Source organism: Narcine bancroftii, chromosome 5 (genome assembly GCF_036971445.1).
Source record: "Narcine bancroftii isolate sNarBan1 chromosome 5, sNarBan1.hap1, whole genome shotgun sequence".
In the NCBI taxonomy this organism is placed as follows: domain Eukaryota; kingdom Metazoa; phylum Chordata; class Chondrichthyes; order Torpediniformes; family Narcinidae; genus Narcine; species Narcine bancroftii.
In genome coordinates, this window is record NC_091473.1 from 250720521 (window position 1) to 250864699 (window position 144179).

Sequence of the window (144179 nt, forward strand, 5' to 3'; positions counted from 1 at the left end):
CTTGAACATTATGGTTATTTTCTGCTCCTTCTGTTGTTGCAGAAGATGAATTGGATGCACAAGTAAGGCTCTTGAGCCTGCAGCCATTCAATAGGGCTTGTGGCTTTCTCCCCCAAGTAAGTAAAACTTCAAAAGAAGACAAGTACAAGAACTGCAGATGCTAGAATCTTGAGCTAACAAAAAGAAGCTGGACAAACTCAGCAGGTCAGCATCCATGGAGAAAATGGTTAGTGTTTCAAGTCAGGGTCCTTTATTTCGACTCAAGCTCGGTTTGAAGCAAGGCTGCAAGGTAGATTAAATTCATCATTAATTTTATTCAATTAACCATGAGAGAAATAATTTTGAATTGCCACATTGTACTTACAGAAATTGGGGAAGTTGGGGACAAAGTGGATAAAATTGATGTGCTCCAACGGGTATTAATAACCCAAACAAGATGAATTGTGAGGTGAAGCATAAAAAATTCAAAATGTTAAATAAGTTCAAAGTCGAATATGCAGAATTGAGTGTGCAAATTTGAACCATGTATGAAACAGTTAATAAAGGCCTTGGAAGCATACAAGAGACTGGAAGTGTTGAGAAATGAGCTCCCCCCAACAAAAAAAATTTGCTGAGGAACTCAATCTAGAAAGTCTGCAGAACCTGGAGTCAAATGTAATACATAAATGTACTGGAGAAATTCATCAGGTCATGCAGCATCCAGAGTTCTTGGGAGTCTCTATCTTGGAAGATCATTGCTGGACCCAACGCACTAATGGCATTGTGTTAAAAGCATGTCAGTGCCTCTACTTCCTCAGGCGTTTGCAGAGGTTCAGTATGATATCAGAAACCCTGCCAAATTTCTACAGATGTGTGGTGGAAAGTGTGCTGACCGGCTGCATCACAGCCTGGTATGGAGACACCAATACCCTTGAATGTAAAGCGCTTCAAAAGGTAGTGGACGCAGCCTAGCCTTCCCACCTTCATGAACATCTACAGGGAACGATGCTGTCAGAGAGCAGCAGCAATCATCAAAAATCTACACCACCCAGCACACGCTCGGTTCTCGCTGCAGCCATCAGGAAAGAGGTATCGGTGCCACAAGACTCGCACCACCAGGTTCAGGAACAGCTGCTCCCCCTCCACCATCAGACTCCTCAACGACAAACTCAATCAGCGACTCATTTAAGGACTCTTACTTTTGCACTTTATTGATTTAAAAAAAATTCTCTCTGTATTGCAGTTTGTTTACATTTCTTTATCTGTTTACATATGTACATTGTGTACAGTTTTTTTGTTGCATTACCAGTAAGTGGTAATTCTGCCTCATCTGGAGGCAAAGGAATCATGTCATGTGATGACATGCATGTACACTGACAATAAATCTGAAGTATTCTATCCAGTGGATGACCTAGGGGTTTCATCGGTACGTTTGTGTATTACTGGTGAGGATTTCAGCAGGAGAAAATGTGTCAACAATTCGATTCAGAACCTCTATCAATATAAAGCTTATTTACAGACGATAACCTTAAAAAAAACCCACACACAAACACTTAGCCTAAGCTCAGCTCGTACATGTGGGAAGTACATGGACATTTGGTCTGAATTCCTATGAAGTCCATGGTTGGTGTCTGAGTCATCTCCTGCAGTTGGACAGCCATCAGCTTATTGAGCCACCCCATCCTCCATGCTGTTGCCCCCATTTTCGCTGTGGTGGGCTGTCCCAACTTGGTCTGGGGGATGGTGCATAATAGTGACGATAATCTGCAGTTTAGCCGGCTCCTGGGATTTGCACCTTGTGGTGCGCTGTTAGATAGAATCAGACACACACAAGGTAAAAACTAAACAATAGCCTTTAATCCACAAAAACCTCCACAGAACCAGGTTGGCTGTGGCTGCAACAACTCAGTGTGAGGCCTTGGGAGGCCGGTGCAGGCTTATATCCCGGAGGGTGATTGACACGCGACCGGGTGGGGCTTGATCCATTCAGGCCGACTGATTGGCAGCCGGCCAGGTGTTGTTCTGTCCCCTTACACTCCTGCAGGTACAAAGGTTGCCCCCTGCAGTAGGCTGGTGGTGGACCACTACACACCTCTCCCACAATCTGCCCATTGCATGTTTAATGGAGGTATCTGATTTTGGTGGTGAATGCCCATCGGTGGTTCCCTGATCTTCATGCTCCACCCTCAACTCTCAGCCCTGAGCTGAGAAGAGGTGGTGAAAAAAGGAAAGCTGGAGAGGGTCAGGGATTATCTATTGACAGTAATGGCCAGTCAACCTTTTGGCCAGACCCTTTATCAAGCTTCTCTGTTGGTGCTGAGCATGGCTATTTATGGATATAGGCGAGGCTTTGACCTTGGCCACAGCGTGGTCTGATGTGTGGGGCTTGTTTAGAGAGCGGGGTTGGCTTGAATCCCAGTTCATTCCACTAATCACAAATGTTCTTGTTCCATGTGGCTGGGAAACTCCAAAACAGCACTGCCTGCTCTGACCTCAGCGGAATGTCCCTGCAGTGGGAGAACAATCCTGACCTTGGTACGAGCCCTGCCCGTGATAATGCCTGCTTGAAGCTCTGACACCTATCCCAAGCCAAGCATATTCTCATAAGCCACACTCACTACCCCACGTCCCACTGTTGGGTGTGAGGGGAAATTCACTTTCACTCAACTTGAACAATTTTATGGAATGAAACATGAAAAATCTGCAGTGATTGTAGTAAAAATGCAGAGATGGTGGAGGAACTCAGCTGATCTCACAGTGTCCATAGATATATTAACATTTCAGGCCTGAGCCCTTCTTCATGACGTGCTGAACAATTTTATGACATATTTATTTTCAACCTCTCACTTCACGATTCACCAAAACACCTGCTAACAACTTAAGCATCTCCCCCTATTTAATCATTTAGATTTTTTAAAAATAAACATATCCGAGAGGATATCACAGTCTAATGTGATTTCATCATTCTGCTCACTGCGGAATAATTATCAGGCTTCCCGTTGCTTTCTTCCTTACTTATATTCTATAATTATTTTGCTCTGGGCAGACCAGTGTGGACCTTGTGAATAAAACAATGGGGATTCCAATTCTTCTCCTTTATTGCCTGTCCAGTGCATAACAGTCAGAGTGGATATTCCAAGAGAAACACACACAAAAAAATAAACACTGCAGATGTTGGAACCTTGAGCATTCAATGAGAAACTGAACCATATCCACGAGTGGAAATGGTCAATGTTTCACTTTTCTCTAAAGACTGGATATTAGCCATTAATGTCAAGATACAAAGATACAAAAATATAGATATACAAAAACTTAAATAGATAAAAAATATATAGAAATACAAAATTTAAAGAAAATTTTCTCATGATCACGCTTCCTTCACATCTCGTGGAAAAAGAGCAAGCAGTTAGTCTGCAAGGATATTATGACACATTACATCACAGTCACTATGGTAACACTACAAACAATAGTTCTCTTAAAGAGACAGACACAAAATTAACTAAGAATCTAAAACAGAAGAATTTTACAGCCTGTCTTTGCACTTTTTTCTACACTCTCCACTATTTAACTTTTTGCATCACTATTCCCTAAACCATCATTTTATGATGAGTTGACTTGTCTGGCTAGCACACGAAGCACAGCATTGCTTGAGGCATCCTCCTCGAGGTGGGTCAGGACGGAGTGGAGGGGTCAAGGTTCTTGCATTGTTTGTGGGTAAGTTTGGTCAATAGGCAAACTGGAATGGGTCTATTATCACTGATAGGTGCCCTTTGATCCACTCCATTACTAGGCGCTCAAAGCACTTCATAATCATGGAGTTCAGTCCCATTGAATGGTAGTCATTTAGTCCAGCTACCTGTGCTCTCTTGAGCACCAGGATATTGGTGGCTGCCTTGATCCTGCAGGGACAAATCCTGGAGAGAGATAAATAGTGTTCACTACCCTCTGTGAAACAAAATGTGCATGAGGCTCACTTTTAAATGACAGCGCCTTAATCCTTAACTATGACCTCTCACCTGAGATTCTCCCACCAATGAAAATCTGAACTTCAATCCTGTCATGACCGCTAATGATCTGTTATGTGTTACCAGCATCAATAGGAAGACCGTAAACACCCGACACATCCAGAGACTTCATCTTCTCCTGGACAGTGGTGAACCTGTGGAGTTATAGGCTGCCAAATCAATTGAAAGTTACTGAGGAGGTAATTGGTTGCTTTTCTGAGGGGTAGAGGGATCAACAGATATTGGGTGAAAATTACAACATGTGGCTCCTGGAATGGCAGGAAGCCGCTGTGAAGGGATCAGATTTACCTGTTACGTTAAAATGCTGACACACAATTTGACCTTAATCATAATTCGTCTTGTTACTTTACTTTTACCATGGGATGTTTTTGTGAATTTTTTTCAAATGGAAATGGTATGGGTGATATTTTTGTGATGCCTGGACTCATCAATATTCTTTTTGCACTTTTGCTATTGATCAGACTGTTCAGTTCACACATGGTCAGTAGTATGCCTGTCCTGTTCTCTGCCTGGTTCACAGTGGGAGAGCCCACAGAAGGATGTTACAGAGAGGAACAGTTCCTTGCTGAGCAACTTGCCTATTTGAGCCAGTGACACTTGCCTGTGTTTGGCCCTGATCCTCGACTCCTTTCCTATCCATGTCACTGCCTGACTTTTGAATGCCAGAATTGTACCCACTTATTTTAAATGCCAGAATTGTACCCACTTGTAGCTCCTCTTCTCTCAGCTTGTTCCATATTCCTACCACCCACTGGGTGGAAACAGTTGTCCCTCAATTCCCTTTTGCATCTTCCCACTCATCTTAAACCTATCGTTGAAATGTAAATCTCCCTACTCTCCATTCTGATTTTGACACTGCCCAGTTGCAGATTCTGTGAGCCGATTGAACTCGGTTTCTGTGCACTTGGTTCACAGCAACTCTCTCTTCCCAACCAGCAAAATGTTTTCACAAAGTCTCAATGTCCCATATCTCTCTGTTTATTCAATGTACAACTGTATCCATCTCCCCATTGTGTTAATTAGCTGGTGCAGGCCAGCACTATAGCTTAGTACAGGCCCTTCAGCCCTCGATGCTGGGCTGTCGCACTCCCTATCCTATAACCCTCTCTTTTTCTTTCATCCATGCCTTTCTAAGAATCTCTTTAATGTAGTTATGAGCCCAAAGGACCCCAAAACCAAGCAGCAATAGACATTCACCAAGACAAGTAGCTACTTAAACAAAAGTTGTTTTTAATTATCTTTAAACATGAAAACAGTATCAAACTTTAAATCATCTCTATTAACTTAAGTAAACCCAACTTAACCCTTTTCTAATTCTAAGCACACGTGTATGTAATGTGTGTGTAAACGTAAGAAAAGTTCTTTGGTTCACAGTTCAATCTCACTTCTCATTCTTCCGAGTTCTCTGGTTGCAGGCAATTCTTATACTGTGCACAGAATTTCACATGTATAAAGTTCACCAGGCTTTGGTGCTCAAAAGGTAAATGCTTACCGCTCAGGAAGGTTCTCATAGGGTTTGCAGAGAGAGATTTGTTGATCCAGGATTTCCACAACTGAGGTACATCAATAGTCACCTCACTGTCTCACTGATGAAACTTGCCCCGTCAGGGTTCTCCAGACGATAACCTCTTTTCTTTTAGACTCCTACAGAGTTCATTTCTGTTCCACTTAATCCAAGAGAAGCATCAGACAAATAGCACTATATGGCCATCCACCTCTCTGGAGTTTGTTTCAGTTCCACCCAGCTTCTCCTGCTTGTTTCAGCTGTCTGTCTGTCTCTCTCTCTCCAACCGCCAGAAAGCCGATGTGACTCTCTCACTTGCAAAACCCCTGACCTTCTCCAGCAAACAATAGGAGTTAGTCTTCTTGATTAAGCTGTTGACTTTAGGTAAACAAAAACCCAGGATTGACCTTTCTGTGCACTCTGGCAAAACCTTTGCAAAGAGCTTTTAAGAGCCAGAGTGTCTCCTGCTTGTAGCTTTAATGACATCATTTCAATTAGCACCTATTGGTGAAATGTGCACAGCATTCTCCATAGTTTCTATAAATTCACTAAATATCTCTTCAGTATTTCAAATAAGATCTGTTTTAAAGTGTGTGTGTGTATGTAACCTATGCTAATTTTGCCAATTTATCTCCCAAATGTTCCATTACAGTACCTAATATTTCAACCTCCACAGCCATCCCTGATAAGTCATCCCTGGCACCCACAACTCACCATGTAAAAACCTGCCTCTGATGTCTCCCCTAAAACTTCATTCCCTTAACTTTGTACACATGTCCTTTGGTGTTTGCTATTCCTGCCCTGGGACACAGCTGCTGGCTGTCCACCCTATCTGTGCTTCTCATAATCTTGTAGGCCTCTATCAGGTCTCCTCTTACTGGAAGATTCCAGTAATCCTCTCTGCCACATTTATGGTGCTGTGGATTGACCTTGGTCCATTTTTCTGCAGCATCCTTAACACACTGTGATTCAGTCGGCCAGGATACTCTCGATAGAACTCCTATAGAAGGTTGACATAATGGTGGGCAGTAGCTCTTCTCAGGAAGACCGATATAGATTCATTGATGTGTAGTGCATGTGGTCATTCCTGGTCCTCCTGAAGCCCATGCTCATCTCTCATCTTGTCCACATTGAGACTCAGGTTGTTATTCTCACACCATTTCACAAGATTGTCCATATCTTCTCTGTACTGAGTCAGCATTATTGCTGATGAGGCAAAATACCGTTGTGTCATCTGAAAATGAGATGACATTATTTTAAACCTCACACTGTAGTTTCATTACAAAATTTCCTGCTGCTTCCTTCCTCATTTCTATTTAAATGTGAGAACAAAGAGCTGACCAAAGGACAAGTGCAGACCTGATCACAGCGACTAAAACAATGTGGATTCCAATGTTCCTCCTCTACTCCCTGCCTGGTGAGTGACACAGTCTCATCGAAATCTTTTGGGAATCAGGGTTAGTTTGTGTCTAATGATCCACTTTCACTACAGAGTTGGTTAAATATATGTATCTGGGAGAAAAATTAAAGTGACATATGGGGGAAGCATTTTTAAATAGGGTGCCTGGCATTGTGGTGGAAGCAGACACAATTTTAGCTTTTAATGGGCTCCAGATTGACCGATAATTATGTAGGATTGGAATCACAGGGAATAGGTACAAAAGAGCAATGAACAGGAAGCAACATTTCCTCCTCACTGATTACCAACACAGGGAGCAGACATCACTCCTTCGAGGACAGCTATATGAGGCTCCATCTTAAAAAAACAGCCTCTATCCTCAAAGACCCCCACCACCCAGGCCACGCCGTCCTCCCTCTGCTACTATCGGGAAAAAGGTACTGGAGCCTAAAGACGAGCACTCAGTGGAACAAGGACGGCTTCTTCCCTGCTGCCATCAGATTCCTGAATGTTCAATCCAGCATAGATATTGTCTTTCAGTTGGTGCTCTATGATTTTTTAAATATATATATTATTGTTGTAGATGGACGTTTGCCCGATCATGCTGCTGCAAATTTCATGACCACTACGTTCTGATTCTGAGAGATTTAGTTTAATTTGCACGTTGTGTGTTGATATAGTGGTTCGATGCCCCGTTACGTGTTCTCAGTGTAATGGTAGAAAATGTGATGACCAATGTTGTAACGGTAATCTGACTCATTATGAGAGAAACAGCAGGATGGAACTCTGGGTGTAAATGATTGACAGAATTGTCCAGGGTGCGAAGGGAAGACCCAAGCGACCATGTCAGAACGCGTCTGATCCACATCCCCCACAAGGGGCTCCTGTCTGAAACCTTGACTGCTTTTACTTCCTATGGATGCTGCGTGACCTGCTGTATTTCTCCAGCACAGTTCTGCATTGCACTGGCGCCCCACATCTGCAGACATTCATTTTGCCTCCAAGTCAGATCCTTGCCCAACTATTATGGTGCAGCCGTGTCACTTGCTTTAATCTGCACCCACTAACAATACCAACATTCACCAATTTGTCTGAGAGCCCACGAAGAATTCGGATTTTAAATGGATGTTTAACCTGCAAAATCTGCACAGGGTTCGAGACACATGATCATCTTCTTCTTCTGAGAAAAGTATTAATTTAATTTTCTGCTTGCTCCGCTGAAGGCATCACGGAATAAATCTCTCCAATGTCTTTTGCCATGTTTACAGATGATTTTATTCTTTAAACTCCTTAAGAAAAGTTATGATTCAGAGTGTGTGTGAGAGAGAGAGATACAGAGAGATACAGAGAGAGAGGGAAGAGAGAGGGAGACAGAGGAGAGAAAGGGATGGAAAGAGGGAGAGAGACACAGAAAGAGGGAGAGGAGGGAGTAAAAGGGTAGTGTTAGAGTGGTAGAGCAGGCATAACAGAGAAAGATAGAGAAAGAGGGAGAGAGTGAGGGGAATAAGGGTAGAGAGGTCAATAGAGAGAAGGGGAAACAGAGAAGGAGAAGAAAGACATAGAGAGAGATATGAGACAGAGAGAGAGTGAGTGGAGAAAGGGAGAGTGAGGGAGATGAAGAGTGAGTGAGAGAGAGAGAGACAGTGATAGAAGAAAGAAATGGATGGTTGGAGAGAGGTGAGGAAAGGAGAGTGAGAGGAGATATGGCAGGGAGAAGGAGGGGTAGAGTGGGCAAGACAGAAAGAGGAAAGAGGGAGAGAGAACATGGACACCACTGGAAGAATAACAGGGTCAGACCCGCATAACTGGCTGCGGTGATGCACACATCCTGGGGGTGTGAAATGGGCTGATATTAATATTATCTTCACAATGTGTCTGCTGCACTAAACAGTTCCTTTCCCTCCAATCTCAAATTGTCTCCCTCAGTTTCAGGTGCATTGTGGGCACAGAGAGATGTGCGTGGAGTTCGAGGAAGAACGATCACAATCGACTGTCACTATGAAGCAAGTTACCGTTCACACCAGAAATACTGGTGCCGAGAGTGGACTCATCTGTGTTCTGTGTTAGTGTCAACAAACGGGGACCATGAACGTAAGCGAAGACTGTCAATCACAGATAACCCCACGGCAGGAATATTCACTATTACCATGGAGAATCTTCAGACTGGAGACACGGGATGGTACCGTTGTGGAATTTCACAACCTGCCATCGATCCAAAGTTCAACGTACATCTACTAGTAACTGAAGGTAATTTTGTCAGTAATTGACTTTATGTCTCCACTGAAATGCCTGTTCCATGTTTTCTCTGGGAGGGGTGTGGTCAGCAGGTGTCCTGGGGAGGAACCACACATGTGTGTCCTGGGGAAAGGTCTGATGACTGAGGAGATGACCCTCTCTGGGTGAGGGACAGTCAGATGCTGTCCTCAGAGGGGCAACCCCCACCTCGTGGCAAAGCAGCGCCATCTCTCCCTCCACAGCATGGAGAAAAGCCCCTCCCCAGCACCCTGTGGGCCACTCACAGCCTCTGCTGCAGGTCACTGAAGCCAAACATCATCACATTCTCGTCCTATGGTCACCGAGCATCTGGGAGATATCTGACTCATTCCTGCCTTTCTCTTTTCACACGTTCACTCAGTGTCTGAATGTTTGATCCTTTCCCACAGAACCCGTGTCTGTTCCTGAGCTTCGATACCTGTCCCCACCAAACGTGTCATGTCTGGGAGGTGCAGTGTCGGTGTCCTGTGAGTCTGCCCAGGGATCCCTTCCCATTCACTACATATGGTATGAAAAGACCCCGTTTGGGGATTCGTGGGTCTCCGCCACCAATAAACTGGAACTACATTGTCAATTCTTCAAAGACCAACATCATCAATATTTCTGTGAATCCTCCAATCAACTTGGAACAAAACGCAGTGAAGTTATCAAGGTGACAGTGTTCAGTGGAGGAGGAGAGATCTGCCGTTATATGACAGAGATGAATGGCAAAGGCAAGTGTTCACTTGAAATGTGAAATGTTACATTGAATTTGCAACATATTAGAAGCCGATTGAATCCCGGCTGCCCTATGAAACCCATCTTTCTTTGGAGGTGGTGTTGTGGTTTGGTGATGTTCAAAAATGAGTCAGGAACGGCGGGGAATTCTTCAGGAAAGTTGAAACCTTTATTTGCAAATCTAAGCCTGGACCCTGAAATGTCTGTTGCTACGAGACACTTCCCTTTTTTAATATTAGAGTCCTGACTTCATCACATTTCTGCCCCCAATCATTCATAACGTCATCCCTTGGCCAGTGCTTTTCATTATTCTCCACCCATTAATCTGAACATGTTTAGAGCCACCTATTTCATCATATCCAGCCACCTGCTGCCTTCTCTTTATGACTGTGGCCTTGTGCAGTAAGTAGATAATGGATTATTACTTTTGTAACATAGTGTGTGTAAAGTGTTATCCAGTGTTACAAGATGGTAGTTCATGTGGTTTATTTTCCATAGTGGGAGGACACTGGAGCAGCCGGGGTAAACCCAGGTCATTCAAAACATGCAATGACCTTCCAGACAGCACTGGATTCGAACCCGTGACACCAGCGCTGTGACAGGGTGGCGCTGACCCGTACTCTCACCGTGCCGAGTTAATTACCACCAGAGGGTGCAGTTAATGGTTTGCTCTTGTGACCCCTGTTGTTGCTGCTTTTGTGTTTGTGGTAATGGCACTCCGTCTCTTTGTCTTCATTGCCGTCAAATTCCACTGACGTGATAATGTGCTTCTCAAATCAGGTCGCTTGGTGGTGCTGGCTCGGATACTCCTGTATCTCTCTCCCGACAGGGGCAGCTGAAAGATGCAGTGTGCGGGGTCGATTGGGTTCTCGGTTATTTTGCAACAAAGACACTGGTAGATCACGTCAATGGTGGGAGTGGGGGTTGGTAGGGGAAGCGGGGGAGACACCAATGACCCTCTCTGCTTGGGATAGCCCTCAATGTTCATAAAACAGTGAAAGCCCGATTTGAATAGGTCAAGCAAAGTTTTGACACACTGTGTCACAAATAAAAGTTCTCACAATTGGAGGGAGAACATATGTTTTTATTAGCTTATAACAAAGGGGATGGTCTTCCAATGATTTTCGTAGGGCTCAGGGTTTAGGCGGGAAACCTGGGTTATTTATAGGTTGATGGGGCGGAGCCTGGAAGAGGAACTAGCCATCAGCACAGCACATCACCAGTGAATCTCAGTTCACTGCATTCACCCCTTTCTGCAGTATTAGGGTCCGTGGATGATGACGGAGAACACAGACTCAGCAAAAAGAAATCAAGATATATACAATTATTTACAGATTTAAATAATCTTGGGATCTGGAAATCCTTGAGGAGCGCCTCTGCCCCGGTGGGCCATGGGCTCCCTGGGTCTCCTGGTCCCCTTGTAGGGATGGTACAGTGGACGGTAGGATGTCTGGTTCTATGACGGAGGGAGATGTTTCTTCTTCCTGAACCAAATCTCCTGAGGCCCTGATTGGAGGTGGTGAAAAGGACTTCTGTAACTCGTGGGTCACCTTAGAGCAATGGACTCTCTGTTCCGGTAGATGCCAGGCCCCTGATGGAGACGGTATCCTCCCTGCCATCAGGGTACTCCATGTAGGCATTCATAGGGTTGGCAGGGAATAGTCTCAGCCTCTCCATCAGAACATTGGATTTGCTTCCCTTTACGTGCTTTCTTGGGAGGACCGGACCTGGTGTGGTGAACCAGGTTGAGAGGGTAGTTCCTGATGCCGATCTTTCCAAAACATGGTGTTTTCTTTTTCAACCTGCCCATTCCCCTGGGGGATGTAGCTCATAGTCCTGTTGGATTAAATGCCCCTTGCCAGTAAATACTGATGTAGATCCTTGCACATAAATGATGAGCCCTGTTCGCTATGGATAAAGCCAGGATATCCAAACAGGTAAAAAATAGAATCTGTAACCTTGATTATTGATGAGGTCGAGGTATCTGGACACGGGAAAGAGAACAGGAAGTGGGAGTTCTCATCAATGATGGAGAGAAAAATGTATTCCTGTTTGTGGAGGGGTGAGGTCCCTTAAAATCGCCACTGAACCATTCGAAGGGCTAGGATGACCTTATCAGGTGCTCCTTAGTAGGGTGATAGATGTGCTGTTTGCACTCTTCACAGACCTGGCAGAACTTTGTCATTTCAGTGATATCTTCCTTAGTATAGGGCAGATTACGTGCCTTGACAAAGTGCACCATGTGGATAAACCCTGGATGGTAGAATTCATCATTCAGAGGTATCAGTTGGCCGGTGTGTGCAGAGGCACAGCTTCCTCTGGATAAGGAATCTGGAGGCTCATTAAACGCATGTAGCCGATAGGCGATGTCAGAATTATAGGTGGAGATTTCAATCCTCCACCTAGCAATTCTGTCATTTTTAATCTTGCCCCGCTGGACGTTATTGAACATAAAAGCGACTGAGTGCTTATCAGTGAGGAGCGTGACTTTCCTACCAGCCAGATAGTGCCTCCAGTGCCTGCTGGCCTCTATACAATGGCTTGAGACTCCTTCTCCACAGAGGGATTCTGGAGCTTGTGGCCTTGCAGTTCCGGGTAATGGGTTAAGGGTAGCGGCCAGAACTACGTCCAAAGCATCACTTTCCACTTGGAAAGGTACATTCTTGTCCACCGTGTGCATTATGGCTTTAGCAATGTGGCTTCGGACATAGGTAAAAGTCATTTGGGCACCAGCCGAGAGGGAGTGGACCGTATCGGCGTACTGAGGGAACAAATGGGTGTAATATGAGAAAAAATCCAGGCATCTCCTCAAGGCTTTCATGGTCCTTGGAGTGGGGAGCTCTGACAGGGGGTGCATCCTATCGGGGTCCAGGCCAATAATACCATTCTCCACCACATAAGCAAAGATAGCCAGCCCAACTGAAGACTATTGTTACACCCGAGCATTTGTTATAAGCTAACAAAATTGTGGCACGAATAAAAGCTCTCACAATTGGAGGGAGAGCATATGCTTTTATTATCTTAAACAAAGGGTCGGGTCTTTCAATAGACTTCAGTGGTGCTCAGGGTTTAGGCAGGAAACCAGGGTTTTATATATGGGTCGATGGGGAGGAGTCATCCATCAGCTCAACCCACCAGCAGTGAATCTCAGTTCCACTGCACACACTCAGCCATTTAAAATTCTATCAGCCATTAAGAAAGCCAAAAAGTTCAAGGAACCCCTGCTCAGTAGCAAACTCATGGTGCCCCAAACTGTGGTTAAAAAAAACAATGAGGGGGCCTGCAAACACAAAGAAATACACCAGAATATACAAAAAAGAATTCTAGGCAAATGGGCCCAAGTAGAGCAAAGAATTACTTGTAAACAGAAAAGTCTAGTCAATGCAATAGGTGTAAACAATGCCACATTCTGTATATAGAGGAGACGGGGAATATTCTGAGAACGAGTCTCACTGGGCACCTTAGCATCATCACACAGAGGGCTCAACACAGCCATGTTACCTCTTGTCGAATCCCCCAGCTTCTTTCCCCTTTATATACAGGATATCACCATTTTAATCATGCAGGATCCCGACCTGAGACGTTGACGGAACCTTTCTACCCATGGATTCTATCTGCCTTAGGCCCTTTCAAACAGCTCTGTAAAATGGGGGTAACTGGGCCATTTGCACAGTCAGCGCCCAGTTATGTGGCAATTTGAAAGGGTCAAGCAGGTCAACCTGGTTGACCTACTTCAGCAGTGGTATGGGAACTCAGTGAAACTTAACCAGGTCAACTCGACAGCTGATTTGAAAACGAAAGTGGCCGTCCCACTTACTCGGATATCGTCAGTATTGCATTGATGCATTACCAGCATCTGAACATCATGAACCTCCGGTAATTGTGTGATACATGATTCACCGCGGAGATGGGAACCCCTTAAATTGCTTGTTGGCAATTTAGCTGGCAGGTCCACCTTCGATGTGAAAGACCCAGTAATTGCACTCTGGTCCTGTTAGAAACTTGTAATGTGAAATGGTGTGCTGTCAAATGTGAGAATAGTGAGTTTGATGGGCCTATTGCCCATCAACTCACCTGAGGCCATAATCTGATCCCTTCCATTCACTCCCAGACAATGAGGATCCCAAGAATTTCACTGTTCTTCCACTGACCATAAGGTATCCTCAGTACTAATCGTTCTTTGAGATCCTGCTCGTTGACCCCCATAACTCCTCTGTTCACTCCTCTTTTCATCCTTGCATGAATGAACCATGTGTATCTTTCCTCTGCAAATCTGAAGGGAGGGATATCCTCAGTGATGTAACAATGCAAAATTCATGTTGTTGTGGTGAAAAACGATGATTTCCATTTTACTGACGGCCACACAACCCCAGGAATTTATAGCCAAGTAATGTCCCAACAATGCGTGTAACTGGGGTGATAGATTTTGACAAAGAACATCTCACAGAGTTCCTGTTCCCCTCCTTCAAGTCGTACCAGTGGAGTGTTTGCCTCCTGATGTCAGAACACCTTTCACTCAGCATCTCAGTGACCATCAGTACCTGCAACAGTGTCGTACTCTCTGAGCACGGGACCCGAGGTAGCAGAGATTTTAAAGCCAGGCCCCTGAGGTGGGACTGGATGCCACACAACACTGAGGAAGATCGCACAGAACCACAGAGATCAAACTGACAATAATGACAAAAATCAAAGCAATTATTTTCCTTTCTGATCAAATGTATGATATTAGAATATTGTTGTTGATGTTGTTGTTGTCTATTACTCATTCAAATAAAGCCGTAGTAAATTTGTGTTGAGTTTTGCAGAGTTTATTCAACATCGTAAATATTGTTAACGATTATCAGTTGCTATATTGTTACAAGTCGTGAAATGTTGATAATCAGTGCTAAAGCTTTGTTAGACTTTTATTACAGAGTTCTGTGTTGTGTATTGGCCTATGTTTTGTGTGGTTTTATGTTAAGAAGTGACAGTTTGCCTTAGAGAGCGAAGGTGAAGTTGGACTGCTGAGAGAGTGGGAGACAGACTGAGCATGTGCAGAAAAAAACCATAAACCATCACTGGGTGGTGCTGTGGAGTGGAAGAAGGCCCGAAGCATGAGTCATGGCCTGGAGGACAGTTTAGAATACTGGGTATTTCAAAAAGGATAAACATTCCAAAGGCAACCAGAAGGATCCAGACCAAGCCAGTGGTTCCTCTCCCTGCAAGCAACACAAGAAGACAAATTTGAATTTTGTGCTCTCTCTCTCTCGCTCTCTCTCTCTCAAAGATCTTTTGTCTTCAGTTTACCAAACAAACTGAATTTTGTTTATGATCTTTCCTTCGGTTCAGATCGAAGTTTTGTGAGTCTTGTGTGTTTTTTGCTTGTTTTGTGTCTAAGATTTTCTGTGGCCTGGTTGGACGTGTAGCTAAGACTTTGATTATGTATGTTATATTTCAGCTGGGGAATTTATTAGTTTTACACGGTTATAGAGATTTGCAAAGTAACCAGTGGCAATTGTTATAAAAGGGGGGGGGGGATTTTGAATTAAAGTTTGAAGGTGAATTTTTGTTTATAAAGTAATTGTTCAGCTTTACCCCTGTATGATATACCTTCTTTGTGGTTGCTGGTTTGATCTTGTAACATAATTTGCGGACATCGTCCGGGATCAAACCAATTTGGAAGCTTTAGGGGCGATTGACTTGTGCTTAGTTATCAGTCGTCTGAGTTTGACTCAACCTCCAGCTTGAAATTAAAAATAAACGGTGAGCGTGTAAATCACCAGCAGAAAATCCAGCAACTACGAATATTAACCAGTTCATAGTGAACCCTTCAGTGGTTAATTTAAAAATGGCTAAAAAATCAGAACTGATGGTTATTGTTGGCAAGTTAAAAATTCTTACAGTAAGAAATGAGATGAAAAAAAAGGAAACTGCCTGAAAGATTGTTAAGCACTATGTAGGAAAGGGGGTATTTGAAGAAGCTGCATTAGAACAGTTTCCAAAGGAGAAGACTTCATAGGAAGTAAAGTTGGCTATGAGAAAACTAAAGTGAGAGGAAAAAAGAGAGGCAGGAAGGAAAGCCGAACGGGAAGCAGTAAGGGAGGCAGAAATGGAGGAGTGAGAGAGAAAGGATGGAAGCATGAGCTAGAACTAGCTAAATTAAATCTGACCATAATGCAAGGAGAGGGAGAAGCCCTAAAACCCACGTGCTGGCCAGGAGGAGAGGTTTCTGGTCAGTAGAGAAGTCAGGTTAGTTCCTCCATTTGAGGAAGCTGAAATAGACCAGTATTTTCAGCATTTTGAGAAAGTAGCTGTAAATTTAAAATGGCCACCAGACCAATGGTCACTCCTGCTACAAAGTGTTCTTAAAGGGAAAGCCCAACAAGTATACTCGTGTCTCACTGTACAACAAGCAGCTGATTACGAATTTGTAAAGCAGGCTATACTCCAATCTTATGAACTAGTCCCAGAGGCTTATAGACAAAAGTTCAGGAGTTTAAAAAAACATCAAAACAATCTTACCTGGATTTTACTTTAAAGCTCTTAGGAATTTTCTAGGTATGATTGGATACTATCGTAGATTTTGTAAAAACTTTGCAGAAATTGCACTCCCATTAAAAAAACTACTTGGAAAGAAAGAAAAATTTATCTGGTCAGATGCATGCCAGGAAACGTTTCTGAAGTTAAAGGCCTTTTTATGCCATCAGCCTGTAATTGTGTCCCCTAACTTTAAAAAGCCATTCTCTTTAGCCGTGGACACCAGTGACGAAGCGGCTGGTGCTGTATGTTACAGAAGAAGAATGGTGATGGAGTAGAACATCCTATTTCGTACTTCTCAAAAAAATTTAACGACCATCAAAAAAATTATTCAACCTCTTGTTTTAGCGTTGCTACATATTGATGTGTATTTTGTACTGCTCAAAAACCATGAATAATATATACTGATCATAATCCATTAGTTTTTCTGTCTAAAATGAAGAATAAGAACAGATGGTTATTGAATTGGAGCTTAAGAGTATGACTTAATTATGTCAGACATAAAGGGGATGGATAATGTCATCGCAGATTGTCAAGATTTTAATCTGGGTAAATATGATTCTAATCACATACTTATTGTAAAAAAATGGAGTGTTTATTTATTTATTTAATGCCTCCATTAATTATTAAAAATTTATTCTTGTGCACCAATGTTTTTTTTAGCAGGGGAGATGTTACAGCATTCTGTGTTGTGTATTGGCCTATGTATTGTGTGGTTTTATGTTAAAAAGTGACAGTTTGCCTTAGAGAGCCAAGGTGAAGGTCGACTGCTGAGAGAGTGCGATACGGACTGAGCATGTGCAGAAAATAAAAAAAATTCTGGGCTTGGACGATAAACCACCACTGAGTGGTAATCAGTGGGCATTGTTTTAAAAGTGGGAATTTGAATTAAAGTTAGAAGGTGAATTTTTTTGTTAATGAAGTAATTGATCATCTTTACCCCTGTGTGTTATGACTTCTTTGTGGTTGCTGGTTTGATCTTGTAAAACCTTCAATAAAAATGATTCTAATTCTATTTCTTTACCCTTTCATAAACAAGGGAAAATAAACTTACCCGTGTAATCTCTTTAACAAACCATAAGACTTTGGCCGTAAGATGTTGCAAGAAGATACTCAAAGAACATATAATCAATTGCTACTCACAGACTACTTGCAACTTGCAATTCATTTTATCCTTACAAGTGACTCTGCAGCAGATGCTCATCACTGCCTGTCCCCACTTTGGGACATCCTGAACTTGAAAAAGGCCTCAGGCAGAAAAACTCACTTACATATCTTTACCACCTATGGACGCTGCGAGACCCGCTGAGTTCCTCTGTGTTTTTAGTTCCGACATATGAGGAAGTGAAGGACTGCACTGTGGTCATTCCTCCCAACCTTGCTTGTATTGTATTACTTTTGTAGCATGCAGATTCCTCTGCACACACAGAGAATTTGTATCTGTCTTGTGTTAGGTTGATTGTTCTCATTCGTTTACTGAAAGATTTTCCCCACACTTTCAGTTGCATTGTGGGCAAACGATACAGTAGGAGGAGCTGTGGGGGGATCGATCACAATCGATTGTCATTATGCAGCACTGTACCGCTTACACACAAAATACTGGTGCCGTATTTGGAATCAACGCTATACGGTTTTAATACAAACAAGTTGGCCACTTAATAAGCTCCGCAGAAGATCCATCACAGATAATCTGGAACAAGGAATATTTACTGTTACCATAGAGGATCTTTGCTCTGAAGACACGGGCTGGTACAAATGTGGAATCACAACATCTAGCAATGATCCATTGCTCGAAATTCATCTAAATGTATCTGAAAGTATGTATCTCATTGAACGCTATCATATCTCCACTGAAATATCTGATCCATGTGGTCTCTGGGAAGGTTCAGACAGCCCCGATATCCTGATGCTCTGCAGCTGAGCAGAGTCGTGCGGGGAGCAGGAGGGTGGGGAATGCCCCCTCTTTGCTTCACCCAGCATGGGATCCGTCTCAGTAAATGATCACAGAGACTGACTGAGATGCTCAGCATATTTTCCTGACTCTGATCACCCTGACCGAGGTCTGCATTCAGACTCAAATGAACAAGGACAGATCAGCAAGTCACTCCTGATGCTTATGGTCAAGATTCCACTAAAATCAGAGGAAGGGGTTCAGTTCCCAAATCTCCACAGACTGTTACCACGTGTCAGTTCCTTAATTCTCAGAATGCCAGTCTGAGCTTTTGCCACTGACATCCCCCAATCCCTGCTAATCCCTGGCTACAGTTTGCATTCATGTTTCTACGGATTATATTGGATTGGCAGTCCCACCAATTGAGGCCTTGAACTGGCCCAGCAATGTTCCTGCTTCACCAGAGCTCAGAAATGGTAAGGAAACAGAAATCATCGGTATGTGATCATCCCAGGTCACCTTTGGCCAACCACATTTACCTTGACTATCCCAATACACATCTATACCAATCTTCATTGACCAGCAGTCAAACCATAAGCTTTCTTTGCCATGACAATTCTAGTGCTTACAATGTCCAGATTCCTCTCACATCTGGGTTAAAAATTCATTTCTCAATTCCACCATGATCCTCCTGGCTGCTAATCTTACCCCCCTATGCCCTTCAGGTTTAAACAACCCTGAAATGTGAAAATTAATCCCTCTATTTTCCCTATCCATGCCTTAGAATTTTGTATATTGATATTAGATCCCTTGCCAGTTTCTTCCCCGGCTAGAAGTACAAACCTAGCTGACTCAGTATTTCCACGATACTGAGAGTTTGACTGCAGGCAACATCCTGGCATCTTCTTTTACATCCCCTCAAACAAAATCACATTGTTCCAACGATACAGTGTGACAGATTGTGTTGTGTTTGTAATGCATACAGATATGTTTTGGGCGATAAAGTGTGGCAAGTTTTTTTACTGTAGGTCACATACAAACAGTTCAAAACAGATCTCATTTAAAATACGGGAACTCTGCTCAAGCAAGACATTCTGATCCCAAAGGCCTTTGCAAAAGCCAAGGGAGTCACTAATAGATTGTTGTTTTGAAAAGCAACAGATGAAAGAACTCAGAGGAGTAAGTTTGGAGCCTCAGTCTGTCTGAGTGGAGGTTGCTATTCTAATAGGGTGATGTAGGTTTGAAAGCAGAGAGAGTAAAACAGGCTTTTCTCTGAGAGAGAGAGAGACAGCGAGGGAGAGAATTCAGTTCTAAAATTCTACAGTTCCACAGCAGCAGCTGGGACTGGAACAGAACAAGCTGGCAAGCTTGTGGATAAACCCCATTCTGAAGACGTGTTGTGAGTGCTTAGTTCAACCTGATCAAAGCCCTTGTGGTCCATAGAAGAGGAGAGGACTGGCTGCCTAATGTTTTGAAATAAGAGAAACAAAAATGAGGTCTATGATGACCTGAAAGAAAGAGTTAAACCCTGACGGAGCAAGTTTCTTTGGAAAGACACTGATGTGGCTAATTAAAAGGGATCACTCTGTGTCCAGAGAACAACAAATCTCTCTCCATGAAAACCAACAAAAACCTTCCTGAACGGTAACCACTTACCTTTCAAACACCAAAGCCTGGTGAACTTCATAAATGTTAAATTATGTGCCCAGTTAACGAATTGCCTGTAACCAGTGAACTTGCAGGAATAAGAAGTGAGATTGGTTTGTGAATTAAAGAACTTTTCTAAACTTGCAAGCACATTGCATACATGTGTGCTTGGAATTAGAAGGGGATTAAGTTATGTTTGTTAAGTTAATAGTCATGCATTAAGGTTTGATCCTAATTTCATGTTTAAAAATAATTAAAAGCAAATTTTGTTTAAGTAACAATTTGCCTTGGTGAATATCTATTGCTGCTGGGGTTTTGGGTCCTCTGGGCTCGTAATAATGGTGACTAGATGAGTGAATGGTCAGATTCTTATAGCAACATCTCCTGTGCATTGTAAATGGCAGCCAATTACACTGAACACATCTCACTATAAAAGCAATCAGCTCTTACTTAAAACAAGGGCTTCTATAGGACCTCTTTTCTCACCAGCTGCTAGCAGAAACTGAATTTTATTTCCTTGTCTCAATAGGACTTGAATATGTTTGTCACAGATATACAACAGCGTCTAATTCAACGGTGAATTCTGAACATCATAAGATAAGTTCCAACAGTTCTCTGAGGTAAACTGATCAATCTATTTCCAACAAAAAGTATGATACTCTCAGTGCTGATCTTTTTAATGTTACGGCTCCAAGGTAGAATCAGGTGGGGGATGAATTTGTCCTTACTTCAATAGCTTTAACTGCCATTTAGAGTATTGATTGATTGTACAGTGGCTCTGTGAATAGAGCAGTGGCCTCACAATGCCAGAGACTCCATTCACTTTGGTCCTTGGGGTTGTCTGGATGGTGTTTGCATATTTTTTCTTTTATGTTTTCTCTGGGTGCATCAGCTTCCTTTCAAACCCCCCCACTCTCCCCACCCGCCCCATCTCCCTTAGATGTGCGTGTTGATAGATAAATGTAAATTGCCCCTAAATAATAGCTACGTGGTTGAATCTGGTGGGAAGTGGGCAGGATGTGGGGAAAATGAAATTGGGCAAACATCGGAGAAGTGTTGAAGTATCTATGCCCCAAATAATATGAACTATGAAATATTCATTTCAGGTGTATTTGTTCCCTCTCTTTCCTTCTGAGATACTTCTGTACATTTCCCCTCTCCTCAACCTGACTTTTGTCCCATTCCCACACTTCCCCTCCTAGTCCTACACAGATTCTCATCCCAACCCTCTTCTGGTTCCATCCACCCACATTTCACTGTAGGATTCACACCCCTTCTCCTTTCCGTTCCATTCTGTTCAATGTGTCCTTCACCCGCCCCTTCATTGCTCCCATTTATCAGATGACAACACAGGTGGCCTTTATCTTCACATCACCCACTCTGGCCACCTCATGCCTCACCTTGAACTGGCCCATCTTCATTCACCTGACCCTTTTTTTCCCCATGCCTCACTATTTCTTTGCTTGGCACCTGCCATTAATAATCTCGCTAGATCAGCAATGCCTGACATCCTACAGTTCTCCCATAAGGTTTGTCAAGAAGGGGCAGGTTTATGTACGGGGACACTTTTGATAAGCACCATGGCCTCATTTGTGGTAGTAAATGAACACAAGAACACTGGACAATAGGAGTAGCAACAGGCCAGCAGGAGCATCATGCCTGCCCCATCTAATAATGTGATCACAGAGATATCAACCCCGCATCTTGGCCAATTTCCTTTGCCCCACCATTCCTCTACTTACCACAGATTTACCCATCTCCACGTCAATGGTTCATGCTCCACCACCCACTGGGGTATATACGTGCCTTATCTGTACCAATCATTAACAAACTAACAAGGAAGTTCTCCATTGGGATTGCACGGGGAACAGGAGTAAATGTTTCCAACACCAAACCGTCTCATTTCCTGCCACTGATTCTGCATCTCTCCCCCTTTGCACAGTTACTTGATATGGGAAGTGGGGCGATGGCTACTCTTCGCTCTGCTGGTGATCTGCACCATCTCAGTCAGCTGGTTCACCAGAGAAACCAAGGTGGGTTTGATGGAGACCAGCGCGGTCGTTGAATGTTGCCAAACACTTTGCGTGAGCGCTCTCCTATGTACTGATAGTTTAAGGGAAAAATAATTCTTCCACACATGCAAGACAGAAAAGTGCTGGACAAACTCAGCAGGTCAGGCAGCATCTGTAGGAAGCAAAGGATATAATTTGTCTCCACCGTAAATCTCACAGCAAAGATAACCTTTGCTTCCGATCATGGTGCGTGACCTGCTGAGTTTCTCCAGCACTGTTGTGTGTTGAGTGACAATCACTGCGTCTGCAGACTTTCCGGTTTCATTTCATACACACAGACTCTTTTGTATCCTCTGCTCAAGCAAAGCTTCTGCAATGTGGGGTTTCACTCCTTGTTTGTGTCTGGAATAAATTGGATGGTTAATGTTTTGAAGTCCGTGAGTGAGTTGGAATTCTATTGCGAGTGGTCTGTGAAATAGAGCAGAGTTCCCGGTGTCTTGAGTCTGACCAAATCACCCTTGTCTGTTGCAGGGACCCCATGCATTGGGCCCTCACAGTTTGGCCTCCGAAGGGAAATGAAGACACCCAGATGACTTGGAATGTCAGGGACTATTTTACTCCATCAGATATTCATCATCCATCGTCCTTTTGCTGAATATTTATAGGTTGCACAGAATTAATATCTCAATTAATATTGAGATTAATATCTCAATATCAGAATTAATATCTCTTATCATTAAACCAATATCTCAATGATGCTGAATTTATAATAACAAGGATGTATTGCTTCAGGAAATGTCGAAGTTTCTAGAATCCAATTTCCAGCACGTTTCTGTCACTCATTTCAATATTTGGGCATTTTCTTTTCTCACCCCACATCGATAGAACATGTTATATAGTCGGGGTGATGTGAACTATTTTGTAATTGCGTAAAGATACACACTTCACACTGAGGTAACTATAGAGCACCACAGTGTGGCATGTGTATGTATATATATATATATATATATATGTGTGTATAGATGTGTGTGAATAGCTTTTTCCTAAGATGGTGGAGGGCATCAGTAAGTCAAGTCTGTTCTGTTAATTAAATCTCACAACTCTAAGTTATTTAAGATGCCTCTTTATTAAGTCAAGATATATAAGGGAACCCTGCCGTGCCTGCAAAATGCTGAAGAGCCATTACTGCTTCCAACCCTGTTCTATTGATTCAACTCACTGATGTTTAATGCAATAACCAATAAAATGATTGGTATAAATTCTTGTTGTCACTCAGCTGTTTATCTCGGACCGGTTTCAATCATTTTGAAAAGAAATTCAGATACGGATCATTGATTGGATTCAGGGTCCAGATACCCACCTCCCCACCCAGTTACCAACAGTTGATAAAGTTTAGAAGAAGGGATCAATTAATCTTTCACGTCATAAAATCCCATCAGAACAACTTTAGACAAGGACGTTGACCTGAGGCATTAACTTTTTTATTTCATTTATATTTCTGACCTGCTGAGGTTTTCCATCATCTGCGGGTTTCGGCTCATTCCCGTACATATTTAGCTGGTCCATTCAGACAAATTAATACACCAAGAATGCTGTAGAGAGTTATTCATAGGTCATGGAACATAAACCAGAAGGAACGGGGACAGACCCTTTGCATCTCCTGTCAGGAGGTAGCAATAATACAATTGCATTATATCCAATCTAACTCAAACTAGGCTGCTTGCACATGCTCGACTCCTTCTATCCCATATGTGTTCAAATGTTTATCTAGAAGTCGCATAAATGCTATGATTGTATCTGCTTCTAGCACCAATGTATCCAGCAGATTTTGTGCACATCTCCCTTAAACTCCCTCCCCTCACCTTAAATAATGTGGACTCGTGTGTGATGCTTTTACGCTGTGGAAAAGATTCTGACTGTCCACCGTATCACTACATTTCATAATTTTATAACCTTCTATCCAACAGCATTCTCTACCCAGGGAAAACAGACCAGGTTGGTCCAACATCTCCCCATAATTCATACCCTCTAAACTAGGGGACTTCCCTGTAAACCTCTCTGTACCCAGTTCAAAGATCCACATCCTTCCTGTAACAGGGCGAGCAGAACTGTTCCAAGCGCAGCCTAACATCATTAATTTTGAGTTGAAAAATGACTTTCTCACTTTGATACACGTTGTCCAATGAAGCCAAGCAAACCAAACTCCTTCCGTATTACATATTGACATTTGTGTGACCACGTTCAATGAACTATTGACCTGGACCCCCAGATCCTTCTGCACTTCAGGTTTGTTTGTGGCCTTGGAAGAAGGTGTAGATGTAGAAACAGATTTTGCTCTTTATGCATTTACCACAGGGGGTTGTAGAGGAGGGGGATTGTGGTGGGTGGGGAGGAGGAGAAGAATTGTGGCTCATATTGAGGCATTTAACTGCAGCACGATCTCACGACTACCCACATTCCGCCTCCACCACATCCATTTTACACAGGGCTGTCTCACTGAGATGCCCTAGTCCGCTCTTCTCTCCCCATTCCATATACCCAGTGTGGCCTCATTGACACTGGTGAGTCCAAATGCAGATTGAATGCCTGCATTGCCAAACTCTGACCCACTGTACATCGAAACACGAGCTTCTTGTTCTCAACCGTTTCAACTCCCCCAACCATCCAATGCAGATATTTCTGACCTCGACCTCATCCATGTAAATGTCAGGAATAACACATCATACTCCTCCTGGACAGACTTAAATCTCACAGCATGAACATCCATTTTCCAACTTTAGGTAGACACGATGTCCTTCCCTATCTGGTTCCACTGTTTCCATTTCTTATTTACCTATTTCTTGACAAAAGCTTTATCCAAACTTTTCTTCACACCCTCCCTTCCTTGTCAACCCTCCTTCCACCTCTGTCTCTATCTCTCAAGTCAACCCATGTCAAGTCTATTGTCATCTGTGGGGGGGGGGGGTGGGTGGCAAGATGGCATAGAACCAAGACATGCGTTTCATCTCTCCCTGTAAGTACTAATTAATGCCTGAGTTATACAGACTGTTTAAAAGTTAAAAAGTTTACTAGATGCATTAATAAGTGTTGGGGACTGCAAGAAATGAAGAAAGGAAAGGGTCAGAAGCAAGAGAAATTAGTTATTAAAGTTGTGGGAAAAAGTGAAAAATCTGGGCCTACCGAACAGAAGAAGGACCAGGATCAATTAAGTATGGAGCCTAAGTCACAGAGGATGTCTTCGGATCAACTTGAAAGAAGGTCGATGTCTCCAGGGATTCAGCCGGTTAAAGATGACGCCGACGTCAGCCAGGACGCTCGTGAACGCAGCGTTGTCAACATGGCCAAGGGGGCTGAGCCGAGTGGGGCCATGCAGGGGTGCAGGAGGATAATGCTGTAGGCAGCGCTTCAGCACGTGCCAACATGCCTGCGTGCCCGCTATTACACAACTGGCCCAAAGAACATGCGCCCAACATCATGTGTTTGTGAGGTCCTATACTGATTCCGCGCTGCGGGGGGACCTGCTCCACGTCAGGCTGACGTGGCAGCTAAAGAGGATATTCTGGTACCTGAAGATGATAAGGAAGAACAAATCGAATATCTGGATGATGAAGATCAAGAGCTGTTATTGATGCAGCTGAAGCAATGGAAGGTAGGACTAGAACTACAAAAATGGCTCCTCCTTTTAAATCTGTTATTTCATTTACTTCAAATCCTTCACCTGGACCTGATGTGGTTACAATGTTTGAGGAGTTAACAAAACAGAATGAAATTATTATGACTTATATAACTACTGGTTTTCATAATGTTGATGAACAACTTGTGGACGTGAAAAGTAAAATATCAGGTGTGCGTGGAGAAATTGCTGCTATGAAAGAAGATCTTAATAAATGTTTGATTGCAGTGGATGAAGTACAGGGAAGATGTAAGAATGTGGAAGATAGAATGGATCAAGTGGAAGAATGAGTATCTGGATGGGATATGCAAAAGAATATGTTTATGCAAAAAATCGACTGGAAAATCACAGTCGAAGGAATAATGTAAAGATAATTGGACTTTCAGAGGACTTTGAAGGTTAAGGTCCTACAAAATGTTTTTGTAAATGGATTCCAGAAATATTAAGGGGGGTATTGCTTTGCAGTTGGGTGAGGTGGGGGGGGGGGAAGGAAGGGGATTCTTGTGTTTGTGTTTTTCATTGTTGTTGGGGAGTGTCTTGGGTAAACTTGTACCTCACACTTTGTTCGTTTTAGATTGGTCACAGTGTTTGAGCTACCGAAAGAAAATAGACACACACACCGAGAGCAGTTCAGATTATACAGATGTTTATTACAAATTCAAAAGCTGATTTCACACTACAATATGCAAGCCCTTCCCAACTATACTTACCAACGCTTGGACTGGTCCCAACTGCCGAAGCGAGGCAACGACTGCACACTTGTAGTAGGTTGTCAGGGCGCTGGTAGCAGCTTCTCCACCTCCCCTGACCGGGACATTGGCTGGACTCCAGAAGTTCTTCTTCTAATTGCTGAGAGATGTTTCCACCTCTCGGAGAGTCTCAAACTTCAGCAGCGGGACCATGGCTTATATTACCCAAAAACTGCTTACCCAAGCACCTATTCCCAGCACAAAAAGAAAGATAAGTGAGCAAGCTAGCATGCAAGGCTTCTATCCGAATAACATAATTTTCAGCTTATCACTTTGAATACAATGGTTTATTTTGCATCAAGGCTAGGCCTCTGACAGTCTGTGACCAAAACAAGCAGGAAGATTAAATGTTCTTGGTACACTGATGTCCTTTCATCAGATAACAGCATCTCTGGCCCCTCGGTGGAATTTAGCTTATGTCTGCTTATTATAAAACACAAGCAGGTTCTCAGCCTTGCAGAACCCAGAGCTGCAAATTAAAAAAAAAACAGGTTCTCAGCCCTGCAGAACCAAGAGCTGCAAATTAAGAAAAAACAGGTTAGAATCTTCCATTACAAGGCGTTTCCTTTTTTTTCTTGTTTTTAAGTGGGATATTAATTTTTAATTTAGGTTAGTAAGCAGAAGGTTTTATTTGTTTTTTGGGTTTTTTTTATTAGGTTTAGAGGGGGAGCCAGCTTTTATTGTAAGTGTAAATTGTGTTTAGTGCCACTCTAAGTGATAATGAATAATTTAAATTTTGCGACATTTAATGTTAAGGGGCTAAATCATCAGATAAAAAAATTGAAGGTGGGCATTGCATTTTTGCAAGAAACTCATTTAACAGAGAAAGAACATATGAAATTGAAAAGAGATTGGGTTGGACATGTGATTGCTTCATCTTTTAATTCTAAAGCAAGAGGAGTAGCTATTTTGGTTAGTAAGAAAGTACCGTTTACTTTGGGTTCTTTTTTTGCTAATGCAGGTAGAACTTTAGAGCTGAATTGTAAGGTCTTTTCTGTAGTTTGGACCTTGATGAATGTTTATGCACCAAATGAAGATGATGAAGTATTTATTACGCATACTTTTGTAACTTTGAACCAATTGAATAGAAACAGTTTGGTGGGAGGGATAAATCTCCAAAGATTGTAAAGAGAACTGAAATGGCAAAGAGAATAATTTAGGTAATGAAAGATTTAAATTTAGTGGAAATATGGAGAAAATTGAATCCTACGGAAAAAGATTATTCTTTTTATTCTGCATGACATAATACATTTTCAAGAATTGATTTGTTTTTAGTTTCAGTTCCATTGCAAGGTAGATTTATCCATGCAGAGTATAAAAGTAGAATTTTACAACCATTCGTTGTTGTTCACTTCTTATTTGGGTACTGATAAGGTAAAAAAAATACTTATCGTTGGTGATTTAATGGGATGTTATTTAAAAAAACCTGAGTTTATTAAATATATTAGAGAACAAATTATTTTTTATTTACAGATGAATCAAGATTCAGTTCAGAGTAGATTTGTTTTCTGGGATGCTTTAAAACCATATTTAAGAGGCCAGATTATTAATTATACAGCAAGAGTTAAGTGCAATATTTAATTGAGAGTCAAAATATGGAAAAGGAAATTGAAAGGTTAGAAAAAGAATTTCAGAAGAGTTCTACAAAAGGTAACAAGGTACAAGTATCTAAATTAATGTTATGATATAATATTTTGCAATCATATAAATATGAAAAAAATATTCAAAGATCAAAGCAGCATTATTATGAGTTAGATGAGAGAGCACGCAAAGGTTCGGCTTGGCAATTGAAAACAACAAGCATCAAGAACGATTAATGAAATTAGGAAAATTTCAGAGATTACTTATAAACCACAAGAAATTAATGAAGAGTTTTTTTAGATTTTATAAGGCACTTTATACATCTCAAAGCAGGCAGAGCACTGAGCAAATTGATTTGTTTTTGACCAATTTAAATTTACCAGTATTGAGTGGGAAGGATATTAATGATTTGGATAGTCCCTTTACTGAATTGGAATTAAAGGAAGCATTGCAATCAATTTCGGGAGGAAAATCTCCAGGAGAAGCAGGGTTCACATTAGAATTTTACAAAGAATTTAATGATTTGTTGTTTCCGATTCTTATGGATGTTTTGAAACAGGTGACTGAGATTGGTGCATTTCCAGAATCGTTTTCAAGGGCATTGATTACTGTAATTCCAAAGAAAGATAGAGATCCATTAAAAGTGTCTTCTTATTGACCAGTATCGCTATTAAATGTAGATTATAAAATTGTGGCGAAAGTATTGGCTAATAGATTAGCGAATTATTTGCCAAAATTAGTACATGTTGATCAAGCTGGATTTATAAAAGGTCGATACTCTGTTGATAACATTGATAATTGATTTCTATAATTAATGCTGCAAGGCAATAAGCTACTCAACCAATGATAGTGGCGTTAGATGCAGAAAAAGCTTTTGAAAGAGTTGAGTGGAAATTTTTATTTAAGATTTTGGAAAAATTTCAATTTGGACCACTTTTTATTACTTGGATTAAAGCTTTAAACACTAATCCTTCAGCATGAATAATGATGAATGGGCAAGTTCCATCAGCTTTTACATTATCTCGATAAACTAGACAAGGTTGTCCTCTTTCACCAACATTGTTTGCTTTAGTAATAGAGCCTCTTGCTCGAGCTATAAGACAAAATTGGGACATTAAAGATATGAAAGTAGGTGAACAAGAATATAAAATTAATTTGTTTGTTGATGATGTGTTGATATTCAACATATTCTAAAGAATCTTTGCCAAATTTATTATGTGAATATGGCATACTTTCAGGATATGAAGTGAATTGGGAGGAAAGTGAAATATTACCTACATCAGATGAGGATTATACAGATTGTAAACAGATTACTACATTTAAATGTTCTAATAAACTTAAATATTTAGGAGTTATAGTTAATAGGGAATATCAGGATTTATATATTTTGGATTATTTACCATTGTTGAACAAGATTAAGACTGATTTACAGAAATGGAAAGAATTGCCATTAACTTTAATTGGGAGAGTTAATTGTCGAAAAATGAATATTTATCTTCGTATACAATATCTATTCCATATATAATACCAACCGCTTGTTGGCAATTTAGCTGGCAGGTCCACCTTCGATGTGAAAGACCCAGTAATTGCACCCTGGTCCCACGAAGGCGAGCCAGGTGCCACAGTTTGAAAGGTCCCTCCTGCAGCTCAGTGTTTGCTCAGGTTTCCAGCATATACTGTCTTGTGTTTCTCTCATGAACAATGTTGGGCCATCTTTCAAAATTAGGGAATGTGAACAGGATAACAGCAACCTGAAGTTCGATAAAGTCCAGAAATATTCTCTCCTTTTCAGAAGACAAGGGGGAATGTGGCATCATGTCTTTCACAGAGAACCTGAGCAGGAGGGGGAGAATATTGGAGACTGTGTTGAACTCACACTCTCAGGTCAGAGGCATCTGAGGGGTGCAGAACAGGTACAGAAAATTACAGGCACAGGTAGAGCTGGATCTGATCAACACAAGGGAAGGAAGATTCATTAAAAAATGCATCTTTCCCCATCTTAGGATGAATCAAATGGCTTCAAAGATAATGAGAGGGGGAACGGTGTAAAATCCTGCAGGCATGTTAACGGGTGGGACAGTAGTGGAATTTGGTTCAAGTCACTGTAAATGCACAGACTTTTTTCTCTACAGTCGTAATAGTTATTCTCAATGTTTTGCAGTTGGAAATATTTGGTATTTATCTTTTTCCATTTAATGCCTCTTTTTAATCCAGTTAAGCATTGAATTGTAATTGGTTTGCAGTCTTTGTTTCATAGAGTACATTCATAGAATATAGAATACTGCAGCACATAATAGGCCATTTGGCCCTCGATGCTGTGCTGACCTCAAGATAAGTCAAGTCTAGTGTACCTGATTGTACAATTTGTACATGTATAACCCGACAAAACAGCACCTCTGGTCCTCAGTGCTAAACGTGTAGACATACAGCAAGATATAACTCACATACAGACAAACAGTACATATGCAGGACATGTATTTCATCTTTACAAATATTTATAAAATTTGTTTCATGAATATGAAATTCTCAGAAAGTTAGTGTGAGCAATTCCTTTGGTCGATCAGCCTTCTCACTGCCCGTGGGAAGAATCCAGGTGGTGCTGTCTCTGATCCTCCTGTATCTCTTCCTCGAGGGGAGCAGCTGACTGATGCTGTGTGCAGGATGGAAGAGGTCCTCAATAATTTTATGTGCCCCCTTCAGACAACGATCCCAGCAGAGCACATTAATAGTGGAGTGGGGGGGAGGTGATGGAACGTAGAACATGGAACACTCCAGCACAGTACAGGCTGTTCGCTCCTCGATGTTGAGCCAAACATTCCTTGAAAAAAAAAGCATTAACCTTCCCTATCCCATAACCCTCTATTTTTCTTTCATCCATGTGTATTTCTAAGAGAATCTTAAATGCCTCTAATGGTTTAGCCTCCACCGAAACATCCCTGGTAAGTCATTCCAGGCACCCACAACTCATCATGTAAAAAAAACATCCCCCTCTTAACTTTGTACACATGTCCTCTCGTGTTTGCTATTCCTGCCCTGGGAAACAGCTGCTGGCCGTCCACCCTATATATGCCTCTTATTATCTTGTAGACCTCTACCAAGTCTCCTCTCGCTGGGATCTCCCAGCGATCCTCTCTGCCACACTTCGGGTTCTGTGGATTGACCTTTGATCCATTTTCCTGCAGCAACCTTATGATGCAGTCGACCAGGACGGTCTCGACAGAACTCCTATAGAAGGTTGACACAATGGTGTATTGAAGCCTTGCCAGCTTCAGTCTTCTCCGGAAGTACAGATGCTGTTGTGGCTTCCTGACAAATGAGGAAATGTTGAGTATTTACAATAGGTCTGTAGAAGAAGGAGCCTCAGGCTCTCAACTCTCTCTACTACAGGTGTGTTGATGTTTAGTGGAGGGTGATCGTTCCTGGTCCTCCTGCTCATCTCTTTCATCTTGTCCACGTTGAGACTCAGGTTGTTATTCTTGCACCATTTCACAAGATTTTCCATCTCTTCTCTTTAAAATGACTCATCATTACTGCTGACGAGGCCAACTACTGTTTGTGTGATCTGAAAACGAGATGACATTGTTTTCAACCTCACACTGTTGTTTCATGACCAAATTTCCTGCTGCTTCCTTCCTCAATTCTACTTACATCTGAAAACGAAGAGCTGACCAATGGACAAGTGCAGACCAACTAAAACAATGTGGATTCCAATGCTTCTCCTCTGCTCCCTGCCTGGTGAGTGACAGACTGATGGGATCTTTCTGGTAATCGGGGTTAGTTTGCGTCTCATGCTCCACTTTCAGTTCAGAGTTGGTTATGTATGTTCAACTGGGAGGAAGTTTAAAGCGATGTATGAAGAAATCATTTTTAAACAGGGAGTGGTTCGTGCCTGGCATCGTCTGCCAAGGTTAGTGGTGGAAGCAGACACAATTTTAGCTTTTAATGGGCTCCAGATTGACCGATAATTATGTAGGATTGGAATCACATGGAATATATAGAAAAGAGCAATGAACTGGAAGCAACATTTCCTCCTCACTGATTATCAACACAGGGAGCAGACATCACTCCTTCGAGGACAGCTATATGAGGCTCCATCTTAAAAAAGCAGCCTCTATCCTCAAAGACCCCCACCACCCAGGCCACGCCGTCCTCCCTCTGCTACTATCGGGAAAAAGGTACTGGAGCCTAAAGACGAGCACTCAGTGGAACAAGGACGGCTTCTTCCCTGCCGCCATCAGATTCCTGAATGTTCAATCCAGCATAGATATTGTCTTTCAGTTGGTGCTCTATGATTTTTTAAATATATATATTATTGTTGTAGATGGACGTTTGCCCGATCATGCTGCTGCAAATTTCATGACCACTACGTTCTGATTCTGAGAGATTTAGTTTAATTTGCATGTTGTGTGTTGATATAGTGGTTCGATGCCCCGTTACGTGTTCTCAGTGTAATGGTAGAAAATGTGATGACCAATGTTGTAACGGTAATCTGACTCATTATGAGAGAAACAGCAGGATGGAACCCTGGGTGTAAATGATTGACAGAATTGTCCAGGGTGCGAAGGGAAGACCCAAGCGACCATGTCAGAACGCGTCTGATCCACATCCCCCACAAGGGGCTCCTGTCTGAAACCTTGACTGCTTTTACTTCCTATGGATGCTGCGTGACCTGCTGTATTTCTCCAGCACAGTTCTGCATTGCACTGGCGCCCCACATCTGCAGACATTCATTTTGCCTCCAAGTCAGATCCTTGCCCAACTATTATGGTGCAGCCGTGTCACTTGCTTTAATCTGCACCCACTAACAATACCAACATTCACCAATTTGTCTGAGAGCCCACGAAGAATTCGGATTTTAAATGGATGTTTAACCTGCAAAATCTGCACAGGGTTCGAGACACATGATCATCTTCTTCTTCTGAGAAAAGTATTAATTTAATTTTCTGCCTGCTCCGCTGAAGGCATCACGGAATAAATCTCTCCAATGTCATTTGCCACATTTACAGATGATTTTATTCTTTAAACTGCTTAAGAAAAGTTATGATTCAGAGTGTGAGAGAGAGAGAGAGAGATACAGAGAGAGAGAAGGAAGAGAGGGAGAGAGAGGAGAGAAAGGGATGGAGAGAGGGACAGAGACAGACAGAGAGGAGAGATGGAGAAAGAGAGAGGGAGAGAGTGAAAGGGTAGCATGAGAGAAAGAGAGGTAGAATGGACATGAGAGAGAGAAAAGAGAGAAACAAAGAGAGAGAGAAAGGGATTGGAGAGAGATGGAGAGAGTGAAGGGACAAAGGATAAAGAGAAGAAGAGGTAGAGTGGGCAAGAGAGAAGGGGCAACAGTGAGAAGAAAGTAAGGGGGAGAGAAATATGGAGTGGAGACAGGGGAGAGTGAGGAAGAGGGTGGGTGAGAGAGAGAAAAGAAAGGCTGATAAAAGAAAGAAATCGATGCTGGGAGAGAGAAGGGAGAGAGAGATGAAAAAAGAAAAGAGAGAGAGAGGAGATGGGCTAGGGAGAGGGAGGGGTAGAATGGGAGAAGCAGAGAGATAGAGAGAGAGCATAGACACCATTGGACCGCAACAGGGTCAGACCCGCATAACTGGCTGCGGTGATGCACACATCCTGGGGGTGTGAAATGGGCTGATATTAATATTATCTTCACAATGTGTCTGCTGCACTAAACAGTTCCTTTCCCTCCAATCTCAAATTGTCTCCCTCAGTTTCAGGTGCATTGTGGGCACAGAGAGATGTGCGTGGAGTTCGAGGAAGAACGATCACAATCGACTGTCACTATGAAGCAAGTTACCGTTCACACCAGAAATACTGGTGCCGAGAGTGGACTCATCTGTGTTCTGTGTTAGTGTCAACAAACGGGGACCATGAACGTAAGCGAAGACTGTCAATCACAGATAACCCCACGGCAGGAATATTCACTATTACCATGGAGAATCTTCAGACTGGAGACACGGGATGGTACCGTTGTGGAATTTCACAACCTGCCATCGATCCAAAGTTCAACGTACATCTACTAGTAACTGAAGGTAATTTTGTCAGTAATTGACTTTATGTCTCCACTGAAATGCCTGTTCCATGTTTTCTCTGGGAGGGGTGTGGTCAGCAGGTGTCCTGGGGAGGAACCACACATGTGTGTCCTGGGGAAAGGTCTGATGACTGAGGAGATGACCCTCTCTGGGTGAGGGACAGTCAGATGCTGTCCTCAGAGGGGCAACCCCCACCTCGTGGCAAAGCAGCGCCATCTCTCCCTCCACAGCATGGAGAAAAGCCCCTCCCCAGCACCCTGTGGGCCCCTCGCAGTCTCTGCTGCAGGTCACTGAAGCCAAACATCATCAGACTCTCGTCCTATGGTCACCGAGCATCTGGGAGATATCTGACTCATTCCTGCCTTTCTCTTTTCACACGTTCACTCAGTGTCTGAATGTTTGATCCTTTCCCACAGAACCCGTGTCTGTTCCTGAGCTTCGATACCTGTCCCCACCAAACGTGTCATGTCTGGGAGGTGCAGTGTCGGTGTCCTGTGAGTCTGCCCAGGGATCCCTTCCCATTCACTACATATGGTATGAAAAGACCCCGTTTGGGGATTCGTGGGTCTCCGCCACCAATAAACTGGAACTACATTGTCAATTCTTCAAAGACCAACATCATCAATATTTCTGTGAATCCTCCAATCAACTTGGAACAAAACGCAGTGAAGTTATCAAGGTGACAGTGTTCAGTGGAGGAGGAGAGATCTGCCGTTATGTGACAGAGATGAATGGCAAAGGCAAGTGTTCACTTGAAATGTGAAATGTTACATTGAATTTGCAACATATTAGAAGCCGATTTAATCCCGGCTGCCCTATGAAACCCATCATTCTTTGGAGGTGGTGTTGTGGTTTGGTGATGTTCAAAAATGAGTCAGGAACGGCGGGGAATTCTTCAGGAAAGTTGAAACCTTTATTTGCAAATCTAAGCCTGGACCCTGAAATGTCTGTTGCTACGAGACACTTCCCTTTTTTAATATTATAGTCCTGACTTCATCACATTTCTGCCCCCAATCATTCATAACGTCATCCCTTGGCCAGTGCTTTTCATTATTCTCCACCCATTAATCTGATCATGTTTAGAGCCACCTATTTCATCATATCCAGCCACCTGCTGCCTTCTCTTTATGACTGTGGCCTTGTGCAGTAAGTAGATAATGGATTATTACTTTTGTAACATAGTGTGTGTAAAGTGTTATCCAGTGTTATAAGATGGTAGTTCATGTGGTTTATTTTCCATAGTGGGAGAACACTGGAGCAGCCGGGGTAAACCCAGGTCGTTCAAAACATGCAAACTCCTTCCAGACAGCACTGGATTCGAACCCGTGTCACCAGCGCTGTGACAGGGTGGCGCTGACCCGTACTCTCACCGTGCCGAGTTAATTACCACCAGAGGGTGCAGTTAATGGTTTGCTCTTGTGACCCCTGTTGTTGCTGCTTTTGTGTTTGTGGTAATGGCACTCCGTCTCTTTGTCTTCATTGCTGTCAAATTCCACTGACGTGATACTGAGCTTCTCAAATCAGGTAGCTTGGTGGTGCTGGCTCGGATACTCCTGTATCTCTCTCCCGACAGGGGCAGCTGAAAGATGCAGTGTGCGGGGTCGATTGGGTTCTCGGTTATTTTGCAACAAAGACACTGGTAGATCACGTCAATGGTGGGAGTGGGGGTTGGTGGGGGTGCGGGGGGGAGACTCCAATGACACTCTCTGCCTGGGATAGCCCTCAATGTTCATAAAACAGTGAAAGCTCGATTTGAACAGGTCAAGCAAAGTTTTGACACACTGTGTCACAAATAAAAGCTCTCAGGATTGGAGGGAGAACATATGTTTTTATTAGCTTATAACAAAGGGTATGGTCTTACAATGGTTTTCGTAGGGCTCAGGGTTTAGGCGGGAAACCTAGGTTATTTATAGGTTGATGGGGCGGAGCCTGGAAGAGGAACTAGCCATCAGCACAGCACATCACCAGTGAATCTCAGTTCACTGCATTCACCCCTTTCTGCAGTATTAGGGTCCGTGGATGATGACAGAGAACACAGACTCAGCAAAAAGAAATAAAGATATATACAATTATTTACAGATTTAAATAATCTTGGGATCTGGAAATCCTTGAGGAGTGCCTCAGCACCAGTGGGCCATGTGCTCCCTGGGTCTCCTGGTCCCCTTGTAGGGAAGATAGAGTGGGCGGTAGGGTATCTGGTTCTATGACGGAGGGAGATGTTTCTTCTTCCTGATCCAAATCTCCTGAGGCCCTGATTGGACGTGGTGAAAAGGACTTCTGTAACTCGTGGGTCACCTTAGAGCAATGGACTCTCTGTTCCGGTGGATGCCAGGCCCCTGATGGAAACGGTATCCTCCCTGCCATCAGGGTACTCCATGTAGGCATTCATAGGGTTGGCAGGGAATAGTCTCAGCCTCTCCATCAGAACATTGGATTTGCTTCCCTTCACGTGCTTTCTTGGGAGTACCGGACCTGGTGTGGTGAACCAGGTTGAGAGTGTAGTTCCTGATGCCGATCTTTCCAAAACATGGTGTTTTCTTTTTCAACCTGCCCATTCCCATGGGGGATGAAGCTCGTAGTCCTGTTGGATTAAATGCCCCTTGCCAGTATATACTGATGTAGATCCTTTCACATAAATGATGAGCCCTGTTCGCTATTGATAAAGCCAGGGTATCCAAACAGGTAAAAAATAGAATCTGGAGCCTTGATTATTGATGAGGTCGAGTTGTCTGGACATGGGAAAGCGAACAGGAAGCGGGTGTTCTCATCAATGATGGAAAGAAAAATGTATTCCTGAGGTATCAGTTGGCCGGTGAGTGCAAAGGCACAGTTTCCTCTGGATAAGGAATCTGGAGGCTCATTAAAGCATGTAGCTGATAAACGATGTCATTATTATAAGTGGAGATTTCAATTCTCCACCTAGCAATTCTGTCATTTTTAATCTTGCCCCGCTGGACGTTATTGAACATAAAAGCGACTGAGTGCTTATCAGTGAGGAGCGTGACTTTCCTACCAGCCAGATAGTGCCTGCAGTGCCTGCTGGCCTCTATACAATGGCTTGAGACTCCTTCTCCACAGAGGGATTCTGGAGCTTGTGGCCTTGCAGTTCCGGGTAATGGGTTAAGGGTAGCGGCCAGAACTACGTCCAAAGCATCACTTTCCACTTGGAAAGGTACATTCTTGTCCACCATGTGCATTATGGCTTTAGCAATGTGGCTTCGGACATAGGTAAAAGCCATTTCGGCATCAGCTGAGAGAGAAGGAACCCTATCGGCATACTGAGGGAACAAATGGGTGTAATATGAGAAAAAATCCAGGCATCTCCTCAAGGCTTTCATGGAGTGGGGAGCTCTGACAGGGGATGCATTCTATCGGGGTCCGGGCCAATAATACCATTCTCCACCACATAGGCAAAGATAGCCAGCCCTACTGAAGAATATTGTAACACCCTAGCATTTGTTATAACCTAATAAATTTGTGGCGCGAATAAAAGCTTTCACAATTGGAGGGAGAGCAGATGCTTTTATTAGCTTATAACAAAGGGACGGGTCTTACAATAGACTTCAGTGGGGCTCAGGGTTTAGGCAGGAAACCAGGGTTATATATGGGTCGATAGCGAGGAGTCAGCCATCAGCTCAACCCATCGCCAGTAAATCTTAGTTCCACTGCACACACTCAGTCATTTAACATTGTATCAGCCATTAAGAGAGCCAAAAAGTACAAGGACCCCCTGCTCAAGATGCCCCAAACTGTGTTTAAAAAAAGCAATGAGGGGGCCTGCAAACACAAGAAAATATACAAAAAAGGATTATAGGCAAATGGGCCCAAGTAGAGCAAAGAATTACTTGTAAACAGAAAAGTGCAGTCAATGCAATAGGTGTAAACAATGCCACATTCTGTATATAGAGGAGACGGGGAATATTCTGAGAACGAGTCTCACTGGGCACCTTAGCATCATCACACGGAGGGCTCAACACAGCCATGTTACCTCTTGTACAATCCCCCAGCTTCTTTCCCCTTTATATGCAGGATATCACAATTTTAATCGTGCAGGATACCAACCTGAGACGTTGACGGAACCTTTCTACCCATGGATTCTGTCTGCCTTAGGCCCTTTCAAACAGCTCTGTAAAATGGGGGTAACTGGGCCATTTGCCCAGTCAGCACCCAATTATGTGGCAATTTGAAAGGGTCCAAGCAGGTCAACCTGGTTAAAACCCAACTGTCTCCTTGACCTACCTCAGCAGTTGACTGGGAATCCAGTGAAACTTAACCAGGTCTTCTGGACAGCTGATTTGAAAACGAAAGTGGCCGACCCACTTACTCTGATATCGTCAGTATTGCATTGATGCATTACCAGCATCTGAACATCATGAACCTCCGGTAATTGCGTGATATATAATTCACCGTGGGGGTGGGAACCCCTTAAATCTCTTATGGGCGATTTAGCTGGCAGGCCCACCTTCAATGTGAAAAACCCAGTAATTGCACCCTGGTACCACGTGGGCGAGCCAGGTGCTGCAGTTTGAAAGGTCTCTCTGCAGCTCAGTGTTTGCTCAGGTTTCGTGCATCTGCTGTCTTGTCTTTCTCTCATGAACAATGTTGGGCCATCTTTCAAAATTAGGGAACGTGAACTGGATAACAGCAACCTGAAGTTCGATAAAGTCCAGGATTATTCTATTCTTTTCAGAAGACAAGGGGGAATGTGGCATCATGTCTTTCACGGAGAACCTGAGCAGGAGGGGTAGAACATTGGACACTCTCAGGTCAGAGGTATCTGAGGGGTGCAGAACAGGCACAGAAAATTACAGTCACAGGTAGATCTGGATATGATCAACACAAGGGAAGGAAGATTCGTTAAAAAATGCATCTTTCCCCACCTTAGGATGAATCAAATGGCTTCACAGATAATGAGAGGGGAAACGGTGTAAAATCCTGCAGGGGTGTTAACAGGTGGGACAGGAGTGGAATTTGGTTCAAGTCACTATAAATGCACAGACTTTTTTCTCTACAGTGGTAATAGTTATTCTCAGTGTTTTGCAGATGGAAATATTTGGTATTAATTTTTTTCCATTTAATGCCTCTTTTTAATCCAGTTAAGCACAGCATTGTAGTTGTTTTGCAGTCTTTGTTTCATAGATTACGTTCACAGAACATAGAATACCGCAGCACATTTGGCCCTCAATGTTGTGCTGACCTCATGGTAATCAGGTCTTATGTATTGTCATCTGATTTTACAGGTATAACCCGACAAAAGAGCGTCACCGGCCTCAAATAATCTGATAGGTCTCTATCAAGTCTCCTCTCACTGGGAGATTCCAGTGATCCTCTCTGCCATGCTTATGGTCCTGTGGACTGACCTTGATCCATTTTTCTGCAGCATCCTTAACACGCTGTGATGCAGTCGGCCAGGACGCTCTCAAGAGAACTCCTACAGAAGGATGACATAATGATGGATTGTAGCCTTGTCAGCTTCAGTCTTCTCAGGATGTACAGATGCTGTTGTGCCTTTCTGACAAGTGAGAAGTTGTTGAGTGTTCACAATAGATCTGTAGTACAAGGAACTTGCTGCTCTCCATTCTCTCTACTACAGATTGGTTGATTTGTAGTGGAGGGTGGTCATTCCTGGTCCTCCTGAAACACATAGTCATCTCTTTCATCTTGTCCACATTGAGACTCAGGTTGTTATTCTCGCACCATTTTATGAGATTGTCCATCTCTTCTCTGTAAAGTAACTCTTCGTTACAGCTGAAGAGGCCAACTACTGTTGTGCGATCTGAAAACGAGATGACTCCATTTTTCAACCTCACACTGTAGTTTCATGACCAAAGTTTCTGCTGCTACCTTCCTCATTTCTACTTAACTTTGGAAACAAAGAGCTGACCAACGGACAAGTGCAGACCTGGTCACAGCGACTTAAACAATGTACATTCCAGTCTTCCTCCTCTGATCCCTGCCTGGAGAGTGACAGTTAGATAGGAACCTTCTGATAATCAGGGTTAGTTTGGATCCATGCACTGCTTTCAGTTCAGAGTTGGTTATATATGTGTAACTGGGAGGAAATGTAAAGAGTTGTATGTTGAAAGCATTTATTATAAAAGGGGTGGTTGGTGCCTGGCATCATCTGCCAAATTTAGTGGTGGAAGCAGACACAATTTTAGCTTTTAATGGGGCTCCAGATTGATTGATAAATATATTGGATTGGAATCACATGGAAAGGTACAAAAGAGCAATGAATTGGAAGCAACGTTTCCTCCTCACTGATTATCAACACAGGTGCACCCCAAGGATACATGTTTAGCCCACTGCTCTACTCATTATATACCCATGACTGGGTGGCCAGGTACAATCCCAATGCTATCTACAAGTTTGCTGATGGCACCACAGTTGCCAGCAGAATCACAAATGGAAATGAGGAAGTATTTAGGAGGGGGACAGAGCTGCTCTTTGACTGGTGGCACATCAGCCAACTGCACTCAATGTTAGTAAAACCAAGGAGATGATTGTGGACTTCAAGAGGGAGTCAGGGGAAGACAACCTAGTCCTCATCATTTGGAAGGTTGGGCTCAGTTTTAATCACCATGCTGTGTGAAAGATGCTATTAAGTTCCTGTTCCCCTCCTTCAAGTCGTATCAGTGGAGTTTTTGCCTTCTCCTGATGTCAGAACACCTTTCACTCAGCATCTCAATGACCATCAGCACCTGCAACAGTGTCGTACTCTCTGAGCACGGGACCGGAGGTAGCAGGCCGCTGAGGTGGGACTGGATGCCACACACCACTGAGGAAGATCGCACAGAACCACAGAGATCAAACTGACAATAATGACAAAAATTGAAGCAATTATTTTCCTTTCTGATCAAATGTATGATATTAGAATATTGTTGTTGATGTTGTGGTTGATGTCCATGACTCATTCAAATAAAGCCGTAGTAAATTTGTGTTGAGTTTTGCAGAGTTTATTCAACATCGTAAATATTGTTAACGATTATCAGTTGCTATATGTTGTTACAAGTCGTGAAATGTTGATAATCAGTGCTAAAGCTTTGTTAGACTTTTATTACAGAGTTCTGTGTTGTGTATTGGCCTATGTGTTGTGTGGTTTTATGTTAAGAAGTGACAGTTTGCCTTAGAGAGCCAAAGTGTGAGGGAGTCACGTGATGGAGTAGTGGCCGGTCAGGGAATTCCAGCCCTCTCCCGAAAAGTTAAAAAAAAACACACAAAGCACAAAGGTACAAGATTAAAATTTATTATAAAGTAAAAATAAAGGTGAGAAGAAAATGGCACCGAAGAGGGAAAAGTCGAAAACAACGGGAAGAAAAGAGGAAGAAAGAATGTCAGAAGAAGAAGGTGAAGGCCTTACCTGTCCGAAGAGGCCCGCCGCGGAGAGAGAAGCCCGCTCCCTCAGGTCAGTGTAAGTCCCGGGCTCGGGACTACAAAAATGGCTCGCGGAGCCGAGTAAAAGTGCGCAACCGCGCATGAATAAAACCACACTGACGGGAGGGGGGAACAGCTGCGGAGTCGATCCCCACAGCTGAGAGAGACACCTGCGGCACAGCAGCAGGTGCAGAACACAGACAATAACGACAACAAGAAAGAAGAGGGTAAAAAGAAAACAAGGAAACAACAGATGGTCAACCCAGAGGAAGAAGAAGAAGAAGAACAGAAAGAAGTGGAAGAAGAAGAGAAAGGCAAGACAATGGATGTATCTTTTTTTTAAAGAATATATGGAATCAGTGAAAGAATGGCAATTACAAGAATTTAATGAGATAAAAAGAAGAATTAAGAATGTAGAAGAAAAAATGAATAAAATGGAAATGGCCATGTCAGAGATAGGAAAAAGAGTGCAAAATATGGAAGAACAAGAAACAATTGTAGAAATTGAAGTAGAGGAATTAAAAGAGAAATTAGAAGAATCTAATAAAAAAAGTTAAAGAGGCACATGAGCTGTTAGCTCAGAAGATAGATATAATAGAAAGCTATAATAGAAGAAATAATATAAAGATAGTGGGCCTTAAGGAAGATAAAGAAGGCAAGAATATGAGAGAATTTATAAAAGATTGAATCCCCAGGGTCCTAGGAAGACCAGAATTACAGGAAGAAATGGAAATAGAGAGGGCACATAGAACTTTAGCCCCGAAACCACAACTGCAGCAAAAACCAAGATCCATTTTAGTAAAATTCTTAAGATATACAAGAAGAGAAAATATATTGGAGAAAGCAATGAAGAAAGTAAGAGAAGACAAAAAGCCACTGGAATATAAAGGTCAAAAAATTTTTTTCTATCCAGACATAAGTTTTTAACTCCTGAAGAAGAGGAAGGAGTTCAATACAGCAAAAACGATCTTATGGAAAAAAGGATACAAATTTATGTTAAAGTACCCAGCGGTACTTAAAATAGTTATTCCAGGGCAACAAAACAGACTATTCTCGGATCCGGAGGAAGCAAGGAAATTTGCAAAACAACTACAAAACAAGCAGAGAGATGAAGACATGTAATGAGAGTAAAAATGACCACGAACTATATGTATGTGTGTAAAGGGGTAAAATATATATATATATATATATATATATATATAGTGTGTACACATGAATGTATCTGTATTTAGAGGAAAATATATAGAGTATAGACAAGAATTAATAAGGGAGGGAAAGGGAATAGAGGGAATAAGGAGGGAATTAAAAGAGTGACCTTTGTTACATATTAAAATTGAAATCTTTTCCGGGGGGGCTGGGTGGGGAGGAGTTACGGTCACTACAAAATCAGTTGACGTTTACAAGTGAATTCGCAAATCCAAATGGAGAGGGGGGATGTGGTTGCCCGACAAGGGATAAAGGGCAACTCAGGAGGGGGAGGGGAGAATGGGGTTAAAGAAGTTCTAAATAGGAGAATAAGGAAAATGTTTGATGTTTTAGAAATGTTGTCTTATAAAGTGTTCAAAACAAGAAAGCAGAAATGGATAAGAAGGAAAGGTGATGATGGAGAAACGGGAAGGAAAGATAAACAAAGTATGAAATGGCTATGTTGAACAATATGACTTTAAATATTAATGAAATAGAGAACCAAATCAAAAGGAAGAAACTGCTAAATTTACTGAAAAAAGAAAAAATTGATATAGCATTTATACAAGAAACACACTTAACTGAAGTGGAGCACAAGAAATTAAAGAGAGATTGGATAGGACATGGAACAGCAGCGTCATATAATTCAAAAGCTAGAGGAGTAGCTATATTAATCAGTAAAAATGTACCAATCAAAATAGAAGAGGAAATAATAGATCCAGCAGGGAGATATGTAATGATAAAATGTCAGATATATTCGGAGTTTTGGAATTTACTCAATGTATATTCACCTAACGAAGAAGATCAAAAATTTATGCAAGATATTTTTTTGAAGATAGCAGACATGCAAGGGAACATACTAATAGGAGGGGATTTCAACCTTAATTTGGATTCAAACATGGATAAAACTGGGAAAAAAAATGAACAGAAAGAACAAAGTAACCAAATTTATAATTAAATCGATGCAAGAAATGCAACTTTTGGATATATGGAGGAAACAACACCCAAAGGAAAAGGAATATTCATATTATTCGGGTAGACGTAAAACATACTCAAGAATAGACCTATTCCTGTTATCAGCTCGCATGCAAGACAGAGTTAGGAAAACAGAATATAAAGCTAGACTATTATCGGACGACTCACCCCTAATATTGACAATAGAGTTAGAGGACATCCCTCCAAGAATGTATAGATGGAGATTAAACTCCATGCTACTCAAAAGGCAGGATTTTAGAGAATTCATTGAAAGACAAATTAAAATGTATTTTGAAATAAATACGGAATCAGTGAAAGATAAGTTTATACTATGGGATGCAATGAAAGCGTTCATTAGAGGGCAAATAATAAGTTATGTAACCAAGATGAAGAAGGACTATAATCAGGAAACAGAGCAGTTGGAAAGGGAAATAGTAAATATAGAAAAAGAATTAGCAATGAAGGAAGACACAATTAAAAGAAGAGAATTGGCAGATAAAAAAATAAAATATGAAACACTACAATCATATAAGGTGGAGAAGAACATAATGAAGACAAAACAGAAATATTATGAACTAGGGGAAAAAATGCACAAAATTCTAGCGTGGCAGCTTAAGACAGAACAAGCTAAGAAAATGGTATTGGCATCAAGGAAAAAGGACAAACAAATCACATATAATCCAAAGGAGATCAAGGAAAACTTTAGAGAATTCTATGAACAATTATACCAAACTGAAAATAAAGGGAAAGAAGGGAAAATAGATGAATTTTTAACTAAAATTGAACTACCAAAATTACAAATAGAGGAACAAAATAAATTAACAGAACCATTTGAAATAGTAGAAATACAAGAGATAATAAAAAAAATTACCAAATAATAAAACACCAGGAGAGGATGGATTCCCAATAGAATTCTATAAAAAATTTAAAGATTTATTAATTCCTCCCCTCCTAGAAGTAATCAACCAGATTGATAAAACACAAAGCTTACCAGATTCATGTAAAACAGCAATAATTACAGTAATACTAAAGCAAGGGAAAGATCCACTTGCACCAGCGTCATATAGACCAATATCATTACTTAACACAGATTATAAGATAATAGCTAAACTATTAGCAAACAGATTAGCAGAGTATGTACCGAAAATGATAAATCTAGACCAAACTGGATTTATTAAAAAAAGACGCACAACAGACAATATTTGTAAATTTATTAACTTAATTCATGCAGTAGAAGGGAGTAAAGCACCAACAGTAGCAGTTGCTTTAGACGCAGAGAAGGCCTTTGACAGAGTAGAATGGAATTATTTATTCAAAGTATTGCAAAAATTCAGTTTACCAGAGAAGTATATTAATTGGATTAAAGCATTATATAAGGGGCCATTGGCGAAAGTGACAGTAAATGGATATAAAGCAATTTAACTTAAGCAGGTCAACACAGCAGGGATGCCCACTATCACCCTTATTGTTCGCGTTAGCTATAGAACCACTAGCAGAATTGATAAGAACAGAAAATAATATAAAAGGGATAAAAATAAAAGAAAAGGAATATAAAATCAGTTTATTTGCAGATGATGTTATAGTATACTTAACAGAACCAGAACTATCAATAAAAGAATTATATAAAAAATTGAAGGAATATGGAGAAGTGTCGGGTTACAAGATTAATGTAAATAAAAGTGAAGCAATGCCAATGAATAATGCGGATTTCTCAAAATTTAAGAAGGAATCACCATTCAGATGGCAAATGCAAGCAATAAGATACCTAGGTATACAAATAAATAAAAATCTCAGCCATCTATATAAACTCAATTATTATCCACTAATGAAAAAATTACAGGATGATTTAGAGCATTGGAAAGATTTACCATTAACACTAATAGGAAGGATAAACTGTATTGAAATGAACATTTTCCCAAGGATATTATACCCATTTCAGGCATTAACAATACACTTGACAGAGAAATTCTTCAAGGAGTTAAAGAAAATAATAAAGAAATTTTTATGGAAAGGGGGGAAACCGAGGATAGCACTAGATAAATTAACAGAATGGTATAAACAAGGAGGCTTACAACTGCAAAACTTTAAAAATTATTATAGAGCCGCACAATTAAGATACCTATCAGATTTTTATCAAACAAGGGAAAAGCCAGATTGGACGAGATTAGAATTAAATAAAATAGGGGAGAAGATACCTGAACATATATTATATAAATGGGATGAAAAATTGGTACAACGTAGGAGTTCTCCAGTATTACATCATCTGCTCAATATTTGGAAGAAGATTCATGTAGAAAGGAATAAAACAAATTATCAATTACCAAAACTAATATTGACGCAAAATAAGTTACTCCCTTTTACAATAGATAACCTTTCCTTTAGAGAATGGGAGAAAAAAGGGATCAAAAGAATAGAAAATTGTTTTTCAGGAAATAGATTATTATCCTTTGAACAAATGAAAGGTAAATACAATATAACTCAAGATACAGTGCTGGCATATTACCAATTGAGATTCTACTTGAAGGACAAATTAGGAAGCAGTCTGAGTTTACCAGAGGGAAGTAATTTTGAATGTGTGATTACAGATACAATGACAATCAAAAGATTTATAACAAATATGTATGTTAAACTGCAAGAAAAGGAGAATGTGGAAACAAATGGTAAAACTAAACAAAAATGGGAACAAGATTTAAATATAAAGATAAAAAAGGAAACATGGGAGAAGTTATGTTCTGGAATGATGAGAAATACAATAAATACGAGGTTGCGTATGATACAATATAACTGGATACACAGGCTGTACATTACACCTCAAAAGTTAAATAAATGGGACCCAAAAGTATCTGATAGATGTTTTCGATGTAAAAAAGAAATGGGAACAACAATTAGAAAACAATATACCAAAAAATCCAGAGATCTTCCTCCTAAGTAACATAAAAAACAAAGAATTTGGAATTGATTTGGATGGTGCACAAAAAAAGATTTGTTAAGATAGCTCTAGCTGTAGCAAAAAAATGTATTATGTCAACCTGGAAATTGGAAGATAATTTGAAAATACAACAATGGTATATAGAAATGAATAAATGTATTCCATTAGAAAAAATAACATATAGTTTAAGAAATAATATTGAAATATTTGAACAAATATGGGAGCCTTACGTGAAACACAATAGAGAAAACCTATCGGGGACTTTCACTACCTAAATTAACGAAAGGAGAAGGAAATGAAAAGAATTGACTCAGTGGAATTTCTTGTTTATTTTTATTGAATGACAACATTGTTTGACTGGTTTAAAAGTATCCTAGATTTTGTACTTTAAATGGATGGGGGGGAGGTAAGGAGGGTGGGATGGGAGGAGGGAGGGGGGTAGAAAATGGCACTGTATATATTTGAAAAGGAAAAAGTATGTATCCTGGTCAATGTGGTTTATGGTGTGAAAAATTAAAAATTTTTTAAAAAGAGAGCCAAGGTGAAGGTGGACTGCTGAGAGAGAGGGAGACAGACTGAGCACGTGCAGAAAAAACAATAAACCACCACTGGGTGGTGCTGTGGAGTGGAAGAAGGCCCAGAGCATGAGTAATGGTCTGGTGGACAGTTTAGAATGTTGAGCATTTCAAAAAGGATGAACATTCTGAAGGCAGCCAGAAGGATCCGTACTAAGCCAGTGGTTCCTCTCACTGCAAGCAACACAAGAAGACAACTTCGAATTTTGTGCTCTCTCTCTCTCTCTCTCTCTCTCGCTCTCTCTCTCTCTCTCTCTCTCTCTCTCTCTCTCTCTCTCTCTCAAAGATCTTTTGGCTTCAGTTTACCAAACAAACTGAATTTTGTTTATGATATTTGCTTCGGTTCAGATCGAAGTTTTGTAAGTCTTGTGTGTTTTTTGCTTGTTTTGTGTCTATGTTTTTCTGTGGGCTGGTTGGAAGTGTAGCTTAGACTTTGATTACATATGTTATATTTCAGCTGGGGAATTTATTAGTTTTACCCTGTTATAGAGATTTGTATAGTGATCAGTGAGCATTGTTATAAAAGTGGGAATTTGAATTAAAGTTTGAAGGTGAATTTTTTTGTTAATAAAGTAATTTTTCATTTTTACCCCTGTGTGATATGCCTTCTTTGTGATTGCTGGTTTGATCTTGTAACACCTTCAATAAAAATGATTCTAATTCTATTTCTTTACCGTAAGATGTTGCTAGAAGATACTCAAAAAACATATAATCAATTGCTACTCACAAGCCACTTGCAACTTGCAATTCATTTTATCCTTACAAGTGACTGCAGCAGATGCTCATCACTGCCTGTCCCCACTTTGGGACATCCTGAACTTGAAGAAGGCCTCAGGCAGGAAAACTCACTTACATATCTTTACCACCTATGGACGCTGCGAAACCCGCTGAGTTCCTCTGTGTTTTTAGTTCCGACATATGAGCAAGTGAGGGACTGTACTGTGGTCATTCTTCCCAACCTTGCTTGTATTGTATTACTTTTGTAGCATGCAGATTCCTCTGCACACAAAGAGAATTTGTATCTGTCTTGTGTTAAGTTGGTTGTTCTCATTCGTTTACTGAAAGATTTTCCCCACACTTTCAGTTGCATTGTGGGCAAACGATACAGTAGGAGGAGCTGTGGGGGGATCGATCACAATCGATTGTCATTATGCAGCACTGTACCGCTTAAACACAAAATACTGGTGCCGTGTTTGGAATCAACGCTGTACGGTGTTAATACAAATAAGTGGGCCACCTAGTAAGCTCCGCAGATGATCCATCACAGATCATCCGGAACAAGGAATATTTACTGTTACCATAGAGGATCTTTGCTCTGAAGACACGGGCTGGTACAAATGTGGAATCACAACATCTGGCAGTGATCCAGTGCTCGAAATTCATCTAAAAGTATCTGAAAGTATGTATCTCATTGAACGCTATCATATCTCCACTGAAATATCTGATCCATGTGGTCTCTGGGAAGGTTCAGACAGCCCCGATATCCTGATGCTCTGCAGCTGAGCAGAGTCGTGCGGGGAGCAGGAGGGTGCGGAATGCCCCCTCTTTGCTTCACCCAGCATGGGATCCGTCTCAGTGAATGATCACAGAGACTGACTGAGATGCTCAGCATATTTTCCTGACTCTGATCACCCTGACCGAGGTCTGCATTCAGACTCAAATGAACAAGGACAGATCAGCAAGTCACTCCTGATGCTTATGGTCAAGATTCCACTAAAATCAGAGGAAGGGGTTCAGTTCCCAAATCTCCACAGACTGTTACCACGTGTCAGTTCCTTAATTCTCAGAATGCCAGTCTGAGCTTTTGCCACTGACATCCCCCAATCCCTGCTAATCCCTGGCTACAGTTTGCATTCATGTTTCTACGGATTATATTGGATTGGCAGTCCCACCAATTGAGGCCTTGAACTGGCCCAGCAATGTTCCTGCTTCACCAGAGCTCAGAAATGGTAAGGAAACAGAAATCATCGGTATGTGATCATCCCAGGTCACCTTTGGCCAACCACATTTACCTTGACTATCCCAATACACATCTATACCAATCTTCATTGACCAGCAGTCAAACCATAAGCTTTCTTTGCCATGACAATTCTAGTGCTTACAATGTCCAGATTCCTCTCACATCGGGGTTAAAAATTCATTTCTCAATTCCACCATGATCCTCCTGGCTGCTAATCTTACCCCCCTATGCCCTTCAGGTTTAAACAACCCTGAAATGTGAAAATTAATCCCTCTATTTTCCCTATCCATGCCTTAGAATTTTGTATATTGATATTAGATCCCTTGCCAGTTTCTTCCCCGGCTAGAAGTACAAACCTAGCTGACTCAGTATTTCCACGATACTGAGAGTTTGACTGCAGGCAAAATCCTGGTATCTTCTTTTACATCCCCTCAAACAAAATCACATTGTTCCAACGATACAGTGTGACAGATTGTGTTTTGTTTGTACAATATACAGATATGTTTTGGGCGATAAAGTGTGGCAAGTTTTTTTACTGTAGGTCACATACAAACAGTTCAAAACAGATCTCATTTAAAATACTGGAGCTCTGCTCAAGCCAGACATTCCGGTCCCGAAGGCCTTTGCAAAAGCTTTGGGGAGTGTCCAAGGGAATCACTAATAGATTGTTGTTTTGAAAAGCAACAGATGAAAGAACTCGGAGTAAGTTTGGAGCCTCATTCTGTCTGAGTGCAGGTTGCTGTTCTAAGAGAGTGATGTAGGTTTGCAAGCAGAGAGAGTAAAACAGGCTTTTCTCTGAGAGAGAGACAGCGAGGGAGAGAATTCAGTTCTAAAATTCTACAGTTCCGCAGCAGCAGCTGGGACTGGAACAGGACAAGCTGACAAGCTTGTGGATAAACCCCATTCTGAAGACGTGTTGTGAGTGCTTAGTTCAACCTGGTCAAAGCCCTTGTGGTCCATAGAAGAGGAGAGGACTGGCTGCCTAATGTTTTGAAATAAGAGAAACAAAAAGGAAGTCTGTGATGACCTGAAAGAAAGAGGAAAGTCCTGATAGCCAAGTTTCTTCGGCAAGACAATGATGTGGCTGATTAAAAGGGATCAGTTTGTGTCCAGTGAACAACAAATCTCTCTCCATGAAAACCAACAAGAACCTTCCTGAATGGTAACCACTTACCTTTCAAACACCAAAGCCTGGTGAACTTCATAAATGTTAAATTTTGTGCCCAGTTAATGAATTGCCTGTAACCAGTAAACTTTCAGGTATAAGAAGTGAGATTGGACTGTGAATTAAAGAACTTTTCTAAAATTGTAAACACATTGAATACACGTGTGCTAGGAATTAGAAGGGGGTTAATTTATGTTTGTTAATTAATAGTAATACATTAAGGTTGATCCTATTTTCATATTTAAAAATAATTAAAAACAACTTTTGTTTAAGTAACAATTTGTCTTGGTGAATATCTATTGCTACTGGGTTTTGGGTCCTCTGGGCTCGTAACAATGGTGACTAGAAGCGTGAATGGTCAGATTCTCATAGCAACATCTCTTGTGCATTGTAAACGGCAGCCAATTACACTGAACACATCTCACTATGAAAGCAATCAGCTCTTACTTAAAACAAGAGCTTCTATAGGACCTCTTTTCTCACCAGCTGCTAGCAGAAACTGAACTTCATTTCTTTGTCTCAATAGGACTTGAATATGTTTGTCACAGATATACAACAGCATCTACTTCAACGGTGAATTCTGAACATCATAAGATAAGTTCCAACAGTTCTCTGAGGTAAACTGATCAATCTATTTCCAACAAAAAGTATGATACTCTCAGTGCTGATCTTTTTAATGTTACGGCTCCAAGGTAGAACCAGGTGGGGGATGAATTTGTCTTTACTTCAATAGCTTTAACTGCCATTTAGAGTATTGATTGATGGTACAGTAGCTCTGTGAATAGAGAAGTGGCCTCGCAATGCCAGAGACTCCGTTCACTTTGGTCCTTGGGGTTGTCTGGATGATGTTTGCATATTTTTCCTTTGTGTCGGTTTTCTCTGGGTGCGGCAGCTTCCCCCCTCCCACCCATCCCCACTCCTTTGATGTACGAGTTGGTAGACAAGTGTTTTCTTTGGCTTGGCTTCGCGGACGAAGATTTATGGAGGGGGTAAAAAGTCCACGTCAGCTGCAGGCTCGTTTGTGGCTGACAAGTCCGATGCGGGACAGGCAGACACGATTGCAGCGGTTGCAAGGGAAAATTGGTTGGTTGGGGTTGGGTGTTGGGTTTTTCCTCCTTTGCCTTTTGTCAGTGAGGTGGGCTCTGCGGTCTTCTTCAAAGGAGGTTGCTGCCCGCCAAACTGTGAGGCGCCAAGATGCACGGTTTGAGGCGTTATCAGCCCACTGGCGGTGGTCAATGTGGCAGGCACCAAGAGATTTCTTTAGGCAGTCCTTGTACCTTTTCTTTGGTGCACCTCTGTCACGGTGGCCAGTGGAGAGCTCGCCATATAACACGATCTTGGGAAGGCGATGGTCCTCCATTCTGGAGACGTGACCCATCCAGCGCAGCTGGATCTTCAGCAGCGTGGACTCGATGCTGTCGACAAGTGTAAATTAGCCCTAGATAATAGTTAGGTGGTTGAATCTGGTGGGAAGGGGGATAGGATGTGGGGAAAATGAAAATGGGCAAACATTGGAGAAGTGTTGGAGTAACTATGCCCCAAATGGTATTATCATGGAAATAACCATTTCAGGTGTATGTGTTCCCTCTTTTTCCTTCTGAGATGCTTCTGTACATCCCCTCTTCTCAACCCTACTTTTGTCCCCATTCGCACACTCCCCCTCCCAGACCTACACCCATTCTCACCCCTGCTCTCTTGTAGTTCCATCCACCCACATTTCACTGCAGGATTCACACCCCATCTCCTTTCCGTTCCATTCTGTTCAATGTGTCCTTCACCTGACCCCTCATGGCTCCAATTTGTCAGAACCCAGCACTGGTGGCCTTTGTCTTCACATCACCCACTGTAGCCGTCCCTGCCTCTCCTTGAACTGGCTCATCTTCATTCACTTGACCACCCCCCCCCCTTTGTTTCCCCATGCCTCACTCTTTCTTTGCTTGGCACCTGCCAATGAATAACCTCCCCATCTGTTTGTCATCCTCTGCCCTTCCCTAGATCACCAATCCTTCACTGGCCCTGCCCAACCCTTCCCAGCCTGAACTCATTATGTCATCAATCTCCCCTCTGCACTCACAATCTTGAAGAAGGGTGCTGACCCAAAACAATGACCGTTCTCTTTTTTCTGATTCTGCTTGCTGCACTGAGCTCCTCCATGCTGATCGGGTCTTTTTCGCTCTAGAAATGTGTAAATGAGTGGTTGCAAACTTGGCAGGTCAAAGGGCCTGATCCCTATCTGTTTCTCTCCATGTCAATGATTCAACAAAACCAAATATTGGGGAGCTACACCTCATGCTCTTGTTCATGTTTCAGGTCCAGGGCCCAGAGACAAATTTCTGCTTTTAATATCCTTTAGTATCCTTGGCACTTCAATTTGAGAACACACCCTGAGATCATGAGAAGTGCCAAACTTTTGTTCCTTACTAAAGTCTAAGAATCCATTGTGTGACAGTATATAGAAATGTTTTTGGGAGATAAATTGGAAAAGTTTGTTAGACCACTTTAAAAACAGATCTTATTTGAAATACTGGAGACATAGTGGCTTCTCACACCTTTTTAAAAAAGCTTTGAAGTGTGTTTAAAAGATGTCACTAGTGGATTATTATTTATCAAGGCAACAGATGAAAAGAGCAGACTGGAGCAGCTATTGTCTGCAGGAGAGTTTTGCGGTTGTAAGAGGGTCATGTGGTTTCTCAAGTAGAGAGAGTCAAACAGGCTTTCTCTCAGTCTCAGTGAGAGAGAGAGAGAGAGAGAGAGAGAGAGAGAGAGAGAGAGAGGAGAGTCTCTGACAGTGTCAGTAGAAGTTGTTGGAACTGAAACAGGACAAGCTGGCAAAGATTTGGAAGACAGCCTGGTTGAAGCCCTTGTGGTTTATGCAAGAGGAGGAGACTAACTATCTAATGTTTCACTTGAAATAAGAGACCTGTTGACCTGAAAGAAAGAGGTTATCATCTGCAGAACCCTGATGGGGCAAGTTTCGTCAGCAAGATACTGAGGTGACTGATGGAAATACATCAGTTGGGGATGTCCTGGAAAAACACATCTCTCTCTGAAAACCAACAAGAACCATCCTGAGTGGTAACCATTGACCTTTCAAGCACCAAAGCCTAGTGAACTTTATACATGTTAAATTCTGTGCACTGTGTAAGAATTGCCTGCAACCAGTGAACTTGGAGGAATGAGAAGTGAGATTGGACTGTGAACCAAAGAACCTTTCTGAACTTACACACACATTACACACATCTGCGCTTAGAATTAAAAGGGGGTTAAGTTAGGTTAAGTAAGTCAATAGAGATAAGTTAAAGTGTAATTATGTTTTCATGTTTAAAGATAATTATAATCAACTTTTGTTTACGTAACCATTTGTCTTGGTGAAAATCTATTGCTGCTGGGTTTTGGGGTCCTCTGGGCTCGTAACAATTGGAAGCAGGACTGACCCTTTTCTATTCTCAACACCACAGATCCAAGGAAATAATTGTGCTCAGTGCCACTGGCGTTCTTCTCACTGTGCTTATCATTTTCCTTCTTTTCTGGATAAAGTGTACAAACAGGGGTGAGTTTGTGTTTTCCTTTAATCATCCGAAGATAGAAGTGAATTTTGATAGTGGACATGAAGAGATGTTATTTGGCTCTAATCAGCAAAAAGCCAACATTATTAGTACTGATTTTTTATTTTGAGATACTGAATAGTCATAGGCCCTTCTGGCCCATGAGCCTGTGCCACCCCAATGCACCGATTAACCTACAAACCCCGTATGTTTTTGGAGGGGGTGCGGGAGGAAACCAGAGCACCCAGGGGAATCCCATGGTAGATTCATACAGACGGTGCTGAATTCATACCTGAGTTGCTGGCGCTGCAATAGCATTGAGATGAATGCAAAGATAAACTAGTAACTAGGTTGATAAACAATCACACACACTACCTTCTCCCTGAGTCTGAGTGGGTTTCCTCCGAATGCTGCACTTTCCTCCCACGCTTCAAACATGTACAGGGGCTGCAGGTTAATTGGCTGGCATGGACTCGTGGGTTGGAAGGGCCTATAACCTTGCTGTAGGACTAAATTTTTTAAAATGTACATATTACAACTTCTATACATTGCTGAGAGGTACAAAAATAAAACAGGAAGAGTGGTGCAAGGAAGAGAAATGTGCAATGGCAAGAAATATCTAGTAGACTAAGGATAAGGAACAGTTTAAAATTCAAGATCTCTGTTTTTTCCGTAATTCTTTTTATAAAACTTGTGGTTAGTTTCCCCACCCCTCCCCTTCCCCGAACCGGTAGAACTCAAAATGAGGCACAATGAATTTATTTCTGATTGGCTACTTCATTAAGGATTCTGTGAGGTTGATTCTCAGGCTCTAGGAATTTATTGGCTTTCAATCCCATCAAGTTTACAAGCATTATTCATGCAATAAAAGTCCCAAAATCCAGATGCTAGAGATCTGGGCCACCCCAGAATCTGCATCTTTTAAACTTAGTGGGCTTTTGTGTGTGTGTGTGTGTGTGTGTGTGTGTGTGTGTGTGTGTGTGTGTGTGTGTGTGTGTGTGTGTGTGTGTGTGTGTGTGTGTGTGTGTGTGTGTGTGTGTGTGTGTGTGTGTGTGTGTGTGTGTGTGTGTGTGTGTGTGTGTGCGTTGTGCATGGATAAATGCCACAGATGAACAGAAGTCGCAGAAATGAACGTTTAAATATTTATTTGGGTTTTTTTATACTATGCATTTTATATGGAAAAATAGTTCCATTAATAAATTATCAAAATGTTCCTGTTCATCTCTTCTTTATTCTCCTTAAATTAGAATTTTAAAAGTACTGCCGAGAATTTGGAAAATCCAAAAATCTGGACCGACTCAATTCCCGAGCTGTCCGGAGTTTACCGTATTGATTACTTACTTCCTCCCTCTCGATGGGTCCTGTTTTTCTTTTTCCTGCCATTTAATTTAATCTTTCATTTTAGATATTCAGCACAGTGACAGCCTCTTCCATCCCACAAGCCCATGCCCCCCCCCCCCCACAAATATTCCAATTAACCTACAAACTCTATGCATCTGAACACTGTAGCATCCGGAAGAGACCCTCGCAGGCACGGGGAGAATGTACAAACTCTTTACAGACAGCAGCAGATTCAAACCAGGGTCGCTGGTGCTGGAATAGGGATTGTGCTAACTACGCCAATTTATCTTGGTATACAAGGCGTGGAAGGATAATGACACGTCCCTAAACTTCAAAAGACGAAAACTGAACTTGAGAATGGAGTAGCAGAGCAGTCTGAGAAATAAAGAGTTAAATGGAAGTGAGAGTTGGATGGTCTTGGAATAAACTTTGGGGAATTAGCTGTGTTATTTGAAAGTGTTGAGGTTTCACTGAGCAGATTCAAGTACAGCTGCATTTGTAGTCATTACTCTGGGGAATGAGATCCTAACCTGTGTTGTTAATACACCCACTCTACCACTGCAGCAGTTCGTTCCACAAGCCACCATCTTCTGTGTCAAATATAAGTGCTCCTCAGATCCCTTTTAAATCTTTCCTCTCCCAATTTAAATGTAAGCGTTCTAGTTTTAGATTCCACAGCCCTTGTGAAAAACAATGTCATTATTTAGTTCACCTCTGCCCTTCATGATGTAATGCACTTTTGAAATGATTCCTTTCTCCCCCAGCCCTCAGTATCATATTTTTGCCTTTCTGGTTTCCTTCTTAAATGTTTTCTTACATTTTTACATACTCTTCTAGGACCTCATTTTCTCTTTATTGTCTATACCTGTGGTACAGTTCTCTTTTTTTCTTAACCAGATCACCAATATCCCTTAAAACCTTGGCTTTAATCCTGATAAGAAAATGCAAACTCCGCCCTCTCAAAATTTTGCCTTTGAAGGTCTTCCACTTACTGAACACATCCTTGCCAGAAAACAACTTATCCCAATCCAGTCTTCTTAGACCCTTTCTCATTTCCATAAAATTAGCCTTTCTCCAATTTAGAATCTCAACTCGAGGATCAAACCTGTCCTTCTCGTAATTAACTTGAAACTAATAACATTATGGTCACTGGACACAAAATGTTCACCTACGCATACTTCTGACCCCTGACCTGTCTGGCTCCCTCATAGGAGATCAAGTATTGCATCCTCTCTCATTGGTATCTCTATACATTGATTTAGAATACTTTCCTGAACATATTTCACAAACTCCAAGCCATCCAGCCCTTTTACAGTATTGAGTCCCAATCAATATGTGGAAAATGACAATCTCCTATTATCACAACTTTTTACTTCTTACATTGGTCTGCTATCTCTCTGCAGATTTGCTCCTCTATATCTCTCTGACTATACAATCCTATCAGGGTGGTCACATCCTTCCTGTTCCTCAACTTCATGCATATGGCCTCTGTAGATGAGCACTCTGGGCTATCCTGTCCTATTCAAGCTGTGATATTTTCCCTAACTAGCAATTCTACTCCTCCCCTTTCAACCCTCCCCCTCTATCACGTCTGAAACAACGGGACCCCGGAATATTGAACTGCCAGTCCTGCCCCTCCTGCAACCAAGTGTCACTTATAGAAATAATGTCGTAATCCTACGTGCCAATGAAGGTGAAATGATGCCTAAAATAAAAGCAGAAAATGCCAGGCTTTACTTTTGTGGAAAGAAAAGCAGAATTAAAATTTCAAATCAGAGATCTTTCACCAGAACTAAAAAAAAAAGAGATATCATGTTGGTTTTCAGTTGCAGAGAAGGTGGGGAAGGGACAGACAGAACATAAGAGAACATCGTTCTTCCTTAATGAGCTGTGCCGTTACCAGAACATATTTTTGCTCTGTGTGGGGAATCCTGCTATGGGACAGCCGAGGTTCTCTTCAGTACAAAAACAGGCATGCAACACGTGGGTGCTTACGGTAAACATTGCTTAACATAACCCGTTCAACAGAAACATTATATTTTCCAGAATCCAAGAACAAAAGAGTTGACAGCAGAGGTAACAATGAAACCCAGGTAAGATCTTTAAGTATGAGTTGTCTGAATATTTAAACATTTGTAAAATTGGTTTACATAGGATTACACAGACCATCCAGCCCCATTGCAGCATGAATACTGTACTCAAACATCCTCGCACTCCTCTTTATTGAACCCCATCATTATATCTCTCTGGTCCTTCCTCCATCCCTCTTAACCATTTCTTTATCTGGATCCATGACTTTACACATCTTCAGAGAGGCTCCAATCTTTAGTATTGTTGTCTTATCAGTATACAGTGAGTTTGGCCCTGGTTCTACTGCTGAAGATGGGTCTTTGCTATTTACATAATCCTGGTTTTGTGTTCAATGACATTTCAGTCAACATTTCATAGATTTCCATTGAATTCCAAGCACTGATGCAAAATTGTAAGAAATAAGACAAGTCCTCTCAGGGTAACCATTCCATCAGTTCTGAGATATCGACTGATCTCACCAACCACTTTCTCACTCACTCCTTTGATCCTGATAATGCCACCCCAAATATCTTATTGTCACTTTGGTCTGTTATCAACAGCTCTTAATTTAAAAAGAAATTAGATATACAGTACTATAACAGGCCATTTTGGCCCCTGAGTTCATGCCACCCAATTATACCTAATTGACCTGCAACCCCCCCCCCAGTACATTTCATACGGTGTGAGGAAACCAGAGCCCCTGGGGAAAACCAACGTAGACACGGGAAGAACACACAAACTCTTTACAGAGAGCACAAGATTTGAACCCTCGTCCCGATCACTGGTATTGCGTAACTGCTACACCACCATGCCACTCATGTTTGTTATTCTTGTCAGTGCTATTTTTCACAACGTGTAGCATGCTTGTTCTGTAGTTTTGCCTCATTAATTTTCAAATGGATGTAGGAGCAATTGGGGCATTCGGTCTTTGAATCTGTTCTGCCATTCAAATCATGGCTGATGTATTTTTCCTCTCAACACTCCTTCTCCTTCTTTCTTGGCCTTAACCTTAGAAAACCTTTGAAGAACCTATCAGCCTCTGTTTTAAATCTATCCAATGATGCCCTCCACAGCTGTCTGTGCCAACACGTTCCACAGATTCACCACTCTTTGGCTGAAGAAACTTCTCCTTATCTTTGTTCTAAAGGATCACTATTTTATTCTGAGGTCCTGCCCTCTGGTACCAGACTCTCCTATAAGTGGTAATATCTTCTACATGTCCACTTGATCTCAAGCTTTCAATTAAATTCATAACTTTCCCAATTTCATCAGCTGCCTTTCACTTTCCCAAAGATTAGTGAGTCTGTTGAAAGATTCTGCTCTGCTGTAGACTTTCTCTCCTGGATTCAGCTGTCCCTCCAGGATCTCTACTCTAGTCTGCGCCATGTCCCTCTTGTGCTTCAGCAGCCCAGGCCCAATGCACTATACTGGTCCATCAAACCATTTTGCCGATAAGACCATGAAGATTTCAGACATGGCACATTTCTCACATTGCATTCCTATGAAGCACCTAAGACTGTGTTGAAACTGGTTTAAAACTACATTATGTTATTGATACAGCATTCTGTATATACTCGTGTAATAGTTGAGTTTTTTGGACCAATTTTTCAGATCAAATTTGTGGAGGGGGAGGGGGGTCAACTTTTACATGAGTCATACTTTTGACCATGGTAAGTACCTGTATTGTTCAAGGCATTGGTAGCTCAGATGGCAAGGACTAGGTGGTAAATCCATGTTCAGGGCATTGGGAGCTCGGATGAGCAGGTGGCTGAGGCTGGGATCCGTGGTCAGGTGTTAGGAGCTCGGATGGGCGGGCAGCTGGTGCGAGAATCTGTTGGGAACGCAGGAGGATGGGCAACCAAGAGAGGATTCACAGTGAGGGTGTCAGGAGCTTCTGTAGGTGGGCAGCCAGGGCATCGGGAGATTGGATGGGTGGGCAGATCGGGGTGTTGGTAGCTCGACTGGGTGGGTGGTTGGGGTCAAAAATAGGTCATTCAGAAAATCCGTGATTTTTGGGCCAAAAAACGGGGAGGGTCAACTATTACACGAATTGACTATTACATGAGTATATACGGTATATTACTGAATTATGAGCTGTTAACACAAACAGGAAATTTTAATTCCACAAACTGATTGAATGGATAGGATCATGGTAGAAAATAGAAAACTGAGGGTGGTTTGATGGATATCTGCAGAGCAATCAATGTTTTTATTAGCAGACGCTTTATAGTAGAAGTCGGGTCACCCGTCTGAGTGCTAATGGTACCATGTAACCTTGTTGCAAGGTTGGTTGATCGGGGTCTAAATCAGCTCCCCCACCAGGTTTGCCTGGTGAGGAGGTGGGGGGTTTAGACACCCTGCAAGATAAAAAACAAGAGCTGTTAAAGGGTGGACAAACCCTCTCATAGGTCAACGGCCATCTAACAAACATGTGCCGTGAAGCGCAGAAAGGGCACCCCTTGCATCGAAGCTTGGTCTGGCCATTCACTGCAACAGAACTTCCCCCACACCCCCGGCCGTCTTGGACCTCACCATGCTGCTGGATCCAGGAGGGGATGTCCAGAGGGTGGGTCTGGACCTGTGCAACCCTCTACTCACCTAAATCCATTCACACACACGCTGTTCCTTTCTGAGGAGTGGGGTATCCTCATATTAAGCCCAATGAACTGACTGAAAGGAACCATCGTCATCCTATTGGATGGGTAGCCTGAAAGTAGTAGAAGTTTTTTGTCACATTATACCTCATACAGTGAGAAGTGTTCTTCTGTGAGCATTCTAGCTGGTTATCTCCAACATTCATAAAGCCATGTGAAGTGTACAAGCACAGAGTTTCAATGGAAAGGAAGATCAATTAATGTGAAGCAAAGGGAGTACAAACACTGTTGTGGGTTCATTTAGGACCCTGTTGACTGTGTGGAAGAAGTTGTCTTTGTCCATTGGTGCATTTCTCCCTGAAGAGAGGAGGGAGAAGAGAGGATGTCTGGGGTTTGACAGGTCCTCCAGTATGTTGGCTATCTTTCCTATGCAGTGGACAATGTGGCTAACATCTGTGAAGGAGAAGGAGCTGTATTCACCACCTTCAATAGCTTCTCCTGATCTTTAGTTAAGCAGAGCACAGTTTGGCACTTGCAGGAGAAGAATGAATCGAGGGCTCCTAAAGTAAGATCATGAATAATAAATCCAGATGGGTATTCTGTAGGAACCTCTGTTCGTAGCTTTGCAAAAAATTTGTGGAATTTGTTACCACAAAGAGAAGTTGAGGTGTGAAGCAACAAGTTATTAAAGGGGAACTGGACAATACAGGGAACAGTAAACTTAAGGGAATGCAGGTGAATCGCTTAAGTTCAAAGCCAACACCAGCCTTGACCCTAAGGAGCAGACTGTAAATGGTCTTATCGTAGACTTGCTCAGAACAATGGCATACATCTTTCATGCTTGTCAATCTCGGATTTTTCTTTTAATATATTTTAGGATTCTGAACTTCATGAAGACAGCATCATTTATGCAGATCTGCAATACCCCAAAACACCTGCCCAATTGGGAAATGACCAAAATGAAATTGTGTATTCCGCCGTGCAGTTCCAGAGTACATCGAGAGCAGGACACTCTGTTAACAGGGAGGACAATACCACCTACGCAAATGTTAAATATCAGAACTGCTCCTCAAGGAATAATCGAGAAACTGCTTCTCCTGGTACTCCGCATAATTCTGCACAGGCAATTTACAACACAGTTGCTTCTTAGGAAAACTATTAATTCAGCCTGGGAGGTTGATTTCTCAGATGTTGCTTTATTTGGTGTATTATATTTTGCTGTATTAGTCTATCCACATAATGTGTTTGTAAATATTTTGCTGAGCGATTATTTCAATACCATTCCCCTTTCATTTACAAGTGTAATCGTTGGCATTGAATATCTGAGTCTAGATCATCAAGGTGAATAACAAAATAGTCTTACTTCTCAGTCTGATTCTTGCAATATTCAACTTCATGGTCTGCTGCCACCAGTCCCATGCCTCTCCCCGACCTCATCAGCATTCCCTTCAGCTTATCAGCCCGATGTCTCCAGAACGAAACAATATTTTTAAAGTAAATTTCTAAATTTAGACATACAGCACAGTAACAGGCCATTTTAGCCCACGAGTCCGTGCTGCCCGATTTACACCCAATTAACCTCGATAGCCTGCTGCACCTGCCAACCAGCCTTTCACAATTCATGCAAAAAGACTCCCAAGTCCTTCTGCATGGCAGCGTGCTGCAATCACTTGCCATTTAAATAATAATCCGATCTTCTACTTTTCTTTACAAAGTGGATAACCTCACATTTACCAACATCATACTCCACCTGCCAGACCCTTGCCCACTCAGAAATTGTAATGTGATCGAATATCAAGGATGGGTGTTAAACCCTCCCGTCTCTAAGGCAGTTGTTGCCAACACTTCAGTAACACAAATTCTTGTAGTTACGCTGGGAGAAGGATCTGATAAGGGAGATCTCAATTACCAATGGGAGGATTTTCACTGTCTTCTTTAGAGAGCATCTGGCAAGAAGCACCAGTGTGCAATTCAACAGGTTCCATGTTGCTTTAGCTGGTTAGCTCCCAACAGCCACTCTGCCATGTAGATTTTCAGGGGGGTGGGAACCAGAGTGTCAGAGCAGATAGAGGTGTGGTGGTGGAGGGCAAAGTTGATGTGAAAATTGCAGGCAACGTTTGAAGTCAACGGGTTGGACATGGTGGAAATGTTCACAGGTACATCTATTTCAATGCAAGGAGTGTTGTAGGAAAGGCAGGCGAGCTCAGAGCGTGGATGTATGACATTGTGGCCATTAATGAAACTTGGTTGCAGAAGGGGCAGGACTGGCAGCTCAATTTTCCGGTCTCTGATTACTTATAATCTGATGTATTTTTGAAAATTCGGCATCTGTATTTACACATTGAGGGAATTCATTTATAGACCTTTTCCTTAAGCTTCAAACCTTGTTAACCTCCGTGGATGTATTAAAAGATATAAATGACGAATGCTATGTGGTGATGGGGACCTTCCGGTAACGAGGTTTCAATTCTTGTTTTCCTACTATTCTTTATTCTTTTTCTATGTCTTTTCCTAATTTCATTTCATTTCTTTTTCTTTCTTTCTCTCTTGGTGTTTGTTTAGGGGGAAGCAGGGGATTGGGGGGCTGGGATTTGACATTAATATTTGATTATTATTACTTCATATTTGACAATGATTTAATGGATGGAAAACTTTTAAATAAAATTTTCAAAAAAAATATCACAGCAGTGTTCAGGCAGGACAGACCAGAGAGCTCATCTACTGAGGTTCATCTACAGTGTGGAGCTAAGGAATGGGAAAGATATAACCACATTCATGGGATTGTATTATAGACCCCTTAATAGTGAATGAAAATTAATGGAACAAATCTGTCAAAAGATTTGCTGTTCTCTTTCATTTGGTTCCCTCCCCCCCAACCATTCTAGTTTAAAGTCTCCTGAGTAGCTATTGCAAATGTCCCCACCAGATTCCTGATCCCCTGGGATTCAAGTCCAACCGTCCATTCTGTACAGATCACATCGACCCCAAAAATGGTCCCAGTGATCCAGAAGCTTGAATCCCTGCCCCTTGCTCCAGCCACACATTTATCCTCTGAAGTCAATTAAAATTGGGAGTATATTGAATAGTTTGTCTGTAGGAAGACAAGGATTTAAAACCTTGGCAGGAACAATGAGCCAAGTGAGGGGTTGGTGGTGAATGGTGAGGTGGGGAAGAAATGAGAAATAAAACAGAACACAAATGAGGAATAAGTCACCAGGAAACCAATTTGAGAAACCACAGATGACCTGGCCACGAAGAGTTTGAAGATCACACAGTACATTTAACAAAATTAAATACACTCAATATTCATCAAATGGTAGAATACACTGGGGTGGTAAAATGTTAGCAAGACTGGGTGATAACAACACAAGGGAAAGAAGCACAGTGGATTGTGAGGTGATCCAAAATTAATTTTTAAATGCTAAGAATCACAGAAAAATTCCCTCCTTCAATTCCAGCAACACTGAGTTTGTAAGTTGGGTTGACAGTTAGCACAAAGCTGGTGAAGAGACAGGGAGCATTTGAGCACACAGTCTGGGTTCCTTTAAGGTCACCAGTTCCTTTAAAGTCACCTGCAGATGGAAACTCCATAGCTTTTCCAATGGAATCACAGCCCAGAATAGGCCCTTTGGCCCAATCCTTCTGTGCTGATCAAGTTGCCATTCTGGGCCAGTCTCATTTGCCTACATTTGGCCATATCCTTTTCAGCCCTTCCTATCTTGGTGTCTATCCAAAAATCTTTTGAAGATTGTTATTGTGCCTGCTTGCACATCCTCCGGCACCTCGTTCCAGGTACGGACCACATGCGAAGTGAAGACATAACACCTCTGGTCTCACTTAACTCTCTCCCTTCTCACCTTAAATCTTAACCCTTTAGTTCTAGAATTATCTACCCTAGGAGAAACACTGTGACCGTTCCCTTGATCCATGCCCCGTGTGATTTAATAAAACCTATATCAAGTCACCCCTTAGCCTCCTACGCTCTAGAGAACAAAGACTTAGCTGATCTAACCTCTCCCTATGGCTCAAGCCCTCCTGTACCAGCAATGTCTTGGTGAATCTTCTCTTCACCCCTTCCAACCTATTGATTTCCTTCCTATAGCTGGGTGGCCAGAACTGCACACATTACGCTTAATGTGGTCAATACCTTTTATACCCAATAGTCCACCCAATGAAAACAAGCATGCCAAATATCTTCACCTCTTATCCACTCAAGATGTCACTGTCCAGGCAGTAAGAATTTAATTCCATTTACAACTCCGTGGTCCAGCTTCGGAACTAATCTAGATCCTGCTCTTGCTTATTCTTCCTCGCTGTTCACAACACCACTAATTTTGTTGCCACCTGCAAATTTACTAATCAAGCTAACTAATTTGCCATCCATATTGTTAAAATAGGTAATAGAGGACCCAATAGGTAATAGAGGTCCCAGTAGGTAATAGAGGACCCAGAAGGTAATAGAGGATCCAGTAGGTAATAGAGGACCCAGCAGGTAATAAATGACCCAGTAGGTAATAGAGGTCCCAGTAGGTAATAGAGGATCCAGTAGGTAATAGAGGACCCAGCAGGTAATAAATGACCCAGTAGGTAATAGAGGTCCCAGTAGGTAATAGAGGACCCAGAAGTTAATAGAGGACCCAGAAGGTAATAGAGGACCCAGTAGGTAATAGAGGACCCAGAAGTTAATAGAGGACCCAGAAGGTAATAGAGTACCCCGTAGGTAATAGAGGGCCCAGAAGGTAATAAATGACCCAGTAGGTAATAGAGGTCCCAGTAGGTAATAGAGGACCCAGAAGTTAATAGAGGTCCCAGTAGGTAATAGAGGACCCAGAAGTTAATAGAGGACCCAGAAGGTAATAGAGGATCCAGTAGGTAATAGAGGACCCAGCAGGTAATAAATGACCCAGTAGGTAATAGAGGTCCCAGTAGGTAATAGAGGACCCAGAAGTTAATAGAGGACCCAGAAGGTAATAGAGGACCCAGTAGGTAATAGAGGACCCAGAAGTTAATAGAGGACCCAGAAGGTAATAGAGTACCCCGTAGGTAATAGAGGGCCCAGAAGGTAATAAATGACCCAGTAGGTAATAGAGGTCCCAGTAGGTAATAGAGGACCCAGAAGTTAATAGAGGTCCCAGTAGGTAATAGAGGACCCAGAAGTTAATAGAGGATCCAGAAGGTAATAGAGGACCCAGTAGGTAATAAATGACCCAGTAGGTAATAGAGGACCCAGAAGGTAATAGAGGACCCAGTAGGTAATAGAGGACCCAGTGCCAACTCCTTCAGCATGATACAGGTCACAAACCTCCAATCGGAACCAAAAAAACTGTCTCCCCATCACAACCCCTGACATCTTCCATGAATCCAATGGGCTATATCCACAATATCCACAGGGACCTTGTCAAAGTCCATATGTACAATATCCACTGCCCTACCCTCATTAGTCCTCTTGGTCACCTCATCAAATACCTCCATCATATTTATGAGTTATGGTTCTCCACGTATGAATCCCTGCTGGTGAACTCCAATCAGTCCCGACCATCCAAATGGTGGCCATCCCTAATTTACTTGATCTGGGCCCCCTAATTCTAATGTATGCTTTGCTTTCTTTTAAAAAGAAATATTTTATTTAAAATTTAAAATTACATAACATAGTATTAGTTTCAATATATTAAAACAAACATAACGTGATTAGTTATTTATATTAAAAAAACCCATCCTCCCCAACCACCCCACTAATACCCTCCCTCCTCGCTTCTCTACCTACAAAAGAAAGAAAAAGGAGATCATCATCATATACAGTCATATTTAAACTTTTTGGCTGCAGGAACGGTAGCATCCATCGAAGCGGCCAAGAAATCATATCTTAACACCAATGACTTTCAAATAAGGGCTCCGGATTTTAATAAAGAAAAAAATATTTATCTCTCACCCTTTATTTTCTTGATTGGATCCTCAATATTCTTTGTAAACCAGGTTCCTGAAATTTACGAATCTTGCCCTTCACTCTAACAGGAATTAACAGTTCCTACAATGAACTCACCTTTTAAAACATCCCCCACTTACCAATCATCCCCTTTTCCGCGAACATCCTCTCCCAATCAACTTCTGCAGGTTCCAACCTAATTGCTTCAAAATCAGCCTTGTCCCAATTTAGGTCTTAGTTTGTGGATCAGCCATGGAGTCTTTGCCTTGGCTGTGACCATAATTCCATTAGTTTAAAAAGGTTATAGTTATAGGTTCCAAAGAATTATTCCACTGTCACTTCAGTCACTTGCCCCATTCCAAATGTTGTGGCCTATCAAGAGGGCCCGCAATATACTGATTGAGGACTTCTCTGGATCACACTTTACAAAATTCTCTCCTTTTTAAGTCCTTTGTGCTCCTGTCAAATGAAGTCCTTGATCTGCAGTGGTGACCCCATTTCCCCCTTCACATCCTGTGAGCTGTTTTTAAAGTGAGGCTGGGAAGGGTTGTCTTCTTTACTTCCTGTGTGTCTTGTGTATAGCTTGAAGGCCATGCTGTGTGCATTGAAAAAGCACCAGAGGAGGAAGACAAGTCTCTGTGTGCATAGATATGGTTTTGATGCTCCAGATAAAGTTGTTTTTTTGAGCTTGAAGTTTTTGAGTGGTTCTTTCTCAAAGCAGAAGTTACCACGTATTTTTAGCGATGAGGTAAACTGGTTTTGTGGAAGTCTCGACCCATTTTGAAACATAGCTGTGCATTTGGATGGCTACATTTGGGATTATCAGTGAATTTGTGGAAGGAAATGAGGATTGACTGGAGTATGAACAAAGGTTGGAACAGTTTTTCTGTGCTAATGGAATTATCAAGGAGGCTAAGAGGTGCTCTATTCTCCTGAGTGTGTGTGGGACAAAAACTTACAAGTTGATAAGGAACTTAGCCATGTGATGTTTCTTTTATTACAATAAAGAAACTTGGGTTCTTTTTAAAACAACTAGATTTATTATCTAAGCAAACAGCACTAAGGACTGAACAAACACATGCCAGACCTCATGTGGAGGCATCCATCTTGAATCTACCCATGATGCATCAGTGTACTCAAGATGCAATATTCCCTGGATGCTGCACATTCAGTCCTGACTCCTTCAGGCGATAGCACTCTATCACTACATCCCCTTTCTTTGAGATGTTTAATTAAACATGACACATTAATACAGTATTCTTTCAATTTAAAGTTCAACACAAATGTAACATGAACATCAGCAGCACAAACTTTTAAGTGTGAAGTTCTTTTTCTTCTATAGATTCAGTCTGTCAGCTGCTTTGACAACTTGTATGGATCTTCTTAACACAGGTGCTTGTGTTGGGTCTGCTGGTTCACTACTGCCTAGCATGGGTGGTGTTTCCACTATTTCTATGCAGGCTGAATCCTCTGCATTTATCTGTTCCTACAGTATTTCAGGCATTTTCAGCAGGCTCCTTTGATTCCTCCTCAGTATTTGACCCTTCTCTGTTCTGACAGTGTAGGATCTTCCATTTTCTTCTCCCAGAACAGTAGCCTTTTTGTCCCAAGTGCTGGAAACTCTGAGTCTCATTGTAACATGTTGCGCCAGTGGCCCTAAGCTTCTCGCTGACTTGTCATATTTTTGCTTTAGTCTCCCTTGCAGATGCTTTTGTTTCAACATCTCGGTTCTTGTTTGGGTCTGCAAAGTAGGGCAGTGTGGTGCGTAGTCTACATACCATCAGAAGCTCAGTGGGTGACCTGCCATGTTCACATGGTGAAGCTCTATAACTCAACAGAGCTGGATATGGATCTGAGCCACTGTCTAGTGCTTTCTTGAGCAACTGTTTAACAATGTGAATTCCTTTCTCTGCTTTGCTGTTTGACTGTGGATTCAGAGAACTTGAAGTCACATGTCAGAAAACATACTCTTCTGTAACGTTCTGGAATTCTCTACAACTGTAGCATGGTCCATTGTCACTGTAGACAATTTGAGGAATTGTCTGTCTTGCAAAGATCGATTTCATATATTGGATCACACAAGTAGCGGACATGCTAGGAAGCAGCTCAATATCCAGGTAGTCTGATAGATAATCAATAACCAGCAAGTAATTCTTTTCATCCAGGTGGAACAGATCAGTCCCAACTTTCTGGCATGGTTCTGCTAGTATGTCCATTAATATCATGGGTTCTTTTGCCTGCTTTGCATGATGTTTCAAACAGGTCTCACAACTTGAAACCATCCTGTCAATGTCAGCGTTTATCCCTGGCCAATAAACAGTAATTCTGACCCTCCTCTTGCATTTTTCCATTCAAAGGTGCCCCTTATGCACCCTTTCCAGCATCTCTTGCCTCACTGATTGAGGAATGACAATTCTGCTCTGTCTGAGTAGAGCTCAGCTCTGATGTTGCAGTATGACTGACAGTCTCCTCTAGGCCATTCTTCATTCAGATTCTTGATGAACTTCTGTAGAACTGTGTTCTTGTATGTTTCATCTGTGATCTGCTCGAATTTCATTCAGATACAAGAAGTCATTCAGTGACCAGGTTCACGTGGAGATTCACATCTGTCTCTGTGGAACTCTCATTGTATGCTTCACTCTGTATCGTTGCCCTGGATAATGCATCAGCTAACACAATAAGTTTCCCTGGTGAGTACACCAATTCAAATTCATAACGTTGCAACTTCATCATCAGTCTTTGGATTCTCAGTGACATTTTACTGGGATTTTTCTTGATTATGGCTATTAATGGCTTGTGGTCTGTTTCTGCCACGAATGTTGGTCGACCATACACATAACTGTGGAATTTCTCAGGTCCATAGACCAGACTTAAACACTCTTTCTCGATCTGTGCATATCGACATTCAGATGTTGTCATCGTCCTTGATGCGTCTGCTACTGGCCTCCAATCTCCCACAGCCTGAAGTAGTATGGCACCTATTCAATTTTTTTAAGCGTCCATGGATATTTTCATCTTTCTGGATGCGTCAAAGAATGTCAAAAGCACTGGTTCTGTAGTTAGAATGATCTTCAGTCATCCCCACTCTTCCTCATGGTTGTCTGTCCACTTGAATTCACATTTGTCCTGTAAAAACTTCCTTTGGTATATTGTTTTGGAAGACAGGTTTGGTATGAATTTACCAATGAAATTGATAATTCCCAGTGCTCTCAATTAGTCTATTTTTGTCAGTGGGTCTGGGCATTTCTAAAATTGTTTTCACCTTGCTCTTGTCTGCCTCTAACTGTTTATCTCCCAAAAAGGAGATTTCCTTCAGACCAAACTGACATTTTTCTCCGTTTAACTTTAATCCATATTTTTGGATGTGTTGTAGCTCTTTGAGGAGCCTCTCGTTGTGTTTTTTTTTATGTGGATCCACATAGGATTATGTCATCCATGTACACATGTACCCCATTTAGGCCTTCTATGATATATTCCATGGTCCTGTGGAACACTTCCAAAGCTGAGGAAATTCCAAAAGGTATCCTCAGATATAGGAGCATCAGCCAAATGGCATATTAAATGTACAGTATTTTGCACTATCATCATGTAGTTTTATTTGCCAGAAGTCCTGGCATACATCCTTAATGGGTGGCCCGAATCTGAAGTCATTCCAGAAGATCTAAAACCTTACCACACACGCCACCATGAACTATCAGCTGAAGAAGGAGGTTTACTAAGGGGTACCCGTACAATTATTCCAGCCAAATGGCAAACTACCATGTTAGCAGAACTACACCACGACCATCCAGGAATGATGCAAATGAAAGCACTGGGCCGGATGCACGTCTGGTGGCCCTGCATAGACAGAGACATTGAAACACAGTAAGAGAATGCCAAGTATGTCAGCCAATGCAGCCAGAAATTCCACAAGCCGAAGCTAACCCATGGAAATGGCCATCCACACCCTGGCATCGGATTCATGTAGACTTCGCTAGACCATTCACGGGTGAGACTTTTCTAATACCTGTGGACGCACACTCCAAATGGCCAGTAGTTTCACAGCTGAAAAATACCACGATTGACTATCTATGAGCTATCTTTGCCACTTACGGACTGCCTCATGAATTAGTTACAGTCAATGGGCCTTTTTTTAACATTTTTTCAGAACATTTTTAAAATTTATGCGCGACAACAATATCAGACATATTTTGTCCGCACTCTATCACCCAAGTACTCATGGGAAGGCAGAATGTTTTGTACAAATATTCAAAAAAGCAGTGAAAACCATGAAACTTCTAAATGCCTCCTGGACACACAAAATTACAGATTTCCTATTGGGATACAGAAACATGGCACAATCTACCGAAAAACGCACCCCAGCAGAACTAATGTTTGGCCGCAACCTGCGGACCAGGCTATCCACAGTTCATCCAGATCTGGTCTCCGGTTGCAAAAAAACCAGTATCGCCACAGACCTCAGCGAGAACATTGGAAGTGGGCGGGAGAGTTCTGGTACAAGATTGTAGACAATATAAAGACCTATGGATGGTAGGAGTAATCTTACAAAAATTGAGCCCCTGCTCATATTCTGTTCTAGTGGGGACAGATTGTGGAAGAGACACAGTGACCAATTACGAGCATTGACTGCCACTCATGGAGAGGTGGAATCAAACATGCCATGGTCTGCCCCAACTATCCCACCCCTCAGACCGAGTTGGGGAGGGGGGGCAGTGATGGTCACCGACCCAAGCAGTCCAGTGAGGAGTCCAGTCATTGAGATATGCAGCCAGTCGGGCAGCAAAGACCGGCAGTCACCGGCAAAGGTCAGTGAAGTTGGGCAGTCACCGCCAACTCGACCACCAACCTGACTATCTATGGGTCCTGTGCAAAGACTGGCACACCAAACCACACTGAGGTGTTCCAAAAGAGAAAGAAGACCACCTGAACGTTTTAAGGACTATGTGCCCTGATTATTATTAAATACTTTCCCTTTTATAATTATAATTACTCATGAGGTGTATTCTAATTCTCACTTGTAGTCTGGGCTTGATGCAATCTTATTAGTTTGAAGGGGCCCAGTCAGCATTTACTGCACGGGGGGGAAGAGTGTTGGGTATAAGCCCACCCTCTGCTGGACATCATGATGTCATCCTTCCATTTATATAAAACACCCTGTGTGTCAGTAGCCGTGTTAGTCCTAATAGAAGGAAAGAATGAGAAAGCAGCACGTCTGCGAGTCTTAATTGTATGAGTGCCTACACAAAAGCTGCACGCTATCAAAACTGAGGGAAATTCCATTTGATGAACTGGACACGCTTATGGGGAAGCCACACAATCCAAAACATTTCTGTGATGGTTCAACTGTTTAAGTTTCACAGCCTTTTAAGGAAGCAAGATCAGTTGTGTGGCCAAGCTTTAGCACTTATCGGAGTATTGTGATTTCTTATTTTTTTAAATTATTTTTATTCAGTTTTATCAGAAAAACAAAAAAAACAGCAGTAAATCAATTGCAATGAAACTTTTGCAGATTGACAAATAATAACATACGGTACAGTAGCAATACGACTTACTGCTAAATCCAATAAATGGTAATACATAGAATATTATAAGAGATAAATAATAAAAAAGAAAAAGAAAAAAAATTCAAACCCACATCGATCATGATTAAAATTCATATTGTGAGTTTTTAAAAATATTTCATTTATTAAAATCGTGATATCTATATGAAAATATAATTAATGATACAAAAAAAATTGAAAAAAAACATACATAATTTTTTTTAAAACTAACCCCCTACAATTCCCCAACCGCGCCTAAACCACCCAACCCCACCTCCCACTAACCTTATCCCAAAAATAGAAAAAAGAAAGAAGAGATTAATCATAAAAACAAATTTGATCAATTAATTGGCATGGATTGCAGATGTTGGAATCTGAATCTAAGCAAGCAGCATGAGTGGAAGAAACCCAATGCTGATATTACAGGCTGAAGGGTTTTGATCCAAAACGTTCACCATTCTTTTTCTCCTACTCATGCTGTTCAATCCACTGAGTTCCTCCAGTAGATGGGGTTGAGGATTTTCACAAATGATATGGGGCAGATTTGAATTACATCCTGTAATGAAATCGCCAGTTCTTATGGGTATTGGAGCCAAAAGGGTAAACCTGGATGGTAAGTCCAGTACTTTAGAAATTGCTTTATTGCATTTTACTGTGTTTTCATAATGTCACTTTTTGCTTATCCTGTACAAGGTTCCCAGAAGCAGCGTGGTCAGGTTTCTCTTCACAACACCACTACTGTGCGGGCAGAGGGTTCAAAAACTCAGACCCATATAATCCAAATAAGGGCTCCAAATTTTACGATAAAAAAATAATTATCACGCAAATCATATGTTATCTTCTCCAGCGGAATACAAGACCTCAATTCTGTGTGCCATCTCTGAATACTCAAATCAGTCTCATTCTTCCAAGTAATTGCTAAACATTTTCTAGCCACAGCTAATGCCAATCTCAAAAATGTAATTGGAAATCTATTTAATTTTAATTCTAAACTCAACCTCTTAATATTACCCAACAAAAATATTAAAGGATTTAGTGAAAGTTCCTTAAGTCCATTCCAAAAAGGTTTTACTGTTTCCCATAGCCAAACAGAATGGAAAAAAGAACCTACTTCCTTGTTTCATCTAAAACATAAGTCTAAAGAAATTTAATTGAATTTCCTTAATTTTTCTGGAGTTAAATATAATTGATGAATAAAATTATAATGAACTAATCAATACCTTACATTTATAATTCTAGTCATACTATCCCTACATAAACTCATCCAATCATCCTGAGAAAAAAGTATTCCTAAATCTTCCTCCCATTTAAATCTAGATTTATATAAATCCAAATGTGATAGTACAGATTCTATCACCAATGTGTATATGTACAGATTATAGTGTAGGATGACTGTGACTGGCTGAGAGTGTAGCACCACCTACTGGCAGGTCTTAAAGGGTTGCTCCTAGCCAGACCAGGTCATTCTGAACTGGTTGACCTACTTGTGATATGCTCCAGTCTTTTAGTTAATAAAAGCCTTGGTTTGGACTGCCCCACCGCTGTCTACCCCACCGCTGTCTACCCCACCGCCGACGGCAAGCAGCGACCCCCAACACTTACCTTTGGCTGCAGGCAGCAACACCAACTCTCCGACATTGTTTTTTTAGGCCCAACTGTTTGCGTGACGTCATCACGCAGGGCTCCCCTGTCTACATTACAAGTCTCTGCATCAATAGCCCTTGACCAGGACTTCCCCCAACCCCTCACAAAAGCAGTGGAACTGATTAAAATGCATGGTCACTACACCAATTGCTTATTTGACTCGGGGTCAACTGACTGTTTTATCCGCCCGGACCTGGCCCACCGTTGCGGGGTGGCTATTCTTCCCACTGCCACTGCAAAGACAATTTCATTGGCGACCAGATCGCTCTCGACTGGGGTAAAGGGGTACTGCATGGCGACCCTGAAAGTCCAGGGCATCACGGTCACAGACTTCAAACTATTAGTCCTTCCCCAATTGTGTGACCCTGCTCTGCTGGGAGTGGATTTTCAGTGCCAGTTTCAAACTATTTCCATGCACTTTGGTGGGTCTCACGCTCCGTTCTCTGTCTGTAACCACTCCACCCCAGAAACCTCCTGCCAGGGGCAGCCTGAGTCAACTGCCCCCGTGCCCTGGGGCCTCACCTGTAGTCTCTCCACCCTCTGAGTTGCTCCGCCAGCACTTTTAGCAAATCTCACCCCTGGCTGGAAGCCTGTGGCCACCAAAAGCCGGCAATATAGTTATGAACACAGGAAATTTATCACGTGAGGTGCGCAGACTGCTGGATGAGGGCATTATCGAACCTAGCTCGAGCCCATGGAGGGCCCAGGTAGTGGTTGTTAAAAATGGGGAAAAGCCACAGATGGAGGTTGACTACAGTCAGACAATCAACCGCTTCACGCTCCTGGATGCGTACCCCTTTCCACGGATCACGGATGTGGTGAATCAGATCACCCAATACTGTGTATTTTCCACCATTGACTTGTGTTTAGCCTATCGCCAGCTCCCGATCCAGTGAGAAGACCAACCTCTCATGGCCTTCAAAGTGAATGGGCGGCTGTATCAATTCCTCAGGGTACCCTTTGGGGTCACAAATGGCGTCGCGGTCTTCCGGCGGGAAATGGACAGGATGGTGGACCAGAACAGGCTGACTGCTACTTTCCTGTATCTGGACAATATCACCATCTGCGGCCACGACACGGAGGATCATGATGCCAACCTTGAGAAATTTTTTCAGACTGCAACTTGGCTGAACTTGACCTACAATTTCAACAAGTGTGTCTTCCGGACCATTCGGCTTGCAATTCTGGGTTGTGTGGTGGAGAACGGGGTGGTCATGCTGGACCCTGACCGCATGCATCCCCTCATGGACTTGCCGCCACCCCCCCCCACCCCCACACCCAGAAGGCACTCAGACGCTGCCTGGGTTTTTTCTCTTATTATGCCCAATGGGTTCCACACTATGCCGACAAGGCACAGCCACTCATCAAGACCACCTCCTTCCCCCTGTCAACCAAAGCCAGAGTGGCCTTCGATTGCATCAAATCGGACATCGCTGCTGCAAAGCTGCACGCCATCGATAAGTTCATTCCGTTCCAAGTCAAAAGCAATGCGTCTGACTTGACACTGGCAACCACTTTGAACCAGGGCGGCCGGCCGGAAGCCTTCTTCTCCAGAACCCTCCAGGATCCTGAGAGCCGACATTCCTCTGTCGAGAAGGAGGCCCAGGCCATAGTCGAAGCAGTTCGTCGTTGGAGACACTACCTCAATGGCAGGCGCTTTACGCTGCTGACTGACCAACACGAGGTCTCCTTCATATTTAGCAATACCCAGCGAGGTAAGATCAAGAATGACAAAATCGCCAGGTGGAGAATCGAGCTCTCCACCTTTAATTATGACATACTGTATTGGCCTGGTAAACTCAACGACCCGTCAGATGCGCTCTCCAGGGGGACTTGCGCCAACATACAACTGGACAGGCTGCAGAAACTCCATGAGCAGCTCTGTCATCCAAGGGTCACTAGGTTCGCGCACTTTGTCAAAGTTCACAACCTGCCCTACATGGTCGAGGAGATTCGCTCCATGACCTGAGACTGCCCGGTGTGCACTGAATGCAAGCCCTACTTCTTCCGTCCAGAGAACACTCACGTCATCAAAGCCACCCGCCCCTTTGAGCGTCTCAGCGTAGACTTCAAGGGGCCCCTACCATCGACCAACTGTAACACCTACATCTTTACGGCCATTGACAAGTACTCCCGCTTCCCGTTCGCTGTGCCCTGCTCGGACATGACTTCCTCCTCAGTTATAGAGGCCCTGCACAGCATCTTCGCCATCTTCGGGTACCCTAGTTACATCCACAGTGACAGGGGGTCCTCATTTATGAGCGCAGAGCTGTGGCAGTACCTCTGGAGCATGGTATTGCTTCAAGCAGGACAACCAGCTATAGCCCACGCAGTAATGGGAAAGTCAAAAGAGAGCATGCCATTGTTTGGAAAGCAGTTGGCCTCCCCACCTCTCGCTGGCAGGATGTGCTCACTAGTGCCCTACACTCCATTTGCTCCCTCCTATGCACCACGACCAATACCATCCCCATGAAAGAATGTTCTCTTTCCCGAGGAAATCCGAGTCGGGTACGACCATACCGGCATGGCTCACGGTTCCCAGTCCAGTCCTTTTACGACACCACGTCTGGTACTCTAAGAATGACCCCTTGGTTAACCGAGTGACTCTGCTCCACGCAAGCCCGCATTATGCCTACGTTGAGTACCCAGATGGACGGGAGGACACAGTCTCGGTAAGGGACCTAGCCCAAGCTGGATCAGGCATGGCAATGCCTTTAACCCAACCTCCCCCTTCTCCTTCTCCCCCAGATCATGTGCTTGAACAGAGGGACCAGCACCATCCCACCAGCTCAGGCCAGACTGTCGACAACGCTGTTGGGGAATTGAGCGAAGCAGTGGCCGCACCTGGCAACACGACTCCGGTGACCCCAATCCCGGTGCCACAGCGATCATGACGGATGGTCAGGCCCCCTGACTGGTACAGCCCCTAATCTCCATCCACCCTGGGGTCGGTTCTCAAAGAAGGGGTGAATGTGATAGTACAGATTATACCAATGTGTATATGTACATATGTACAGATGGTAGCAACCGCTGCAACCGTGTCTGCCTGTCCCGCATCGGACTTGTCAGCCACAAACGAGCCTGCAGCTGGCGTGGACATTTACCCCTCCATAAATCTTCGTCTGCGAAGCCAAGCCAAAGAGAAGAGAGTGTAGGATTACTGTGATTGGCTGAGAGTGTAACCACACCTACTGGCAGGTCTTAAAGGATTGCTCCTAGCCAGACCAGGTCATTCTGGACTGGTCGACCTACTTGTGATATGCTCCAGTCTTTTAGTTAATAAAAGCCTTGGTTTGGATCAACAAGTCTTTGGTTCTTTCGACACGCACTTTCGACACACCAATTTAGGCATTTTATTCTATAATAAAGCATACATCTCAGTTATAAATCCCTTCTTACCACCCACAGTATTTAAAATTTCAAACATAGCATCTAGGTAACCATAAAGTATGTCCAAAATTATCCAACAGTAAAGCTATAATTTGATAATAAGAGAAAAGAGTATTCGAAGGTGGATCATATTTCTCTTTCATTTTCTGAAAAGAATAAAATATCCTGCTTCTTAACAATCTTGCACAAATTTAATACCCCTTTGATCCAGTAACTTCAAAAGTTAATTGTTAACTGTGAAGGGGAAGAGTTTATTTTGATACTAAGGAGTTTTACCTGAAATCTTACCTTGAGTACATATCCAATTTTTCCTTAAATGACAAAATTGATCCTGCTGCCACTACTTCTCCCGGCATATCCTTTCACACGGCCACCACTCTCTGAGTAAAGAGTTTCCCCCTCATGTTACTTCTAAACTTTTTCCCCTTAACACTTAATTCATGACCTCTTGTTTCAATCTCTCCTACTCTCAAGGGAAAAAGCCTCTCCACATCAACTCTATCTATCCCCCTCATAATCTTAAATACCTCTGTCAAATCCCCTCTCAAACTTCTACACACTAAAGAATAAAGACTTTGTAATCTAGAGGCTGAAACCCAGGTACATTTTTGTAAATCTCCTTTGCACTCTCTCTACCTTGTTGATATCCTTCCTATAATTCAGTGACCAAAACTGCACACAGTATTCCAAATTTGGCCTCACCAATGCCTTGAACAGTTTCAACATCACTTCCCAACTCCTGTATTCTATGCTTCGATTTATAAAGGCCAGCATACTAAAATCCTTCTTCACCACCCTATCTGCATAAGATTCTACCTTCAGGGAACAATGCACCAATATTCCTAGATCTTTCTGCTGCACTGCATTCCCCAAAGCCCTCCCATTTACTATGTATGTCCTGTTTTGATTATTCTGACCAAAATGAAGCACTTTAGCAAAAGAGTACGTCACAATTAACACACACAAGGGGTTATTTAAATTTAATCGCCTGGTGTTTGAAGTGGCATCTAACCCTGCCCACATCCAGCTTTGGCCCTCCACCATCCAGTCTCCTTCCACCATCGGCCAGCCTCCTGCATCCTCCTTCCAACCCAGCTTCCTCCACCCAGAAGCCCTATATCATTCAATACCCTCCATCCTCTCACCAGCATCAGCCATTCGCATGCAATTCTCCTCCATCCCCACCGCCTGCCCCCTTCCAAAATCCCTCCTCCTCCCACCGCCCTCTTCCTGCACCTGTGAACCCCACCTACTTGCCCACTGCCATAACCCCCTCGAGAAGGGCATACCTGTTACAGGGTGGTGGCAAGGGTTTGGCAGATGACACCCTCGTTTCCCCTTTCCCCTCCTCTTACATTCAATTTCTGGAGGAAGAGGATGAGGGATGAGAAAAGTTGGACCTGATCTGCCAGATAATCTGATGCTTATTTCCAAAGTCAGAATATTTACCTTTGTTCATAGTTCTAATTGTTGGTGAGCAGTTCAATACTTTAAGTTTCTTTATTCTTGACTTATTCATGTGCACTACGAACTTTGAATTTAAAGTTTCATTTCAATCTGTTCAGTACTTTCCTATGTTCATGGATTTACAAGACTGCCAGAGAAGTCAATGTTAACGCCATCAGGTTGGAGAGCGCCCAGTCGTAAGATGAGACCACCAGTATGAAAAGATCTTGCATTGTGCCATATGCATTTTTGGAATGAAATATATGTCAAATTCTGTGCACAGTATAAGAATTGCCCTCAGCCAGTGAATTTGGAGAAATGAGAAGTGAGATTGGACTGTGAACCAAATAACTTTTCTAAACTTACATACACATACACATGAAACAAGATCACACTTTAACTTATCACTAATAACTTAACTAACCTAACTTAACCCCTTCTAATTCTAAGTGCAAGTGAATGTAAGTTTATAAGTTCAGAAAAGTTAATTGATTACACAGTCCAATCTCACTTCTCACTCCTTCAATTTCACTGTTTGCAGGCAATTCTTATACATTGTGAAGGACTCCCCACACCCCTCACATAAACTGTTCTCCCTTCTGCCATCTGGTAGGAGGTACCGAGGCACTCGGGGCCTTTACATCCAGATTGGGCAACAGTTTTTTTCCCCCAAGCCATCAGATTCCTGAATTCCTAGAACATATGTGCATAGAGTACCTTGATACCAGGGACTCTTACAGCGTTTAATATTTTAACATTTTAACATATATATGTAAATATGCTCCATCGCCATGAAGAAATGCTATATCATCCTTTCCATGGTATGAATGATAAATAAAGTGACTTGACTTGACTTGACGTCTCTTGACATCGAGGATATTTTTGCCTCCACTCTTGTTTTGTGCTTTGACCATACATTGATCCCCAGACTCATACACAAATTGGATTGGGAGTGCCTGATGGCCAAAGCAGGTTGGTTGCTTGTGAGCTAGTGCTCACTTCCCCAAGATATCTCTGTTCTCATGTCAAGGACACTCAGGTGGGATATTGGCATTTTTCAAGTAGAATTTGAGAATGCCCTGACACTTTCTCTTGAAGTCTCCACACCCCATCACAAAGAGGGGTGGCTGCTTCGGGAGTACATTGGGAATGTGAAGACTATTGTCTGCTCAACAAAGCTGTGAGTATGCTAGTGCTTTGATACTTAGAACACTGGTCTAGGAGAGGATACTTATCCTGCCAGTGAATTCAGAAATCTTCTCAGCATCCGTGCTTGACATATAATTCCAGAACCTTGAGAGTATCTGCTGTCGGTGGCCATCAATCTCCAGTGCCATAATCATCAAGAAAAATAATTTTAAATTAGCCATTAACTTTAAAGTTGCCATGAATAAATACCATTTGAATCATGGCTGAGGTGTTAAAAGGACAGCTTACGTCTAAAGTAAAAGCAAAGTGCTGGAATAACTCAGTAGGTTAAACAGTGAACTTTATGTAGCAAAGATAAAAGTACATAAACAACATTTTGTGTCTGAGCCCTTCATCAACGAATGGACAAAATGTCGGCAGGCGCCTGAACAAAATGGTGGGAGGCAAGGGGAAGAGCACGGTCCCGAAGGTAGGAGGTAATAGGTGGATAAGGGAGGGAGGGTAAACTAGCAAGTAGGGGGAGGGGGGTGGCTCTATGAATGGAAAGGGCAGGGGATGGAGAGCTGAAGGAAAGGATACAGAGGAATAGGGGTTAATGGGGAGTGGTCTAGCAGAAAATGGAGAACTCGTTGTTATTGCCTTGTGGTTGGAGAGCGCTCAGACAGAAAATTAGGAGTAGTTCCTCCAATATGCAGGTGGCCTTAATTTGGCAGTACAGGAGGCCATGGACAGACATGTTGGCCCGGGAGTAGAGCCCAGAATTGATATGGTTGGCCACTGGGAGATTCACGTCGTTAATGCTGACAGAGCAAAGGTGCTCAGCAAAGCGAGTTCCCAATTTGCGCCCATTGTCTCCGATGTAGAGAAGGCCACAACTGGAGCACCAGATTATCCACCTATTACCTCCTGTATATGGGCCAATGGTCCTCTGAATGACCCCTCACCCCCCACACAATTTATTCAAGTACCTGCCTAAATTTTGCCCATTCCTTGATGAAGGGGCTCAAGCCCCAAACGTTGGATATGAATCTGTGCGGAAGAGGAGGTCAGGAAGCTCCAGTGTGATTTGGATAAATTGAGGGACTGGGCAGATACATGGCAAATGCACTACAATGTGGATAAATGTGAGGTTATCCACTTTGGTAATACAAACCAGAGGGCAGATTACTATTTGAATGGCAATAGATTAAGAGATGGGGAAGTGCAGAGAGACCTAGGGGTACTTGTACATCAGTCTCTGAAGGCGAGCATGCAGGTACAGCAGGCGGTTAAAAAGGCAAAGGGTATGTTGGCCTTCATATCAAGGTTTGAGTCTAGGAACAAGCAGCTGTACAGGGCCTTGGTGAGATCCCTCCTGGAGTATTGTGTGCAGTTTTGGTCACCTTATCTAAGGAAGGATGTTCTTGCAATGGAGGGAGTGCAGAGCAATTCACCAGGCTGATACCTGGAATGGCAGGAATGACTTATGAGGAAAGATTGCGCAAATTGGGATTGTACTCGCTGGAGTTTAGAAGATTGAGAGGGGATCTCATAGAGACATATAAAATTCTGGCAAGACTGGACAGAATGGATGTAGATGGGATGTTTCAAATGATGGGAAAATCCAGAACCCGGGGCCATGGTTTGAGGATAATAGGCAAACCATTTAAGACCGAGATGAGGAGGAATTTCTTGGCCCAGAGGGTGGTGAATCTGTGGAATTCATTGCCACAGAGGGCAGTAGAGGCAGGTTCATTAAATCTATTTAAGAGGGAATTAGATCTATTTCTTCAGTATAAGGGTATTAAAGGTTACGGAGAGAAGGCGGAGACGGGGTACTGAACTTTAAGATCAGCCATGATCTCATTGAATGGCGGAGCAGGCTCGAAGGGTCGAATGACCTACTCCTGCTCCTATCTTCTATGTTTTTATGTTTCTATATAACGTGTGCTGTTTGATCGCCTGAGTTTCTCCAGCATTGTGTGATTACTTCAATCACTACATTTGCAGATTTTTGTGTTTTACTCCAACTTACATATAAAGCATCTTTAACAGAGTAACAAATCTCAAGCCCCTGCAAAGAAGAATTTTTAAATACAATCTTGTTCTACAACACAAAAGGAGATACTAAGTCAGGGGATGCACTGCAAATGATAAATGAGCAAAATAACTTTTCCCCCATTCTTACAATCAGCCTTAGTTCAAGGGAAATCTTGCAAGTAATAGACTATTTAAGTTCATTTGAAAGTTTGGTTCCAGTGTGACCGAAACTGGGTTTATAAATGAATAGATAATAACAGGCACTTCCTTTTAAAGGAACCCTAACCTCCAGCAAAGTGATTGGGGACGAAAGAAGATCTAATTAGTATTGGAGCGAAAGCCTTATCATGGTATCCACAGGAGTTCCAGGTCCCTGGTGCATAGACCAGGAAGCTTTGGACATACAGCACGGTAACAGGCCCTTTCAGCCCACGAGCCCAGTTACACCCCATTAACCTACAACCCCAGATACGTTTTGAAGGGTGGGAGGAAACCGGAGCCCCTGGGGAAAACCCACACAGATGTAGGGAGAATGTGCAAACTCCTTACAGACTGCGCAGGATTTGTACCCCAGTCCCGATCACCAGCGCTGTAACAACGTAGCGCTAACTGCTATGATAAGCATGTTATCCCATTTATCGGCTTTGCAAACCATGGAAGCTGGATAAAATCTGGAGTGTATTGCAATGAAGATGGGTGAGGCCACAAACATTACAGATTGGTCCCACATTTGCCAAAGTTGCTTTGAAGGTTAAAAAATAAATTCCATCTCCAACTCGACTAAAGGAAAACTGCAGATTCTGGAAATCTGAAATAAAAATAGAACATTCTGGAAACATTCGGCAACATCTGAGGGAACAGCTAACATTTCAAGTCAGAGACTCCTCATCAGAAACAGGAAAGAGTGAAAGAGAAAATAGTTGAATACTGCAGAGAAGCTGTCGGGAGAGGAGATGGAATAACTGGACAGGGCTCCATCAGTGACACTGGAGCATCTTCACCAGGGGCGAAGCCAGGTTCTAATGTGAGGGGAAGCAAGCACCGAAAAAAGACCATCACGACACATACCGGAATGTTGCGTCAGTGGTTGAATGGCGGGCCACACTGAATTTTCGGCCAGAGGTGGAGGGAGCTCTCCTGAGTCTGTCAGAACGCAAGTAAAGTCATACTTCCAGAAGAGATCAATGGAGATTAGTTCTGTCCTTAAATGTACGTGAATTGTGAATAAACGATAGGAAACCACAGACCACAGGCGTCTTCATAGCCTTACAGTGTGTACAATATTTTTGTGAAATGAATGATAATCTCAACTCAAATGAAACACGTAGGAAAGCATTGGGAAGAAAAGAGGAATGCCTTCAAAACTGAGTGAAGTCTAATTCTGTAACTGATTATATACATGAGTAAAATCCCGTGTTGTGCTGAGACTGATGTCAGTTCTGCAATGGGTGTCAGGAGCTGTTTATCCTCATGCCTTTCCCTGGTTATATCTTTATTCGAAAATGAGCATCGACATGGGTGGACAGTAAAGATCAGGGCCCTTGTTGATCCGAACTGGTAGCAGTGTCACCTTGTTTAGGGGAGCCGGGACTTGTTTAGGGGAGCCGGGACTTGTTTAGGGGAGCCGGGACTTGTTTAGGGGAGCCGGGACTTGTTTAGGGGAGCCGGGACTTGTTTAGGGGAGCCGGGACTTGTTTAGGGGAGCCGGGACTTGTTTAGGGGAGCCGGGACTTGTTTAGGGGAGCCGGGACTTGTTTAGGGGAGCCGGGACTTGTTTAGGGGAGCCGGGACTTGTTTAGGGGAGCCGGGATTTGTTTGTTTAGGGGAGCCGGGACTTGTTTAGGGGAGCCGGGACTTGTTTAGGGGAGCCGGGACTTGTTTAGGGGAGCCGGGACTTGTTTAGGGGAGCCGGGACTTGTTTAGGGGAGCCGGGACTTGTTTAGGGGAGCCGAGACTTGTTTAGGGGAGCCGGGACTTGTTTAGGGGAGCCGGGACTTGTTTAGGGGAGCCGGGACGTTTAGGGGAGCCGGGACTTGTTTAGGGGAGCCGGGACTTGTTTAGGGGAGCCGGGACTTGTTTAGGGGAGCCGGGACTTGTTTAGGGGAGCCGGGACTTGTTTAGGGGAGCCGGGACTTGTTTAGGGGAGCCGGGACTTGTTTAGGGGAGCTGGGACTTTGCCCATGCACAACCCATGAACTCTAGGACCTACCATCCTGTGCTTCCTGTTGACTGGTCCCAAGAATTCTATCGAGCTGGAAGCCCCTTTTAAGGTTTCAGCTGGTCTGCGCACATAACTAAACAAGGCCATGCGGGGGAGAAGTAGTTGAATAAAGCAAAGAGTTCGGGGTGGGGAGGCAAATAAAACAGTTTGTCCTCAGTTTACTGCAACATTTAACATTGATGCTTTTTTTAAACATACTGAGTGAGGGTGCAGAGACCATGCCTTGGAGCACATTTCAAGTGAGTAGATGGGAGAGCATGTGCAGTTCTTCCTTTTCACCCCAACTCCTGTGATGCACTGGTGGCCACCAGCACAACACAAGAGACTGGGCAGTGAGATCATAGTTCAAAAAGGTGCCACTTTTGAATAATGTGCTCAGGGGGAGCGGTCGCCCCCCCGGCCCACCACCCCCCCCCCAGCTGCACTCCCCCCTCCAGAGTTGGAGTCATAAAGTCACAGCAAAGAAGCAGGCCCTTCATCCCATCATATTCATGCTCTCCTGCTTTGCCCCTATTAGAACCTATATAAGTGTCTATCTAAATGTCTCCAACGTAATAATTGTATCTCATTCCTCCGCCTCTCCTTATGACTAAAATCCTCCAATCCAGTCAAAATCATGGCGAGTCTGTTCTGCACTCTCTCTAGTGCAATCATCTCCTCTCTATATCATGGCAACCAGAAGTGCACACAATGCTCCAAGTGTGGACTATCCAGTGTTTTGTAAATTTGCAAAGGAATCTCCCAACTCCATGCTGCGATCTCTGAAGACAAATATTCTGTAAACCTTCTTCCCCTCCCTTGCAACCTGTGCTGCAGTTTTCAGGGAACAATTGACACTTGTATACTAGATCCCACTGTTCATCCGCCTTCCTTAGTGCCCTATATACGTCCTACACCAATTTTACTTCAAAAATGCATCACTTCTGATTTCTCAGGATTAACTTCCATTCACTAATTTCTGCTCAACTTTCCAACTGACTTACATCTTGTTGTGGCCTTAACAATTGTCCTCAATATCACAACACCTCCAATTTCCATATCATTTACATCATATCTCTTACATTCACATCAAAGTTGTAAATATAAATTACAACAGCAAAGGATCCAGCACAAATCCCTGTCAAATACTACTTCTCACACATTTCCAATAAGAGTAACATCCTTCCAGAACCACTTTTGTCCCCCATCACCCAGTAAACTTTGGATCCAAATAGTCAGCTCAACATGGACCCCATATGTCTTCGCCTTTTGGTCCAGTGCACAATACAAGACCTCAAGAATTGCTCCAATAGCCCATTTGATCTCATCGCATCTTATTATTGATATTCTCTTTGTCCTATTCATTTTTCCTGTCCACTTCTCTTTTCCACGGAAGCTGTCTGGCCTGCTGAGTGTTTCCAGCATTTTCAGTCAATAATTTTTACCTCACCTTCAGCCAGGCACACATTAAGGTAAATTATTTGTCAAATACTTCATTTAATGTCATTGGCTTCTTTAGACCAGTGGTTCTCAACCTTTTTCTTTCCATTCACATCCCACTTTAAGTAATCCCTATGCCATCAGGGCTCTGGGATGAGTAAGGATTGCTTAAGGTGGGATGTGGCTGGGAAGGGAAGGTTAAGAATCATTGTTCTAGACCCAATAGTTACTGAAATATTTTGCTAAGAAAAATTGTCATTGGCCCATTTTTTTTGGAGTTCTGAAACCATGCACATAACAAGTCAATTAAGTACGATTAAAGCAGTAGTTTTCAGACTTTTTCTTTCCATCCACATGCCACCTGAAGTAATCCCTTACTCATCATAGAGCACCTTTGGCGTAGGGGTTACTTCAGATGGTATGAAAGTGGAAAGAAAAAGTTTGAAAACCACTGCTTTCGACAGTGTCTGCTGCTTCACACATGTTTTGATTGCCTCTCAATGGTGGAGTAATTCAACATTCCATTCCCTCTCGGACAGTGGTTTTCAAGCATCTCTTCCACTCACATACCACCTTAAGTAATCCCTTTCTACCCTATGCCACAGGTGCTCTGTGGTTAGTAAGGGATTACTTAAGTTGCTATGTGAGAGGAAACAACAGGTTAAGAACCACTGCTCTAGGAGATCATTTATTACCATATACAAAAATTCACTCATGAAAATGAGCCTTTTGTCAGTCAAGGCTTAATATCCATTACTCTGGCTTGCCGAGAGATAGAACCAGCTCACAGAAAAAGAGCAAAGTACTGTATTTTTACACATATAAGGTGTTTTTTACAAACCAGGTATCCCCCCCACCCCATCCGCTGCGTGTTATATGCGCATGCACACTATACAAGAATATTGTTACATGTTGAAAATACACACACAATTTATAGCAGGCGTGGGAAAGTTGCATCAGCAATTTATAGCAAACGTGGAAATGTAATAGCAGCAATGAAAGAATGTGCACAATTTATAGCGGGCATGAGAAATTTTGATCTCGGGAAAATCTCTTTGACCTGAGTGCTATGGTATTCCAAGAAACAGGATATTCTGAGTAGGGCACTGAACCTTATCAATGTTAACTGAACAGACCCATCCCCTGAGAGAGGAGTTTAACGTATCAAGTGCCTCTGATCTGAGACAACATTGGGATGATTTTGCCCTGATATCAGTTTAATCATCCTTATTACATCAAATCAAGCCATAAATATCTCAATTGCACACTATTTTTAACAAGATAAGGTTTCACTTAAAGAAAGGCTTTTTAAATCATGACAGAATTAAAAATCCTGCTTAACTCTGAAGCCTCTCTTTGATCTATTGAATTGATTCCTCTCCAAAGCTTGTTAACGTGTTGCAGGAGGATATCATCTCTTTAATGGGCGATTGCCACCTCTGGGGGAAATTGAATGAGTGTAAAGCACGGGAGATTAATTGTGGCAGATAGTAGGACCTCACACTCTCCACGATCCAACCTCTCCAATCTGCACCTGCCTACATTTTGCTCATATCTCAATGAAGGGCTCAGGTTCGAGGCATTAGTTATGTATCTTTATTCAAATTGCTCTTGTGAATTGGAATGTAGGCTATAACATCCGCGTGGTATTAGTGCTTATACAGATATATCTTTACTCAATTTATGATTTTGTGAACATTATATGCGTGTGCTCATTATACGAGTGAAAATACAGTAATCCATTTCTGACTAGTCCCTTCCCCGTCCCTATAAATATACCAATTAATTTTGAAACTCCTATAGACAGTCAAGCAGTATCAAGATATGAAATAGGAACAATATCACAAGTTTCACCAGGATTCAAAAATAGAAAGCAATGGACTTTGCATTCCTTTATTTTGTGATCTCCTTCTCAGGTAAGTGACAACAATTACCCTTCAAGATTGGTAATATTGGTTTTTAGTGGAACTAGGGACAATTAGCAGAGGTGTGCTTGTCTAATTGTAAGTTTGTTCACATGAGCAGTTGAGTTAAGTGCATGGAAAACCTCACAGTCTCCATGATCGAACCTCTCCAATCTGCTCCTGCCTATGGTTTGCTCATATCTCAATGAAGGGCTCAGGTTTGAGTGTTGGTTATGTATCTTTATCTTCGCTTTGTGGCCTGTTGAGTTTCTCCGGCATCGTTTTTTTTACTGCTGGGTACATTGTTCCCATAGAATCAAATGTATCTAACCGTGGGAACAGAAATATCTCAACCAGCACGTCCTACTCCTCTGGGTGGTTGTAAGAGTCTATTGTACACAAATTAGCTGCCATTACCACAAACATTGCACTCAAAAATGTTGTAATGGTTGCAAATTGCTTTGTTCGGACGATGATCCAAGCTTTCCTTGCGTCCTTCAGCTTTTGTGCATTTCCTAGAACCATAGAACAAAACAGGCTCTTCAGATCTTCTAGTCTGTGTTGAAGTATTATTCTCCCTAGGTCCACAAGTCTGTACCCCAACCATAGCCCTCCATACCCCACTTCATGATTGAGCCCACATTCAACACTTCAGCTGGCAGCCTGTTCCACACTCCCACTACTCACTGTGTGAAGAGGTTCCCCCTCATGTTCCCCCTTTCACCCTTAACCCATGTCCTCTGGTTTGTATTTCACCTACCCTAAGTGGAAAAAAAAGGTCTGTCTAGACCTCTCATAATTTTAAATACCTCTATCAAATCCCCCCCTCATTCTTCTACACACCAGGGCACAAAATCCTAAACTGTTTAACTTTTTCCTGTAACTTAATTCCTGAAGTCAGGGCAACATCCCAGTAAATCCTTTTCAAATAATTAAAACCATTTCAAGGACTGACATGTCTCAACGGAGTGGCACAGAATTGCCTGCTCTTAGTTTGTTTTTATCACTTTCTATTTGTTACTACTCTAACCCAGCCATTCTCAAAAGGCCACACCACATTTAAGTAAAAGCCTGGGTTTCTTTTCCCCTCACTCAACTTAAGTTACAGTGCCAGTGTTTGTACGTTCTCCCCGTGTCTGCCTGGGATTCCTCCACATGTTCCGGTTTCCCCTGCCATTCAAAACATAGGTTGTAGGTTAACTGGGGCATGAGCTTGTTGGCTGGAAGGCCTGCTACCGTGCTGTATGGCTGGAATAAAAAAATTAAATTTTTTTAATGTTTTTTTTATGTCATCTGAAGGAGAGAAGTACAGAAGAAACCAAAACTTGACTGCTTCACGGGGAAGTGGTCCATTAAACTTTCAGCAATCCAGGGGAGGGGGAGGCACCATAGCCAAAAAAAAAGGTTTCGAATGGCTGTGGACTGTTCTGAACCATACAATCCGAGATTAAGAACGATTTAGTGATTATGCCAAAAGACGGTGCTAATTGATATTAAGAACTGTGAAATTATCTCAAAGCATAGAACATTACTGGCCCCTTTGGCCCTTCTAGTCTGTGCTGAACCATTTTTTTACCTCCTCCCACTGACCTGCATCCGGTCTGTAGCCCTCAATACCTCTGCTGTCCATGTACCTGTCCAAATTCATCTTAAATGTTAAAATTGAGCCCTCATTCACCACCTCAGCTAGCAGCTCGTTCCACTCTCTCTGTGAAGAAGTTCCCCCTCATGGACTCTGAAGCCAAATACAATCTGCTGGGGGGTCTCAGCAGGTTGAGCATCATTAGTGGGAGTCTTGATGAAGTCCTCCAGCCGGAATCAACCATTCATTTCCTCCTGCTGATCGACCTGTTGAGTTCCTTCAGCTGATGGTGAGAACTTCTGAGTCCTTGGATTGGAGGAATGGCAGGTGATAGGGAGCGTATTTTCAAATTACCTTAAACTCTTTAGTATATGCTCAGATTTTTCTTGTTTAATATAATTTGGCCACTCCATTATGAAGTCTCATTGAGGGATGAGTATCCCGAAGAATTTCTCCTCTTGTCTGGTTCACTGCTCCCCTCGTTATACCCATTGCTCTCTACTACCCTCTCACCTGTATATCCAACCATCAACCTACGCTCCTCCCCCTTCCCTTTCTTCCCTCCTCTCCTCTCCTCCTCCTCCCTCCCACCTCTACTTGTTTTTTCCAAATTCCTGACGAAGGGCTCAGAGCCAAAACGTTGACTGTCTTTTACTTCCTGCTGGCCTGCTGGATTTCTCCAGCGCGTTTATGTACCGCACCTGTTACAATTATTATATTTTAACATGTACTTTATCTTTTCACATTGAACAGTTACAAAAGCTGCTCTAAGTGGACCTCTTGAAGTAAATGGATCAGAGGGGCAATCAGTCAATATCACATGTACATATAGTACATTTTATCACCACCTTTTAAAGTACTGGTGCAAAGGCAAAGAGCAGTCAACCTGTACCATTCTAGTGAAGACCCGAGGCACCACAACGTCAAATGCTGATGGCAGGATATCAATTACAGCTGATGATACAGCTGGGGAGTTTACAGTCACAATGAAACAGCTGACGTTGAGTGACCAAGGCTGGTATTGGTGTGCGATTACCACACGGTTCGTCAATCTGCATCATCCTGTAAACCTTAAGGTCATTGAAAGTAAGGTTTCAATCTACTTTTGCCAATTGTTCAGCAGAATTACAATTCTATTAAGAAATGAAACTATTCACTGTTGGCATTAATTTCATGCTGCCTTGCATTAAGTTTTAGATCTTTAATATAAATTGATGCATATTTACCTGCACAGCATTCTTACAGTTGTTTACCTCATACTTAACAGGTCATCGGTCACTTTTGACAGCTCAATCACCAGGAAAGGAAATTGGGTAAAGGAAACATTTTCTAAATCTGCATTATTGTAGAGATTGAATGATATTTCACACTGTCCAAAGGATTATTATAGATTATTTGATGTTGAGAGAATTATACGTGGTCTCCATTCAAAATGTCAACCACCTCTCTGCCTCCACAGGTGCTGCCTGGCCCATTGACCCCCCCTCCCCCCACACCCACCCCCAGCAATTTGCCTTTGGCATAGGTTTCTCGAATACAGATTTAGAATCAAAAGTGATGTTACATACCACGTAAAAGTGAAAATTATGTGGTGGAAAATCAACAGCTTGTGTTGATGGCCCATGCCCTGATCTTGTAATTGCAATGTAAAAAATATCAACACTTGTTGACATTAAACCATGAAACTGGCAGAGGTTCATTGGTTTCTGATCATTTGTAGTTTCACTCAGAAATCCCCAATTTGACTATTGTGTCCTGCAGAGTTTGCTACCTTCCATCCCAACTCCACTACCCTCAAGAGAACTTGGTTAAATTGAGAAAAAAAAATACTTTGTGTATAAGGTGAGGGGAGGAACATTTAAGGGAGACATCAGGGGCAAGTTTTTTTTTTACACAGAGAGTAGTGGGTGCCTGGAAAACATTGCTGGTACAATAGACTCTTGGACAGGCACATGGATGCAAGAAAAATATAATGGGTGTGAGTTAGATTGTTGAGTAGGTATATATAAGTCAGCACAACATCATGGGCCAAGGTCCTGTACTGTGCTGTATGTTCCAAAAAAAAACTTTAAAGTAATAAAAAGAGGAGTGATTCCTTTTCTTGTGATACCACTTCTGGTTCTTCAATGGCCCTTTTGGGAAGGAAATCTGCCATTCTTAAATAACCATTTAACAATTACAGCATAGAAACAGGCCAGTTTGGCCCTTCTAGTCCATGCTGAACACCTTCTCCCATCTAGTCCCATTGATCCACACCTGGGCCATGACCTTCCATATGTCTCCCATCCATATACCTATCCAATTTTTCCTAAAGTGTTAAAATCGATCCTGTATCTATCACTTGGCCAGGAGTTCATTCCACACTCCCACCACCCTCTGAGTGAAGAAATGCCCCCTCGTGTTTCCGCTAAACTTTTATCCCTTCAATCTCAATCCATGCCTTATTGGAATCTCCCCCACTCAATGGAAAAAGCCTGACGCTACCTGTCCCCCTCATCTATGTATTGATTTAGAAAACTTTCCTGCCCCAGCCTAGGTGTTGCTTAGCACTCAATGAAATGGTCCAATTCCTTGCATCCAGTTTGCATGATGATCTGCTGGTTCATGAGATGCAGAAAAAAAACACAGAGACAGAACAAAGAGGTTAGAATTATGGGCAGCTCGCAAAAGGGTTGGGTAACACCTCACTTGGAGATTTGTTCTCTTTTTCTCAATCAGATATCCCTGAATTTGAGTCAAGTGCTGGAGTTTCATCAGTCTGATTCTTGGGCTAAGCGAGATGGCCAAAGTAGATCGGTCCATGTTTCCTGGAAGGATGGTTAGAATAGATAATAGGGGACTATTTTCTAGTGGGAGTTTTAAGACAAAAGGCATTCAGTAGTTTCAGGATAAAGCCACCAATAATTTAGAACAGAGGCAAGGACATCTTTATTTATGCAGGAGATTGTAGACTTCAAGAAAGTTCTAACCCAAGGACCTATGGATGCTCAGTCGATGAGTTAGATAGATATCACCCATCCTTTGTCATGACTGGAGCTGCCTACCATAATAGTAATGGTGGACCACCTTCACCAAAAGGACTGCAGTGGTTCATCACCCACCTTATCAAAGGCAATTAAGGTTGGACAATAGATGTTGACATTGACAGCAGTACCTTGATCAAGAAGATATTCAATGCTGAGACGATGGATGTTGACAGGGGGATAGGGCAGAAAAATGAATAGGATCAGTCATGATTTTACTGAATAAGTGGAGCTTATTGGGGTCGCCAAACACCATCTTGCTCTTGTAATCAAGTGAAAATAATGGGTCACACACATTTCTGTACATGGAGTAAGCTCTTCTAATTTTGCCTTTCCTCTCAGGAAAAATAATTCGAAGTACCAAATCATCTGGAGAATTTTACGTTGGAGTTTCCTTGCGATTCTAGTTGTCTGGGGCATAGTGACCGTAAAAATGTAAGCAAAGAAAGACTGGTATGTTTTTTTTTTAAATTAGTCCTTTCTGTCCACTTAATTTCAATAGTAACTACTTCTGGAAGATATTCCTGGAAAACTGCTCCTTGAAACTACTTCTGAAGTGAGAGCAGAACAAACAGTTTAAGGGGTAGTACATTGAGCACAATGCGGTTACGTTGCTAGCATTCAGGATTGGGGTTGGCATCCCCCAACCTGTAAGGTGTTTGTACATTCTCCTTGTGTCTGCATGGGGGCTCCAATTTCCTCCCACCATTCAAAACATACCATGGGTTATAGGTCAATTGGGTGGCACGGGCTCATGGGGTGAAAGGGCTTGTTACCGTGCTGAATGTCTAAAATTAAAATTAAATCTCAGATGTAAGGATTTGCCAATTAAAGAGTGAAACACGAAAATCTGCAGACACCTGCAATTGAAGTAAAAACATAGAAATACTGGAGAAACTCAGCAAGTCTCGCAGTGTCCATAGGAGGTAAAGATATATTACCGACGTTTGAGCCCGAGCCCTACTCAAGTTATAATTTGCCAATTTATACCCGCGGATGAAATCGTAATGAGAATGTTTCTATTGAAACAGTAAAGTTGGTGTCAAAGTTAAATGTACATTCAGTTGTCTGATTCACTCCTTTACAACAACCTCTATGATTCTGTTTCTGATCTCATCAAGATGAGGGAGCTCCTCGCAGGGAAATAAGGGTCCTTTCCTTCTGTTTTCATCCTGTTGGATGAGCTTGCCTTAGAACAGCTCAGTACAGGCCCTTCAGTTCATAATCTTGTGCTGACCTATGTTACCCTGCTTCCCATCAATCCCTTCCCAATGGAGCAGCTGAACTTAATGGATGTTTGGAGAAGGCTTCACTCTAGAGAGAAGGATTATTCCTTCCATTCAAGACAACATGACTCCTACTTGAAGATAGATTACTTTTGGTTGCAGCCCATTTACAGGGCAGGATCATGAAATTGAATACAAGGCGACACTTTTATCAGACCACTCACATCTTGTATTAACTATTGATATGCCAGACAAGAAGGCGACGCCTACATATATTGTTGTTAAAGTGGCCGGATATTTGTAACTTTATTTGGAACCAAATAACAATGTTCTGTGAGACCAACTATAATTCCACTTTTGAGAGCATATTTGAGAGTTCAAATAATTCACTCTGCCTCTAGAATTAAAAAAGAGTAAACAAGGGAGGTGGAAGAATTGGAAAAGGAGATTATAATTTTGGAAAAGGACCTTCAAGGAGTGGGCTCTGAGGATAAACGTAGACAGTTAATTAATAAAAGGCTCAAATAATAATACAATATATACGTATAAAATGGAGAAAATTATAACAAGATCTAAACAGAATGAGAGGAAAGAACCCATAAGGTCCTCTCCTGGCAGTAGAAAGCAGAAGAAGCCTCCAGAACAATAAATGCAATTAAGCAAGACTCGAACAGGATCTCTTATAAACCAGAGGATATAAATGAAGCTTTCATGCAATTTTATGCTAATTTATATGAATCTCAATCGATAGGGGATTTGAATAAAATTCAGTTTCCTGTTGCAATTATTGATACTGTTGTTTTTCTTTTTGATTATTCTTCATTTTAACTGCATGCTGATTGAAAATTCTCAAAATAAAATATTTGGAAAAAATATATCTAATCCTTCCCGCCCTCACACCTATAATCCTCTGTTTATTTGGAAAATTGGATCCAGTTCCTGTCACCTCATGATAGGAAGGATGTGGAAGTTATGGAGAAGGTGCAGAGGAGATTGTCCAGGACGTTGCCTGAATTGGAGAACGTGTCTTATGAGAACGTGTTAACAGAGCTAGGGCTTTTCTCTTTGGAGTGAAGAAGGATGAGAGGTGACTTAATAGAGGCCTACAAGATTCTGAGAGGCATTGATAGGGTGGACAGGAAAGACATGAGGACATTTGTACAAGGTGAGGGGAGGAAAGTTTAGAGGAGACGTCAGAGGTAAGATTTTTACATGGAGAGTGGTGGCTTCCTGGAATGCATTGCCAGGAGTGGTGTTGGAGGCTGGTACAATAGGGACATTTAAAAGATTCTTTGATGGGGACATGAATGAAATAAAAATATAGGCTTATGAGGTAGGGAAGGTTTAGTTTATTGCGTGGGTTTATATGTGTGTACACCATCGTGGGTTAATTTGTTCTATTGCAGGCAGGAAGCTTTAAAGGCCAATAGAAACTTGATGGAAACTGCAGTAAAAAGCTTGTACTTAAGCTATGGGGTTCCAAGAGGGGATGGGTGGGAAACACGTCTTCAATGAGTGTGATTAAACCCCACTCTGTTTGAATCATCATTCTGTAGTCAGAGCCTAGACAGAGTACATAAGACACAGGAGCAGAAATCGGCCTGTGGAGCCCACCCCACCATTCAATATAATCACGCCTGATCTGTCCGAGGACTCAGCTCCATCTGCCTACTCTCTCCCCATAATGCCTACTTTATAAATATCTCTTCAACTCTGGCTTAAACATGGTTAATGAGGCAGCCACTGCTTTCTTAGGCAGAGAATTTCAGAGTCCTCTGAGATCCAGGCAACAGCAGAGCTTTAAGATCTAGTGAGACAGATGCAGCCAGAGGGGCTGGGACAGATGATATCCCAGGACTTGCCTTTACCTCTCCAAGGCAACACACAGCGTAGTTTTCCTCTCTTCCACTCAGAGTCATAGACTGTACATTGGTTGCCTGGTCCTGCTGGGTGCTTTGACATTGGTTGCCTGGTCCTGCTGGGTGCTTTGACATTGGTTGCCTGGTCCTGCTGGGTGCTTTGACATTGGTTGCCTGGTCCTGCTGGGTGCTTTGACATTGGTTGCCTGGTCCTGCTGGGTGCTTTGACATTGGTTGCCTGGTCCTGCTGGGTGCTTTGACATTGGTTGCCTGGTCCTGCTGGGTGCTTTGACATTGGTTGCCTGGTCCTGCTGGGTGCTTTGACATTGGTTGCCTGGTCCTGCTGGGTGCTTTGACATTTTCTGCTTTTATTCCTTGATACAATAGTACCTTCTAACATACTGTTTCTAAATTGATGATTGTTAAGTACAAATTGACGGGACACAATGGTGGCATTCCGTTTGGCCAGATGTGAGTCATTCTTTGGTTTTGTTTTCCAGGGTGAGGGGATCTTTTATCATATCGGGCTGCCCTGCAGATCATCTTCACCTTCAGCTCTCTGAAGAACACCCAGCCAACTGAAGAGGAACAACGGCCTGCTGTGTGTTCTGTGTCACTACACGTAGACCACATCAGCCCACAGATATCATGCAAAAACTGTGCTGTCAAACCAACGACTCTCTCCCAGGGCTTCTGCTCCCTAAGTACAAGGAAAAGACAGCATACCTGAGGGAGGGGGTTTGCTACACAATGTAAAACTTCACTATTCTCAGTTAATCCCCTAACCATGGATTGGAAAGCATAAATAGTGGGAGTGGGGAAAATCGATCTGTGGGGAAAAGTACATGTATAATGTATGATTTAGCTGCACTAAATTTAACCACTGGTGACCTAACTTTTTTTTCCTAAATGTAGACATTCAACAGGCCCTTCCTGCCCACAAGCCCAAGATGCCAAATTACAACCACAATATGTTTCGAAGGATGGGAGAAAACCTGCATAGACATGGAGAGAACATACAAACTCCTTATAGATAGCGTCGAATTCAAACCCTGGTCACTAGCGCTGCAGTAGTGTTGCGCTAACCGCTACGCTAACCTCGCCGGCCCTTAACAAATACATCAGTGAAGTTAGTTCCAGCTGGTCAAAGGCTAACAAAAAGTCACATTTCCACATCCTGCTCCTCTGTTCAGTGGCAGTGAAAGTAGAGAGAGTTCACTGCAGGAATGTCTCAACTCCTAGTTTGTTTCTGTTACTTTAATGCTCAAGTGTGAAGTTTCACACTTACAAATTTCAAGTTAGTTCATAACCAGTGAAGCTATGATGGGCTTTTGCACCAAAGCTGACGATGGATAACAGCTTTCTGTCTTGTCAAATCATTTGCTATTTTTTCTCATCCACTCTGATCTCCTGCATCAACTGCATTCCCCTCCATGGTTTTTGGGGATCCTTTCAAAGTTTCAGAGAGGAAGATTGGGAGAGTTCTATGAAATGTCTAACCAGGATGTTTTGATGACTGACAGGGCACCATTACAGTGGGCTGCGGCCATGCAGGAAGTCAGAAACCAATACCTCATTCTTTGAAACAAAAGTCCCAATTTCCCTGCAGATCAGAAAAGCTCCTTATCAAAAGCTCAGGGCCACAAATGAACTTCATACTGGTGCAGAAAAGCAACATTGTTTTGAGTTCCTTATTTGCTTTAATTGCAGCTGGCCATATTTGCAAAATTATTTGTTTTGGGTCATTTCTGAAAACTCGTGATTAAAAAAAAAACACAGAAATGTGGTTGAACTACTGAACTGTTTCACTGGGGAAATAAAAGCATACCCTTGTTTTTTTTTAAATTAACACTTCAAGTGTTGAAAACTATTGCAGAGTTGAGAAATAACGAATTTCCTCATCCAGGCGCCACAAACGATTCAATCATTCTGACAATATGCAAGTTGCTTGCAAGGCCACTGTTCATTGCCCATTCCTTGATCCTTGAGGAAGGGGTGGTTAGTGACCTTCCTGAGCCACTCCAGTGCTTCTGGCCTTGGTGTCCACGCCATTGGGCAGAGAGTTTGGGGTTTAGGCAGCAAGAGACTTTGAAGTCAGGATGTTGTGTGACTTGAACTTCTGATTTGGAGGCATCAGTTGACAGCTCAGAACACAAGTTACAGAATCAGGGGTCTGCCATTCAGTCCTCTGACCCAGTTTTAACGTTTAATAAAATCATGGCTGATGTTGCAGCTCAGAACCACTATCTTGAACTAACTCCACATCCTATTGAATACCCTCAAAGCTCTTTAGGGTAACGAATTCTAATGACGCACTTCCCTATGGATCGCTTCTCTGTCCTTAATCCTATTTTGAGATTGCACCCTTTATTTTGGACACTCACAGCCATGGCATCAATATTGCACCTGGGTTGGCATCACGCATGGGAGGTGAGCATGTTTCAACGAGATTATTTTGCTATCTCCCCGTCTGACAAATCAGCTGACGTGATGAAATTTTGCTGCACTCTCATTTCCAGGGTGTTTATAATATTCCAGGTCTAAGCAGGGTCATACAGAATTGGAGCTAGACATCTCTTATCTTGTAAAACCTTTTGGTAATTAAAGATTGCACGATGTTTATCTTTCCAAGTGCTCACCTATATATTAACTTTTAGTGATTCATTCAATCCATCTGAATAAAATCACCTACTTCCCAATCTCTTGTTATTGCCAGTTTTTTCTGCCAAAGACGGTTCAATTTTTCCATGGTGTGTTCTATCGCACCATTTCCTTGCCCATTCACTGAGTCTGTCCATATCGCCCTCAAGCATGTACATTCTCCTCATAGTTCATGCTGTCACTTGGGCTATTATTATCAGTGAACCTGGATACGTCACACTTGATCCCTTCACTCCATGTATAATCTCAGATTGTGAACTGCTGGATGTCCCAACTGTAATCTCTGTAGCACATGATTTACTGTCCAACATTAGAAAATCTGTCAGTCACGTCAAAGTTAGAGGGTCATGATCAAAGAGATGGAAAGCCGCAAAAACGGACTTTTTAGCCCACCGTGTCTGAGGATCCATCAGCCGCCCATTTATATGGGAAGATGGAACAATACGGGAACAGGCCCTTTAGCCCACTATGTTCATGTCAAACGTGAGGTCAAATTCAACTAATTCTATCTATCTCAAGTCATGTCAAGTCACCTTTATTTATTGTTGTTATTTATTGGTTAATTGTCATGTCGTCGGCGAACTTGATGATGTGGTTCGAGCTGTGTTTAGCTGCACAGCAGTTGTCCAGTAGAGTGAACAGAAGTGGACTCAGCACACAGCCCTGATGGACCCCCTTGCTCAGTGTGATGGTCTTAGAAGTGCTGTTACCAATCCAGATGACCTGAGGTCTCCCCGATAGGAAGCTAAGAATCTAATTGCAGAGGGAAGTGTTTAGACCCGGCAGGCTCAACTTCCTTATCAGGTACTGAGGTATGATTGTATTGAATGCCGAACTGAAGTCGATAAATAGCAATCGAAAATTCGGGCCCTTATTTTCTAGGTGGGTGAGGGTTAGATGGAGGGATCTGGTGATGGATCTGTATGCGAACAACAGGGGATCCAGTGACAGTGGCAGCAGGAGCTTAATGTGCCCCATGGAGGAAGGAGGAAGTGGTCCTGAAAAATGAATATAGGGAATTAGGTAGGGAGCTAAAAAGAAAGACCGCAAAGATGGTAATCGCTGGATTACCTCCTGTACCACACGATAGTGAGGGCAAGAATAGAAACAGGTGGAGGATAAAAGCATGGCTAAAAGGGTGGAGTAAGGGGCAGGGATTTGAGTACTTGGATCACTGGGATCTATTCTGGGGGAGGTGGGACCTGTACCGAATGGACAGATTACATCCGAATCCCAGAGGGGCCAGGATCCTGGCGGGGGCATTTGCTAGGGCTACTAAGGAGGCTTTAAACTAGTGCGGTTGGGGGAAGGGGTCCATATAAAGGAGAACAGTAAAGAGAAGGTTTGTCCGCAAATAGAGAAGGCTTGTAGACAAAGTTTGGGGGTGGAAGGGTAGGTGATTGAGGAGGAAATGGATCGGTGCCATGATGGAGGGGGGGGGGGCTGATGGCAATAAATAATAAAGTTGTCCATAGAGAGGGGGATAAGCAGAAGGTAAGATGTGGGAAATTTCTGAAATGCATTTACTTTAATGCTAAGAATATTGTATAGAAGGAAGATGAGCTGAAGTGTGGATAGACACTTGGCAGTATGACGTGGTGGCGATCAGTGAGTCGTGGTTGTGGGAGGGATGTGACTGGCTGCTAAATAATCCAGGATTTTGCTGCTTTAGGTGTGATAGAATTGGAGGGGTAAGGAGGTGTATGGCATTACTTGTCAGGGAAAATATTACAGCAGTGCTGTGCGAGATAGATTGGAGGGCTCGCCAAGGGAGGCGGCGTGGGTGGAATTAAAAAATAGAAAAGGTGAAGTTACAATTATAGAGGTGTATTATAGACCACCTAGTGGAGAGAAAAAAATAGAGGAGCAAATGTGTAAGGATTCAACAGTGGACCCAACCAGTCCCCTTCTACCACCACCCTCCTCCAGTTGGTAGAATTGTCCTCGTCTTCTTTGACTCATCCCACTTCCTCCAAGTTAAAAGGGTAGCTATGGGTACGCACCATGGGTAAGCCTGCCTTCTTGTTTGCTATGTGGAGCAATCCATGCTACAACCTTCACAGGCAAGGTTCCTACACTCTTCCTCCACTTCAATAACAACTGCCTTCATATTGCCTCATGCACCAACCTCAAATTCACTTGGTCCATCTCCGGCAACACTGTCTCCTTCCTCAATACTTCTCTCTACCTCAGGAAACAAACACTCGACAGACATCTTCAACAAACCCACCAACTCCCACAACTACCTCGACTACACCTCTTCACACCCTGGCTCTCAATTCCTCTGTCTCCATCACATCTCCTCCCAGGATGAGGTCTGCCATGTCAGATCACCAAAGATGTCCTCCTTCATTAAATAATGAGGCCACCATCATCAACTCAGCCCTCACCCACCCATTGCTCACATATCTGCCCTGGCCCCCTCTGGCCCCAAGCACAACAAGAACAGAATTCCTTTTGTCTTCACCTACCACCCTCACTAGCTTCACATCCAATATATCATCCTCAATGCAAGGAGTATTCATAATAAAGTGGAGGAAATGAATGTGGAGATAGTTATTAAGGACTATGATATAGTTGGGATCACAGAGACGTGGCTTCAGGGGGATCGTGACTGGGGGCTCAACATTCAGGGTTACTCGACATTCAGGAAGGGTAGTCGGAATGGAAAAGGAAGTGTAGTAGCCTTGTTGGTTAGAGAAGAGGTGAATGCGATAAAAAGGAAGGACATTAGCTTGGAGGATGTGGAATCGATGTGGGTAGAGCTGAGAAACACAAAGGGGAAGAAGACGCTAGTGGGTGTTGTGTACAATCCACCTAACAGTGGCAGTGAGGTTAGGATGGCATGAGGAAGGAAATTAGTAATGCGTGACACAAAGGGACTTTAATCTACATGTAGATTGGGTGAACCAAATTGATAAGGGTAAGGTTGAAGAGGATTTCTTAGAATGTATGCAGGATTGTTTTCTAAATCAGCATGTCGAGGAACCGACAAGGGAACAAGCCATTCTACACTGGTTACTGAGTAATGGAAAAGGGTTAATTAAAAATCTTGTAGTGAAGAACCCTTTGGGCAAGAGTGATCACAATATGGTGAAATTCTTAATTAGAATGAAACGTGACAGAGTTGATTCAGATACAAAGGTTCTGAACTTGAAGAAGGGTAACTGATTTTATGAGATGTGAATTGGCTAAAATAGATTGGCAAATGGTACTTAAAGGACTAATGGTAGAAATGCAATGGCAATCGTTTAAGGATAGCTTGGAGCAAGTACAACAGATTTACATAGTGGGGTTGGCTGTGTTGAGCATGCTAGGAGAGTGCAGAATGATTTGGACAACTTGGGTGAGTGGGCCAAGATGTGGCAGATGCGATATAATGTGGTTAAATGTGAGGTTATCCACTTTGGAGCTAAGAACAGGAAAGAAGACTATTATCTAAATGGTGTCTGTTTAGGAAAAGGGGAGATTCAGCGAGACTTGGGTGTTGCAGTGCATCAGTCGTTGAAAGTGGACGTGCAGGTGCAGCAGGCGGTGAGGAGGGCGAATGGTATGTTAGCGTTCATAGCGAGAGGATTTGAGGTGTGGGAAGATCCTGCTGCAGCTGTACAGGGCCTTGGGGAGACCACACCTGGAGTACTGCGTACAGTTTTGGTTGCCTTATCTGAGGAAGGAATCCTCTCCATGGAGGGGGTGCAGAGAAGGTTCACTAGGCTGATACCAGGGATGGAAGGACTTGAATATAAAGAAGGTTCAGATAGACTAGGCTTGTATTCTCTGACATTTAGAAGATTGAGGGGGGAATCTTATAGAAACATAAAATTCTTAAGGGTTTAGACAGACTAGACGCAGGAAGGTTGTTTCCAATGCTGGGAAAAACCAGAACCAGGGGTCACAGTTTAAGGATAAGGGGGAAGTTTTTTAGGACTGAGATGAGGAAAAATGTCTTCTCTCAGAGGGTGGTAGATCTGTGGAATTCTTTGCCACAGGAAGAAGTTGAGGTCGATTCCTTGTCAATATTTAGGAGTAGGTTAGATTTGGCCCTTGTGGCGAAGGGGATCAAGGTGTATGGGGAAAAGGCAGGAACCAGGTACTGATTAGCCATGATCATATTGAATGATCCAGCACCAATTTTTCTACGTTTCTATGTTTCTATCATTTCCGCCACCTACTATGTAATCCCACCACCTTCTCCTCCCCTCTCTGCCTTCTGCAGGGATGGCTCCCCTCCTTGACTCCCTTGTCCACTCCACTAATCACCCCCTTAGTGCCTACCCCTGTGACCGCAGGAGGTGCTCTACTTACGCTCACACCACTTCGCCACCACCAAACAGCTTTTTCAAGTGAAGGAACACTTCACTTGAGAATCAACAGGGGTCATCTACTGCATTCAGTGCTCCCATGATGGACTCCTCTGCGTGGGACAGTCTGGACACAAACTGGGAGATTGCTTCTTTGACCGCCTCAGCTCTGTCCACTGCAATACCAGAGATCTCCCAGTGGTCACCCTGCATCATTCCATTGCTGACATGTCTGTCCATGGCCTCATGCACTGGCAGGCTGAGACCACCGCAAATTGCAGGAACAACATTTCATCTTCAGGTCTGGGCACCTTCCAAGGGGATGGAATTAAAATCAACTTCTCTGGTTTTCATTAGCCCCCCCCCCCCCCACCCCATCTATCCCTATGTCTCCTTTTCTGGAACTCCGTCTTTCTCCCCTTTTTCCTCTGTCTCCAATCCCTACTTTCATAGGACAAACCCCCTACCCCCATCAATTCTCACCTTTCCTCTCTCCTATCCTCCTTCTCGTATCCAATTAACACATTTTGTTTATTGGTCCGTACTTCTCCCCATGCCTATTCTTACCTTCTCCCCTGCTTTTTATCTCAGACACCTGCCTGCTTTTTAGGAAGACAGGCTCAGGCCCGAAATGCCGATTCCTCCAGCATTTCCATATTTTTACTACAATCACAGAGGTTGCGGGCTTTCATATTTCACTCCATAGTGGTTTAAGCCTTAACAATCAATTGCCCATCCAGGGAGCCCTACCTGCCCCATCTTCTCAGTCAATGTGTTCCAGAGTCCCTCTGGCTGAAAGGATTCTTCCACAGATCTCCTCTAAAGACCATTCTCCTCATCTCAAATCTCTGCACTCGTCTTGGACAACTGCAATTTACTCTCCACAATTTTCAAATTTTCCAGAACACTAAGGTTTAGACAGCCATAACCATGAGAGAAAATAGATTTCAATAATATGTTCAGCAAATATTAAAGCAAAACATATGTTACCAAATGCATTAGATCATAAGGCCATAATAGGTGCCAAAATAGGCTATTCAGCCCATCGAGTCTGCCCCACCATTTAATCACGAGCGGACCCTTTTTCACACTCAGCCCCATTGCCCGGCCTTCTCCCCATAACTAATCAAGAACCTATCAATCTCTCCCTTAAATGCACCCAAATAACTTGGTCTCCACATCTGCCTGTGGCAGCAAATGCTACAGATTTATTACCCTCTGGCTAAAGAAATTCCTCTCTATCTCTGTTCAAAGTGGATGCTTCTCAATCCCGAAGTTGTGCCCTCTTGTCCTATTCTCTCCCACTGTGGGGAAACAACCTTTCCACATCGACTCTGCCCAGGCCTTCCAATATTCAAAGTATTTCAATGAGATTTCATCCCCCGCCCCCACCCCCCCCCCCCGCCCCCGGCCCCCATTTTCCTAAAATCTTTGTGAACTTCCTTTGAATCCTCTCTAATGTCAGCATGTATTTTAAAAAATTTTTAAAAATCTACTACACTCGAAGCAGGTGAAATCAATAAACATTGTGAAAGACTCCACACATCCCACATGCGAACTGTTCTCCCTTCTCCCATCTGCCCTTACGTCCAGAGTGGGAAACCGCTTTTTCCGCCAAGCCATCAGGCTCCTGAACTCCCAGTACAGATGTGGATAATGAACTGTGGACTTTCAGTGTATACATCTTAGCACCTTAATATTTTAATGCGTTAACTGCTTTCCTAACTTATATCTATGTAAATATGTTCCGTGGTCCTGGAGAAACACTATCTGCGAGCATGGTATGAACAATAAATAAAGCTGACTTGATTTGACTGCTCACCATCCTCCAAGTGAGGCCTCCCCAGAGCCTTATAAAGCCTCAACATCACATCCCTGGTCTTAGTATCTATTCCTCTTGAAATAAACGCATTTACCTCCTTCACCACCGAAGGTAAGTTTACCTTCAAGCTGTCCAGCATGAGGGCTCCTGCGTCCCTTTGAATCAGGGAATTTTCAACTTTCTTGCCATTTAGAAAATAGTCTGCCCATTTATTATGCAGTTTTTAAACAATTTAATAGAGATTCCAAAAGATGCAAGTTTTTAACTCTACTTGCAACACTCATTTGGTCACTAACAATTAAACAGTTGATTCGATTCTTCCAACAAGCCTCAGAGTGAAAACAATTAGGCTTTCACAAAGGCTTGGGTGTTGTACAATGAATGCCTTGGTACTCATTTACTCACACTAGACATGTTGCAAAATCTGAGGCTGTCAAAAGTCAAACCAGCACTTTTTATTCTCAGTTACAGCTGAGGTCATGGTCTTCCAAGTGTGGAGGGGAAGTGGAAGATTAGAGACACTGGTGCAGAATTAAGTCAGTGCAAACACAAGCACTTTCTCATAAATTGAAGTCAGCCACAGAAAATGAAAATGAGTCCTACTCTTCTCCTTTCAATTGCCTTCCTCTCCGGTAAGAAAATTTAAGTCCTCTTGGATTTTTGGAAGTACTCTATCTGTCGATTTGCATCTGTCTCTAGAAGTTGAACAATCTGTTGGACAAACGTGGATGTTTTTTTGGCAGCTTTGGAGACTGAGGGGAGACCTGAGAGAAGCTTGTAACATTGTGAGAAGTAAGGTAGGGGAGGCAGTCAGAATCCAGGGTGAAAAAGCCACAAACCAGAGGACACACATTTCAGATGAGGGTGTTTAAGGGAGATCAGTGCGGCGTTTTTTATACAGAGAGTGCTCGGTGCCAGGAGCCTTGGTGGAGGTAGGTACGATTGTAATCTGGAAACCTCTTAGTTTCCAGATCAATATGCAAGGAATAGAGGGACATGTATCATGTTCAAACAGCAGAGATTTAGCATTATGTTCAGCACAGATACCATGGGCACACAGCTGTTCCTGTGTTGTACTGTCCTATGTTCTAAATGAGACCTGTGGGGAAATCTAGCAACAGAAATGACGATGGTAGGAAACATCTATTAGTAATGTATATCTGTGACGGTTTCAGCCACAAATTCCACCGAACAATACACAATTCTGGTGCGATTGCTGGGGCATAGAAATTTAAATAAGGCTGAGAATAATTCTCATCTGGCTGACGGTTTCACTTCATGCCAAAGTTGTAAGGCATGACACTTTACCCTTGTAAAATTTGCAGTGATCCAGGCCATTTACATGGCAGCTTTGTTAAAATGAACAGATAAATTAGTACTTAAACATCAGAAGAGAGTATAACCGAGAATGTAAAGGGATTTAAGTATCAATTTTATGTCCAAAACTTAGGAGAATTGTGAATAAAAAAAACCACTCGTATCTAAATGCTATTTAAAAACTTTCAGTTTCCTGTAATGCCCACAAATGTCATCATTGAATGTAAAAACTTCTGTTAAATATTCATGTCACCAATTAAAATTACCATTTACCAAAGCAAGATTTTAACTCCCTGTCATTGTCTGTACAATGTTGTGGTGGTCCACCACTGGCCTACTGCAAGGGGCAACCTCCGAACCTGCAGGAGTGTAAGGGGACAGGACAACACCTGGCCGGCTGTCAATCAGTTGGCCTGAATGGATCAAGCCCCACCCGGTCGGGTGTCAATCACCCTCCGGGATATAAGCCTGCACCGGCCTCCCAAGGCCTCACTCAGAGTTGCTGCAGCCACAGCCAGCCTGGCTCTGTGGAAGTCTTTGTGGATTAAAGCCTGTTGTACAGTCTTTACCTTGTGTGTGTCTGATTCTGGTTAACAGTGCACCACAAATGTACACATACATTGTGAGCTCTGCTAACTTGTAGTAAGTCACCATGTGGATTAAGTGTGGTTTATTTGGCACAATTTTATATGCTCTGGGACTAATGGAAGACTATTTTCATTACTTGCATCTGCCAGAATCAGTCCAGAACAAATTAGTTAAAAGATTCTCCCTCTTTGTAAATAATTCTGTTGGGCTAATTCATATGAAATGAAATAGTTTAATTATAAGCCAAATTTGTTTTGAGTTTGAGCCTCTGTAACAATAGCAGAGGAGGTGCCTTGCCCCAATGCTTTGAAATTAATGAAACTGATCTATCCCGAGGCACATTCCTTAACAATTACTGTTCCTGAAAAATATCAGTTGCCGCTGTCAGTGCTTTTTAGCGCAAAGTGCAGTGCAATCAGAATGCTGTTCTTGAGGTGTAGTATTAACCTGAAAATGCATGGCCCGATTTCTGCTAACAGCACAGAGGTTGTTCCCTGCATTCATCTCAATTTTACCCCTCTGTTGACAACAAAGAAAATAACCTGGTTCTAAATGTATAACAATTTCTGGGATCTTGCAGTGTGCATGCAGCAACTGGGAATCCTACATTGAAATGGCATCCTGCTCCACCATTCAGTAAGGTCATGGCCGATCTGACTCTGGACTCCGATCCACTTATCAGCCTGTTACCCAAAACCTTTATTCTTCAAAGATCTATCTATTTGTGTCTTAATAAGGCAGCCTTAACTGCTTCCTTAGGTAGAGAATTCGAGAATTCCACAGATTCACCACTCTCTGGGAGAAGCAGTTCCTCCTCTTCTCTGCCTTAAACCTATTCCCCTGAATCTTGAGTCAATGTCCCCCAGTTCTAGTCTCACCTGCCAGTGGAAACAACCTTCCTGCTTCTATTTTATCTATTCCTTTCATAATTTTATACCTTTGTACAGGTATATGCTCTATGCTTATGTTTCCAATGAGTATTGTCTCTCATTTCCAGAATCAACCTCGTAAACCTCCTCTGCACCACCTCCAAAGCCAGTATTTCCTTTCTCAACTACAGAGATCAGAATTTCAACAAATCAATATATCTCAAACCTCTTCACCGGCTTATTAATGATTGTCATTACCTGCAGAAGTATTTAGAATATGACCAATAGTTTGGTTTAAGGTAGCTGAATGAAAGAAAGACAGAGAGAGGCAGGGAAGGTTTAGAGATGAAGTTCTAGAGTTAAATTTGTGGCCTTCAAAGGAAGGAAAAAAACCAAAAATGTAGATCAGTAGTTCTCAACCTTTTTCTTTCCACTCACATACCACTTTAAGTAATCCCTATGCCGTAGGTCCTCTGTGATAAGTAAGGATTTGCTTCAGGTAGTATGTGGGTGGAAAGAAAAAGTTTGAAAACCGCTGTTTTAATCGTCACTAATTGAGTTTTGTACACAGCTTCGTAACTCCAAAAGAAATAGGCTAATGACAATTTTTCTCAAGCAAAATATTTTAGTAACAAGTGGGTCTAGAGCAGTGATTCTCAACCTTCCCTTCCCTCCCACATACCACTCTAAACAATCCCTTACTCATCACAGAGCCCTGATGGCCTAGGGATTACTTAAAGTGGGATGTGAGTGGAAAGGAAAAGGTTGAGAACCTCTGATGCAGATAATCAAGAGGCCCAGAGGAACCAGAGATCTAGAGGAGAAGAGAAAACGTACGGGGAAATTAGGGTGGGTACTGAGGAAAGGAGAGGGCTGATGGTGAGATTCTGGAGAGATTTGAACACCAAGATGATACTTTTAAAACTGAAACCCTGCTAAGAAAAGTGGGTGTACAGGACATTCCGTGACTTTGAAGACAAACAACATATTTCTGGATACCTGACTGGAGTTGTTCAGCACAGTCAAAAATTAAATGAGAGCACACGGACTTCACAGTTAATGTGACCTGATTTACGTCAATGAGGTCAATGATGTTTTTTTCCAATGTTTCTGAGTTCGGGGAAGGGAATTCCTTGAAATCTGACATCAAGTCAGATCCGTTTAGAAAAGATGAAATGACCTTTTACAATTAATAAGCATTTTAATGGCTATGAGATCAAAGTGATTGATGAAATTTGGAGAACAAGACTGGTCATCAGAACAAAATCACACCACGGAATTCTCTGCTGGACAAGAGGTGTGAGGAGAGCATTTAGAACACCTGCTGACATTGGTCAGGGCACTGAGTGCAGGAGCAGGGGCAGAATGTAACACACACAAGATGTTGGGGAGACCACACTTGGAGTATTATCTGTAGTTCTGGTCACCCTCTCTCATTCCATATCCCTCTGTCTCCCTTCCACCAGCACCCAACCCCTTCCCTCTCCTATCAGGGAGCCACTGTTTAGCCCCTCTGCCTGCTCCCCCTATCACTTCTCCGCTTCTTTCTCTTCCACCCTCCCACCTTCCTCCAGCTATCACCTCTGATCTGTTCATCTGTACTCCTCCCCCTTCCTCCTTCTTTCTGCCTCTCCCCTCCACCACTTTCTTTTTCCCCTCTTATTCCTGACGAAGGGGTCAGGCCTGGAACATGGATGGCCTTTTATTTTCTAAGGATATTGCGAGACCCGCAGAGTTTGAGCAGCACATTTGTGTATTGCACTGGACCCCTGTTTAACTCCAGGTTAACATTCCGTCTCTTCCACCGTGGTCTGGCACTGCGTCAGGTCCATCACCTCCTCAGTAACTTGACTCGATTGTTCAACATTAGACATTGGAACAACTGCTTCATTGAGACCCCCGTCAACATTCCATAATGCAGGTTAAGCCTGGTGCTGGTGATCAACCTGTGAGATTGGTCTCATTCTACTTTGGGTCCATTTGATTTGTATTCGTTCTTCTTTCCCAAATTGAACAGGGGAAACAATATTGTTAAACTCTCTGAACAAGCCTTCCAACACTTTCTCCATTCATATTGCTGGTCTGTCACACACTGCCCATCCTCTAGCTTAAATTATTTATTTATATTTAAATGTTATTTAAAATAATGATTTATTTTTATTTACAGCAAGGTAGAAACCAATTCTGATCATTTAAATCCGTGCTGCCAATTATACCCATATTCACCTACAACCCCATACATTTTGAAGGGTGGGAGGACACCAGAGACCCCGGAGGAGACCCACACAATTACAGGGAGAACGTGCAAACTCTTTACAGACAGCGCAGGATTCAAACTTGGATCGCTGCCACTAACTGCTTCGCTAACCATGCCACCCCATTCTCTGCAGTCTGCTGGTACTCGAACGCAATGTCATGCCCTCCTCACACCCTTATTTAAATTACAATTTGATTACCTTTTCTTCTAATTTTAAAATTTACATTTAAATTTAATTTAAAAAAGGTGTAGACATCAGGCCAATTCGGCCTAACGAGCCAGGCCAATTTACACCCAATTGACCTACACCCTGAAGGGTGGGAGGAAAGTGGAGCCACCCCCGGGGGGGGGGGGGGGACCCACACGGACATGGGGAGAACATGCAAACTCCTTACAGACTTTGTGGGATTCAAACCCCAGTCTGGTCCCGATCACTGGCGCTGCAAAGGTGATGCACTAACCGTTACACCAATCATGTCGCCCATTCCTTAAGTTCCTGATTTAAGTTCTTTTTTGTCCAGACATCATAACATATTAGCTGCCATTCTCTGTCCACCTTTGGCATGGTTAACAGGGCAGTGAGTATAACATTATTAGAGTACTAGTGACTTGCTAACAGTAGAGAGTTTGTACATTTCCCCATGATCTGCATGGCCTTTGTCTAAGTGCTCTGATTTCCTTTTAAACATACAGGGTTGGTTGGTTGGTTGCAATTGGGGCAGCATAAGTTTCATGGGCTGGAAGGGCCTTCAACCGTGCTGTATCATTAAAATTAAAATTAAATTTTAAAAGATCCACATGCCCCAAATTGGATGCATTTGAAAAGGGGTCTCTCTGGTTTTCACTTAACTCTGAGTCCAAGGATGGGATGTTCCACTGACAGACCAGAACTTGCCCCACCTACTCCACTCAGCCACTGCACAGATGGTCCCTTGCCCAATCTTACTAGCCCAGAGTGCCAAAGAGATGGTCCCTTGCCCAATTTTCCTCGCCCAGAGTGCCAAACCAGTGTAGTAACTGTGCCCGTTAGTCTTGAATTTAATTTAATTTAGGGGACACTCGCCTGCTTCACGCACGTGACCAAACAAACCACCAAACCTTGTTCGCTTTGGAGGGTGGGAGGAAGCCAGAGCACCTGGAGAAAACCCACGCAATCACGGGGTGAATGTACCGACTCCAGACCAGACAGTACCAGATTCAAACCCGGGTCGCTGGCACTGTAACAGCATTGCGCTAATTGCCGCACTAGAACAAGCCCAGCAACTGAGAGCAGGGGTGGAGGGAAAGATTGAAGCGTGAAGAAAAGGAAAAGAGGCCGAGAAGAACAGTGAATGTTTTTAGTGGCAATCACCTGGGGGCTTCAAGTCAGCTCATTCTGCACACTGGGCCCATGTGGATTGCCACTTCTTTTACAAGCCTACCTTTTTGCACAACAGTGTAAGGATTCACCTCCTGCATTTTAAAACGGTTCTTGTATTTTCACACTTGCAGTCGTTCACGCTGACATAACTGGACCAAGTATGAAAATTGGAACTGTGGCGGATAAAGTGGAAATCATTTGCAAATTCAATAAGTATTTCAGAAATCATGAGAAGTACTGGTGCAAAGGATACTACCGGAGGAGCTGCGTTATTTTAGTGCAAACTCGTGGCCCCCAGATGAAAACCAGAGATGGCAGAATAACAATCGACGCTAATAATAAAAATGGAGAACTTACAATAAAAATGCATAAATTAACAAAAAACGATAGAGGCTGGTATTGGTGTGGAATTGAAAGGCATCATCTTCTGGATCCGTTAAGTCCTGTGGAACTTAGAGTTCATGAAGGTAAGACACAGATTTACATTCACCAATGCGTATGGCATTCACCTCTTTTGTTCAATAAAATTTAATTTCAATTTTAATTTAGACATACAGCGCGGTAACAGGTCCTTTCAGCCCATAAGCTGCCCAATTGCAACAAATTGACCTACAATCCCAGTATGTTTTCGACAGTGGGAGGAAGCCAGAGCCCTCCGGGAAATCCCACGCAGACACGGGGAGAACACACAGACTCCTTACAGACTGCGCAGGATTCCAACCCCCGTCCCAATCACTGGTGCTGTGACTAACCGCCACGCGAAATGTGTGGTCAGAAATGGAACCAGGCCATTAATTCTTAGGTCAGAATATCAGGTTACATGCTCACCATCCTGTGGGGTACCTTGCCTCTGACTCCCCAAAGCCTCGCCACAAGGTTCAAAGCAGGAGTGCGATGGAAACATCTTCACTTGCCCGGTGGCATTCAGCTCTGCTCTCATTAGGCAAACTGTTTTGGCAATCATTGAAAATAAAAAAAACTTCAGATCTGCTGATGCCGGCAAATCTTAAATATAATCAGAAATGATGGCAACACTCAGCAGGCAAGTTAGCATCCGCGGAAAGAGAAATCATTTCAGTTTGAAGACCAGTTGTCAAATTGGAAAAGTGAGAAAGCAAGGTAGTTTTATGTTGCAGAGGATGGGGGAGGACGGGAAGGATAAAGAAAATACCTGTATCTCTGATGGGGTGAGGCCAGGATTGTCATATTGATATGCCATTCATTGCGCCATCTGGTGGTTAGAATAATAAAGACAGTTGGAGCATGGGAAAACAAATAATGGCATCTTCCTCTCCATCTGCTCTTATTCACAGTAGAAGATAGGCTCTAATCCAACACAAAACGCGTGAAACACTTAGCAAGTCGGGCAGTATCTGCGCAAAGAGAAACAGAGTTAATTTTCAAATCGATGAGCCTCTGTCGGAACTGGGGAAGTGAGAAAACCAGTTCGTCGGGACCCTTAGGTTGCAGAGAGGGTGGGGTGAGCTGGGGAGGGCAAAGGAAAATCTGTGAGATGGTGAGGCCAGGATTGCCAAAGTGATGTGCTCTTCAGGAAATTCTCTGAGTGACAAAATGGAAAGGAGGGAAAAGCAACGAGAGTCAGAGAAAAAAAAATCTCCAAAATTCACAGAGTTAGATGTCCCTCTCTTTATTTTTTCCCCATCAGAATGTTTTCTTTTATTAGAGTCACAGGCTGGACCAAATCTGTACACAGCATCCATGAATAACCATATTACATTTTTAACAGGTCAGAAGTTACTTCCTTCAGACAAAGAAAGACTAAGGTAAACATCAACTGTCTTGTGATAGACTAGTACAAATATAACGTCTCTACCATATTATTCTAACTGGTTAAAAAGGTGTTACTGAGGCCATTCAGTCCAGTGGTTCTATGCACTTGCCCGCATTTAGAACAGTTTAGCACAGAGTGGATTTGCAGAGCAGACTCGATGGGCTGAATGGCCTACTTCTGTTCCATTATCTTGTGGTTAATTTCATATTCCTATGCCTCGTTTATTCATATTTGATCAGAGGCCTTTCAAACATTGTTACTGTCCCTCCCTCCCTCATCTCCTCTGGCAGCTTATTCAAGGTATAGTATATAAATATGGTATAATATATTTACCCCTCATCTCCTCTTGCAACCTATGCTCTCTCTCTCTCTCTCTCTCTCTCTCTCTCTCTCTCTCTCTCTCTCTCACCTTAAATCTACACCCTTTAGTGTCAGCTATCCCTCCCCTGAGACATAGACTTTGGTTATCTACCCAATCTTTGCCTCTCGTAATTTTACAAACCTCCATCATGCCAGCCTTCTCTGCTTCAGGGAAAACAGATCCAATTTGACCAGCCTCTCCTTGTAACTCACATTTTCCAATAGAGTTCACATTGAAGGAGGTCCAAAAAGTTTATTGATTTAGGATTTGCTTTTGGCATGGTTTGGACCGATTAAGTTTAAATCCACAGGTGCTTAGAAGAATGAGAGGTAACTTGCTGGAAGTATATCAGATTGTCAGAAAGACTGTGTGGGAAAATCTAGAATTAGGCATCACTGTTTAGATTTGAGATTCATTTATTGTCATGTAATAAAACAGAAAATATAATATTTCTTGAAATTTTCTGTAATCTGCCACAAGGCAGATAAAGATCCACCTTCAGCAGAAATTGCCCAGTGTCCCTTACAGCCAGAGAGAGAGAGAAGCACAAGCGAGTCCCCTCCCTGAGTCACTCAGTGTCCGTGAATTCGCCACCAGTGCTCACGCAGCCTCCACAGCCGCATAGAGTGCAGTCTGAACCAACAGCCAGCCAAGTTCCAGATCCGAACCTCTGATACGATCAGGAAGTTTAAAATTGAGAAGTTACCCCCTTGATGTAAAGATGAGATGAGATAAAAATCTTTGGAAGTAACTTCCTCAAAGAGCAGTGGAAGGGGAGCTTCAGAATTTATTTTAAGAAAAATTAATTGATGAGCATGGAGGTGAAAGATTAGAGAGAACAAGTGGGTCTGCTTAGATTACAATCTTATTAAATGGCAGAATAGGTTTGAGGAGTGAAGGGAATATTTCATCTCCTGATTTAGATGCATGTGTTTTTATTGGCATTTCTTTTGCTATTAGAGTGATGGTCCTCATGGTGTGGACTGTATCCATAGAGATGAAGGTTCAACACCAGCAGGGTTGCCTTGCTCTACTCCTCACCCCCACCTCACGTCACCCTCCTGCGGGAGGCCCGTAGCCTGAGTGACCTTCCTCAGCTGCATGGTCCCCAGCGTCCCACTGTCCTCACTCTTGTGGCCATCCCTCCAGATGGAAGTGTCCGTGAGCAGCGACTGGACCCCAGGCAGCAGATCCTGGTCCTAGGCCACAGAATATACTTGACATAGCTCACCCTACCTCCAATTATTTCAATGATCCTAAGTATCCGACACAGTTGAAACAACTGAAAAGTATTTAAAAAATCAAATAAAGATTTAAAAATAATACCATATATACGGTACTCGTGTAATTGTCCAATATTTTGGAACAATTGTTCGGGTCAACTTTTGGGGGGAGTGGGTCAGCTTTTACACGGCCTCTACTTTTGACCGCAGTAAGTACCTGCGCCTTTCATGGCATTGGGAGTTCAGATGGCCGGGTGTTAAGTCCGGGTACGGGGTGTCGGAAGCTTGGATGGGCAGGCTGCCAAGGCACGGGTCTGTGATTGGGGCATCAAGAGCTCTGAAGAGTGGGTGGCCAGCCAGGGCAAGGGTCCACATTTGGGGCATTAGGAGCTTGGATGAGTGGGCAGTCGGGACCAGAAAATGGTGGGGTCAATTTTTACACGTCATAAATGTGATTTTTGGCCCAAAAGAAGGTCAACTATTTCATGGGATTGATGATTACACAAGGAAATATAGTAAATTAATTGTAAATTACTGAAATTAAAAATGAAAGGCATGTACTTATATTTAGCCATTTAGGTAAATTAGATTGTAATCTCAGGTTACCATTAAATTGAATGGGGCCATGCCACATATATCAAAGGTGTAAAGTTGAGGGGAAAGAGCCTGGAATATGTCAATAGGTATACTCTAATGTTCAAACAAAAGCCCCATGCTGGTTATACTGTAATTAAATCTAACAGTGATATCGAAACACCAGTACATTAGGAACTAAACTAAAGGTAGCTGAAGTCCGAATGAGTTCACTTTGAAATATGTTCCTTGGATTCTTGAAGCTGTTTTGAAATGATTGCTAATAAAGGAGTCAACATTTCTTCTTGTCCAATCAAATGGCTCAGTTATGAAACCATGCTGGACTCCGTGCTGAGCTCAACAATGCCAAGGAGGTCGGATGTCCTGCCACCCACTTTCCAATGCATGCCATTGTATAGACAGTTTCATAGTGACCCATCAGTACAATTCAGGGCAATATTGCACATTAAACTTTAAGGGTTTAGAACATAGAACTGAGAACATTATAATGCAGTATAGGCCCTAAGACCCACATTGTTGTGCCAAGCTATGTAAACCTGCTCCACAACAATCTCACTTTCCCCAGCTCACATTCATAATCTTCCAATGTTCTTCCATCCACTACTTTTCTAAGAACTCTTTAAATGTCGCTATTGTGCCAGCCTCTATCACCTCACCCAACAATGCATTCCCGGCACTCTCCACTGTGAAGGTAAAAATCTTCTCCCCTAAACTTTCTTCCATTCACCTTAAACAAATGTCCTCTGGCATTTGCTATTGTTTCTCTAGGAAAAAGCTGCTGACTGTCCACCCTTTCCAGGACTCTCATAATCCTCTATGCCTTTATTAAGTCACCTCGCACTCTTCATTGCTCCAAAGACATATTCTCTAATCCAGGCAACATCCTGGTAAACCTGCTCAGTACCCTCACTAAAGCATCTCCATCCTTCCTGCAATGAGGCATCCAACAAAGTACTCCAAGTGTGATTGAACCAATGTTTTATAGAGCTACAGCATTGCCATACAGCTCTTGAGATCAATCCCCCTGACTAATGAAACCTAGTACATCATATACCTTTTTAATTACCCTCTCTAAGGACTTGGACTCCCAGATCTCTCCATTCCTCAATGCTGCTAAGAATCCTATTAACCACATACTCTACCTTCAAGTTGGACCTTCCAAAGAGCATCTCTGTAGTGAAACCATCATTGTACAAATTTGTTATATGACCTTTCCTGTTTGACCCTGCTCTCACCGGCCAGTTTGTGACTTTCTTTCCCATAAAGGCTATCATGCCACAAGCCTGCCCCCAGTTTGAATCCAGGACAGTGTAAGTGACCAACACAGGGATGCTGTCCATCTTTTGCAAATAAAAGCCTTCAGTTTCAATTACTTCAGTCTTTGCACAATTGATTGTGCATCAATCACTTCACAGTTATCCAGATTGAACTCTATCTGCTACTTCTCCATCCAACTCTGCATCCTGTGTAACCTACCGACAACCGTCTATATTATTCACAACACCTCCAATCTTTGTGTCATGCGTAACCTAACTGACTCACCCCCCTCCTCTTCTTAGTCCAAGTCATTTATTAACATCACAAAGAGCAGGGGTCCCAGAACAGATGCCTACAGAATGCCTTTAGTCACTGACCTCCAGGGAGAATATGCTCTTGTCTTTCCAGGGTTAACTACGACAGAGATTCACACAAACCCCTATTTTAATATTCCGTCAAGGCTCCTGATTAACCAGCAGCTGAGAAGAGGAAATTTACCCCCCAGTACTCCGACGGCAATTTCATTCCATTCACCCCCAGTAAATGCGATGTCCATGCCTGCCCATAAATCATTAATGTGCCAAATTTTGGGTAACTTTCTGCTATTCACCTGCGTAACATTGACTTGCTTAAGATGGGTTAACCCAAACCTTTAAGGTGAAACAGAAGAAATCTTGACCATATCATTTGAGTTTAGCTTCAGAGTTTTCAGAATTCAAAGAACGTTTTTCAAAGTAACCACCTTCAGCGTTTGGCCGAATTTGCATCCAAATATAACGTTATCATAAATGTGAGTATGAGCTAAAACAAGGACGTTCAATTGATAAGATGGTTATGGTTTTGTGATGTCACTGTTAGATCTAATCATAATATTACAGCCAGGAGTGAAACACAAAAGTTTGCAGACACTGCAGAAATGCTGCGAGACCTGTTGAGTTCCTCCAGCATTTCTGTGTTTTCACATAGTTTTACCACCATGAAGGTTCTGTGCTAACGTCAGGGTGTGTCAGCTGACACGAAATTATCCAAATGGTTAACCGATTAAGAAATAAGAAAAACCACTGGGTTCCGGCAGAATCTGGGGAACAAGGAAGGGACTGGCTTTCATGGTTCTTGAGTCATGGTCCTTCTGCTAACAGGTGATGGGTAAAAAGGAGCGTCGAGTGTTAAAATAATTCTCGCCATAGTGATGCAGATGTCCCAGTGGATAAAACCATAAGACATGGGAGCAGAAATAGGCCATTCAGCCCATCAAGTCTTCCCCGCCATTTAATCATGAGCTAATCCATTTTCCCACTCAGCCCCACTGCCCAGCCTTCTCCCCATAACAGTGACTCTTTATCAGAGCGTCGTTGAACATTAAACTAATGTCGTTGCATTACTAACCCCATGTCATATTGGTTGCCTGGATTTAATGCATGCAAAATCATCTCCAGCTTTCAGTTGTAGTTCCAAGTGCAGAATATAACAGGATGTTAGCAAGTGTGACTTGTTACTTGCTAACATCCCATTATATTCTGCACTGGGAAAACTCCATGTTATGGGACATAATTAGATAATTCCTCATCATATCGTTCGTGGACACATTTAGCTGATATACCTCTGTTTCTACCTGATCTTGATGATTCTTCTTTCTCTTTTTCATGAACCACCAAGATTTTTCGTAATACTTGGACTAGTCTTTGGAATATTAACAATGATGTCTCTTGGTCTCCTGGTCCTAGTTATCAAAAAAATTAGAAAGCACAGAAATAAAGGTAAGTTCAGAAGTGAACACACATTTTGTGAAGTAAGGTTAATCCTTGTTTCTAAGAAGCAACTAACTAAATGATATGAAACAATCTTACATGTTTTTTGTCTCATTTGCTATGATTTAAATCAGCGATTGTCAGCCTCTATTTTCAGCTATGGCTCAAGGTTTATGGGCCCTCTTCCCTGTAAAGAAGTCAAGTTTTTGCTTCTTCTGTACTCCTCTCCCACCGACTACATACAAAAATGAAGTGAAAAGAAAAATGTGCGGTCACCCCCGGGAGGGAGGGGGTGGAGAGCATAGGGCCCCCATTGAGAAATGCATCTGTATTTGAGAACTGTATGCACATTGTTAGGCAAAAATAAAAATCTCCTCATATTTTTATTTCAATAACCTTATATTTTTCATTTCATTCTACGAATGAGTCTCAATAAAGGAGTCAGCCAAATGCAATGGAACCTCCTTTATCTCTTTGGAAGAATAGGAGTTCTGTTGTTCTGACCATTCAGAACAACATAATGGTGACAGGGTTGCCAATAACATTGCGACAACTTGTATGTGGCACAAAGCAACGTGCATTGTTTCTTGCTCATGGGTTTAAAATATTTGGAAGTCATGTTAGCAACACAAAGGTGATTTTTATTTGTTAATTAAAAGCGCTGCCTGTCACCAGTTTGCCAGAGTCAAGGCCATCCTCCTGTTTGGTACTGTGGAAAGAAATGAAACAATTATATTTCCTTGAACAATTCTCAACACACCAGATGAATGAGTTAGTAACTATTCAGTAAGTCTTTTGTGAATAAGTATGCACTATTTAATTACCTGCTAAATAATCTTGGAACATAGAATATACAACTCTACAGCACACTACAGGCCCTTCGGCCCTTGATGTTGTGCCATCTTGTATTCCTACCAAAAAATGTAGCACTAAACCCTTCCTACCCCATAACCCTCTATTTTTCTTTCATCCATGTACCTGTCTAAGAGTCTCTTAAATGCCCCGAATGATTCAGCCTCCATCACCATGCCTGGAAAAGTGTTCCAGACACCCACAACTGCCTGTGTAAAAAAACTTATCCCTGATGCGTCCCTTAAACGTTCCTCCCTTCACTTTGTAGAGATGACCTTGGTATTTGGGATTCCTGCCCTGGGATAAAGGCACTGGCTGTCCACCCTGCCTAGGCCTCTCAGGTCTCCTCTCATCCTTCTTCAGTCCAAAGAGATCTTGTTGAATTTCTTGTAAATTAAATTTGTTGTCAATCTTTTAGGAGTTAGTTCCCTTTACATTTTCTTGGTTTGAGTTGTAGGATACTTAGTTAAGGCAAAGGGAAAATTATTCCAAAATTCCAATGAGGCCAATATCCCCAAGGTACAGTGAAGCTTTTTATATTCTGTATGAAATTTGTTCTGAGCTAAACAGCCCAATCTATTTAGACACCAAACCATATTAAATAAATATTGAGAAGCACACCTAATCCTGCCCAATTAATGTGATTCACCTCATTCACATCTCACCAAAATGATTGGGTGTCCTTCATCGAAAAAAGATCTACTGTCTTGGGAAACGGCCCAGGAGGTTCACCAGGTTGATTCCAGAAATGAAGATGTTATCTATGAGGAGAGATTGAGTCGCCTGAGACTATATTCATTGCAGTTTAGATGGGAGGTGGGGGGCAAGGGGTTGGGGCTTCTGATAGAGGCATATATAAAAGGAGCAGGTAAGATAGAAATAGGGAAGCTTCCACTGGCTAGTGAGACTGGAACTAGGGGACAAAGCTCAAGATTTGGCAGAGTAGGTTTAAGTCAGAGATAAGGAGGAACTGCTTCTCCTAAAGAGCAGTGAATCTGTGGAATTCTGGAACTCTCTGCCTAAGGAAGTATTGGCTGCATTTAAGGCAAAGATGGAGGATTAAGGTTATGGGGAACAAGCATGGAACTGAGTGCTGACCTTAATGAATGGCCAACTCCTGCTTCTACCTCTTAACTTCTTAAGTTTTTAAATCTTTTTAAAATGTAAATTTAAATGTTTTAAATTTAAATTTGGACATACAGAATACAGCACAGTATTTCAGCCCACGAGTCTATGGCGTCCAATTTACACCCAATTAACCTGCACCCCCAGTAGATTTTGAACGGTGGGACAAAACCAGAGTTCCCGCGAAAGTCCATGCAGACACCAGAAGAACGTACAAACTCCTCATGGACAGTGTGGGATTCAAACTCCCAGAGCCGATCGCTAGCACTGTTAAGACATTGCCCCAACTGTGCCGTCCGTGTTGCTAACCGTCCTTGTAACGATTCTTGACCTGGCTCAACTTTGAGTGTCAGCCTTTGCGTTTAATTATTCACAGGTCTGATTGAACCTGGGGAAGGCTGCAAAGTGGAATTTAAAGAGAAGCAGGAAGTTGAAGAGCAAGGATCAGGTGAGTGGACCAAAATTCGAGCAAGAACTGGAAAATCTCAAGGGATATTTTAATCTGTGGTGACATCTACTGAAATGAAGGGGAGATAGAACAGGAAAATAGCCATGGGAAAATGGATCTGCAAAATGAAAGTTCAGCCCAAGATTCGTCTCCCTGTGTGTGATTGCAAGTCAACAATAAATTATTGAAATTCAAACTGGAAGGCAAACATGAAAGTAGACATGAAGTGAATTAAAGATTAGAGAATAAATGTGCAACCCAAAACCACAGCAAAAATCTTTCACCTTCAGAGATCGCAGATGTCAGAAATGTGAATTTTCCGGTTGTCTGAGACTCACTCTTACACTGTCTAACTAATACACCGCATTAAGAATACACTGTTCAAAAGACAAAAGACAGTGCAAAATGTAAAGTAATTTGGAAAAAAATTCCTTCATCCTTAATTAGGTAAAGTTCGCTTTAATCAAGTAATTCCCGTATCCTAGAAAAGTTCAATTCAAATTCAAACCCAGGTTGCTGGTCTAGTAACAGTGTTGCATTAGCCACTACACGAACCATGCCACCGTCAAAATGAACCCCTCCCCCAAGTTTACATAAAGCCTTACTAATATACTTAATACAATAAAGATTAAGAATCTTACTCGGCAGGGATAGGGAGACATTTTGGGAGAGTCACCGTAGCATCCGCCAGCTCTTCATCCCGGGTGCCGCCATTTTATTCAAACACAACTTTATTCAAACAGCTGCTGAGGGCAGGGCATGACCGGGGCCCTCTACTGGCTGAATGTTGTGTGTTCCTTCAGAGAACACTTAAAAATTTAAGCTTTTATTTAAAACCTTATTTATTTTTAAATGGTTTATTTCTTTCTTTCTTTTTTTTGCCGGTTGAGTTTCTGGTTGACTGACTGGCAGATAATGGGGACATTACTGTATCAAAACAGTTGGATGCGAAAAGAATATTTCCATTGAGAAGTGGACCCGTATTTTTCATAACCACAAGTTATCTCAAAGCATTTGACAAAAAATTGATAATTGTTGAAATGTTATCATAATGATAATTAAAGAAAAATGGCAACCCATATGAGAATAGCAAATGGAAATGACCACATCACTGGTGACATTGCACAACGATATTGGGCGTAACTCTGCCATTCTTCAGAATGGTGCCTTGGGGATCCTTTTTGTCCATCTGCACAAATCATACCCCAAAGCATTTCTTCTAATAGGCAGTGTAGCCTCAGCCTAGAACATGGAATGGTCACAACAGCAAATGAGGGAATTTGCCCCATCATATTTGCACCATCTCTCAACCATTACAAATTCCTAGTTCCACATCACTCCCTTTCTCTATAACCTTGTCAATCCTTATTCACCAAAATATTTATCCAATCCCCTCTTGTAGACCACAATGGAACTGATGTCCTCCACAACACCTGGCAATGCAGTCTAGATTCTAACCGCACACTGCATAACAAAGCCTTTTCTCTTCCATTTTATTTTAGTCCTTGACCATTCCACCTACAACAGCAGTCTCCCACTTTCTCCAGACCCCTCTTTATTTCATGTATTGTAATTTGATCAAATCTCCCCTCAGTCTCTCTTCTCCAAACAAACTATTCCCAGTCCCTCAAAACTATACTGAGACCCAAATCCCACTCATAAATCTCCTCTGGATTCTCCTTGGAGCCAACCAATGAGACATTCCTATTCAGTCCTATTTTATATCCATGATAAACTCTGTGTGATATCTTACAGGCATACAAAAAGGCATTTAGCAATAACCTGACCAGAACCCAAATATGAAAATAATTGTACAATTCAATTCACAGTTGATGGAAACTGAGCTAAGCAACAGTATCAGAATATAAATATATTGTGATTTAAGTTTACACATATTAATTGGCTTAAGTTTGCCTAACAATACATATCTCTGTTTAATATGAATGGCTTTGATACAAACATTTACTGCCAGCAATGGCACACAATGGTTGAAATGTTGTCTGCAAAGACTAGTTCATAATTTTTGTGAAAATTGACACCATATATAACCATTACCAAATAACAATTACAGAACAGAAACAGGCAATCTCGGCACCTCTAGTCTGCACTGATATGTGAGCTCCACTAGTCCCACCTACCTGCTCCCTGCCCATAGCCCTCCAATCCTCTCACATCCATGCACCCATCCAACCTTCTCTTAATTGGCAAAATTGACCCTGCTGCAGCCACCTCTTCCAGAAGGTCATTCCACTCAGCCACCACTCTCTGAGTGAAGAAGCTCCCTCTCATGTTATTGCTAAACTTTTGCCCCCAACCCTTAACTTATGACGCCTCGTTCCAATCTCACCTCCCCTCAAGGGGAAGAGCCTATTCACATCTACTCTATCTGTCCCCCTCATAATTTTAAATACCTCTATCAAATCCCCCCTCAACCTTCTATGCTCCAATGAATAAAGACCCAGACTGCTCAGCTTTTCCATTAATATTTAAGTGTGCACATTAAAAAGCAGTAAATTTTAGAAATTGCATATGTCAGAACTCGAAAATAATTGTTTCCAGTTGGCCTTATGTATTGCTTTTCCCTTTATGTTTTAGACACCCAGGAGAGGGAGCCAACATTAGAGAATTCTATTCCTAAATCGAACTCCACGGTAAGGCTGCAAACTCTGGTTCTTTTAAGTGCTACGATATCATTTAAAGGATGCTTTGCAATGGTGCTCTTTGTACACATCCATGATATCTCCGTCAACAATTTTTATGAATCTACTGCCATCAAAGTAGTAAAGCAATCTCTTGTCACTTTTCAGCGGGGGTAATCACATCTTTACATCGAACTGCAGGATACGTTAGGTCACGTGGTCAAAAGCTGACTGACTGTTTCTTATCTTGAGAGGGTGCCTCCTGGTTCTTCAGTAGGAGGAGACAGCCTCTTAGCCCCCTCGCAACCTTGCATGTCTCTGTAAGTGGGCCGCAGTGGCATAGCCGATGGAGCTGCTGTCTCACTCCCCCAGCTAACTCCTGGAACTGTCCATGTGGAGTCTGCATATACTCCCTGTGTAGCTTCCCCCAGCTGCTCTGCTCCTGCACCCCAAAGACGTTCATGTTTCTCACCATTAGAAACAATTCTGCTTTGCCGCCAGTTCCCTGGGCACAATTTGTGCACCTTGTCCTCAATCTGCTTGCTTCCTGTCCATTCACTTAACCCTTTGGACTCCTTGTCCTGTTTTTCAGGGGCTACCAACAAGCGCATATACTCTGCGTGCCTGTTTGCCAGGATTCATTTTATAACTGGCCAGCTGGTTTGCACTGGTGTTGGTAAAGCTTTACCCATGGATCCAGTCCAGATTATATATTATGAAAGGTTAAAAATGGCCAGAGGCCAGAGTTAACCTGTCTGCGCCTGTCCGCAGAAGTTTTGACCCTTCTCGTCCTTCTGCCACTCCCCTGATTTGCTGCAACTGCTCACTTTACACTTCCACTGAGTTCATCTGTGTAAATCATAGCCACTCACGACCTGCGGTGCCTGAGTGGTGACAATCTACCTCCATTCCTCCCTCCTCTCTCTACCTGTCACCCATCCATCCTGATGCGTTAACCCTAATCCAATCAGCTCCTTAATAATTTATGTAATGTGGGAGGAATTCTCACACCAATGTCATTCCTGCTCTCAGGGGCATGAAAGCATGCGCTTGAACTTTGTCCCTACTATTTTTTTTGCCTCCGTAAATGTTGCTTGAACACAGCCCAATCCCATTTCTTCAACGTCAAGATCATTCCTCACCACTGCCTTGTATCATCCTAAATTTTATCAATTGACCATTCCTCCTTAAATAACTTCTCTTTCTCTCTCTCTCCCGCTGCAATTTTCCGACAGCAACGTTTCTACCTTCAATTTAATCTTTTCTTCCTCCACATTCTTGCACTCACACAAAAACTTGGGTAATTTCAATCCCACAATGCAATTACCCGTTTCATATTTGCCTGATCGCAGCGCCGGCGCCTGCAGACACCGGGGATTGTACTAAGGGTCAAGACCGTCAAACCCCGGTGTGATGACGTTATCTGACGCCAGCGTTGAGCTGATTTTGCTTTCACGCTTGGCACTTTAAAGGCCGATTGGCGGTTAATTCCTGGGACCACTTGCAAGCATGAAAGGAGCTTTTATTTATTGCTGCGGAACTCTTCTGTCACTGCCAGTTGCACTCTTATCCATGCTTTTAAATGTTCTTACAAGATAGAAGGAGGCCATTTCAGCCCATCAAGTTTATGCCAGCCTACAGAGTAATCCTACTGAGTCAAGTTTACAGTCACATGTATTGGGGTACAGTGAGAAAGTTTGTTTTGCAAGTGATCCAGCTACTCAACTCACGCATGGAACAGCAGTTGAATGACAATACTGAAAGCAAAGTTACAGAGAGGTCGGTTAGATTATGAATGTAAGATTTGTTCAGGAGACTGATAACGGTGGGGAAGAAAATGCAAAAGATTGCAACAACTTGCAACGTTAGTTATCTCCAGCTCACTGTCCAATGCATGTTGTAAAAACACACAGTTCTGGAGAGACTCAGCAAGTCAAACAGTGTCCTTGATGTAGCCAAGGCAGAGATAGAGAACTGATGTTTCGGGCTTGAGCCCTTTGTCAAAGTATGAGAAAATGCTGGTGAGCGTCAAAATGAAAGAATGGAGGTGGAAGGCAGGAGATGATAGTTGGAGAAGGGAGGGAGGGGACAGCAGCACTGGGTGGAGAGGGGGGAGGGCTGTGTAGGTGAAGGAACTGGAAAGGTTTAACTTATGCCTAATGCAAGTTACTGCATCAGCAGTTTTTGAATTGCCCCCTGAACTTTTCCTTTAAACCAAAAACTTTGCCCTTACACGATACCCACTTCCTGCCAGCCCTCGTACAATTGTCCGTGCTTCACTAAAAAGAAATGCAAGAACACAGATAAACCCATTTTGACGTTTAAGCCATGTGGGTTAGGGATAAAGTGTTGGCCAGGTCATTGATGAGCGCTCTCCGTCTCTTTTTCAATTTAGAACCATGGGATTCTTATGCCCATTTGAGAATGGAAGGAGTTTTCAGTTTAACACTTGTGACTTTTAGACTTTTACCCTGCCTTGAAGTTTCTCATCTGTCACAGAAGTACACCTATTCCCCAGAATTTAGGTGCTGGGCTTTGAAGCTGGTTTTGAAGCTAATATACTTGAGGTTGCATCCAAGATATGAAAATGCTGTACTTTTATAAATCAATGATGTACTTTTATATAAAACTAACTCTGGTTCTGCCAGTTTTGTTCTTCCTGTGAACCCAACAGTCGAGCTGGAACTATTTGTATTTTGTTTTCTGAAGAGGAATTTGTTGATTAATCCAAGTTTGAGGTTGAGTTCTCACATTACAGTAAAAAAAAACCCTGGCATCCTGCACCTGTGGGTATTTGTAGATGCCAGATAAGTGAATTTTCCGGTTGCTTGAGATAGTGTGTTGTGCGATTGGTGATCTAACGGCAAGGCGCACAAATTTTATACTCCCGTATTTTTGACTTCTCTATTTTCCGCGATTGTCTTACTGGCTTCTTGAGGATGCTAGCTACTTAAATTCTGGATAAGAAGGGTTTTACTGTACAGTATATATCTTACAATATAGAAGGAGGTCAGTTAGCCCGTCAGCTTAACCTCATCTCTGCCATTCCCTTCATTTTCTCATCAGCCCTACCAAGATTCTTCCACCATCCTGAGGAATTTGAAAATTTTATTTAATTTCACACATGCATTAAAAAAAATCTTATACATAAATTTCTTCTTCAAAAGTATTAAAATTAATACATAGTGATTTTTAAAAAATTCCTCCACACCCCCCCCCCAACAGCCCGATAGGAAAGAAGGAATAAAATGAAAAAAAGAAGAGAACATCTGGATAATATTTATAAAAATTTACTAAAACTATCAAATAAAATCTAGCATATCATCCTGAGGAATTTGAGTTGGAATGTCAGGTATTCTCTGACGTTCCAAAGACATGCCAATTAAATGTACCATGTGGCATGTCTTTGGAATGTCAGAGAATACCAGAAGAAACTTATACAGTCATTGGGAAACCATACACACTGCACAGGACAGCACTAGAGGTTAAGGTCCATAGAGCTGTGAAACAACAGCATTGCTAATTCTGAGATCCAATTCCCTATTTAGAATATCTTGAAAAGTTTTTTTTTTCCCTGCTGCAAGAAATCTTCTATATTTTCATTTTGATAACTTTACTGATGAACTAACCCATTGCCTCATTCTCGGTCTTCAGTTGTCCAAAGAGAAGGAAGCAGGAGTGACTTACGCCAGCGTGATGATTCAGCCCGGTGACAACCCACAGGAAGACTCTTGCATGTATGCTAATGTGAACCCTTCCAACAGTCAGGACAAGAACAAGCCTCCAATTACTGACCCTCCAACTTCGGAACCAATAGAGTATTCTACAATTGCATTCAAAAAGTAAAATTGTTCTCCAGCTAATGTTGGACCCATTTTTTGCAGAACAATGTCCCTGTAAATCATAACTTGTTCAATTTAGATAAGTATATCATTTTGCAACATTCTTCATATCGGATAAAACATAGGATGTAATCACACATTCGTTCAGAATATATCAGTGGCATTTGTCCTTGTACTCTTTGAACTTAGTGGGGGGAGTGGGGCAGAGAGAATCTATTTCATCTGGTGAAGGAGTCCACATGAAAGGGATCATCAGGTATCACTCCTTCACACAGAATGTAGTAGAAATCAAGGAATTCTCTCTCCCAAAAGTCTGCTGAGGCATGCAAGGCTGTGGGTGGCAAAACAGGGAGGGGGGAGGAGGGGTGGAGAAATCAATGAAAAATTTCAAAACCGAAATTGACAGATATTTGGATAGATGGTTCAAGATTCAAATCAGCCACGATCCAATTAAATGACAGGACAAACTCAAAGGCCTGAATTTACCTACCCAGCTAACCTGTGCCATTTGAGTCGACATGGCTGAAGTCCAACTAAGCTAAACAATTATTCCTTGGCACGAGTAAAAAGCCCAGTCCTTTTCTCAGAATCAGGGAGAAACGGAAGAGTAAAGGATGCTGTGTAACATTAGAACAGAGGAATAGATTGTTAATGGTTAGTCATGAATATTTCTGGGGTGTCTTATGTATTGTGGCTGTGCCATTCTGATACACTTTGCCCCAGAACGGCAAGGGAAAACATCCACAACCATAATTTATTTGTGATTATTCACTATTTAATATTTAGTTGCTCTTCCACAAGGATATTACACAATAATGCTTCATTGCCTGCAGTCATTGGTCGAGGATTGCCCTCTTTGTATTTAATGTGAGTGATATCCTACAACTGATGTCTATTATCCATTGCTCTGTACTGAAGCTTCTCAGCTGGGAGGCCATGGTTTACCATGATGGAGCAATGAGCCTCTGTTCACCCACCCACAGGCCCAGCCCTTTGCTCTACTGCAGGGTGAGATGTTGACCAAGAAGAGGACAGCTAAGCCACTATTCCAAAAAAATACTTTTATCATTATTGCCTTTTGGTTACAACTTGTGTTGAAGCCACACTCAGTGACTGCAGTTGTGAATGAGCGGTGCTAACAACATTAAACACTGTGGTGGGGAATGAAATGTTGACACAATTGAAGATTGGAATTGCAGTGAGTGATTTAAAAATATTGGATCGAGTCAGAGAAACCCAGCTGGTGTGACTACAGTTCAGAATGGGTGATATAGATATCTAATTATTGATGCTGTTAACATTACTGGATAATACCCTGAGGATGAATGGCATTAACATACTTTGTAAAGACATTTAGCAAAGAATGGTAAAAACACAGAAAAGCTGGAGGAAGGCGGCAGGTCTTTCAGCATTCATAAGAGGTATGGACTGGCATAGGACTTAGACCACCCGCAAAGTTAAGGAACAACACTTCATATTTTGTCTGGGCACCTTCCAACTGGATGGCATTAACATCGACTTCTCCAGTTTCCGTTAGCATCCCCTCCCCGCACCTATCAATATGTCTCCTTTCCCTCAGCTCTGCATTCACAGAGCCATAATTCCCCTCCCCCAATTAATTCTCATCCTTCCTCTCTCCTGTCCCCCCCCCCCAATCTAACTCCTTTTGTCTGTTGGTCTTTTCTCCTCCCCCTGCCCTTTCTCTTCTTCTCCCCCAGCCTTTGAATTTTTGACTTATACCTTGAAAAAGGGCTCAGGCTCGAAACGTCGGTTAGATATCTTTACTTCCTATGGACGCTGCGAGATCAGCCGAGCTCCTCCAGCATTTCTGCGTTTTTACAACAATCACAGCATCTACAGACTTCCATGTTTCACTCATCCCCATTGGTCCCTGCAGTTCGGAATGCACAGTGTTATCACAATTAGCTGCTGGTGAGTGGTGTTCACCCTAATGTTTGGGGGAATGGTGTCAAACATCAGTATTCATCCTAATAAATTACCTACCCCTGCAGTATTGTGGTTGGGAATTAGTAGTGCTACAGACAGTTGGATCGGAATGCTTTTTCGCCAGTTGTTTACCACAATCAACAGTTAGTGGCATTTACATTATTGCACCGAGTTGAAAATCACTGGCGTCAACTCTATTGGTTTCTGTGGCTGGTTAGAGTGGTTACTGCAGTTGACAATGACATTATTGGTCTGGGAAATTAGTTATATAAGAGGTCTTTACACTCTTGGTTATGGTAGTGTGATGAGGTGGTGTTTCTAGAGTTGGGAATGGGTACTGTATTGTGTACAAATGTCGATTGCTTCCTATAGTTGGGAATGAATTGTGGACATCGCAGCTGAATTTGAGTAGTGTTATCTATTGTTTACTCATGTTGATTGTGTGAGGTGATAGATTATTAGTTACTGCAGTTAATTAGGAATTATCTTAACTCTATTTGTTACTATTGTCAGAGATAAATGGTCCTGCTATCGTTTTGAAGGAGAGATGTTCGCCTTATTGGTGACTACATTTGGAGATGCATGGTACTAGACTCTTGGTTCCTACAACTGGATTGTTTAATTTCAAATTGATTATCATCCAATTGTATGAGTACAACCCGATGAAACAAAGCTCTCTTGTCTTTGGTGCAAAAAGATGCAATCACACATACAGACATAACACACATGCAGACTTGTGCTACACATGCAGTACTTACTACATACATAAAAACAAATGAATAAACATTCAAGTCCTGAGGCTAAGTGTGAGCAGTTCAATCATGTGTTCAACATTCTCACTGCCCATCAGAAGAAGCTGTTCCTCAGCCTGGTGGTTCTGTCTCGGACACTCCTGTTTCACTTCCCCGAGAGTAGCTAAAAGATGCTGTGTCCTCCACAATTTGTGCACCCACCAGACGGGGTGAGGGAGACCCCAGTGATCCTCTCTGCCACTCATGGTCCTGCGATTGACCTCTGATCCATTTCTTTATAGCAGTGATACTCAACCTTTTTCTTTCACTCACATCCCACTTTAAGTAATCCTGATGCCATCGGTGCTCTGTGATTAGTAAGGGATTGCTTAAGGTGGTGTGTGAGTGGAAAGGGAAGGTTGAGAATCACTGCTCTAGATCCAATTGTTACTAAATATTTTGCTTGAGAAAAATTATCTTTGGCCGATTTCCTTTGGATTTCTGAAACTTTGCACATCACGAGTCAATTTGGTACGATTAAAACAGAGTTTTTCAAACCTTCTTCTTTCCACCCACATCCCACCTTAAGCAATCCCTTACTAATCACAGAGCACCGATGGCATAGGGATTACTTAAAGTGGGATGTGAGTGGAAAGAAAAAGGTTGAGAACCACTCCTTTATAGTGTCCATACCAGCTGAGATGCAACTCTCGCTGGAGCTCCTCTAGAACATTGACAGGATGGTGGCCGGTAGCCTTGCCCGCCTCAGTCTTCTCTGGAAATGCAGTTGTGCAACTTGCTGTAACCAAGAATATAAATGCCACAAATCAGTAAGGGTAGAATACAACAGTCCACAGCATTCATTGTCATCTGTAGGAACTAACAGTGTTAACAATTTATAATGGAATATTGTTAAAACCATTTTTAATGGAATTTATCAATGAGTGATGTTAATATATTTGGGAATGAATGGTGATATACAACTCTATTACAACTTTTGAGGGTGATCGGTGGTAACTCTGTGATTACTGCAATTGACACCGTTCATTACTACGGTATATACATCAGCAACAAAAGGGGAGACTGTATTGAATTTCCTTGAGGTTTCTCATTTTTCTGCAATTTCCTTGAAGAGGTGTGATGATGTGGCAAGGATGATGTTTCTTGGTTTGACTTTTAAAGCAACACTCAAAATAATTAGTGTTTGTCCCACATCAGGATGATTTCAAATAATTGAATGTTTATTTAACATATATAACACATATATATAACATATATAACAATTACAGCACAGAAACAGGCCATTAGGCCCTTCTAGTCCGCACCGAACCAAACACCCCTTTCTAGTCCCACCTCCCTGCACAATGCCCATAACCCTCCATCTTCTTCTCATCCATAGACCTGTCCAACCTTTTCTTAAATAATACAATTGACTCCGCCGCCACTATTTCTCCCGGAAGATCATTCCACACGGCTACCACTCTCTGAGTAAAGAAGTTCCTCCTCATGTTACCTCTAAACCTCTGCCCCTTAATTCTTAACTCACGTCCTCTTGTTTTAATCTTTCCTCCTCTTAACGGAAATAGTCTATCCACATCTATTCTGTCTATCCCTTTCATAATCTTAAATACTTCTATCAAATCCCCTCTCAACCTTCTACGCTCCAAAGAATAAAGAACTAATCTGTCCAATCTCTCCCTATACTCTAGATGCTTAAACCCAGGTAACATTCTGGTAAACCTTCTCTGCACTCTCTCCACTCTGTTTATATCCTTCCTATAATTAGGCGACCAGAACTGCACACAGAACTCCAAATTAGGCCACACCAACGTCTTATACAGTCTCAACATCACCTCCCAACTCCTATATTCCATGCAATGATTGATAAAGGCCAGCATACTAAAAGCCTTCTTCACCACCCTATTCACGTGAGTTTCTACCTTCAGGGAACAATGTACCGTTACTCCTAAATCTTTCTGCTCTTCTGTATTCATCAATGCTCTCCCATTTACCACGTATGTCCTGTTCTGATTCTTCTTACCAAAATGAAGCACCTCACACTTATCAGCATTAAATTCCATCTGCCATTTTTCAGCCCACTTTTCTAAGCAGCCCAAATCCCTCTGCAATCCTTGAAAACCTTCTTCACTATCCACTATTCCACCTATCTTAGTATCGTCTGCATATTTACTAATCCAATCCTCCTAAACCTTTGATCAGTTGTTTGCAGAAAGGTCATATTAATGGTATTTTTAAGAACGGCAGGCATCTGTCCATTTCTCATGAATTTTAGATTAAGATGTCCAATTGCTTGGAGAGCGGAGAAAATGCAGAAGGCCTCTGTGAAAATGTGTGCTGAAGTTGGATGGGAGAGGCTTCTCAGAGATGAAGGGAGTAGGAACAGGGTGAGAAGCAGTAGATGAAGTTGGGAGGGGAGACATGAAATCTAAGTACATGGGCTAAAAGGCCGATGCTGTTTCATAAACTCTAGATTGAATGGTGTCATCAGAAACTGAAGCTGCACATGATCTTTCTGTTGAATCCCATCTGACCCTTATTCTCTGATTAATTTCACCAGGAAATCAGACTTGATGTATCCAAAGTTCAACACCATGCATTGAACACACACACCTGTAGAGATTTAAGTCTGAAGTATGCAAGGTGAATCAATTTAGAATGACCTTTCAATAACAATAATATTTAATTTAGAATGCAATTGATGAAGAGGTAAATGGTTGCTCCATGATTGCCAATTTGGGGTATGTCACCAATCCACATCCAGGTAATTGGATACTTGAGTTTCTTGTCTTAATCAGTGTTATAATTTTAATCTAAGCTCCTTGCCCAGCTGATCAATGATTGCTGAGAGACAGGATTGACCTGTATGACATAGAGTCTTACATTTGAGTGATATTATAAAGATATGACGTACAAGTGTCAAACACACAGTCAGAGGCTGAGAATGAACTGAACCGGTACAATAGAGAGCCAGGAGGATGATAGGCCTGCATTTGTGCTAAGGTTGATAATGAATTGTGTTCGAAACTCCTTTGCAGCAATGAATATTCCCGATAGAAGCAACGCTAACATCTGTATTTTTGCAAATCCTATTAGTTTTGTCAACTTGAACCCAGTATTAACTCAAAGAATTATGTTTTAAAATTACTGACTTTTAAAGGATGATTTCTGTGTTCAATGTATTCGAAATGAAAATATGATTTTCTTCATGTATTTTCTGGGGTACTAATGACAGGCAAGCTCACATTTTTTTAAACTCTAACTTTACAGATGAAGAGCATTTCTACCCTCCAGGCACCGTTTTTTAAAAATCAATTTTCTGACCACTTTTCATGATTTAGTGACTGCTTTTTCTCTGCTCTCGTGACAAAATTAAAATTCTACAAATACTTGCTTGGAGTATGGAGCTTTCCCTGCTAACAGCCATCACTCAGATGCATTCGGAAGTCACAGGTTAACTAAGCATTTGGCTTCACTAAGTGAGATTCCGGTCACATTTTAGATTTCGAGATCTTGCTTATTGTCACAGGTACCCAAGATGAATGAAAAGCTTTGTTTTGCATTAGATCCAGGCATCACAAAAAAGTCACCACACAACTCAGCAGGTCTCACACCAGCATTAGGAGGTAAAGATTACTGCAATCACGGCGTTTGCAGACTTCCATGTTCCATATCTTTACCTCCCATGGGCACAGTGAGACCTGCTGAGTTCCTCCAGCAATTTTGTGTTTTCACTGCAATCACAGCATTTGCAGACTTCATCGCAATCTAGTCACCCCTCTCTGACATAATGTTGGATTAAAAAATTTGCGGAAAACCACATGCAATAACTGACGTGATTACCTATAATGGCGGTCAAACCGGGTTTCCGATCCTTTCACAAGCACATCATTGACTCAGTAGAGCTCTGAAGGGACTGAGAGTTAATCTGATGTTCCTGTTGTGGTTGAAGCGCAGTTCCCATCACGGTCTTAATTCATTTTCTTTCTTTGTTTTTAGTGATGTGGTTTCCTGTGAGTGAAACTGGTGTTGGAGTCGTACTGCTGCTTCAAACAATTCTTGTGTGAAATAGACAAGCAGAGAGAATAGAGCACAGTACAGGCCCTTTGGCCCCCTGATGATGTGCCGACCCATATATTCCGTCCAAAAACCCTTCTTATCCCATAACCCTCTATTTTACTTTCATCCACATGCCCATCTAAGAGTCTCTTAAATGCCCCTAATGTCTCAGTCTCTTCTACCACCTCCAGCAAGGCATTCCAAGCACCCACAACTCTTTGTGTAAAATAAAACTTGCCCCTGATCTCTCCCCTAAACTTTCCCCTCTTCACTTTGTACCTATCCCCTGGTGTTTGCTATTCCTGCCCTGGGAAAAAGGTGCTGGCTGTCCACCTTATCTATGTTTTTAAAAACCCTGTAGACCTCCAATAAGTCTCCTCTCATCCTTCTATGGTCCAAAGAGGAAAGTCCCAGCTCTGCTAAACTTGGCTCATAAGACTTATTTTCCAATCCAGGCAACATCCTGATCAATCTCCTCTGCACCATCTCCATAGCTTCCACATCCTTCCTATAATGAGGTGACCAGAACTGAACATAATACTCGAAGTGTGGTCTCACCAGAGATTTGTAGAGTTGCAACATGTCATCTCTACTCCTGAACTCAGTCCCCCTTACTAATGAAGCCCAACATCCCATATGCCTTCTTTGCTATCCTATCGATTTGTGTGGCAATCTTGAGAGATGCATGAATTTGGACCCCAAGGTCCTTCTATTCCTCCAAGTATCTGTCCATTAACCCTGACTTCTGCCTTCTGGTTTGACCTTCCAATAGTCATCACCTCACATTTATCCAGATTGAACTCCATCTGCCACTTTACTGCCCAACTCTGCATCCTGTCTATATCCTTTTGTAACCTACGACAACCTTCAGTGCCATCCACAACTCCTCCAACCTTCATACCATCCTCACACTTGTTGACCCATCCTTCCACGTCTTCATCATCATGTATTAAAATCACAAAGAGCAGAGGTCCCCGAACAGATCCCCACGGAAGACCTTGTCCCTGTTGTCTCTTTGCATTAAGTGCAAAGTTTTTCAAAGTTGTGCCATTGATAAATGACCCTGTAAAAACCCACCTTCTGCAAGTGTGCAGTTCTGGTCACTCAACTGTAAGAAAAAAATGTCATTGGTGTGGAAAAAGTGCAGAAAAGATTTACAAGATGGTATTTAAATTTTTTAATTGAGACATACAGCACGTTAACAGGCCATTTCGGCCCATGAGTCCAATTTGCTGCCAAATTTATACCCAATGTACCTACAACCACCGGTACATTTCAAATGGTGGGAGGAAACAAGAGCCCCCCATAAGACACGGGGAGAACATACAAACTCCTTACAGTCATCATGGGATACAAGCCCCAGTCCCAGTCTCTGGCATTGTAAGGGTGTTGCACTAACCACTACACCAACTGGGTTGCCAACCGTGGGCACTGAAGGGTTTGAATTATAAGGAGGGGCTGTTAGGCTGGGTGTTTTTTTCCATAGAGCTGGGGGGCAGGTCCTTATGAGAAGCATACCTAAAGCATTTTTGGCTATGTCCCCCCCACCCCCAGGACTTTGCTCAAAATTTATGGCCCCTTCCCTGTGAAGTAGTCAAGTTTTGGTTTCTTCTGAACTTCTCACCCACTGACAAAAAAAAATTTAAATGTGACATGAGGTGAAAAGAAAACAAGGATTTTAATGAAAGATGCTGTGACCTCCATGGGGATTGTAGGGCCCCCCCATTGAGAACAGCTGGTGTAGAAGGATATGGGCCAAACACAGGCAGGTAGGACAACCCCAGGTGGTCAATTTGGTCAGCATGGACATGTTGTGCCTAAGGGCTGTGCAGTATAACTATGAGTCTATGAATACTGCCCAAAAATACAGCCTCCAGCGACTAAGGACAACAGGCACATGGTGTTAACAGCATGAAATCACACACAAACTGCTCTGAAAATACATTAGCGCTTTCCGTCATCACTGTATCAAAACTTTGGAAATGGCGTCACTTCTATAATAAACTCGTGTAATAGTCAAGTGTTTTAGACCAATATTTGGATCAAATTTGGGGGGGGGGGGTGTTCACTTTTATATGGGTCATACTTTTGACCACAGTAAGTACCTGCATCGTTCAAGGTGTTGAGAGCTCGGATGGCCAGGACCTGAAGGTAAGTCTGCCTTCAGGGTGTCAGGAGCTCGGATGGGCGTGTGGCCAGGGTGAGGGACAGCGGTTGGATCGTCGGGAGTGGGTGGGTGAGCCGGGGGTGAGAATTCGTGGTCGGGGTGTTAAGAGGTCGGATGGGTGGGCAGGTAGATGGTGAAGGGGGGGTGGGTGGGTCGACTTTTACATGGGTCATACGGAAAACGCGCATTTTCTGGGCCAGAAAAGGTCAACTATTACACCGGATCAACTATGGTACTTAAGGAACATGGATTACAGTGGTGAAATAAAGCGACTCACCACTTCGAATACCGTCATAATTTTGTTTTTGCCAACTCTATCCAGAAACAATACAGTAACAAGTGTATCTGTTCCATCACAATGTCTCTTGATTTTTGCGATATTCTGAAATCTTTTAGGCTGAGCCTCAAATATTCAAGATTTAAGATTCCTTTATTGCCATCTTATAGTACAGAACATGTAATATTACATGAAATTATCTTCTGGTGTCCCTTACAGATGAGAAAGGGAAGCAACAAAGAGTCTCTGAGTGTCTGTGGATTCACCTCCAGTTTTTCTGCTGCCTTTGCAGACTCCTGTTCGATCCTTTGGCAACCTGAGCTCCAGATCCAAACCCCTGACGTGATCAGGAAGCCTTCAGAACCCAAGGCCCTTTGAGAGCCCTTCCTTCCCTTGGCACCCTCTTGAAACTCTGCTTCAGTACCTGGATCCCATGAGCCAGTCTCTAGCAGCCCATGAGGGGTTCCATGACAGCAAATCACCCGCAGCCTGGGTAGGATCCTCAGCTGCTGAGACTGGTATCACAGTCATCATCCTGCAAGGTCATCTCCTCTGCTTTCCTTCTCAGTGGAATGCATTCTTCCAGTTTCTGGTGCCCTGTGCCTGTCCGCTGCTCCCCCTCATGGTCTTTACCCAGCACAGGCACCCTCATATTGGGCACAGACCCCAAGACTGCAGAACTTTACTTACAAGTACCAGTAGCTCTTTTAACGAGCTCTTTAAAGCCTTTATGGAGCCATTGACATTAGTTCCGGTGGGTGAACCCTTCAGAGCAGCACTGTCTCCGCTCCCCCATGACCACACCAGCTACAGTGCTGCCTTTACAGCTTCTCTGTTTATATTCACCCTTCTGCGGACCATCAATTTCCCATTCGCCAGCATCTGCTTCACTGCCCCATCACCTCACCTTGGCAATTTAACAGCTTGTCGAGATTGACTATACAGATGGAACATAGAACGTTACAGCACAGTCGAGGCTAGTGGTTCTCAAATTTTTATTCCACTCACATACTTTAAGTTATCCCTAGGCCATCGGTGCTCTGTGATTAGTAAGGGATTGCTTAAAGTGGTATGTGAGTGGGAAGGGAAGGTTGAGAATCACTGCTCTAGACCCAATTGTTACTGAAATATTTTGCTTGAGAAAAATTGTCATTGGCCCATTTCCTTTGGAGTTATGAAACCGTGAACATAACGAGTCAATAAGGGATGATTAAAACAATGATTTTCAAACTTTTTCTTTCAATTCACATACCACCTTAAGCAATCCCTTACTAATCACAGGGCACCTATGGCATGGGGATTACTTAAAGTGGTATGTGAGTGGAAAGAAAAAGGTTGAGAACCACTGGTACAGGCCCTTTGACTTACGATGTTATGCAACCTATATAAACCTATTCCACAAAAATCTAATCCTTCCCTCCCTCACACCCATATCCCCCTTTTTCTTACAACCAAATGTCCATCTTAGAGTTGGTTAAATGTTTCTATTGTACCAGCCTCCACCACCACCCACAATGCTTTCCAGGCATCCACTTACCTCTGAGACTTCCCCTAAACCTTCCTCCTTAAACAGAGGTCCTCTGGTATTTGCTATTGCCACCCTAGGAGAAAGGTACTGGCTTGCTCCCTACCTGTGCCCCTCACAATCCAAAATTGTTACCTCTCAGCCTTCATCACTTCAAAGAGGAAGCCCCTGGCTTGTTCAACCTTGCTTCATAAGGCATGTTCATAAGGCATGTTCTCCAAGCAGCATCTTGGAAAATCTCCTCTGCACCCTCTCTAAAACATTATCATCCTTCCTGTAATGAGATGATGAGAATTAAACAAAATGTTTATAGAGTTTAATTGAGCTGCAACATTACCTCATGGTCGTTGATCAGGAAGAGTTTAGAAGGTTTTTGGCTAATTGCAAATGAATGGGACTAGCCCATTCAGTTAGGGCTGAAGGGCCTGTTCTGTGCTGTTTGACTCTCTGCCTCCACCATTGATACGACAATAACACCATCTGCAAATTTACCAATGATACCATGGTAGGGGTTGTGAGAGATAATAGATTATAGGAAGTAACTAGACTAGACTAGAGGAAGTTAAGTAAGTGCTGAATAGGGATGAATTCCAATAAGAGTGTGAGGAAGGGTTACGCAAGTACAATAGAAGAAAGGTCTTATAGTGATTAGAATTAGCAAGTTCTACATATAGAATTAGTAAGACCTGGGGGTTGAGATGTGTGAATAAGGACAAAGGCAGATTCATGAATAAGGACAAAGACATGATGGGACCTAGACAGGATACCCCCATGGTCTTTCAAGTTTACAGAAACTGCACGTAGGCAGACAGAATTAACAAATGCCAAACCAATCCAGGAGGCAGAAGAATGTTAAGGGGGGGGGGGGTATCTCTACACTGAAATGAACTGTATAAAAGTTGGGTGAGCCCCAGTATGTGTGTGTATTCCCAGGGTAAGGGGAAGCACCCAACTTTGCACTGTTGTACAATAAATGTTCTTTGTTCTCAATTTTTGTCTCGAGCGAAATCTGTGAAGGTACTTCTGTTTCTCACAATTGGGGGCTCGTCCGGGATCCCACTCCCTCCACTGACAGAGTGCCCGATGACGGGGGTAGGTGCACCCCGGCTGATTCAGCTGGACTCCCAGACGAAGGGTGACTGGTCAGTGGACGAAGCGAGTGATATCCGAGAGGAGGCATTGAGAACAAACGACGGGAGGACATTAAGGAAGCACGCTAGGAATAGCTACTGGATCCCGGTAAGAGGAATTTATTTACCTGCTAGTATGGGAGGAGTAAGTAGCAAGGGAAACAGTCCTGGAGAAGGACGGGAAGATCAGATACCTAAACATAGTCCATTAGGATTAATGTTATCTGATTGGGGTGCGGGGAGAACCCGTGGGAAAGATAAACAGACCATGGTCAGGTATTGCTATCAGGAATGGGTTAAGAATCCGATAAGAGGGAGTTCAGTATATTGGCCAAAGTTCGGATCTGACGAGGACTGGATGTATCAGGCATTGAACATCTGGTTCTACCAAAATCAAGGAGGTAATACCGAGAGCAGAGAATATGCAGCCTGTTGGCTCAGTGGATCGTTTGATCAAATGATTTTGAGTGAAAAGGAATGTAAGAACAAGAAGGACGAGGAACCCTCTGCCCCTAAAATACAAGGATGGGATGTGTTACATTCCCTTCCTCCACCTTATGTTCCCCCTGTGCCGGCTCCTATCTCCCCCCCTCTCACCTACGCTTTACCATTTTTCACCTTCCCCTCTTCCTCCACAGTTAGAGAAAGAAAAAGAAAGTAGATGTGGTATGATGACCCGCTCAGAGTACAAGATTACCACCTCAATTGACACGAGAGGGAGGAGACTTTGATTATGAGGGTCATTCAGAACATCATAGAGGAGGGGATAAGCCAGAAATTAACTGGATGAGACCTTTACGAGAGGTTCCCTTGGGAGGAGATGTGGGGGGTCTCGGGTTCGTAAATGTGCCTCTGACCAGTACGGAGGTGCGCAATTTTAAGAAGGAAATGACCTCCATGATAGAAGACCCTCAGGAATGTGCAGAACAATTAGATCAATTTTTGGGACCTCATATATATACCTGGGATGAATTAATGTCTATCTTTAAGACTCTGTTTACTTTGGATGAGCGTGGAATGATTCGCCAGGCAGGCATTAGAGTCTGGGATAGGGAACACCAAGGGGTACCAGAGGCAATACCTGGAGAAGCTAAATTTCCCCTGGCGAACCCAAGTTGGGATAAGACTACTAATGATGGTCGCATGCGAATGGATGAGTACAGGGTTAATCTAATAAAAGGAATGAAGGAGTCTGTTCCAAAAGGACAGAACTTTAAAAAGGCATTTGAGATTCCCCAAGGTCCCGAGGAGACCCCCTCTGCATTTCTGAATAGATTGTGTGCGGCCATACAGCAATATGGGGGGTTGGATATAGGATCCCCAGCAGGTGAACAGTTGGTATTGATGGGCTTTGTTACTAATTCAGCCCCAGATATCAGGAAGAAATTACAAAAGACAGAGAATTGGTATGAACAGGGAATAACACAGCTTTTACAGATCGCACAAAGGGCATACGTCCAGAGGTTTGAAGATAAACAGAAAGGAAAGGCTAAGATTTGGATGCAGGCAGTCAAGGAAGTTGTGGAGGGACAGTAGGGAAATGTTAGGAGCTGTGTGCCAGCTCCTGGACGTTAGGAGGAGCGCCAGGGATGGAGAAGTAGAGATCAGAGCAGAGGCAGGGGTAGAGGAGTATTCCGGGGACGACGACCATCCCCGGGACCCTGTGGAGACCCTGGTAGAAATTGGGAAACAGGAGCATTAGTTTGCTATTATTGTAAAAAGGAGGGACACTTTAAGAGGGAATGCCCAATGCAGCCAGGGAGACGCAATCTTATGCATTGATGGAGGCAGATTATGAATAGGGGGGGGGGGGGTCACAGTTCTCAGTCAATACACACCGTGGGGCTGCATGGAGAACCATTGGTAAATTTAAGCATAGGACCCCACGGTGACGAGATGACTTTTCTAGTAGATTCTGGGGCAGCCCGGTCTAGTATTTTACAACGGCCCGAGGGTGTTAAAACAGAAGGGACAGTGCTTGTTTCGGGAGTGGGAGGAAGAGATTTTACGGTCCCTATACTAAAGAATGTAAGGATACAAATGGGAGAAAAGATAATAACAGAGGATATTTTACTAGTTCCCCAAGCTGGAGTTGCCTGTTGGGACGAGATTTACAAGACCAATTGGCTATCGGTACCAGACCACAGGGATCAGGTATCGGGGTTCAATTGTATGTACTAACAGAGGAGGATCGGGAACTAATAAATTCTAGGGTATGGGCAAAAAGAGGCAATAGAGGAGGGTTAGATGGTCCTCCCCTCCAAGTTACTTTAAAAGACCCTGACCAAGTAAGTAGACGAAAACAGTATCCAATTCCTATGGCTGGCCGAAAGGGGCTGCAGCCAGTAATTGACCAATTGGTGAAAGATGGTATACTCGAACCTTGTATGTCACGTTTTAATACCCCAATTTTACCTGTCCAAAAACCAGACGGTACCTATCGATTAGTGCAGGATTTGAGGGAGTTAAACAAACTCATTCTCACCCGTCACCCGGTTGTACCTAACCCCTATACGAAAATGGGTAAAATTGATCCCCACAGTAAGTGGTTTAGTGTAATTGACCTCAAAGATGCCTTCTGGACGTGTCCGTTGGCAAAAGACAGTAGGGACATGTTTGCATTTGAGTGGGAGAATCCTTTTACAGGACGGAAAAATCAATACCGGTGGATGGTCCTTCCCCAGGGTTTTATAGAATCCCCAAATTTGTTTGGCCAAGTTTTAGAACAGGTACTAGATGAGGCCCCTCGGAGAGAGAATTGTCAATTAATACAATATGTTGATGACTTATTAATCACAGGAAAAACGTATGATGTGGTTAAACAATACACTTGAATTTCTGAATTTCCTAGGGAATAAGGGTCAGAGTGAGCGAGTCAAAGTTACAATTTGTTCAATCTGAAGTTAAATACTTAGGTCATCTGGTTAGTCAAGGGATTAGGAAGATAAGTCCAGAGAGAACACGCGGTATTCTGCAGATCCCGCCTCTAAAGAGTGCTCGAGAACTTAGAAAATTCCTTGGTTTAGTGGGATACTGTAGAATTTGGATTGAGAACTATTCTAGCCTGGTCAAATTTCTTTATGACTCTAGGGGGTGAAACTGTTGTCTGGACGGAGGAGGAGATTAAAGATTTTACCTTGGTGAAACCGCGTCTTATTAGTGCCCCAGTTTTGGCTTTACCCGACCTAAATAAGCCATTTGATCTATATACCAATGCAATAGACGGTGTGGCCACGGGAGTATTAACACAAGAGAGGGCAGGCTTTAGACAACCAGTTGTCTTTCTGTCAAAAATTTTAGATCCTGTTTGTCATGGTTGGCCAGAATGTGTGCAAGCAATTGCAGCCACTGCTATTTTAGTCGAGGAAGGACGAAAGATTACATTTGGTGCCCCGATGATAGTTCACACCCCTCACACATTCCGCACCATTCTCTTACAACATGCCGGAAGGTGGCTTACTGATTCTAGAATTTTAAAGTATGAAGCGATTCTCATGGATAGGGATGATTTGACCCTGATTATGAACAAAGAACAGAATCCAGCTGCCTTCTTGGTTTCTCCAAATGCTGATTCTGTCCCCAATAATTTAGAGCATGTATGTTTAGAAGTGATCGATTTACAGACAAAAATTAGAGATGATTTAAGTGATGAACCTTTATGGGAGGGTGAAAGATGGTTTATTGATGGATCTTCCCGCTGCATTGATGGCATTCGGTATAGCGGGTATAGTGTAGTGGATGGGAATGAAGGAGTTGTGATTGAAGCCAGTCGGCTTCCCGGTCATTGGTCGGCACAATCCTGTGAATTATATGCCCTCTGCAGAGCTCTCCAGGGTTTAGAGGGAAAGGTGGGCACAATCTATACCAACTCAAAGTATGCTTTTGGTGTAGTGCACACCTTTGGAAAGATTTGGAAAGAGCGAGGAATGATAACTGGGAAAGGACAAAAGTTGATCCATGAAAACTTAATTGTTCAATCCTTAGATGCTCTTATGTTACCTGAGGAAATAGCTGTAGTTCATGTACGGGGCCATCAAATTATTGACAGTCCTGAAGCACAGGGGAACAGACGGGCAGATGAAGCTGCCAAACAGGCTGCCCTCACAGAAACAATAGACATGCAGCTGTTACTCCTCACCCCACATGAGGTTCAAAAGACTCCCATCTTTTCCCAGGAAGAGGAGATTTATGTGAAAGACCAAGAAATGTGTCAAACTGCCGATGGGTTGTGGTGGTCGGCAGAGGGACACCAAGTACTGAACAAAGCCTTGGCTCGTCAGATTATTGATCAGCTCCACCAGCAGACACATTGGGGAACACAGGCACTTGTTGATGCTTTTGTACGGTCCTTTAATTGCTTGGGAATATACACCATAGCCAAGCAAAGTACTCGGGGTTGCCCAATCTGTCAGCGAGTGAATAAGAAAGTCATGCGCCAGGTAATGCCTGGCGGTCGCGATATAGCCGTACGCCCGTTTCAACGACTACAGATTGACTTCACGGAATTACCTAAGATAGGGGTTTATAAATACCTCCTGGTGATGGTGGATCATTTTACTCGACGGGTTGAGGCTTTCCCGACCCCTAATGATCGTGCTAGCACCATTATCCGGATATTACTAGAGTCTGTTATTCCGCATTATGGTATTATTCAAACCATTGACTCAGATCGAGGTACACATTTTACCTCTCAGGTACTCCAGGGGGTGTGTAAAATTCTGGGAATAGATTGGCAGTTACATACCCCATGGCACCCCCAGAGTTCAGGCCGTGTTGAACGGATGAATCAGACCCTGAAAGATCAACTCACTTGACTTCATGAGAAAACTGGCCTCTCCTGGATTAAATGTTTACCCTTAGCTTTAATTAGGACTCGCACAGCTCCTCGTAAGGACCTTGCTGTCTCACCATATGAAATGATGTTTGGTCTTCCTTAGATGGGATTCCACATTGATACCCCTACCCCTGAAGCTAATGACCAGTACATATCTAAATATTTACAGGGACTTTCTACTTCTCTCCATGATTTACGACAGAAGGGTTTATTAGCTCAAAACCCACCCCTGGACGATCCCATTCATTCTGTTAAACCTGGTGATTGGGTATATGTAAAAGCGTGGCAAGACCATAAACTAAAACCGATATGGGATGCCCCTTATTGTGTACTTCTGATTACAGACACTGCTGTGCGAACAAAAGAAAAGGGGTGGACTCACATACAACACATTAAACAAGCTAATCCACGAACTAAAGACGTTAATAATATACACTCCACCTGGCGTGCAGTCTCGCATCCTTCTGGTCTGAAAGTTACGCTACGCTGGGAAAAAGTGCTGTAATGTTATTTTTATTATTTGCTGTGTTGTTTTTCTGCTGGTTCCCAATTTTTGGGAAACCACCCATTTATACACAATGTATTAAGTCCTCCTGGAATAGGGGCAGCAGAGGTGATAATTACTTTGAGGAATGGACAGGTTTACCTTTAGAATGCAGACAGGGCACAGGTATAGAGTGTATTCATAGTGGGGTACTTTATTTAGTATGGTTTAATTTAGGATCCCAACATGGACCAGGGAAACAGAACTGCCCTAGGGGAGTGGATTGGGTTTGTGTCCCGACCTCTACAGATAGTAAAGAGATGAGTGCTAAAAATATGGTACAAAGAAGATGGTGGGAAAATGATCGGCAGAAGATTAGTCAGGGCTATACCTGGAGTAGGGATAAAGGGAGTGTATATGCTAGTGCTCGCAGACAAGCTGCTACTCACAGGTTAGGTATCAATAAACGCTCCCCCCCCAACTTGGCATCTTGTAAATCATCCTTTGAGTCACGGATACATTTGGAAGGCTAAAGGCAAGGCTAAAGGCAATCACTATAAGGCCAATTCGAGTTGTAAACGGCTCAAGCTGCTCCAGAATACCACAGCTGTTTGGTATTTAAACCGTTTAACCAGACTCCAGGCAGTTTTGAAGATTATCACCATAAAGGCAGCGATGGCCTTGGATTTATTGGCTGAAGAACAACGACAGATACGAGCTACAGCTTCTCAAAACCGCCTGGCTCTCGATTACTTGTTAGCTGCTGAGGGCAGCGTTTGTGGAAGATTGATTGATGACAACGGTCACAAAGGTCAGGCGGTTGAACTTTTTACTGGTGACTGGAGGTGGATACGCACAGCCCTTATAGCAGTTGGACTCATTACTTTAGCCATCATGAAACTTCCCTGCCTAATGACTTGTGTGCAGTGTTTAATTCAACGGACCCTTCGTCAGATCCCTACAACCCAAGGATGTATGTTTCCCAAATTCCGTCTGATGATGCTGAGATTACAGTTCGTTTACTGACTCGCTGCTGGGAAAAAGACCAAGCTTCCAGTTGAGAATTTACTAAGTGTAGCTAAAGAAAAAGTGGGGATTGTGAGAGATAATAGAATATAGGAAGTAAAGTTAGTATGAATGAAATAAAGAATAATAGACTAGACCAGAGGAAGTTAAGTAAGTGCTGAGTAGGGATGAATTCCGATAAGAATGAGGAAAGACCTGGGGGTTGAGATGTGTGAATAAGGACAAAGGCAGATTCATGAATAAGGACAATGACATGATGGGACCCAGACAGGATACCCCATGGTCTTTCAAGTTTACAGAAACTGCACGTAGGCAGACAGAATTACCAAATGCCAAACCAATCCAGGAGGCAGAAGAATGTTAAGGTGGGGGGGGGGGGGTGGTATCTCTACACTGAAATGAACTGCATAAAAGTTGAGAGAGCCCCAGTATGTGTGTGTATTCCCATGGTAAGGGGAAGCACCCAACTTTGCACTGCTGTGCAATAAATGTCCTTTGTTCTCAATTTTTGTCTCGAGCAAAATCTGTGAAGGTACTTCTGTTTCTCACAGGGTTGTGTAAAGAAAGGCAATGAGTCAGCATACAGGAGGGAGATTGAAATAGTGGTTGAATGATGCACCAACAACAACCTTGCACTCAACGTCATCAAAACTAAGGACCTGATTGTTGACTTCTGGAGGGAAAGCCAGAGGTGTATGATCCAGTGATGATTGGGGGATCAGAGGAGGAGGGGGTGATCTCGGAAGATATTTCCTGGATCCAACACACTAATGGCATTGTGAAGAAAACAAGCCCTCAGTGTCTCTACTTCCTCAGGAGTTTGCAGAGGTTTGACATGACACCAAAATCCCTGGCAAATTTCAAC

At 42.6% G+C, this 144179-nt stretch overlaps 3 protein-coding genes across 6 annotated transcripts; all 3 read left to right on the plus strand.

Annotated features, from left to right (window-relative positions):
* Window positions 1-6840: 6840 nt before the first annotated feature.
* LOC138765548 (uncharacterized) lies at window positions 6841-62141 on the plus strand. Its single transcript, XM_069942579.1, has 19 exons — window positions 6841-6925; window positions 8834-9154; window positions 9571-9894; window positions 20482-20572; window positions 21895-22036; window positions 25152-25323; window positions 25537-25613; window positions 25712-25886; window positions 28351-28577; window positions 29575-29851; window positions 30887-30906; window positions 31012-31113; window positions 32076-32142; window positions 33682-34002; window positions 34419-34742; window positions 50692-50782; window positions 53624-53715; window positions 57098-57144; window positions 60593-62141. Exons 1-19 carry the CDS (start codon window positions 6889-6891, stop codon window positions 60863-60865), a joined length of 3180 nt encoding a protein of 1059 aa, XP_069798680.1. The 5' UTR covers window positions 6841-6888; the 3' UTR covers window positions 60866-62141.
* Window positions 62142-86273: 24132 nt separating this feature from the next.
* On the plus strand, window positions 86274-96759 carry LOC138765185 (CMRF35-like molecule 5). Of its 2 annotated transcripts, none has more exons than XM_069942101.1 (5): window positions 86274-86382; window positions 88706-89038; window positions 89220-89265; window positions 91318-91410; window positions 94561-96759. In XM_069942101.1, exons 1-5 carry the CDS (start codon window positions 86343-86345, stop codon window positions 94640-94642), a joined length of 594 nt encoding a protein of 197 aa, XP_069798202.1. In that variant the 5' UTR covers window positions 86274-86342; the 3' UTR covers window positions 94643-96759. The 2 variants fall into 2 exon arrangements, with proteins under 2 accessions (XP_069798202.1, XP_069798203.1); XM_069942102.1 differs by having other exon boundaries at window positions 91318-91428; window positions 94561-94649.
* Window positions 96760-103298: 6539 nt separating this feature from the next.
* LOC138765183 (CMRF35-like molecule 1) lies at window positions 103299-133891 on the plus strand. 3 transcript variants are annotated; one of them, XM_069942091.1, is made up of 9 exons: window positions 103299-103476; window positions 109367-109702; window positions 110983-111019; window positions 116119-116219; window positions 118564-118635; window positions 121231-121286; window positions 124929-125116; window positions 130373-130455; window positions 131812-133891. In XM_069942091.1, exons 1-8 carry the CDS (start codon window positions 103431-103433, stop codon window positions 130413-130415), a joined length of 879 nt encoding a protein of 292 aa, XP_069798192.1. In that variant the 5' UTR covers window positions 103299-103430; the 3' UTR covers window positions 130416-130455; window positions 131812-133891. The 3 variants fall into 3 exon arrangements, with proteins under 3 accessions (XP_069798192.1, XP_069798191.1, XP_069798193.1); XM_069942090.1 differs by lacking the exon at window positions 131812-133891 and having other exon boundaries at window positions 130373-131201; XM_069942092.1 differs by lacking the exon at window positions 131812-133891 and having other exon boundaries at window positions 124929-131201.
* The last annotated feature ends 10288 nt before the right edge of the window (window positions 133892-144179 follow it).

What these genes read in the sequence shown, in the direction of transcription:
- LOC138765548 (XM_069942579.1), top strand. Translation starts at nt 6,889, where the DNA reads ATGTGGATTCCAATGTTCCTCCTCTACTCCCTGCCTG. An exon ending in AGTTCCAACAGTTCTCTGAG is followed by an intron (nt 50,783 to 53,623) that starts GTAAACTGATCA and finishes TCAACACCACAG; the next exon opens with ATCCAAGGAAATAATTGTGC. An exon ending in GAGGTAACAATGAAACCCAG is followed by an intron (nt 57,145 to 60,592) that starts GTAAGATCTTTA and finishes AATATATTTTAG; the next exon opens with GATTCTGAACTTCATGAAGA.
- LOC138765185 (XM_069942101.1), top strand. Translation starts at nt 86,343, where the DNA reads ATGGACTTTGCATTCCTTTATTTTGTGATCTCCTTCTCAG. An exon ending in TCACCAGGAAAGGAAATTGG is followed by an intron (nt 89,266 to 91,317) that starts GTAAAGGAAACA and finishes CTTTCCTCTCAG; the next exon opens with GAAAAATAATTCGAAGTACC. An exon ending in GGCATAGTGACCGTAAAAAT is followed by an intron (nt 91,411 to 94,560) that starts GTAAGCAAAGAA and finishes TTTGTTTTCCAG; the next exon opens with GGTGAGGGGATCTTTTATCA.
- LOC138765183 (XM_069942091.1), top strand. Translation starts at nt 103,431, where the DNA reads ATGAAAATGAGTCCTACTCTTCTCCTTTCAATTGCCTTCCTCTCCG. An exon ending in TAGAAAGCACAGAAATAAAG is followed by an intron (nt 116,220 to 118,563) that starts GTAAGTTCAGAA and finishes AATTATTCACAG; the next exon opens with GTCTGATTGAACCTGGGGAA. An exon ending in TTCCTAAATCGAACTCCACG is followed by an intron (nt 121,287 to 124,928) that starts GTAAGGCTGCAA and finishes CTCGGTCTTCAG; the next exon opens with TTGTCCAAAGAGAAGGAAGC.